The sequence below is a fragment of the Peromyscus californicus genome, unplaced genomic scaffold, assembly GCF_007827085.1.
Source record: "Peromyscus californicus insignis strain IS unplaced genomic scaffold, ASM782708v3 Scaffold_4__1_contigs__length_199733344, whole genome shotgun sequence".
In the NCBI taxonomy this organism is placed as follows: domain Eukaryota; kingdom Metazoa; phylum Chordata; class Mammalia; order Rodentia; family Cricetidae; genus Peromyscus; species Peromyscus californicus.
Window position 1 is genome coordinate 22,478,469 of NW_026294562.1, and position 116,422 is coordinate 22,594,890.

Consider the following 116,422-nt stretch of genomic DNA (forward strand, 5'->3'; position numbering starts at 1 on the left):
TGGAGAATGGTAAGAGGCTTAAGAGCAATTAACAAAGTAATTCAGCTAATGGGCTCTCTACAATCTGGAATTCCTTTGCCTACTCTGTTACCTAAAGGATGGCCTCTCATAGTTATTGATTTAAAAGACTATTTCTTTCAGTATCCTTACAAGAAAAAGACAGAGAAAGATTTGCCTTCATGTAGCTGCTTATAATAATTCCCAGCTGGTTAAGAGATATCAATGAAGGGTTCTCCCACAGGGAGTGTTGAATAGCCCAACCCTGTGCCAATATTTTGTACAACAGTCATTGGAAGTAATACATAAACAGTTTCCTAAATTTATAATTTATCATCACATGAATGATATTTTACTAGCTGATTCAAATGCAGATACATTAGAAAGAATGTTTGAAGAAGTAAAGAAAATTTTGCCTTGTTGGGGATTACAAATTGCTCCTGAAGAGATACAAAGAGGAGATTCTACTAATTATTTAGGATATAAAATAAGTCTACAAAAATGTAGACCCCAAAAGGTACAAATTAGGACAGATCAATTACAGACTCTTAATGATTTTCAAAGATTATTTGGAAATATTTCCCATTGATGAACTGCTATTGGGGTAAAAATATGATGAGTAATTTGCTCAAAACCTTAGAAGGTGACAAGGACTTAAATAGTCCAAGAGAATTATCAGCTGAAGCTGAGAGAGAATTGGCCTTGAGGGAAAAGAAAGTACAGGAAGGACATGTGGATCATGTGGATCCAAATTTATGCTCTAAGCATTCTCCTACAGGAATTTTAATGCAGAGGAAAGATATTATATTGGAATGGATATTTCTACCAAATAAACAGAGTAAAAAATTAAAAACTTATATGAAAAGATCTCTGAGTTGATTTTAAAAGGAAAATTGAGAAATTGTAGTACCTTTAACTAAGGAAGACATTGACAAATTATGGGCAGAAAGTCAACCTTGACAAAAAACTTGCAGTATTTTTTTGGGAGAGATTAACAGCAAATATCCCAAAAGTGATAGAATTGAACTTATAAAGGGAGCTGATTGAATTTTGCCTCACATTACAAGGGAAACACCCATATCTGGAGCTCGTACATTTCATACAGAGGCAAACAAACAAGGAAAGGTAGGTTACAAATCAGAAAATTTAAGTAAAGTGGTTCAAAGTCCTTATAATTCAGTTCAAAAATCAGAATCGCATGCTGTTCTGTTGGTATTAATGTATTTTTTGGAACCTCTCAACATAGTTACTGACTTTCAGTATGCTGAAAGAGTGATATTACATATTAAAACTGCAGAATTTATCCCTGATGAGTCTGAATTATCTTCACCATTTATTCAGTTACAAGATACAATCAGGAATAGGAAGCATTGTATATAACTCACATCCAATCCCATATGGGTTTACCATGCTCTCTAGCACAAGGTAATGAAGAGATTGATAAATTATTGATAGGAAATGTGCTGAAGGCCTCAGAATTTCATAAAAAACCTCATGTCAATAGTAAAGGTTTAAAAAAGGATTTTTCCATCACCTGGCAACAAGCCAAGGAAATTGCAAGGAAGTGTCCTACTTGTTCGTTTTACAATCAGACTCTGCTACCAGCAGGATGTAACCCAAAGGGTACCAGAGGAATGAAATCTGGCAAATGGATGGGTTTCACTTTCCAGAAGTTGGAAAATTGAAATATGTACACTGCACAATTGATATTTATTCAGGATTTCAATGGGCAACTGCTTTGAGTTCTGAAAAAACTGATTCTGTAATCACTCATTTGCTAGAAGTTGCATGCATTTGCATGGCCATCATGGGTATACCTGCACAAATTAAAACTGACAATGCTCCAGCCTATGTCTCGGTTAAAATGAAACATATTTTTGCTTGTTACAATAAGCATATTACAGGTATACCACATAATCCTACAGACCAAGAAGTCATAGAAAGATAGAATCAAACTCTAAAGGATATGCTAAATAAACAGAAAGGGGTAACAACCCCCCCCCCAGAAATAGATTACATAATGCTCTATCAACTTTGAATTTTCTCAGTGCTAATGAGAAAGGAACAACAGCTGTGGAGAGACATTGGATAATAGAAAAAACTACAGAATTAAATCACCCTATATACTTTAAAGATATGCTGACCTCAGAATGGAAACCAGGATATGTGTTACGTTGGGAATGAGGTTTTGCTTTTGTTTCTACAGGAGAAGATAAGCTTTGGATACCATCAAAATTCATAAAGTTTTGATTTGAACAAGAGAGACCTCTTAGTTAGAAGAAATGATAGTTCATCAACCAGCAAGGTCATTCAATTTAAACTATCTTATACTATTAACAAATGCTTTTCATTTAATCAGATATAACTTGCCAAAAGGGAATCTCCCCAAAGTTAGTCTTGGGGAAAGGTTTTTGTTTTTGTCTTTCAGGAGAATGAAGACTAAGGAATCTGAAGAACATTGGACAAATGAGACATCTGAAGGAAAAGGACAAATCATCTAGAAAAAAATGTCCCAAGAAAAAGAGTAAAATTGGCCTATTGGAATATCACATATAAAATTTCATGAGTCTTCCTAAATGTCTGTTTCTGCTCTTCTCTACAGGCACTTAACACAAATGGTCTTTTTGTAGTCCCAGTTCAATTAAAAATTAAAGCTGGCTTTGGAGTTGGAGAATGGCTCTTTCCTTCTATAATCTCAAGCATGTTGTTAAAAGGAAAATGCTAGATCTCTGTATCATGCCAGAAGAGCCATCTTCTGATATGGGACAGAAAAAAACAAAATTTAAAGGACTATTCTATTGCTACTAATGGCTCTGTGCCCTGACCCAAGGTTAATTTTATTGACACAGGCTCAAAGTTTCACTGTACTATCAAAAATATCACAATATTTATCAGAATTTAAAGACTTGACTACAAGGATTTCTATGAACCAAAGACCTGAATTTGGCAAATAAAACAATATTCATCCACAACCAAATCTATACTGGTGATACCTACCAGAGATTACCTGCCAGGGAACCTAGACATTGAACTAGCTCTGATGGCTTTGCCTACAGCCATGGCCCCTTCTTTTCTCAGTCATCCTCATCAATACAGCCAATGGAACAGAAGGTTAAATACTGGATTTGGTTGGTTGGTTGGTTTTTTCAAAACAGGATTTTTCTATGGAGCCTTGGCTGTCCTGGTACTAATTCTGCAGACCAGGATGGCCTCAGATTCATAGAGATCTACCTCCTGTGGTGATATTTTGTGTGTGCTCTAACAAATAAAACTTGCCTGAAGATTAGAAGACAAAACCATCCACTAGTTAGCCATAGAGGCCAGGCAGTGGTGGCATGCACCTTTAATCTCAGTACTTGATATCTCATGCCTTTGCTCCCAGTACTTGGGAGGCACACACATCCTTAATCCCAGCACTAGGGAGTTTGAGACAGGAAGTAATATGGCTGGGTAGAGAAAGGAATATATGACAGGAAGAAATAGGAGTCACTCTTTCAGGCTGAGATGTGGGCGAGGTAAGTGGTGGTGGCTGTGGTTGGCTCTGCTTCTCTGATCTTTTAGCATTTACCCTGATATCTGGCTCTGGATTTTTATTATTAAGACCAATTAGGATTCATGCTACATCTGGCTTCCAACTTTTAGTGCACGAATTCACAAAAATGCCTCTTGCCTGTAACTTGCAGCTACCAGTTCAGGCTGGAGTTACATGTGGCTTCAGTCACTACCCTGCTGGATAGATTTTCCTTTTCTTCCCCAAGCCCTCTGAGGCAGTCTGGGATTTTTTTCTGTTGCAGCCTCTCTGCAGCAGACTCCACAGACTTTTAGGCTCCAAAAGCCACAGGAATCAGCCACTTTCACAAATTCCCCCATGCAGATGTCTGACTCTTTGGTTTCTTTCCGCTCCTGTTGGGTTGTGGCTTTCCTTGGACCCCCTCCTTGGGCTGTTGCCAGACTAGGTAGCTACCTCACTTCACCATCATCTGAATCATCTTTGTCAGCAGATTTGGTGAGTCATTTGGGATTTCTCAAAGCAGGGAATTAATTAAAAAGAATAGAGAAAGAGAGAGAATTTTTTCCCACATTATAAAATGGAAAACACTATTACAATGGCAGGAGTTGGTATGGTTACATGATGCATGGTTTGAAAATGGAACAATTAAATGAGAGGATAATTAATGTAGATGGGATTTATGTAATGTCAATTATAAATATTATTTTTCTGATCATTTTTGTTTTATCATTTAAAAAGTTGGTTAATATGAGTGTCAAGATAAAAGTTTTAGAAAAACTTAGTAAAACAGATCACAGAGATATTCAGGTCCATGCAGAGGAATTTAAAAGAGAACCAGTCTCAGTGTTGCATTACAAGGTTAGAGAGGAACATCCTAAGGTTTTCAAATAGCCAACTTTAATTTATCCAGTAACCTTATAGGAACTGCCAAATGATAGTTATCTTCAAGGCTGTGTAAGAGTTGAATGGACTCTTGTGCAAATGTTAGATTTGAGGAGATTCAAGGAAGTGATAGTCTCATATGGCATGCATTCACCTTTTGTGAAATGGTTGTTAAACTAGGATGTAATAGAATTATCCCTCAAGACTGGAGAGATTTGGTTACAGCAGTTTTGGAGGCTGGTCCTCAATTACAATAGAGGACCTGGTGGAAAGATGAGGCTAAGACCATTGAACAAGGAAGTAGTGCTAGAAGTATGGAAATCTCCCAAGACCAACTTCTTGGAGAGGGAGATTATGCTAATGTACAAAGGCAATCTTTATAAGATGACCCTGGTTTTATGCTATGCAGCAGCCTTGAATGCTTGGGACAGAATTGAGAAGTAGGAAAGAAAATTGAGTCATTTACTAAAGTTATGCAGGGCCCAAAAGAAACCTTTGCTGATTTCTTTGTGTGTGTGTGTGTGTGTTTTACAAATATTGACTTCAGCAGTAAATAGAACGATACCAAATTCAGAAGCTAGACAAATAATAATTGAATCTCTGGGCTTTGAAAATGCTAATTCACAATGTAAAAGAGTAATTAGGTCATTAAAGGTAAGATCAGCATCCTTGGAGTAATATATCCATGATACAATCAATATTGAGTCATAACCATGATGATGCTTGGATAGGAGAGATGATTTCAAGAGGTATGAAGAAAAATTGAAATGTCAAATGTTTCAATTGTAGTAAACAATGTCACCTAAAAAAGGATTGTGAACAGGGTGTTCCTAAAAACAATGTTTTTTTTTTTTCTATTTTTCCTAAGAATAACCCAAACAGAACTCCCCTCCCTTCTGGATTATGCAGAAGGTATGGCAAAGGCAGACACTGGACTAATGAATGTAGATCAACAAGGGACAGTCAAGGTAATCCTTTGCCATCTGGAAATGCCTTGAGAGGCCTTGAGGGATGGGGGAAGGTTAGGGATAACAGGAGAAGGGGAGGGATGGGGAACAATGGTTGGTATGTAAAATGAAAAAAATATAAATAAATAAATAAAAAACTATTGATGAATAGGTATGCATCCTGAAAATTTAAAGTACAACTAACTGTTTTTCATATATAGTTTAGATTTGTTATTCCTTTAAGATTTTTTATAAGATTAGTTGTCAAGATAATTAACAAAGGGATTGATCCTTTCTTTGTAATCACAAAATGCAGCCTACCAGTAAAATAATTGGCTTAGAAAAATATCTTGCTTGCTTATACACTGTTAATCTATAACAAATTGTTTGGACATGAATATATATGTGTTCTTGGGGATAATTTGTTTTTCATCTATAACATGTAAAGTGTTTAATCATGTAAGGGATATGGGAAACATGCTGTTTTTTATGTGTATTTATTGCAATCATTCACTTAAAAATAGAATGTATATACATGGTAATTTTTACACTGTTTGAAAGAATTTGCTTGGGTATCTAAGTTGTAAGGGGAAAATACAGAATACACAAGAGTGATATATCTGGATTGATGTAAGAAAATAGAGAGATGAGAGAGAGATAATAGAAAGACCTTAAAGGTGTGTGTGTGTATTTCCCTTTATCACGAGCCAAAGAGAGTTACATTTTGCCCTACTTCTTGGCATCAGAGAATTAAGTTTTTCTTCCTCAGATAGAAAAGTGAAATTCAGTGATTAGTTCACTGACTCCGTGGCTTCCCCTCAATTCCTGAGCTGCTGAAGACTGGTCCTCAAGTAGCAAGATTGACCACATATTAGGACACAATGCAATTTACAATAAACCTAAGAAAACTGAAATAAACTACATTCTATCAGAGAACAGTGGAATAAACATGATTAGTAAAAGTAAGAGAAAGCATACAAATTCAGAGAAAATAAACAACATACTACCTTAGTGAATGATAATTGGGCCAAGGAAAAAAATGTAGAATTAATTAAAAAATTCCTAGAATTGGGTCTGGAGAGACACATCATAAGCATACAGTTTGCTCTTGTAAAGGACCTAGACTTGGTTCACAGCATCTTCATGGTCATTCATAACCATCCTTAACTGCAGTTACAAGTGATCTGATGACCTCTCTGATCTCTGTGGGCACTAGGCATGTATGTGGTACACATACAAACATGCCAGAAAAACACTCACATACTTAAAAAAATTAGTGCATCTAAAAATACTTTTTCCAAATAATAGAACATACCAAAGTCTATGGGACACAATGAAAGCAGTCATGAGAAGAAAGTTTTTAGTATTAAGTACATATATAAAGATATTTGATTGATCTCAACTAATTACTTGAATAAGAATCTGAATGTCTTAGAAAAACAAGAACAGAAGACACACAAAATGTAGATGGGAAGAATTAATAAATAAATTCTAGGGCTAAAATTAATGAAAGTGTAATGAACAAAAAAAAACATGCAAAGAATCAATGAAACAAAGACTTGGTTTGTCAACAAGAATTGACAAACTTTAGCCCACTTACCCAAATTCATAAAATCAGAGAAGAAGAGAAGACATTACAACAAGCACTGAGGAAATTCAGAGAGTTAAAAAGACAAGTGAGGTCATGGATCTTGCAGGAGAACTTAACAACCACCACTTTTTTTTGTTTTTTTTGAGACAGGTTTTCTCTGTGTAGCTTTGTGCCTTTTCCTGGAACTCACTTGGTAGCCCAGGCTGGCCTCGAACTCACAGAGATCCGCCTGGCTCTGCCTCCCAACAACCACCACTTTATAAAAGTAGCATAATTTCTAACTCTATCAAAAATTTATATTCTAATACCTAAAATTAAATGTATCTCTCATACCTTGATAGAGAAAATTCTTGAAATTGACAGAAGCCATTATGAAAAACCACATCTAATCAAAATGCAGAATAAAACTCATCATGTGGTCTGACCAGAATTGATACATCTAAAACACTACTCCTGCACCTAAGGCTCAAGTAACATTATAGAAGAAGAGCCAGAAAATTTGAAGAGACAGAGAAATAGTCTTCAAATTTTCTGGCTCTTCTTCTATAATGTTACTTGAGCCTTAGGTGCAGGAGTAGTGTTTTAGATGTATCGACAGAGAAATAGGAAATCTGCTATAACATTGCTTCTACTAGAAATCTCAGGGAAGCTACGCCCATGAAATCTCAACACCATGGCAGTCTAAACAACACTCAACAAAGAAGAGACATCAAAAAACATGCTAACATGAGAGAGAAAAATTTCCCAGGGTTCCAACTCTAGACAAGGAAGTAGAGGCAATGCTAAGAATAGGAGCAATAGATCTCTAGGGAAGAATCCCCCAATTGATTATTCAATACTATGTACTCAGCCCTGAAATAATAGAAATTTAGAAATACACACACACACACACACACACACACACACACACTTCTTTTTTAAATAAAACTATGAACTTGGGAGAAGGGGGCACATGGGAAGCATTGACAAGGGAAAAAAGAAGGAGTAAATGCTGTGGTTATATTTTAATTTCAAAATAAAAAATTGTTAAATAAATAAAAGTGTATGAAATGCTTATAATCTGAAATGAGATAATGCAAATCTAGAGAACCAGCAATACATGAAAAGGGTCAGGGTTAAACAATGATGCTATTGCTTTTCTGTTGGGCATGTGCCTGAGTTGTAAACTCAGTATCTCCATGTGTAAATTAAAGAAAATTGAACTTCAAATTTATTTGGAATCTAATAAAAATAAATGATCAGAAAAAGAAGTTTGAAAGCTCATCTCAATAACCTCAAAAATGTTTTGGAATAAATACAACTAAGGACCTGAAAGATGTTTGCAATTGAAACTTTAAGAAACAGCACACACATTTGCACATGCACACTTACCAAGGCCTTTAGCAAATTTATCAACAACTGCGTTCCTTTCCCTGCCTGAAAATTTCTCCCCATGATCAATCAAAGCTTCCTTCACTGCCTCAGAGGCATAAGACACCACAATGGCATCTGTGCCCAAGAACAGAGTGTACAGAGACCATAAGCTTCTGAGAAATAGAAATAGGAAGAAAAATACAAATTTTACTAAAAAAAGGTCACCTTAGATTCTATAGTCAGTATTATTTAGACTGATATTATTTTATTTTATGTTTTTATCTAGGCAAATTCAGTTTGAAGTCTGTTTACACCTTAGATTATGATTATTATCACGTATGACTCACCTTTAGTGTGCCAGGTAATCACCAAGTCAGTTTATACACAGATGACAATGAATCCTCACACTGAGACATTCAACAATTCTTTGTCATGTTTCACATGTTTCACTGAAGTAAGAAAATCCCATGTTCATTTTCAGGGCCATACTGCATATGAGTAAACATTCAAAATACAACGACCTAAATATTCTTTAACTTGAAATTAACAAATTTCCTCATTACAAATTTCCTGACAAGGACTAAATGCAAAAGGCAGAAAAGATACAAAACTTTACAGCTTTTGATTTATGATCATTTATTACAATATTGTCTCTGGTCAGTAACAGAATTTCATTGAAAACAATATTAGACTTACCCGTGTTCGCAAAGTACTGGAAGAGCATTAAGCATTTTTACATTAGTTAAGGATTGGCAGATGTCCTTCATACTTTTCTGGAGGAAAATACCAATAATTGGAAGAGGAGTGGATCAGAAGAGAGCTCCCCTCTTCCAGAGATCTATCTCCAGATTGAGAGGAAAGCAGACAGGACAGACTGAGCACCAGGACAGTGACTGGATCCGTGGAGACTCTTCTCACTGACACAGCTGTGATCAGGCAGCACAAAGCTTTTATAATACAACTGCAGAATTAACATGTTTCACTTTGGGGCATTGTTGAATAATCAATCAGACCCTGAATAAGCTCTTGCCCAAGTAGACTTTGTCCAAATGATAATACAAAACAAGGTCTTCTTTAACCATCCCTTCTTTATAGGATGCCCATTAGAGATTTTCACTTAATTTTAATGAGTGTTGACCAAATATTGATAACAAAATGAACAAAAAATTTCAGCTATGCTGGAAAAGCACAAGTTAATTTTTATAAGTTATTTCATTTTATGAGATTATAGTAGATTTACATTATTTACTCCTTTACTCTACACCCTTCAAACTCTGCCATTTAGGTCCCTTTGCTCTCTTTCAAATTAATGGTATCTTGATGAGAGAGAGGAGAGATACTGCAGGTGAGGGACATCAAGATCATGATGGGAGGATGTGCAGAGATGACAGACCACACTAGTGGAAACCCATGAACTGTGGACTGGTGGCTGTGGATCCCCCATGGGACTGGACTAGGCCCTCTGGACACGGAAGATGGTTGTTTGGCTGGAACTGTTTGGGTAGCACCCAGGCAGGGGGATTGGGATCTGTCCCTGGTGCATGGGCAGGCTTCTGGGAATCCGGTGCCTGTGGTGTGACACCTTGCACAGCCTTGGTGCAGTAGGAAGGGGCTTGGACCTGCCTAGGCTCAGTGTGCTGGGCTCTGCTGACTCCCCATTGGAGACCTCTATTTGGGGGATGCGGGGTGGCTTGGGAAAGAGGGCTGGGGGTGGGAGGAGGGGGCGGGGAGTCTGTGGATAACATGAGGAGTGAGTAGAAAATTTCTTAATAGAGACAAATAAAATAAAAAAAGAATACTCTAAAAATAAACTTCTAAAATTGAAATTAAAAAAACATTAATGGTGTCTTTTTTCATTAATTCTTATTACATACATACATGTATGTTTGTATATTTATAAATGTGTGAATATAATTATATATCCAAAATATATGTGCATGTGTATTTATAAATATATAAATACAACATGATGAGTCAGATCAATATTACTTGTATGTATAATTTCATATTTGGTATTGCATAGTCAATTGGAGCAGTCCTCCTCGGACAAGAAAATTTCTTCCCCTCACAGCTGTACTTAATGGCTTTCAAATTTTGGTATAGGGTAGATGCCTTGTACTTACTTATAAAATGATGTTATATGCAGTCAGGTATAAATTGATTTTCCTTTTAAATTTTTGCTTAATTATTTTGCCTTTATCCGATATCAAAACTGCCCAAACTATATTGAATATGAGGGGAAAGACACTGTTCATGCCTCACTTTTCATTATAGACCAGGTACACGAATCACTTAAGTGTGCATCTTCTGATGAATGGATGAAGAAACATGGTCCATGCACATGATCGATTTCTTTACCCTCATTCAAATGTGGCCTCACCTCTGACATGAATGGAAGTGGAAATTCTTGAATTAAGGAAAATACAACAGACACAGAAGACAAGTACAATATTTTGTCACTAATGTGGAATATTTATTGAAAAACTTGACCTCTAGAAATCTAGAGTGGATTGTTAGTTAGTAAAAGTTATGTATAATAGAGAGGTGGTGGAAGTGTGAATGGTCAATCCACATGGTAGCAAATTCCAGTATTTTATGAAACAGAAGTTTAATATAAATAATGATAAAAACATAAGGTATATTTCCAAAAACAAGAAAAGTTTGACTGCCAAAATATAAGTTGTTTAAGAATATAAATATGCTTAATCTGCTTTTATTTTGATTTTTAAATTATTTATTTCACTTTTTGAGATTACAACATACATATATCATTTCTCCCTTCCCTTGATTTCCTTCAAATTCTCCAACATACTCTTTCATTTCTCTATAAAATTCATGGCCTCTTTTTTCACTAATAATTGTTGTATACATATATTTATGTGTATATTCATACATATTCCTGATACATAAATGCAACTTGCACAGTCAATATGATGTTACTTGGATGCATGTTTACAAGTAATATTGTATAGGTTTTGAAGATTTACTTTATTTTATTTATTGTTTGTGTCTGTACTTGTTTGTGTACTTCTAAGCAGGTGTCTGAAGAGGTCAGAAGGGTGTGTTGCACTCATGTTGCTTGAATTATAAGACTTTTGTGAACTGCCAGATGTGGGCAATGGAAATCTTACTCCATTCCTTTCCAAGAGCAGTAAGCCTCTTGACAGCTTATCAGTTTCTCCTACCCCACTTTTCAACACTTCCTTAAAATTAAATGAAATAAAAGGTAATTCTCTCTTGTGGTTTTAATATTTTAAAGTCTTTGCTGTGATATACTTTAGTGGAAATATATCTAATTGTGAAAGATATATTTGAATAATTTTCAAAGAACAACTTTTTGTACCACAATCATTTGTGTAGATTTCATAGCTTGTGTGAATTTATGCTTGTGTGCTCATGCATATATAGGCATATGGCTGCATTAGGCACTGATGAGGAGGCATAGAAAACCAGACGAAGTGGTTCCTTTGGGACTGAGACAGGAAGGTCTAATGAGTGATGTCACTTCTCATTTAGTAACATTCAATGCAGTGGGAAGGGAATGTAGCATCTAGAAGTAATAGAAAGGTGATGCAGCGTGGTAATTTATTTTGTTTAGAGAGAAGAGAGGAGCTCAGAGTATATGAGTAGCAATTGGAAAAGAAAATACATCTTCAGCTCTAAGCCAGAAACAGCAATTCAAAAATATATTTAAATTGTTTCTGTTTTGTTCCTGATGCCAGCAGGACCTGACCTTCATTCTGCATGTGTATTCTTCTCTGTGACTTGTCTTCACCCTGTTTCTCTAAAGGATGCAGTTACTCCTGGTAACTAATTGTCTGTATCAAATACAAATACTTCCAGGAGCTTCAGGAGGCACTCAGCCAAAGACCGTTCTCATTCCTTCCTCCCCACTACCTTCTCTTTCATATGTGTGCATAGAGGAAGAGTGCACACTGGTGTGTGTGTGTGTGTGTGTGTGTGTGTGTGTGTGTGTGTGTGTGAGCATGTGAGAGCCAGCGTTTAATACTGGTGTTGCTCCTTGGGAGCTCCAAAGATTGGTTTTTGTACAAGGCATCCCACTGGGACCTGGAGTTTGTCAATTAGGCTGGATGAATAGCTAGACCCTGAGATGCTTCTGGCTCTGCCTCCCACTTTGGTGTAAGAAGTACTTGCCATCACCTCTGTCCATTAAGATATGTATTGGGTATAGACTTATGTTCTTAGACCTGTATGGTAAGAACACTGCTGACTGAGCAATCTCCATAGATTCCTCCTCTACATACTCTATGCTTCTTGAGATGTGGAGCAGAAAGACCTTCAGAGACTCTGTTTTCTTTCATTTTTAGATGAACTGAAGGCAACTCTGAGAAGAGTCATACAAACTGATAATGTTATTATCAGTAACATGTAGAAAGCACACACATAACTATGAATTATTATATGGTAAGAATTTATCTGTTTTTACATGAAAGTCATATTAATTATGTAGATTTCAGTGCAGGTGAGCACAAGGGATAGTAACAGTGTAACAGAGACTATGGAATGATAGGAAGAGTCTTCAGAGAATTTAAAAAGGAGAACTGATATTCCTGGGCCTTGCCAGAATGGAAGCTGTGAGAAGAGGGAAGGACTCAGTGTCCCCACGGGGAAAGTGGTAAAGGTAGGCTTTGGGATTTGAGGAAACAACACAGCAGGAGCCAGGCATCTGATCTTCTTCAGACCTGACTGAAGCAGAGCTGTAAAGAAGGAGGCACTGAAGCCAATCCCCTGACCACTGAGGTTGTATCAATGTCTTTTGAGTGAATGGGAGGTTTCAGCTTGAAGTTCTGCAAAATGTTGGTCAGAAAGAGAAACAACTCCATGCGGGCCAGGCTCTCTCCTGCACACATCCGTTTTCCTGAGGGGGAAAAGAGACAAATAAGATAACTGTGCCTTGTACATAATGAGTGTAAGATGCACTGTTTTATAACTAACACAAGAGAGTAAGAAAACTGTAGAGTTATTGGATGGATGTGTGGTTAGATGAATGAATGGGTGAGATAACTAGTTTGTGACAGGCATCCTGATTGGTGGAAAAGCAGGGAACCCTGTGATCAGCTCATTGTTTCTTGCCACAACTACAAGGATTCCATCCATGGTGATCTGGAAGTTTCTTACATTCTGAGCTGAAAGAAAATGTCCTGCTTCAATACTTTGTTCCCTTTTTAAAATAATTATGTGTAGAGTGTTTATAGGTGTGGAAAAATGAGCATGTCAAAGAGTTGTCCGGGAAGATTAAAAGATTATACCAGATCCCCTGGAGCTGGAGATACAGGTGGTTGGAAGCTGCATGAAGTTGGGTACTGGGCATTAAATTCAAGTCCCTTGCAAGAGCAGCAAGTTACCTTGAATGCTGAACCCTCTCTCCAGTCACTCCTTACTAATATAAAACTAAGCTGTCCCAGCAAAATTTCCACAAAAGACTGGGAATGTACTTGCATGGTCTCACCCCCTATCTGAGGATCTATTGGCCATTGATAGCTGTTAGGAGACAAAGAGTCAGTTTTCATCATGGACATGGCCTAGGGAATTACCCAAGTTTACAAGGATATGATTAATTCCATGCACTTATATGCATCATGCAGTGCACTTAATGGGTTAAAAATAAAGTATATGAAATTGGGAGAGAGAATGAAGATGGGAATAGGAGAGAAATAGTGACGTGGTTTTGATCAGAAATATTTTATACATGATAGAAACTCAATAAAACCGTATCTTAAAGTAACATGCAATTTTTCTGTTCTCTGTTACTCATGTTTTTTGAGGTAGGGACAGAGTTATTAATTAGAATGTTGATTCATTTTTTGTTTAATATATTAAGTTTTAGAATACAAAAATGAATGAACTCACCCCAACAGCCCTCTTGCCCAGTGATATGATATTGTCTCTAAACACAAGTCCAACTGTATCATCATGTTCACTCATCTGTTTTCCTGAGTGGGCTTGAGTCCCACTGGGGTTTTTCTGTATTTTTGGAAATGTGTTTCAATATAACTGAGATTGGATACAAGCTTCACAGCAAAAGAATAAAGTCAAATAATGATAGAGTCTTTATTTTTTTATTTTTTGGTTTTTCGAGACAGGGTTTCTCTGTGTTGTTTTGGTGCCTGTCCTGGATCTTGCTCTGTAGACCAGGCTGACCTGGAACTCACAGAGATCCTCCTGGCTCTGCCTCCCCAGTGCTGGGATTAAAGGCATGAGCCACCACCGCTTGGCTAGAGTCTTCGTATTAATAGTGAAAGATCAAAGGTTAAGTGATCTTTATAGGTTGATGTCTTTGGTCTCTGTGTTGTATGTAAAGGAAGAACACAAATGGTCTACAGGCTAGCTTTCTTTACTTGAAGGAAAATTGTAAACAAACAAAAACCTAAATATTTTATTCTTACAGGGAAGAAGTCTCATCATCAAGGACAATTCACTGAAACTGGGAGACATGCATGTTTACCAGTCTCTTGGGAGACACTGTATAAATTTCCATAGATCCTAATGTCACAGGAGCCATGGAAATGAATTTCTACTACCTATTGAGAAGGGTATGAAGTAGTCACTTTTCTTAAAGTTTCCATTCTTGTCAAGAAGGTGGCCAGGGTCAAACATTTCTGGGTTGGGGAATTCCTTGTTGTCACGCAGCACTGATGACAGTGATATTAAAATGTTTGTTCCCTGCAAAAAACATACATAGAGACACTAAGTTACAAAGAAATATGGAGCTAAACTCATAGGGGTAATAATACAATTCAACTTCTGCTCCATAAAAGGGGCTAAGTGCAAAGAACAGCAGGGACATTTCAACACACAAAGCAGGTAAGGAGCAGGGATGAGTCTGAGAGTAGTCACAGTGATGTTGCTAATGTGCCTCTAGGGATGTTTGAAGTCAGCACTTGAGCATTGAGTGTAAGTCTTCTAAGTCTGTTTTTTTCTTCAGGTTTGGATATGTGTGTCTCACCACCTGCTGCTCCAGTTGATTTATGTAGTTTTCATAAATCTCATGGATTATGGTTCCAAATGGAGAGCTGAGTTGTATGCAAATGGAACAGGAATTCACTCACGAAGCAATGTGTATAAAGAAAAATATTATTTTCTGTTATGGATATAATCCAGACATAGATGTAGGTGTCATATATCTTGGAAGGAAGAGTCTACTCTCATATATGGAATTTATATATAAACACACACACACACACACACACACACACACACACACACACACACACACACACAAGGCAAAACGGGGACATTTTTGGAGGGAAGGGGGACTAAGGAAATGGAGTAGTAAGAGGGAGACATTAAATTAAATATATCATGATGATTATGTTCTACGTATAATGCTAAATAAAAATGATTCTGGAGAAGTGTGTAAATGGCTAAGGATGTTACTTCTAGCTTTCTTCCAATAATACAAAAACCTACCCTGTATCATTTCAAAATTTCTGGAAGAACAACATGTAATCTACAAAGCTTTCACAAGACTATATCCTGTATTAGCTTATCAACTGAAGTAAATAATCTGAAAATTAAAAAAAAACTAAAGGATTATTTTTGCAATGTGGAAAGTATTTGAAAATTAAATGCTAATCTCAATAATTTTTGAAAACACCCATTCTCATTTGTAGACACACTATCTATGACTGCTTCTTGCTACAATGGCCAAGTTCATAGTGCTGACACAATCCTCATTGGTTAAAAATTCTGAAGCATTGTCCACCAATCCAATTATAGGTGAGGATTATTTAATGTTGCCTTTGCCTATATCTGTACTAATACCAGTGGTCCCATCTGGTAAACAAGTTACTTACCTGATTTTTAAGTGTGTAGAGTCAGCCATAGATTCATGATTATTTCTGTGTCAGACAGTTCCAGGAAGGGAAAGAATACTATTCTATTTCACAAGACCCAGAGAATAATCACATCATGAGCTACCAGCAGAGAGAGGCAGACTTATAAAGGCAGCACCTGACCCAAAGCAAGATTCATCCTTATGAAGGAATCTGGAATGTAGGTCATTCCTGTCTCTTTCTTCAGTCTATTTACCATTTTGTTATGTATAAGGATATATATTAAGTATTGTTATACTCTGCATAGACCTCAATAATAAGAACCACAAATCATATCTGTGGAGAGTATTATAGCCACATATTAATCTAATAAAAACACTTTTCAAATCTTTTAAAAGCATCGGACATGACAGGGAAATATTGAAATTACACTGTTCAGAAATAAAATGAGTACTCACACTAGGGTAATTGGACTCATTCATTCATTTATCTTTCCCACAATATTTGAGTCAATTTCATGTTGGGAGGGTTTCATGCATCCACAGCCTAATTCACTAATTCCCGTTTCTGTGTTCCTTTCTATTCTCTAGTTGGACCCAAATTTGTAGTGGTCTGATTCTCTTTTACAAATATTTGATGTTGGAGAGCATAGAAATTAAAATACAATTCTGTTTAGTGCTATCTGAAATTCATCAGTCAATTCAATAATAACATGAACTAAAATAAAGGACAAGAATATATAAAGTATACTTAAAAATACTAACCAAAGAAATACCTCAAAATTCCACATACACTTACAGATAAAGCACTAGTTGCATGTAGCAGAATACAAAAGGTTTGGTAAACTAATGTCAACACCATAATTGAATCCATTGTTTTATAAACCAAATCAAAGGAATTAGGGAAATTCTAGAAAAAGATAATCAGAGAATATTCATTGTTCAGTAAAATTCTAAGAAAATATTTACAGTATACATCATTGAAAGAAATGCTTATGAAAGAAATAAACAAAGCATAAATTAACAATAGATATAATCTTTTAATGAGTTGAAGGATTCAGGATATAAACTCCTTCCAATTGTTTTGAGAATTTTTTTCTCTATGGTAAAAATCCCAAGAGTTTTTAGAGAAATTTGACACCAAGTTGGCGAATATGCATCGAATTAGAAAATCCTAAGCCTTGTCAAAGAAAACTTTGAAAGGCAGAGCAAACACAGAAGCATCACAATCATGTCCCTGCCTGCTGTAGAGCTATCCTCCTGATCAGGAAGCATCATAAGTCACCTGCAGCACAGTGTGACTCAGCAGACTGGAACTACACTGTGATCTGGGAGATCAAGAACTCAGAGGTGCAGCAGAGAAGAGACAAGCTTACCTTGGGGATGAAGTAGTTCCTGAACTTAATGTCACAGGTTACTGCACGTGGCATATTGCTGGGGACAAGATTAATGCATCTCTGGACCTCATGAATCATGGCATCTGTGTAGGGCATGTGGCTCCTGTCCTTCATGCAGGGGCTGCGGTGTCGACCAACCACACGATCAATCTCTTCCTGGACTTTTTCTAATTATAACCAAGAAATGATGGAATAGCAGGAAAAGTAGCATGTTTGTCGCAATAAGTCAAGGTCACATAATGCAAGACCAAGGTGCCCCAGCATTATAAGTATAAATTTTGTAAAAATTCTTGGGGAATACATTTGGATATACATGATGTTAAGATATGGATTCACACCACTCTCATACTACATGTCATCTATTTTCTATGTATAAGTGTGCACTTGCATGTGTTCATGTGCGTGTACATTTATTCAGGTGCATGTGCACATGTGTACACTGTATGTGGAGGGAGGATGGAAATCTCAGATGTTGTTCTTCAGAACTCATTTCCTTTGTTTCCACATAAGGTCTCAGGGTCTGCAGCTTTCGGGTGGACACCCTGCCCAGCGTGGCCCTCAGTTTTTGCTGTCTCCATCTCTCCAGTGCTGACATTACCAGTTGTGTCACAACATCAGGCAATTTTACAGGCGTTCAAGTGAAATTGAGAAGTTTGTCACACTAATGAAGTACCACACAGGACAAGAAAAACATGCCTCATCCTTATAAACATACATTCCTTGCTCAGGAGGAAACATATATGTATACATATGTGTATATATATGTATATATAATTTTCTGACATAAATATATAACGCTATTATATAGAATAGAAATTATGATTCATTATAATATACTAATTACTTAGTGCCATAATAGAAAATAATATGTGAAGTAACTAAATATTTCAAACAATGAAACATAGTTAAATTAACCAGATACTATAGTCATTAGTGAAAGACAACAGAAATCAGTTATTAAATGTGTGTGCATTTGCACAATTTTAAATGATACTCCAGCTATGTTCCACTTATCCAAAAGTGGTCAGTTTCAACAAGTACTTGTGAAATATATTCATATTTTAAATGGCAACTGCTTCTTATATACTCAAGAATACACAATATTTTTTGAGTTATTGATATAAGAAGTGAAAATATTATAAATAAATACTACATGTAAATGAATAACTACAAATAGATAATGAATGGATGTATATATGCATAAGCACGTGTGCACATGCACACACACACGCAAAATATATACACTATAAACATGCAACCTGTCACTTCCTTAACAAGAGATATTGGGTTATAATACTTAGTTAAACCAATATTCATTGTAGGGAAAATTGTCCTTACATTAATATTATTCTCTATTACAAAAGTTACAGTAAGTTTCATTAGTTATACATTTTGTGACTGATGAATGCATTTAGTTTATGTTTTCCACTTTGTGAGTTAGCATTATTTATAAGTATTCAATGTTGTGGGATATTCAATCTCACTGTGACCCCCAAGTTTGTGTTTATGGTAATTAAATAAAATCAACCTTGGTCAGGAGGCCAAATTAGCAACTGGTAGACAGAAAGAAATCACAGAGAGTCATAGGGTGTCTGTAAGATGATAAAGAGATGCACAGGAAGTAGTAGGGAGGGACTTAGTGGATTGTGGGTTCTTTTGTTTGGCAGAGTCAAAGGAGGCTATCTTTCAGAGATGCTGTCAAAGAAAAAAGATCAGCCGGTTGCTACTCAAGCTCTGAGCTAGCAGATTTTCACCCTAGCCTTTGACTCCTGGGTCTTATTGATAAACAGAAAGAGAGATTTAATTAAAAGCTATATTTGGTGCCTTCGGGAACAGAATTCCAGCCAGATCGAGGCCCAAGCAGCCAGGCTGCTGCCAGGGAGGCAAGCCAGTAACTGCAGAGCTGCATTTGCTGGCAAAAATAGCAGTAGATAAAAGCACAGCCTTTGCGTCAATGGAAAAACAGTAATTGTAGAGGATGCTTCAGCTCCTGGCATAAAAGCTCAGTTGATGGGGCCATCACACTACACATTACTTCTCTTTATCCTTCATTCGCTGTTCGTATCAGGATAAATACAGAACCAGAAGCTTTCTAAGTCTGGTTTCCAAATATCATTCTGAAACCATCACCTTCTCTCCCAGGTTGTGCAGATTTCTGCAGTCCTTGACTTCCTGGGATGTTGTTTTACACAACAGGATATAAAAGATCCTTCAGAATTTCATAAAGAAAGCAAAAGTAGGGTTAAAATTTCAGGTATGTGTGGGAGTTTATTTCTGCAATTTTTAAAATCAACAATTAAGATATCACAATGTGAAAAGTATATATGTGAATCAGGCATTTCCTTAGAGGAAATATTAGTTGTGGGATATTAGTTTAAAATGCATTACATTTGTTTGTGCTGTGGAATATTTGTTTAATGATGCAAAGATGTGTTGCATTCTTTTATGTTGCATTTGTGTAACTCTATAAAGCCGTGTTACTTTGTCTGTCTAAAACACCTGATTGGCCTAATAAACAGATAAAAGGCCAATAGCCAGGAAGGAAAGAGAAAGAATAGGGCTGGCATGCAGAGAGAATAAATGGGAGGAGAAATCTAGGGAAAAAGAAAGCAAAGGGAGAGGAATGAGAAAAGGAGAGGGAAAGCTGCCAGGGGCCAGGCACTCAGCCACACAACCAGTCACAGAGTAAGAAGGAAAGAAGAGTACATAGAATAGAGAAAGGTAAAATCCCAGGGGCAAAAGGTAGATGGGACAATTTAAGTTAAGGAAAGCTGGCTAGAAATAAGCCAAGCTAAGGCTGGACATTCATAATTAAGAATAAGTTTCTGTGTATTTATTTGGGAGCTGCATGGTGGGCCCCCCAAAGAGTAAACAAACAAACAAACAATACAATACAACTACAGTTTAGTGCTTTTGTTTGGCTCTGGTGTTTTGATATTTCATCTTTGTCTTTTATTCGTAATTCCATTATTTCTAATTAATATTTAGGAAGAATTGTCCATGATGATGGTAAAATACAGAGAATATTACATTGTATTCCAGACTAGAGGCTAGATTCATCTAAGTCCTCATTCCAGTCTGAGGAAACAAGACGAGCTGAGGATCTGGCGAGGTGAGGTAGCTGTGGCTTGTTCTGGTTCTCTGATCTTCCAGTTCACCCCAATACCTGGCTCAGGTTTGATTTAATTAATAAGACCTTTTAAGATTCATGCTGCATCTGGGGCCCAACGTTCGTGGTACAAATTCATGAAAAAGCTGCTTGCCTGTGGCCTTGTGGGCCCCAGTTCAGGCCCGAGCTATACTCAGCCGGTTGTGGCGGTGCACGCCGGTTGGATTTGCTGAAGGAGGCAGAGGCAGGAGGATCCTGACTTTGAGGCCGGCCTAGGAGGCTTTCTAAGGAGAAGTTTCGGCCAGGGCTGATCCACAAACGGTGGCAGTGGGACATGGAGGCAGCGGCTGCTGCTCTGAATTGCTGGCTTCATCTCATCGTGTTGGTGACTGCGTTGGTGCTGCTACCTAGGACGAAGGGTTTACTGCTGCTTGTTCAGAGAAGAATTTCCAGGACCATCGTGTTACAAGAAAGCATCGACAAAGGTCAGTTTGGAAAAGTTTGGCGAGACAAATGGTGGGGAGAAATTGCTGTGAAGATTTTCTGTTCTAGGGAAGAATGGTCATGGTTCCGAGAGACAGACATTTATCAGACTGTGATTACTCCAAACCACAGAGGAGGCACAAAAAAAGTCTGCAGTGAACCATGACCACACCTAACAGTGACTTTGAAATCTTCAAAAAGATGACAGGATCCCACAATGATGATTCCACAAGGACTATAGTAAAGCCATTAAACTGATTAACACCACAGAAAGATTTGCTTTGGACTACAAACTACTTAGGACAATTTTGAGATGGCTAGCTGAGATGATCCAGCCTGACAGACTATTCGAGCAAGGACTTGAAACAAGCCCTGCACTTTCTCTTGTCCCTGCGACTGGACAAATGATATAGGACTTGACAATTAACCCCACAATTTTCTTTTCAGGATTCCCTAAAGATATCTTTGCCCCTAGAAAGCAGGAAGTAATTTTAAGAAAACGATGCCCACATTCCCAAGAGGTGGGATGAGAGGTTTTTGGTCGTTTGAGTTATGGATATTGTCATTGTTTATGATGATTGGTTACAAGTTGTTAATTGTTAATGGTCAGGAAAAAAGCTGAACAAGGAGATTAGATTCAGAGTTTTTGTTTAAAAAAAAAAAGATAAAGAAGTAATAGGATAAATGGGTAGATCACTGAATCTACACTAAAAAGAAAAAGGGGAAGATATAAAAATGACAAAAGATAGATTACTGAATCCATTATGAAAATAAAAAATACTTTTAAAAAGGAACTACTTGTTTTAAATAAGATAAGTAATGAAATTTTTTGTCTGAATTTGTCAAATGTTACTGGACTGGACATTGTTATATATTAATGGAGTTTTTTATCTGAATCTGTCAAATGTTAATGGACTAGACATCGTTAATGTAATCTTGACTGTGTATATTGTATATACTTACTGGATGTAATTTTTCTTGCATTAGTTATAAGCTTTTTTTAATTTAAGACAAAAAAAGGGAAATGTGGTGGTATTGTGTTCCCCCAAATATTGTGCACCCTAATAAATTTATCTGGGGTCAGAGAACAGACAGCCGCTAGATACAGAGGCTAGAAAATGGTGGCACTTACGCCTTTAATACTAGCATTCCAGAGGCAGACATCCATCTGGGATCTCTGTGAGTTCAAGGCCACATTGGAAACAGCCAGGCATGGTGACACATGCCTTTAATCCCAAGAAGGGAGCCTTTAATCCCAGGGAATGGTGGTAGAAAGCAGAAAGGTATATAAGGAGTGAGGACCAGAAACTAGAGGTATTTGGCTGGTTAAGCATTTGGCTGGTTAAGCTTTCAGGCTTTTGAGCAGCAGTTCAGCTGAGACCCATTCTGGATGAGGACTCAGAGGCCTCCAGTCTGAGAAAACAAGACCAGCTGAGGATCAGGTGAGGTGAGGTAGCGGTGGCTTGTTCTGGTTCTCTGATCTTCCAGTTCACCCCAATACCTGGCTCAGGTTTGATTCAATTAATAAGACCTTTTAAGATTCATGCTACAGATTCAGATGTAGATATTCATGAAACATGATGGAGAAAGTCCCTGAGACTATTCAGGGACTCAACATTGCTAATTCTCTCCTTTCTTCCTTCTACATTACTCTTTCCCTGTCAACCACTCAATGTTCCTGTTTACATGGCTTCTTGCACTTAGTTAATTTTGAGTGCAATTCTGTGTTGAAAACTAGCACCTGCAAATGGTGCGCCTCACAGACTTTTGGGTCTTCAGGGGTCCTAATCAACCAGGAGTTGCCGCCCTGCCAAGGCCTGAGTTGGTGTGGACATTGGTGACATGCTCTGCCCCCACCAGGCTCTTGGGTCTGTTGGGGTCACAATCAGCTAGCATCCTGCCTAGTGCCTCTGGTACAAAGCAACCAGGTACCATCATACTAAGTACTGCCCATGGTTTCTATGCTAGGACATGGAAGAGAGAAAGGCAACAGCTCTGCACTATCCCTTACGTCTGGGGCCGGCAGTACTCAGCAAAGCACCACCTGTGATACAACCAAGAGCCCTGGCCCTGGGAAGTTAGGTACCATTGTGGTGAAAAACTACAGGGTGGGGAGATGGAAGAGAGGGAGAGGTGAATAGTTTGTAAGCTGGGAAAAGAGGTGGATGTGGGGAGGTGAGGAGGGTAAAGAACTAGCTGATGTGAATGACCATCTGGCCACCCAAGTCTAAGGAGACATCTGGGCCTGGACTATGACCAAGGGCCTGGTCTTGATCCAGCCCTAAAGCAACTGAGGGGACATATCTTGATGTCTATCACTCCTACTATCACTTAGGACTGTGCAGCAGCCTTTGGTTTGGGTCACCATCTGGGGCCATGTTGATGTCTGGGGGCCATGCCAATCTGGGTGGCCTCCACAGTCACCAAGGGCCATGATGATGACCTGGCCTGGGCTGCTGTTGAGGACAATTTCTGGGTCCATGATCCTGCTGTGGTTGGGGTCTGTGTTGATGTCCCTGGCCCATTTTGCTGCCAGGGCATACTTGAATACCTGGGGTATGGCCACAACCTGTGGCCATGTTGGTGTCCAATGTCTGTGCTACTGCTGTTTCCAGGCCGATTTTGGTAGCCAGGGCTATCAACTGAAGCTATGGTATATCATTTGGAACAGGGCTGCAGCCAAAGGCTATGACTGGGTCCATGGCCCTGCCATATCCAGGATCTATATTAATGTCTGTGGCTCCTGAGTCCATCAAAAACCACGCTGATGCCAGGGGTCTAGTCTGCCACCTGGGACCATGTAGGTATCTGAGAACCATGCTGCTGTGGGGACCATGTCAGTCCAGATGGCCTGTGATGCCACCTGGGACCATGGTTACATCTGGGCCCAGGCTGCTGTCTACAATCATATCTGGGTCCATGGTCCTACCACAGCCAGGGTCTATATTGATGTCTGTGGCCCATGTTACCATCAAGGCCACATAGATGCCTGGGGTCTGGGCCACAGTCTGTGGCCATGAGGGAGTCCAAGGGCCATGCTGCCTTCAGGGGCATCCTGATCTGAGTGGCCTGTGCTGCCACTGGGGCCATGGTGGCATCCAGGTCCAAGCTGCTGCTGAAGGCCATGTCTGGGTCCCTGCTCCTGATAGCTAGGGCCTGTGATGATGTCCATGGCCTGTGTTAGCACGGGGTGTAGCTAGAGTTTTCCTGCCTGGCCCACGGTCAGGATAAATCTCTCTCACCCACCAGTCCCACAGCCTCTCAGACCCAACCAAGTAAACACACAGAGATGTACAAACTGTATGGCCATGGCAGGGTTCTTGCTAACTGTTCTTATATCTTAAATTAACCTATTTCTATTAATCTATAAGTTGCCCTGTGGTTCGTGGCTTACCAGTATCTTAACATCTTCCCATGGCAGCGGCTGGCAGTGTCTCTCTGACTCAGCCTTCCACTTCCCAGAATTCTCCTCTCTCCTTGTCCCACCTATACTTCCTGCCTGGCTACTGGCCAATCAGTGTTTTGTTTATTAACCAATCAGAGCAACACATTTAATATACAGAACATCCCACAGCACTTCCCCTTTTCTTTTTTTCAAAAAGGAAGGTTTTAACTTTCACATAGTAAAATTACAGATAACCAAACAATTATCAAGCAAGAATTACAGTTACAATATCTAGTCTATTTATAATAACTAGTCTCTTAGTATTTGGCAAAATTAAAGAAGATATCCTATCTATCTTATATTTGTGAGTTGAAGGTTTCGTATCTAACTTATCTTTTATCATAACTAAGGAAAATTATAACTCTAGTCTTCAACTACATCAAAGATCCCAGAGAATACTATTACCTGAGAAATGGCAGAAGGATGCAAGCAACTTTTGGGAGTCTTGCAAGAGTAGACAGAGACAGCTGGCAGCCTGGACAGTCACCTAATGTTCCTTTGTAAAGTTGGGGCATCTGTCTTCAGCCCATAGGCTTAGAGTCTCTTAGTCACAGGGGTCATTGGAACCATGCTGTGCTAAGCCAGACCCACCCTTCACTGGCCATGGGATGGCTGGTCCTGTCCCTTGCTGGATATTGCATCAGGTGAGCTGGCTCTACCCTTCAGGGGAAAGCTAGCTCTTGCACTCAGGAAAGCTAGCCCTACCCCTCACCATAGGCATGCACCTCTTCTGAGAAACATACTTGTGCTGACCCTGTGGTCAGATATCCATGTAAGCTGAATCTGAGGACATGAGAATAGGAGAGCTGACTCTATACCCCCTTGTCTGCAATGTGGTGGCATGCATGAGGGAAAGATACCCTCACTCATTGCCACCTGTAGATGAGAGAGCTGGCCCTGGAGTCACAAGAATGGGAGAGCTATACCTGACTCTCACTAGCTGCAGTACATGAGAAAGCTTCTATTCTGAGCAGTAAAACAAGAGCAAACTTTATTGTCAGGGAGGCAATGAGCCAACCCTGAAGACTTGAGAGCAACAGAGCTGACCTTGTAACCCCATTCATCTGCCATGTGGTGGCCAGTGAGGAAAAGATGCCCTCCCCCATCCACCCCTTGCTACCTGTGCTGTTGCCTACAGTGGTTGAGCTAGCTGAGACAGTGCTGGAGAACTCACCTAGGTAGTGGTGATGAGCAGAAACTGATGAGCTGACCAACCCAGCTACCACACAGGCCCAGAACCAGGGCTGAGTTGTCCCACCCCAACATCCACTGAACCTATGAACATGTGAAGGGGAGGGATGAAACTACAGATTCAAAACAGCAAGATCTCCATGACACAGGACAACAGGATATCCAAGAGGAGCCCCAGTGAGAGCCCATTTTCAGTGACTTAGCAGACACCAGAGACCTTGAACCAGAACAATTATTCCTGACAATGAACACTTGCAAGCAAAGATGAACAGATTAAGGGGTAAACTGTGTGTCTGTCTCAAAAGGCCAAACTACAGTTTCCATGACAATCTTCTCCTTCTTCTCCTTCTCCTTCACCTTCTCCTTCACCTTCTCTTTCTCCTTCTCCTCCTCCTCCTCCTCTCCTCCTTCTCCTTCTTGTTTCATTAATTTTTATTTTATTGAAGATGGAATTTTTCTCACATAATATATTCAAATAATATTTTCACTTTCCTCTACTCCTCCCAGACTCTGTTACCTTGCCTACCATAGGATTTCTTGCTATGCTTTAGTGACATGAGATTTTTTATCTCCACCCCAGAATTATATTTATAAGAAAGAAGAGAGTCACCTGCAAGAATGTGACTGCTTTAAAAGTTTGATGTTGGGGAATATATATTATTATATATTATACATATATTATACAACATATATTATACACATGCAACAGGCCAAAGTATGCCAGTGGAGCTTGCCACAGATGACATTCAAAGAAACAAATAAAAAGGACCAATTTTGATCACTTTTCCTATAACTATGATCTTTTTATTTCTCAGTCATCTTTTATAACGAGAGCTTCTATGACCTATCTATATCAATTTATTAAGGGGTTCTATGGGGAAAACAGACTCACTGATACAGGATAAGGTAAATCCAGTTTCAGAGTCCTTCCTTGGAAAGCTGGGGACTAATCACATCTGCTTCACATCATCTGATCTGGTCTTCAACACCCAAGAGAGTGAGACCCCCTTTCTCTTTCCTTTTAAGTCATCACATAGGCAGATAAGAAACACCAGATAGCCCAAGGTCATGGGCAGATCGAATTCCCACTACACTTCCCCTTTTTGTCAAAATAAGAAGGTTCTAAATCTAGTTCAAAACTATGTACAATAAGAACGATTATCAAGTATTGCCCAGGAGAAAGAAAAGGTAATAACATAACCAAAAATGGAACTATAACCCACAAGAACAACATCAAGCAAGAAACACACACTCAATGTCATAGTATTTGCCAGATCATAGGTAAATGGCAAATTACAGAGATTACCCCAATAGCTGTCCTATCCTAAATAATCTAAATCTAGTACCTGATATGCTCTTAACTAAGATATGGGAGGATTGTAACTGTAACTACCTAGTCTTCAACCCCATCAAAGACCTAAGAAGGAAAATAATATTACCTGAGTAAACAGGAAGTGCATTGCAAGCAACTTCCAAAATTTTAGAAATGAAAAAAGACATCTGGTTGCCTGAACAGTCACCCAAAGTTCTTTTTTAACATTGGAGCATCCATCTTCAGCCTATAGGTCTAGAGTATATGGCAGACTTTTCAGTGAAGCAGGAAATTTGAAGAACTGTCTTGCCTATTTTGGCAAAATTTGTCAGTCGCTTTCCTCTGTGTCCTGCAGAATGTCTGGCAATTTCTTCTGTGAAGCAGGAACCTGAAGGACCATCTTGTATTGTTTTGTCAAAGTTCAGTGGTCACTTTCCTATGGGTCCTGCTTGTCCAGTTTATACAACATATTGTCAAACATTCCAGGCAAGAGCAGTTTCTTGCCCAAATGGTTAGCCTTTTCCACATTGTAAGCAAACTCTATAACAAGTTTCTGCAATGCCCATCATCTTCTCCGAAATAAATTGTTGCTGCCAGGAGCAGACATGTCTCATTGTCATAAAAAAGAACCATTATAATTATAGTTTTCCTTATTTATAATAAAAAGTAAATTAGATATAAAACTTTAGACTCATAAAAATAGGATAGAGTATTTTCTTTAATTTTGCCAAATACAAATAGACTAGGTATTATAACTATAATTCTTGCTTGATAACTGTTTCATTATAAGTAATTTTACTATGTTAAAATGAAAACCTTCCTCTTTGATTAGACAGAAAAGGCAAGTGCTGTGGGATGGTTTTTCTGTATGTTGTGAATATGTGTTGCTACCATTGGTTAATAAAGTAGCTGTTTTGGCCTATGACATGACAAGTTATAGCCAGGTAAGAAATCCAAGGAAAGATAAGAAGATGTCATAGCTAGCTAGCAATAAGCCTGAGCTATAGACCAAAGAGTTTGTAATTAATATTAAGCCTCTGAGTGATTATTTTAAAAGTGGCTGCAGGACTGTGGATCCAGGACAGGACAGAAAAAATGTTTGGCTACAATCTTTCTCATGGCAAGTAGCAGAAAAGAAAATTAAGTACTGAGATTTTGTTTTGCTTTTTGTTTTTCTGCAACAGGGTATGGTGTTTTAAATGAAAATGACACCCATAGGCAAATCATATATTTGAGTGATTAATTACCAGGGAATCGAACTGATTGAAAACATTAGAAGGACTGAGATATATGGCCTTATTGCAGGAAGTGTGTCTCTGGAGATTGGCTCTGAGGGTGGGCTTTGAGGTTTAAAAGTGAATACCAAGCCTGGAGACTCTCTTTAAGTCTGCAGGCCAGGAAATGGCTGTCAGTTACTGTTTTAGCAACATGTGTGCCACCATGCCTCCAGCCATGATGCTAATAGACAAAGTCTCTAAAACTATAGATAAACCCCTAGTTTTCTTTCATAAGTGTTGTGTTTGTCATGGTGTCTCCATAGAAATAGAACAGTGACTAAGACACATGGTTTCTCTGTGTAGTCTCAGCTGTCCTGAAATTAGTTTTATAAACCAGAGTGTCCTTGAATTCAGAGATCTGCCTGACTTGGCCTCCCAAGTGCTAAGATTAAAGGCATGGTCAACCATTTCCACTTGCAAATACTGAGATTTTGAAAAACAACATACAAGACACTAGCCAAGTTTTTCCAGAATCATACAGGAACACTGCTTCACAAACACTGTCCTTACCTGTGACATGGGGGTGCTTCAGCAGGAGCAGGAGAGCATATCTCAATGTTGTGCTTGTTGTCTCTGTCCCAGCAGCAAACAGATTGGTCACAGTTACTGCCAGATTTTCAAGTGTATAGTTCAACTGGTAATTGCAGTTTTCCTAAGAATAATGTTACAAAATTATCTGATAATTTGTTACTGGCACATCCAATTACAATTAATTTATAATATAGCATAATTTTATATTGTTGAAAATGCAAAATTCGGAACTAATACTAGAAGTGGAAACCAATACGGCATTTCAGAGATTATGCTGTAGATAGCAAACATGATTTCTACATTTATATTTCTTAAAATTCTAAAATTATCTTCTCATATGTGTGTGTTTTTACAATGCTTGGATTTAAGGCCTTAGAAGATATGAAGAGACTTGTATTTCTTTCATTATCTAGTCTCTACTATCAAAACATATGTAGGGAAAGATGTGTATGGTGTTATTTTATTTGTATTAAAATGTTATTTGTATGTTAATAAATAAAGTTGCCCGGGGGTCAGAGCTATTAGCAAGCCATAGGAAACCAGGGCAGTGGTGGCATACGCTTGTAATTCCAGCACTTGGTAGGCAGAGCTGGGTAAGTCTCTGTGTGTTCAGGGATACAGCCATTATTGGATACACATGCCTTTAATCTTAATACCAATCATGGAAAACCTGGAGGCCTATACAGACAGGCCGTGAGGAGGCGGTCATGTGGTTGGGTTTACAACCAATGAGAAGGCAGGACAGGAACTCTATATAAAGACTTTAACACAGGGGTAGCTCTGGTTCGGAGAGGTAGGACCACTGCAGGAGGAAGGGTAAGGTTTTAGCTCTTAGCTCTGACCTCTTGGCTTTCTTCTTTGCATTGGTTCTGTGTTTCTTATTTAATAAGAAGGTTGGCTACATCTACATTTGGCGCCCAACGTGGGGAGAATTCATTAAAAACCACTTGGCTTGGCTTGGCGGCAGGTCCGGTTTCCGGCCTGGGCGGCCCGGCTGCCTAGCTCGGGCCCAGGCCTGACTGACCCGCAGCTGGAGCTACTTGCAACTGCTACAAACAACTCAGGCCTGCCCTGCCGAACAGGGCCCCTGCCTGTAAAGCCAAGGCTTGACTCGGCTCAAGCGGCTTCTCTCTCTCTCTCTCTCTCTCTCTCTCTCTCTCTCGCTGGATTCACACCTTGAACACCAGGTGGCTGTGAAATTCCCTGGGATTCTACTTTTCTACCCAGACTTGGTAAGTCAATTAACATATCTATTTAAAAGAGAATTTTTTTCTACATTAAAAAAAATGGGCTTTATGTGTACATTGGAAGAAAATTGGGCTTTGTTTGAAATTTTAGGCACTCTGACAATGGAACAACTATATGAAAAGATTAATATTGATCGAATTATTCAGTTTATTACTTTTCTTATCCTCATTTTACTATTTAAAAAGATCATCAACTTAAGTGCCAGGATAACAGTCTTAGAAAAACTTGTTAAACCGGTAAAAATGAATTATAGAGAAATTCAAATTCAGACAGAAGAAATAAATAGTGAAGTTGTTTCAAAATTGGATCATAAAGTTACAGAAAGAAAACCAGTTTTCACACAATCACCCTTAATTTATCCAGTAGCCGTACAGCAGCTACCTGATGAAGAGAATGAACAAAATACTTGGGTTCCAGTTGAAATGTTAGACTTACGAAGATTTAAGGAGGCAATAGCATCTTATGGCATGCACTCCCCATATGTAAAGCAAATGTTAAACACCTGGTCAACTTGTAATAGGATTCTACCAAAGGACTGGCGGGAATTGGCACAGGCTGTTCTTGAACCCGGACAAAATCTCCAGTGGAAAATGTGGTTCAATAATGAGGCTAAAAATATAGAAAGACAATGGAGGGATAGCGGAATACAAGTCTGCCAGGATCAGCTTATTGGAGAAGGCCAATATGCTTCAGTACAAACACAATGTTCATATGATGTCCAAACCCTAGTTCTATGTCGAACGGTAGCTTTGAATGCATGGGACAGAGTTGAAGAACCAGGAAAAAAAAACTGAGTCATTTACAAAGGTTATACAGGGCCCCAAAGAATCTTTCACAGATTTCTTACAAAGATTGACTTCAGCAGTACAAAAAATGGTCCTGAATTCACAGGCTAGTCAGATAATAATTGAATTTTTAGCCTTTGAGAATGCAAATGCAGCGTGCAAAAGAATAATTAGGCCATTAAAGGCAAGATCTGCACCTTTGGAAGATTGGATTAGAGATACAGTTAATGTAGAGGCTTATGACCATGATAATATGTGGATAGGAAAAGCAATTTCAAAAGGTTTGAGCAATGTTAGATGTTTTGGATGTGGAAAGCAAGGACATTTGAAAAGGGATTGTAAACAGGCCATTCCTAGAAATAATGTTTCTTCAAGGAACACTGGCAACAGAATGCCCCTTCCTTCTGGAGTATGCAGAAGGTGTGGTAAGGGAAAACACTGGACCAACGAATGTAGATCAACAAGGGACAGACAGGGTAACCCTCTGCCTCGAGCTTCGGGAAACTCCCAGAGGGGCCTCAGGCAGGCCCCCACAGTAAATCCAGTTCAAACCTTTCCTGCAGTTGTAGAGGAAACCCCTACTCAAAGCAACTAAATAACCAAATGTCTATTGGAATAAATCATGTTAGTCAAGATGATGAAACAGAGAAAATAGGAAATACAGGAAAAAACATAAAGAAAATTTTTTGGCAAACTTCTATTAATGAACAAAGACCAAAACTAACAATAAAAATAAATGGTGTTTTGTTGTCTGGTCTGGTAGACACAGGTGCTGACATTACCATAATTGCACCAGAATTTTGACATCCAACTTGGCCTCTTCAGGAGGTAAACATTCAACTCTTAGGAATTGGGACATTATCTCAAGTGAAACAAAGTGCAAGATGGCTTGAATGTATAGGTCCAGAAGGACAGAAAGGAAAATTAAAACCATATATGGCTAACATAGCTATGAACCTGTGGGGTCGAGACTTGTTACAACAATGGAATACTCAGATTAACATCCCTCCAATCTCAGAAACAAATCATAAATTAGTACATGTTTCTGAGAGAAATATTAAAAGATATTATTCTAATGAGTGCTCACCAGCCATCCATGTCATACAAGAACAGGGCACAACAACTGATAATCTTCCAAAAACACTAACAGCTCTACCTTTAAAATGGTCAACAGACAAGCCTGTATGGGTTCAGCAATGGCCTTTAACAACAGAGAAACTCCAGGCTTTACAAGAGCTGGTGGAAGAACAGTTAAATGCTCATCATATTGAAGAATCAACCAGCCCTTGGAATTCTCCTGTATTTGTTATAAAAAAAAATCTGGTAAATGGAGAATGGTAACAGACCTTAGAGCAATTAACAAAGTAATTCAGCCAATGGGCTCTTTACAATCTGGGATTCCTTTGCCTACTCTGTGACCAAAAGTATGGCCTCTCATACTTATTGATTTAAAAGACTGTTTCTTTTCAATACCCTTACAAGAAAAAGACAGAGAAAGATTTGCTTTCACAGTGCCTACTTATAATAATTCTCAACCGGTTAAAAGATTTCAATGGAGGGTTCTCCCACAGGGAATGTTGAACAGCCCAACTTTGTGCCAATATTTTGTAAAACAGCCATTAGAAGTGGTACGTAAAAAATTTCCTAAATCTATAATTTATCATTATATGGATGACATTTTATTAGCTGATTCAAATGCAGAAACTTTAGAAAGAATGTTTGAAAAAGTAAAGAAAATTTTGCCTTGCTGGGGATTACAAATTGCTTCAGAAAAGGTACAAAGAGGAGATTCTATTAATTATTTAGGATATAAAATAGAACTTCAAAAAATTAGACCTCAAAAGGTGCAAATTAGGAGAGATCGACTACAGACTCTTAATGACTTTCAAAGATTATTTGGAGACATTTCTCATCTAAGAACTATTGTTGGGGTAAAAAATGATGAACTGAATAATTTGTTTAAAACCTTAGAAGGTGATAAGGACTTAAATAGTCCAAGAGAATTATCACCTGAAGCTGAGAAAGAATTGGCCTTGGTAGAAAAGAAAGTACATGAAGGGCACGTAGATCGTATTGATCCAAAGCTGGATTGCATTTTGGTTATTTTACCTTCTAGGCATTCCCCAACAGGAATATTAATGCAAAGGGAAGATATTATATTGGAATGGATATTTTTACCAAATAAACCAAATAAAAAATTAAAAACTTATGTGGAAAAAATCTCTGACTTGATTTGGAAAGGAAAATTGAGACTTCATCAATTAGCAGGAATAGACCCAGCAGAAATTGTCATACCTTTAACTAAGGAGGACATTGAAAAATTATGGATAGAAAATGAAGCTTGGCAAAAAGCTTGTAGTAATTTTTTGGGAGAAATTAACAGCAAATATCCCAAAAGCGATAGAATTGATCTTATAAAGAGAGCTGATTGGATCTTGCCTCGAATTGTGAGGAAAAAAACCCATATCTGGAGTTTGTACATTTTATACAGATGCCAACAAACAAGGAAAGGCAGGTTACAAATCAGAAAATTTAAGTAAAGTGGTTCAAAGTCCTTATAATTCAGTTCAAAAATCAGAATTGTATGCTATTCTGTTGGTATTAATGGATTTTTCAGAACCTCTCAATATAGTAACTGACTCTCAGTATGCTGAAAGAGTAGTATTACATATTGAGACTGCAGAATTTATCCACGATGCTTCAGAATTAACTTCATTATTTATTCAATTACAAGATACAATCCGAAAAAGGAGTCATCCTTTATATATAACTCACATTCGATCCCGTACTGGTCTGCCAGGCCCTCTAGCACAAGGCAATGATGAGATTGATAAATTATTGATAGGAAATGTGCTGGAGACCTCAGAATTTCATAAAAAACATCATGTCAATAGTAAAGGTTTAAAAAAGGATTTTTCCATAACCTGGCAACAAGCCAAAGAAATAGTAAGGAAATGTCCTACTTGTTCCTTCTACAATCAAACACCATTACCAGCAGGATGTAACCCAAAGGATACTCAGAGGAATGAAATCTGGCGAATGGACGTGTTTCACTTTGCAGAATTTGGAAAACTGAAATATGTACACCACACTATCGATACTTATTCAGGATTTCAATGGGCAACTGCTTTGAGTTCTGAAAAAGCTGATTCTATAATCACTCATTTGCTAGAAGTTATGTCCATTATGGGTATACCTGCACAAATCAAAACTGATAATGCTCCATCATATGTCTCTGTTAAAATGAAACAGTTTTTTGCTTATTATTATATAAACCATGTTACAGGTATACCACATAATCCTACAGGTCAAGAAGTTATAGAAAGATCAAACAGAACTCTAAAGGATATGCTAAATAAACAGAAAGGAGTAACAAAACCCCCCAGAAATAGACTACATAATGCTCTATTAACTTTGAATTTTCTCATTGCCAATGAGAAATGAACAACAGCTGCAGAGAGACATTGGATAATAGAAAAAACTACAGAATATAACCAACCTATATACTTTAAGGAAGTGCTGACCTCAGAATGAAAACCAGGATATGTGTTACATTGGGGACGAGGTTTTGCTTTTATTTCTACAGGAGAAGATAAGCTGTGGGTACCATCAAAATTGATAAAGGTTCGATTTGAACAAGAGAGACCTCTTAATTAGAGGAGGTGATAGTTCATCAACTATCATAAACATCCAATTTAAACTGACTTACACCAGTAACACATGCCTTTTCATTTAATCAGATAACTTGTCAAAAAGGAACATCCCCAAAAAACCTTGGGGAAAGGTTTTTGTTTTTGTCTTTTAGGAGAATGAAGGTTAAGGAATCTGAAGAACACTGGACAAATGAGACAACTGAAGAAAAGTTACAAATCATCTATCCTAAGAAACAGAGTGAAATGGTGTATGGGTATGCTATCTAAAAAAATTTTATGTCTTCCTAAATGTTTGTTTCTGCTTTTCCTTAAAGATTTAACACTATTTAACTTCTAATAGTCCCAGTTCAATTAAAATTTAAAGCTGACTTTGGAGTTGGAGAATGGCTCTCTCCTTCTTTAAACTCAAGCATGTTGTTAAAACGAAAATGCAAACTCCCTGTATCATGCCAGAAGAAAAGAGCCATCCTCTGCTATGGGACAGGAGAAAAGCCAAATTAATTAAGGGACTATTCTATTACTAATCTCAACTCTTTGATTCTATTCTGATTCTTTAAACTTTTCTTAAAGTATGAATTTTATATCAAAATTTACAAGATTAATATATATAGATATAGACATGGAAGACATTGTGTCTTCCAGGTCCAGAGAAGAACAGATCTATTTAAATCATTCTGTTGAACAGTTTTTGTATGTACAGTATTATGGTACATTTTTTAGTATGATAACTTTTTTTTTGTATTTGTACATTGGACTGCTATAGTTATACTTTTTTATATTAAAGGAAAAATCCTTGTAAAAAAATATATATATAGATATATATACATTTTAAACTTTGTTAAGATATAAATGGTCATATAGAGTACTAACTAATTCTAAAAAGTCGCATATATAGTCTTTGTGTTCGAGTCTCTTATCAGTTTTTTGCAGGAAATCACGGTCAGGCCTAACATCAACTGAAGTCTCCAAGAAGAAGATGGGGCCCCACAACAACAACAATTCCACGTGGACAATAATAACATCACTAAGCTGACAAACATCATCTACAGATCAGCTTTGGACTACAAAGTGCTCAGAGCAATTTTGAGAGAGCTAGCTGAGATGATCCAGTCTCAAAGACTACTTGAATAAGGATTTGAGATAAACCCTGAATTTTGGCATTATACACAGACTGGATAATGAAGGATATATTTACCTTTCCTAGAATTTGACAATTAACCTAAAATTTTTCTTTCAGGATAAAGATACCTTCGCCCATACCCAGCAGGAAGCAATTTCAAGAATACAATGCCCACATTCCCAAAGAGGTGGTGTGGGGCGGTTGGTTTTTTTGGTCTTTTAATGGGTTTTGGGTCTGGGATAATTTTCATTGATTAGGGGGGTTGGTTACAAGTTGTTGTCAAGGGTTAGGAAAAAGGCTAAGCAAAGGAGATTAGATTTAAGGTTCTTATTAAAAAAAGAAAAGAAAAGAAAAGAAAAATGTAAATACTTTACATTGGATTGGATTGTTTTATATTGTATACAAATTATATATATTGAAATTGATATTGTTGGAAAATGTTATATATATTTTTTTAATTGTACCATTCATCTAACAATGTAATGCAATTTTCTGATCCTTGAATGTTATTACCAACTATTAGGATATAAAGAAATGAAAGTTAGTAGTTAGACATTATAATAGAACTTGTAGTTATATTAGGTATATTTTCAAGATTGAGTAGATATATTTTAGATAGACAGGTTATCTTCAAACCCTTCAGAGATCTACAGAATATGGCATTTAAAATGTTTTAATAACTTAGAAAATTTTTCTTTTTTGTTATGACTATGAGACATGTCGACTCCTGGCAGTACCAATCTACTTCAGAGAAAATATGGGCATTGAAGAAACTGTATATGGAGTTAGCTTTCATTGTGGCAAAAGTTAGCCACTGGACAACAAAGTATCCTCGAATCAACAGGACAAAATGAACAGACAGGACATGAAACAAAGGACTACTGATTCTTGCCAAAACAAGTGTGGTTATGGCTTTATCAAAAGGCATCTTCAGAGGCCAGGACAATATGGCACCATCCCTGAAGTGGCCTTCACAATTTGGAAAAGGTACAGTGCCCTTTTCTTCGAAGGCAGCTGAACAGGCAGTGGGCCGATGGCCTCTGATGTGCAATGGAACAGCAGCTGAAACAGTTATTCTTGAAGAGTAACTAAGCTCACGCCTCTCAATAGTAGACTGGCATTTGATAGAGGGATATGGAGAAGAATGGGATGCTGAGATGAAGCCATATATACACAGCCAAGAAGAATGGACAGCTGAATTAAAAAACCATCAACAATTTCCAGAATTTAAAATCCTGAATCATGACATGACACTAGTGGAATTCAGGTGTTTCTGGTACATGGACTACTCTCACTCAATGTGAGGTTGAACTGTTGACCTTGTGTACATCCTACTTCACAAATGAGTCTGTCAGATATGCTAAGCCTATAGGCTGAAGATGATGCCCCAGCACTGTGGAGAAACCTCAGGTGACTGTCCAGACAGCTGGCTGTTTCTGTCAACTCACAAATTTTTTGGAAGTTGCTTGCATGCACTTCCTGTTTTTATTTTTGTTAGGTAATATTATTTCCTTCTTGGGTCTCTGAGGGAGTTGAAGATTAGTTAGTTATAGTTGAAGTTTAGTTAGTTATAGTTGAAGATTAATTAGGATACATTTTGGACTTACCAAAATAGGATAGATAATGAAATTATTTTCTCTGAATTTGTCAAATACAAATGGACTAGACATTGTTTAGGTATTTATTACTTGTATATATTGTATATAGTTATTGTATTTTTGTATATAGTTTTTCTTATATTAGTTATAAGCTTTTTTTTCCTTTTTATTAAAATAGAAAAGGGGAAATATGGTGATATTTTATTTGTATTAAAATGTTATTTGTATGTTAATAAATAAAGTTGCCCAGGGGTCAGAGCTATTAGCAAGCCATAGGAAAGCAGGGCAGTGGTGGCGTATGCTTGTAATTCCAGCACTTGGTAGGCAGAGCTGGGTAAGTCTCTGTGTGTTCAGGGATACAGCCATTATTGGATACACATGCCTTTAATCTTAATACCAATCATGGAAAACCTGGAGGCCTATACAGACAGGCCGTGAGGAGGCGGTCATGTGGTTGGGTTTACAACCAATGAGAAGGCAGGACAGGAACTCTATATAAAGACTTTAACACAGGGGTAGCTCTGGTTCGGAGAGGTAGGACCACTGCAGGAGGAAGGGTAAGGTTTTAGTTCTTAGCTCTGACCTCTTGGCTTTCTTCTTTGCATTGGTTCTGTGTTTCTTATTTAATAAGAAGGTTGGATACATCTACAGATGTGTGTTACATTTATCTGGGGGATAAGTAGACTCATTTATAAGAAGAAAACATAAGTGCTAAACAAAGTGAGATTTGTCAGGCACTTGACTTTGGCCCATAATGTCTACTCTTCAATGTAAACATTGGTTTGAAATGAACTCTTTTTGTCTAAATTAAACATATCTATGATATTTATTATGACATTCATAACTAAATTTCCTCTTATTTGTTGGGAAGTATAATTTAAATTTATAGCAAGAAGCAAATAGAGGACATAATGGTAGCCATTGCAAGTCTTTATGAAGAATTTGATAAAGATTTTTGAAAAGGTTTTTCATGGAATCAATATGCTGCAGACTCACCATAAAGTTCAAATTGTGTAAAGGAGATAGGGATTCATAGTTATCAAGAATAGGTTCACAGATTCAAGATGATATGGCTCCATTTCACATAGGGGTCATCTAGAAATAAGGTTATTGTTATGGGGAAGAGAACATGTACTATATGAATCCAACAGACACTAAGTCATGAACACAGAGTGTGACATACTAATGTCCCTCTTGGGGATTAAGGAGAATATAAGAGTATCTAAGTTACCAAATCAGATATTTGATGTGTAATAGGTTCCTCAGCAAGGTTTACAGCTTGAAATGTTCAGTCAGGAAATCATAGATAAAATATCATTTTCTAACTATTAATAATGACTTGTAATTGCTTGTGACCTTCAGTGTATCCAATTTTGTAAAATCAACACTATTAAGATGACTAGCCTTCTCTGTATTAATGCTTGCCAAAGACACTTAGCTACCTTTGTAATGCAGATTCATCTCATTTTCTAACTGTAAATGTTACATTGGATATGTCTTAAATTATTCACAAGCAATTATACTCAAAAACTAATGCATTTGAATAGGTTGTGGTGCAGTTGTGGCAGTTGTATCTTGACAGTGACCAACAACTCCTGGCTCAGAGTCAAGGCACCCACAGCAACAGGGAAACCCTGCCTTACTAAAATTCTTGTCAGATACTCCTGTGAGATAACAGTTCCAAGAAGATAACCTAATATTTCCAATTTTCTAAACTAGTAAAATTCTAAGTGCATTATAAATATTTATCATAATACACATAGAGTAGTATTGCTCTCAACTCATCAATGATACTTCCTACTGGAGCAGATGGAGATCAATACTGAAAGCATCCACAAGTCAAATTGCAGAGAATTGAACTGTGGAATGTCCATCCCTAATTTATATCATCTTCAATACAACTCTTACAATTGAAGCTTAAGGCACATCTTGGAAGAGGAGGAAGAAATATTATAAGAGCCAGAAGACCAGGGTTTGCAGCAAGAATGTGCCTGCTAGATATGACATTGTAGCTACACTCATGAAATTTAAAACATGTCTATGAATCCATACCTGAAAATTGAAAACATTAATTAAAATGACAGCTGTGATTAGCAGAATTGCATGAGAGTTCAACACTAATAAAGAGATGTTGGCAATGAAAAATTACCAAGAGAGTCAGATTTAGCTTTTTTCAGAATTGAGTGCCCTAAATGGTTTTCCAATCCAAACTTATACCCTTTAACATACAAGGAAGACTAAATGGACATATCAGAATGCATTTAATTCATGTACTTATCCAAAAAACTTATACATTCAATAATTATGAAAGAATAAAAGGCCATAAATTTCTAAGAAAGCACTGAACATGAAAGGTGTTGGTAGAAGAAGGTAGGAGGCAGTGACATAATAATATATTAATTGAATAAAATATTTAAAAGTAATATTGATATTCCTTAGATCTATTGACCAAGAAAACCAACAACATAAAGAGGTCAGGGGTTTATCACTCTTTAATGGCTAATAATACATTCAAAAAGAAATATGAACAATTTAGAAGGGCACTTAGAAAACATAAAAAGACCCAGCCTACAGAATATGGGCTTAGAAGAAGAAAGGAACATCAGAGCAAAGACATGGAAATTATTCTCAAATATACCTTGGAAGAACATTTCTCAAAACTATAAAAGGAGATGGCTGCCAGGTATAAGAGGTCTACAGAACTCAAAATACATGGGACCAGAAAAGAAGCCTCCCATGACATATGATAGTTTTGATATTAAAAACAGAGAGTAGTGAGGTATGGGTATGCCTTGCTAGTCAGAAGAACAGATAAGAGACCTACCTGCCTTTGGTTATAGATCCTGAAGACCCACTCCACTGACACCCATTCCTGTCCCACCCTCTCCATGATGCCATGCTGCTGCCCCCACCTTGGCAGATAACCGCTGCTCAGGTGCAGGCTATGGTACTCAAAAGTAAATCTGCAGAACATGCCAGTCACAACAGATGCAAAACATGCTAATCTGCAGAACAGGTGCAGGTCACACTAGCCAGGAAAAAAAATAAGAAAACTTAAGCAGAAACTTGCTGCTGGACCAGAGACCACACCTGCTGTCCGAACCCAAGACAGGTGGCCCACCTGAGGTCATCCTCCACTCTCTCAGTGCCCCCACACAAACTGAAGGAATTCTGGAAATGGAAAATCTAGGTAACTGAACAGAAACTAAAGATGTAACCATCACCAACAAAATACACGAAATGGAAGAGAGAATCTCAAGCACTGAAGATATGATAGAAGAGATAGCTGCATTGGTCAAAGATAATTTGAAATTTAAAAATTCCTGGCACAAAATATCCAGGAAATGTGGGATATTATGAAGAGACCAAACCTAAGAATTAAAGGAATAAAAGAAGGAGAAGAATCCACACTCAAAGACCCCTAAAATATTTTTACCAAATCATAGGAGAAAATTTTCCTAACATGAAGAAGGACATGCCTATAAAAGTACAAAAAGTCTACAGAACATCAAATAGATTGGATGAGAAAAGGAAGTCACTTCATCACATAATAATTAAAACACTAAACATATAGAAGAAAGAAAGAATATAAAAATCTGCAAGGTAAAAATGCCAGGTAACATATAAAGTCAGACATACTATAATTACAATTGACTTCTCAAAGGAGACTCTGAAAGCTACAAGACCCTGGATGGAAGTTTTGTAAACTTTAAAAGATCGCAGATACCAGCCCAGACTACCAGATCCAGAAAAACTTACAATCAGTATAGATGAAGAACACAAGATATTCCATGACAAAGTCAAATTTAAACAATATCTATCCACAAATTCAGCCCTACAGTAGGTAGTAGAAGGAAAACAAAAACCCAAAGAGGTTCAGCACACCCATGGAACCAGAAGAAATAAGGAATTTCACACCAGCAAAAACAAAAGAAGGGAAGCACACACATCCTACCACCACCACCAATGACAACCAAATAATAGGAATTATCAATCATTGGTCATTGAGATATCTCAATATCAATGAACACAATTCCCCAATAAAAAGACACAGGCCCAATGAGAGCTGGCAGATTCTGTGTCTCAGGGAGCCACTGAGGTCATAAAGGGATGGATATTGGGGTAGAGCGGGGGTCTTGTAGATTGCAGGGTCCAATGAGGGGTTTTGGTGGGGGAGCTTGCCCACAGGAGTCTTCCCTGCTGGCTGGCACCTGGGGCAGTGATGGGTGGGGGTTCCCAGGGACTGTTTGTGTCCCAGGTGCTGGATGTCAACAAATAATGGAATGAAAATAGGTTTATACTATCACCCTGCACAATATGCAAGGTCAAGTTGATCAAAGAGGTCAACATTAAATCAGATACACTGAATCTGATAGAAGAGAAAGTGGGGAATATAGACTTGAATATATTGAAATAGGATGCAGCTTACTGAATATGTTGGCACAGGAAACAACTTCTTGAATAGAACACCAGTAGCACAGACACTGAGATCAACAATTAATAAGTGGAACCTCATGAAACTGAAAAGCTTCTGCAAAGGACACTGTCAATAAGACAAAATGGCAGCCTGTACACCTAAAAAGATCTTTACCAATGTCACATCTGACAGAGGACTGATCTCCAAAATATATAGAGAACTCAAGAAACTAGACATCGAAAAATAATCCAATTAAAAAATAAGGTACAGATCTAAATAGAAAATTCTCAACAGAAAACTCTCAAATAGTTGAGAGACACTTAAAGAATTGTTCAACATCCTTGGCCATCAGGGAAATGCAAATCAAAATGACTATGAGATTCCATCTTACACCAGTCAGAACGGCTAAGATCAAAAACACTTATGACAGCCTATGCTGGAGAGGATGTGGAACACAGCGAATACTCTTCCAGTGCTGGTGAGAGTGCATACTTGCAAAGCCACTTTGGAAATCAATATGGAGGTTAATCAGAAAATTGGGAATCAATCTACCTCAAGATCCAGCTATACTACTCCTGGGCATATACCCAAAGGACACTCAGTCATTGCACAAGGACACTTGCTCAACTATGTTCATAGCAGCATTATTCACAAAAGTATAACTTAGAAACAACCTAGATGCCCCCAAATCAAAGAGTAGATAAACAAAATGTCATATTTTTACACAATGGAGTATAAAAAGTTGTTAAAAATAATGACATTAGGAAATTTGAAGTCAATGGATGGAAGTAGAAAAATTATCCTGAGTGGTGTAACCCAGATCAAGAAAGACAAACCTGGTTTGTGCTCACTTATAAGTAGATATTGACTGGAAAGTAAAGAATAATCATGCTACAATCCATAGCCCCAGAAAGTCTAGGTAACAAGGAGGGCCCAAAGCAGGAGGGATGCATGAATTTCCCAAGGAAGAGAAAATAGAAGAGGTCTCCTGGGTAGACTGGAAGGCGATGGGGATGAGAACATAAGGGATTTGATTGAAGGGTGGATGGAAAGGGAGAGTATGGAAAGAGACATCTAGGGGGTCATTTGTAGAAACCTGGTACAAGGGAAACTCCCACTAATCTACAGGGATGACCCCAGCTAAGACTTCTAGCAATCGTGGATAGGTAGCCTGAACTGCCCATCTCCTGTAATCAGGCTTGATCTACTTGTGGGACTCCTAGTGGTGGAAGCAAGGGCTGTTTCTAACACTTTGGCTGGCTTCCAGAAACCTATTCCTCATACTGGGTTGCCTTGACCAGGTTTAATACATGAGGAAGAGCTTAGTTCTATCTCAATTTCATATGCCATGCTTTGCTGACACTCATGGCAGGACTGCCCCCTTCTGAAAGGAAACAGAGGAGGAGGAGTGAATTGGGGAAGTGGGGGAGTAGGGGGAAGGAAAGCGGGGAGAAGAGGGAAGGAAAGAGGGGAGAAGAGGGAAGGAAAACTGTAATCAGGATATAAAATAAATGAATAAATTTAATTAATAAAGAATTCCAATATAGATGAAAGGAAAAAATCAACTAATAAATTATTTCAGCACAATTTTTATCTAAAAATTAAACTTAATCATGATTCTCTTCAACAGAAATTACTGACCTGAGATGAAATCAAAGAAATAATTGTATTTATAATAGTGTCAACAGGGTAAGATTTAGATTACATAATTAAAGATTTGGAATTAAAACAATTTTGGGTTCTGAGAAACAAATATTAACGAATGAGAAATCACCTCATGTACAAACACTGGAAGATGCAATAGTGGTATGATATTGGTAATACTACACAAAGTAATCTAATAAATCTCTTCCATTGGTACTAAGTTCAAATGGGAAAGAAAATCTCCAGACTCAAATGGAACTGTGGGGAAGATCTGAATCCCACACTTGAAAACCTAATGCAGACTAGAACAATGCAAGCAACATGGTGTTGACACAGAGATCAAGTCCCAGCAGTGCGGAGGTGACGTACGCCTTTAATCCCAGCACTTGGGAGGCAGAGCCAGGAGGATCTCTGTGAGTTCAAGGCCAGCCTGGTCTACAGAGCAAGATCCAGGACAGGCACCAAAACTACACAGACAAACCCTGTCTCAAAAAACCAAAAGAAAAAAAAGAAAAAAAAAGATTAAGTTCCAGATGCACATAGACTCATATGCAGGCAAAACTCTCCTATACAAAACATTAAAATTTAAACATGATCACAGTCTTGTAGCTATGAAGTTGTATAATGTCTATAGAAAATTATAGCTATTTTTACAGAGGTAAATGTGAAATTACCATTTGAATCAGTAAACATAGTACTGGGACTATGCACATAGAAAATAGAAATGACACAAAGAAACATGCGCCCCGTTGTTCATGGATAAATAGCTCAGAACAGTCAGAGGTATAAATAACACAGATACATGGATGATTAATGAAAACATTGTCGTTCTCAAACTTGTACAAAGTTTTGTTTGCTATAACAGGAGACTGAACAGAAAGAAGCTGAACTTAGAGGAACATCAAAGATTTTATGCAAGTGGAAGAAGACAGAAAGTAAAGTCACACATAGTATGACCTGGTTTAGATGTTAGTATACTCTGTCAGAGAGACATGGGAAAATTTATAGAGACAGAAATCACACTAACAGTTACTAGTAAGACCACGGACTAAGGGGAATGATGGTTTAGTGACTAGTTTGTTTTTTTGTAAGAGTGATGGAATATTTTTAAACTGTTGAGCTGGTAGTTGCAGTATTTGTGGATACACTCAGTACCACCACAGTGTACATAAAGTATGGTTACTGATATCACATGTGAAATTTTCCTCTGTTTTAGCAATTGGCATGTCTACCAATAATGATTGATGGATTAAGTACAATCTTTGTATGAATTAAGCATATCCTAAAATTCATATAGGAATTTAAAGAATCTAGAATGGTCAAGCATCCTGGAAAAACAAAGCTGCAGTGTAGACTCACAATCTTTTTTCAAAAAAGTATTACTAAAATGTTTTATTAATGAATAACTTGTGACACTAGACCACTAGCAAAAGACCAAAAAAAGATATGAGAAATGGAACAAAACTCATGTCCATCATCAAATCTGCATGTTTTTCATCAATTTTTTAATGTGCTATGTAAATTGCATAGCAAAATATCTTTTTTGTAAATTACACAGTCAAAACAGTTAAACCTCACAGCATACCTAATGAATCCCAATGTGCAACCACACTGAGGCAAATTTATCTAAAATTATACTCTATGGAAATTTATTCTCTTATCTGCCATATTCTTTCCAATTGTACTTCCCTCCCAACTTCACTTTCCTGCCCAAATAATATCTGTCAATTCAAATGTGTCCAGATCAATTGTAATCTATAGGACATGCAAGTGATCCACACACTGGACAAGGATGCCAATTTTCATGTTAAGACAGAACAGTTTTGATTTATGACTCAATTGGAAGTAGTTTTATGTTATCTGCCTTTTCTGTTGTCTTTCTCCTCTGTTAGATTATCTTTTCTGTTTTGTTTTTAATTTAATGAACAGGGCCAATGTGCTCTAATTGACAAATTCATGATATTGCTTCCAGGCAACTAGCATAAATAATAAATATTAAATTATTTTTCACATGATGCTGGTAAACAATGAAGTATTCAATGAACTATAAAATACTTGTCCAACCCAGTAAGTGTATACATATATATTAACATGTAATTGTTATACATGTACATATATGCATATACAACTGTATACATATATATATATATATATATATATATATATATATACATGTAAGTGAGTAAATATATATTAACACTTTACCAGCCTTCTTTTAATTAGGTAGTAATCAATGAAGTCCCGAGGATTTGTAACATCCAGTGATTCTTCATGTTCTTTTATTTTCTCCACAAGGTAACTTTTAATACATGTATAATTTCTAAAAATTGTTCTATGACTTCCTGGACAATAATCAAGCAGAGCAGGGAATGCATTGTAAACCTAAAGAAAATGCAACTAATTTACTAAATGAGAAAAATAAATATACAGTAATGAGGAAAATAAGAAATATTTATAACATATAGTGAGTCTGATTTTCATTTATAGCTTGGCATATAAATGTTGTCTATCCTGAGGTGGTTGATTTTACATATATAGAAATTTTATGCTAATAGGGAGATTTGAAGGAGAAATTTCTGCCTAAATAATCAAAGATCATAGAAAAATTTCCAAATTTATGAATCTTTTAGTATAAATGACATTCATCTTAGTTCATTGATGTCTCAAACACTGTTCTACAAGTTTAAAATACCATGTGATGCAAATTACTCACACTCACATTTTCAAAGTGACAGTTGAAGTTAAGATGGTTGTTTGACCTGATTTACAAAAGAGATCTAGTACCTGAAGATTTTATTTCCATAAAGCAGTTTTTTTTTTACACAGAAACAGCATGTAGAAATGAGTGGGGCTCAAAAATGCCTTGAAATTTATTGCACAGCCCTTAAGAATCCTCTATGATCACACAATAATTCTTTCTGCAGCATGAAGGAGATGCCACTTCATCACTGGAAAACTTTGTGAGTGTCTTTAAGGTCCAAGCACCATTAAACCATTCATCTTGTCATTTCTTCATGCTACACTGTTAACCAAGATCCCAGCAAATGCATCAAACCACTAACTACTCAGTGTTTCCTGGTAGCTTTCATTCCCCAAAATATTCTTTCTCATTTTAGAGAATATTCTTTCTTAACTAAAAGATTCCTGCCCAATAATATGATGAGGGTCAGTGGAATTGCTGAAAAGAGGCCAATAAAACTGCAGAGTAGAAGAATGTCTTATAAGTGACTGACCACCCTTGTAGAAATGAATACAGTACTTTATAAAAAGAGTTCTGTAGAAGTCAATGGTGAAATCACTGAATAGGGAGGTATCAAGGTTGTGCCTTCATGACATTTTCCCTTCTGTCTTGCTGTTTATACAGCAAAGGGGATAGATGTTCCGTTCTCATGTTTTCTCCGTAGTACATTAGTCAGAACTGTGGTATTGGTCACCTCACTACTTGATCCACATTGAATTTGACCTGTGAGAAAGAACATCATACATGTGTTTTCTGGAGGAAAGGCTCTTGGCTTCACCTGTATCCAGGGGGAGCTCAAAATCTTGTTGTTTTCTTGTAATTTTTCCATCAAGTTAAGAAAATCCTGGTCTTTATAATCAAAACGACTCTGGAAAATAATTGAGCTGATCACATTGCAGGGAGCACAGGCCAAGATGAAGGTGGGATCACAGGGTGAGCCTGGAGAATTGAAAACAACTGTAAAACGTCATTGAGACATACCAAGAAGACACTTTGTTTCACTAATAGACAAGTTACTTTATATGTTTTAAGAATTTATTAGGCATGAACATTCTTAACAGGCAATATTCCCCTGGTGAAGGATCAGCAATCACCTTGACCTTAATTCCAACTTGGCCTTCATTCTCACTGGTTAAGTAATGGCACATCACATCTATTTTATTGAATTGTATGCACTAACCTCAGCTGCATGTTATTTTCATGGGAAGACTTGTATATACCTAACATTCTAGTGGTCAGCGCTGAATCACTTTTGTCTGCCAAGTCTATAGACCATATCGAACTGAAAAGAAAACAGAAGAGTTGCAACTTGGAATTTAGGTCAGGTATGAATGTTGTAAGCATTATGTATTGTACCAGTAAAGTGTAAATAAAGGGCAATATTTTTATTAGGTTCAATAATTATAATGAACAAATTTTAATCACAGGATAAATCAGTCTTATATGGGAAGAAAAACTATATCAACAACTGTAACTGTGACAAGATCTACAGACATAACTAAATAATATGAGAGCCTTTACTTTTTTTATTGTCAATCCAAGGTGAGGCAAACAGCATGAGGAAACAAATGGAGACTTTTTTCCATGATCATATTTAAAACAATGGATTTTGCTCCTTAAGAAATAAATTTTTCCTGCTGATCATAGTGCTGCACAACTTTAACCCCAGGACTCCAGAGAGAGTTGCTGAGTCTGATGTCAACTTGGTCTACAGAGTGAGCTCCATAAAAGACAGAGCTACATAATAAAGAGACTCTGCATCAAAACCAAAAGTTTTTTAAAAATTAAAAAAAATATTTCCTGTGAAAGTATAATAAAAGCATTTCTGGTTAGTAATTTTGGAACACTGGGTGGTTAATGGGCAAGAAAGAGCATGATGGTGAGCACTACAAAAAGCATAACAAACTGTTACCAAATTGTCTTTATGAACTCATGGAAGAATCCAATGATTATATAACAATGACATTTACTTTAAAATAAACTAATATTCATTGTAGCTAATTTTACATTAAATATATTTGAATAAAACTGACATTTGTGGATATTTTAATATAGACATTTTTAAGACTTTTTTTATAATTTAATTTAATTTTACATATCAGCCACAGATTCCCCTGTCCTCACTCCTCCCGCCCCCCCCCCAGCCCACCCCTCAGTCCCATCTCCTCCAGGGCAAGGACTTCCCTGGGGATTCAGCTCAGCCTGGTAGATTCAGTAGAGGCAGGTCCAGTCCCCTCCTCCCCTTACCCAGTCTGAGCAAAGTGTCCCTGCATAGGCCCTAGGCTCCAAACAGCCAGGTCATGCACTAAGGACAGGTCCCAGTCCCACTGCCTGGGGGCCTCCCAAACAGTTCAAGCTAGTCAACTGTCTCATTTATCCAGAGGGCCTGATCTAGTTTGGGGCTCCTCAGCTCTTGGTTCATAGTTCATGTGTTTCATATTCCAAACTCTTTAAATATTTTGTAAAATGTTGATTATGTGATTGATTTCACAAGTAAGGAAAATGAGTAATCAGCTTCTGTGCTGGTTACTTGTGGTCAAGTTGACATAACCTAGAATTTGTTCAAGAGAGAGAGACACAGGAGAGTAATTTCCTACTTCAAAATAATCTCTGGCATGTCTCTACATGCTTTCTTCATTATCTATCATGTGTGAGGGCTCAGCCCACTGTGAGCAATGATGCCTCTGGCCTAGTGGTCCTGCACTTCAGAGGTACACTAAAGAAGCTAAGAAAAGCAGGTGGAGCAGTCACTGAGCAGCACTCCTTCATGATTTCTGCTTCATTTCCTGCCTTCAAGTTCCTGCCTTGAGTTGCTGCCCTGGCTTTTCTCAGTGATGAGGTGGAACCTGTGTGTTAGATGAACCCTGGCCCTGCTCCATGATGCACGCTTGTGCATGTGCACACACGAGCATGCGCGCGCACACACACACACACACACACACACACACACACACAAACCTAGGATAAAATACTTCTTTCTTTCTTTTCATTCCTGTAGTGAAATTGCTGTGATGAGGAAATCAATAATCTTTATGTACAAGGTGATACCAAATTTATGGCTTTAGATTAAAATAAATGCCCCATTAATTAACAATGTTGGGCATGTGAACAAAACATAATTTAGTAAAATATATGAATCAAAACACTAAGTGATGTGTAAAAAGAAATAATGATAAAATTGTGAAATCATATTATATACAGAGATTCAACAATTGATGAAAATTTTATTATACTCAGGTAAAAAATGAAATCCATACCTCAAATCACTGTTATGAAGGAATTTGAACATGATCCTTGAAGGCCCCTTGGACACATGAGTGAAGCAATGGAGAGCAATGTCATTGAATAAAATGAACATCAATATTATATAGTTTAGGCTCCTTAGGTGTACACGATGGCATTGCCACCATTATCAGTGACAATTATTGTTGGATTAGATGATATGCAATAGAGAAACTATACTTGTGCTGAGGGAAATGCATGATACCATAATGCAACATAAAGTTAACGTGAGACATATGTTCCTGACTTCTGTTGCAAATAAAGGAAAGCCTTGAATATAATAGGAACCATGTGACTTACTCAGTCATACTCTACCAAGATGTAAAAGCCAGATTATAAACCTGCACTTACCATTGGTTTTCCTAAGTTCCCCCACAAGGTACTGTGCTTCCTCTTGAACAAGGCCCTCCATGCTCCTTTTTCCCATGCCCAAATTCCGCAGGGTCATGAGGGAAAAACGTCGCATGTCTTTCCATATATTCCCATTGCTAAAAGTGATTCCTGAACAAATGGGAAAAGAAACTAGAGAGTAGGTCCCAGAGACAGAAGAGGAAGCTGAATGGTGGCGTGTAGTTGAAGTTTTTCTGTGTCCACCTGGCTCCTGTGTCCTTGCATTTCTGTAGCCGCTCAGACCCAAATAAACACACACAAGCTAATATTATTTAAAACTGCTTGGCCATTACCTTTGGCCTGCCACTAACTAGCTCTTACACTTAAACTCAGCCCGTTTCTGTTAATCTAGATGTTGCCACGTATTCTGTGGCTTTACCTGTGTGCCTGTATCATGCTGCTCCCTGGATGGCGGATTGATGTCTACTGACTCAGCCTTCCTCTTCCCACAATTCTCTTCTCTGTTTGTCCTGCCTATACTTCCTGCTTGGCTACTGGCCAATCAGCATTTTATTTATACAGAGCGATACCCACAGCAGTGGCAGCCATAGTCCCGCCCTGTGCCTGAGGAACAAGCTTGTCCTCTTCTTTCCATTCTCTGGCTCACCATGGATACTGCCCAGAATGCACATAAGCACATGCACACTTACCTAGGCCATTAACAACTTTATCCACAGCTGGGAGCCTTCCTCTTCCAGAAAACTCCTCCCCATGATCAATTAGTGCTTCTTTCACTGCCTCATAGCCATGCAATACCACAGTGGGCTGTGTGCCAAAATACAGAGTAAAGACAGGGCCGTAGGCTTTTGAGAACTGGAAACAGGAAAAAAATGTAAATACTAATAAAAAATGTTGCCTCATTCTCCATATAATCAATCTCATTGAGGCTGATTTATTACTGTATTTTAACATTTTTATTCAGGCAAACTCAGGTTCAAATGGTTCTAATATATATCATGATGGTGATTATCGCTTATGAATATTCAACAATGTCCCAGGCAAATACCCAGACAGTTGACCCATAGATGACAATGAATAATCATATCAAGATATTTGCCAGGTCTCTTGTCCTTATTTCATAAAGAAACTAAAATTAAAGAATTCCACATTCTTTTTCTGGACCCTATTGTATTGCGGCTGTAGACCAACCAGCCTTCAGCCACTCGGGAATTGAGGGGGATCCATGGAGTTTGAACTAAATACTCAACTGACTTATTTATCTGAAGGAGTAAAACTTAATTCTATGGGGTCAATGAGGATGGCAAAACTTAATTCTATGGGGCAGGGGAAAATATGCACATGCTCTTACTCACACACATACACACACACATATCCAACATGTCAGGATATCATCTAGGGTACTGAAGAATGCCCAGCCTTCAGCAGGTCAGAGAAACTGAAAAGGAGATGCAGAGTAAGCAAACTACTGGACAGACAAATGATACACAAGGACTTTTATGAGAGCCAAAGCTTAGTTCTTCATTTTATTATTCTTTCTATTGCTTGTTCTATTCTATTCTTTTCCTGTTCTTTTCTTCCACCCCATTGTTTCCCTTCTACATCTCTTTATTTTTTTTCCCTTACAGCTTACATCCCAACAACTAAATCTTTCCAGGAGTATAAAACTTACAATGTGGTTACATTCCATTTTTAGATGAATAATTACAATGAATACAGGTGGAAAAATGGCATGTTTTCCATATCCCTTACATGATTAAACATTTTATGTATTACAGGTATTCAAGTTGTTCCATAAACCCACATAAACTCATACCCAAGCAACTTGTTATATATAAACACAGTGTAAGCAGCCAAGGTATTTTTCTCAGCCAGTTCTTTTGCTGGCAGGCTGCATTTTGCCGTCACAAAGAAAGGATCAATCACTTTATTCTTTATCTCAAAAGGTAATCTAATAAGAAATCTTAAAGAATCACAAGTCTAAACTTTTATATATGGAAAACAGTTAGCTTTGCTTTAATCTTCAGGGTGCATATGCACTCATCAAGTTTTTTATAATGCAAAGCTGAGGACAGAAATGGGTACAAGAAATTAATCATCATCCTTGATCACCAACCTATCCTAGCAAGAAATGAATCTCAGCCAGCAATAGCCAGGCTACCATTGTCTCTGTTCCCTGACCTCAACAAATCCCTTGTTTAACTATTAAAAATGTGTCTTTATGAACTTTAAATTGTCCCTCAAATTTTTCTACCTCAGAGTCATTGACAAAAACATCTCAACCTAACCTTAAGTCATTATTTAAACTTTGTTTTAGTTGTGATGCACACTAAAACCCATAAAAATATCTCCCAACATTCAGAACGTGAGCTGGCTTAGCTTCTTGGATTCAATTGTTTTTCTTTTTTTTTTTTTTTTTTTTTTTTGGTTTTTCGAGACAGGGTTTCTCTGTGTAGCTTTGCCCCTTTCCTGGAACTCACTTGGTAGTCCAGGCTGGCCTCGAACTCACAGAGATCCGCCTGGCTCTGCCTCCCAAGTGCTGGGATTAAAGGCGTGCGCCACCACCGCCCGGCCTCAATTGTTTTTCTTAATCACTAATCCAAACCACAGTCTATACAGCTCTTCAAGAGAAAAACATTAAATCCTAGCCATGTGACACTCCCTTGGTTCTATTTCCTATCCTCTGAAGCCCCTACTTTATTAGGGATGGTGGCAACACCATATCTAGCCTTTATTTATACTAATTTTTCCACTAAACTAACCTCTATCATAATTCCTTGTTATATTTGTAAAAAACCGTTAATTATAAAAATTCTATTTAAACTAACACTACTATTGTATAAAATCATTGCTTCAATTAAACAATATAGCATAAGAGGAAATCATCTTCATAACAATCCACAGGTAAAAATATCCAGTAAAATGGGATTTTTCCATGAGATAATTTTACTACATTAAAGGCAGTGGGGATCGACCATACACTCCCATTAACACCATGCCAGATACCAGAAAAAATGACAGCATCAAACACATAAAGATACAGGCACAGCAGGAAACATTCTGGAGCCTAAGCCCTTGGGGCCTTGCCTATTCAAGATTCACACATCAGTGCCTTGGGTTTTGGTGGGCCAATTTCCTGAAGTTAGCTGCCACCTGCTGCTATTTTGACATGCCACTGGCACTACTGCAAATGAGAAAGACTCAATGTAGCAGGAATCTTAGAAGGTCTTATTAATAAAATCAAACCTGAGCCAGGTATTGGAGTGAACACTGGAAGATCAGAGAGACAGAACAAGCCACAGCTAACCTCACCTGGCCAACTTCTCAGCTGATCTTGTTTCCTCAGACTGGAAGCCTCTGTGTCCTCATATCTGAATGCCTCTCAGCTGAACTGCGCTGCTCAAAACCTAAAAGCTTAACCAGCCAAATGCTTCCAGTTCCTGGTCCTCACGCCTTATATATCTTTCTGCCTTCTACCAACACTCCCTAGGATTAAAGGCTCGCTTTCTGGGATTAAAGGCGTGAGTCACCATGTTTGGCTGTATCCTTGAACACGTGGATTTCTGCCTCAGGAATGCTAGGATTAAAGGTGTGTGCTACCACTGCCTATCCTAAGTATCTAGTGGCTTTTCTGTTCTCTGACCCCAGATAAGTTTATTAGGGTACACAATATTTTTGGGAACATAATACCACCACAACTCAACATCAGCACTCTGCATATTCATCGTTGGATTCTTGAGCAACTGCTCAAGAATCACCACTACTCTCACGCTCACTCCACTATAAAGAGACATCCATAGTCAGACGACTGCTACAGCAGGCCTGGTTCTTTTGTCCCCCCCCCCCCCCCCCAAATAAAGCTCTGATACTGGGTTTTGTCGTGGCTCATGCCTCATGACATTTCCGAATGGTAACCAGTGCCGCTTATCATTTTTAAAACAACATTGGTGCTATGACGAGACAGGCTCTCCCAGGGCTCTGCCTCCAGGGCTCTGCATCTGGGACCCTGTTACTGAGGTTTATTGGACCTGCAACTGCCCGCTCTACTTTTCTTCTTTGCCCGGCTGCCAGACCACTCTGCACACCGGCTAACAAGATTGGTGAGTTTCCCCTTTCCAATCCCTCGCCATTTTCCTCGAATGTAGCCTGAGATATATTCCTCGCGCAGGACGCCTGGGGCATCCTCGGGCTGCATACTGCAACACATTCTCTCTTGATGAAGTATTGCACGCTGTCTGGACTCCCGGGGAGTCTTCCAGTATGTATGCCCCCAGCCCTTGCCCCTCTCCTGACGACAGTTGGGGTAACTTGTGCTGATAATTTATGCCGGTCCACAGATTACCTATCCTTGGGGACACTTAAGATGGGAGCCTGGGATCCCGTTTGTTATTTTAATTTTTTATTTTTTTCTCTCAGCTGTAGTCATGGGACATGGAGGCTTCCTCCTTGTGGTTCCACTCCTCCTTTGAGAAATGCCTTAAATATCCCCAGATACCAGTAAATTTAGTCATGTAATGGCTGCTTGAATCCCAATATTTCACAGGAATTATCTAACTTCTGCCAGTGAATGGACAAATGAAAAGAGTTACCTTATCCCCACACTTTTTACCTAAGCTCTGAACCCCCCTTTTCTGATTCTTTCTCTCCTGCCCACTTGCATTCCTGAACCTAAGGGTCTCTGAATCAAAAGAACCTTATCTTATCTGTTCTCCACTCTGTTCTCCGGTACCAGGCTGCTGGCTAAGCACAGACAGGTCTGGAAGCAGGCTAGGGCACATGCAAATAAGTTTACTATCAGGACCAAAATTGAGATCATAATAATCTGAATGGCTCTTTAGCCAGAGATCAGTTTACAGCCTGCCTCCTGGTAGGTCTTCCTAAAGCTGTCCTCAAGCTAGCAAACTATCAAAAAATATTCAAGACATGGAATAAATTCTGTCTCTTGTCTCCCAGAGCTCCCTGACATTAGGGCTAGAATGTAAGCATCTGGAGAGCAAGGCTCCTGACCCCACAGGAGGAAGAATTCAGCTGTGGCATTTAAGGTGTACCATGGGAGAGATGAGAAGGCCCATGAAAAGAATTGCCAAATGCTGTCACATGCTATCTGAGTGGCTGCATAATGGCTTCCAGGTCCCTGTTTTAGAAGGCCACATGGGCTAGTATGTGCCCTGCCAGGCTGTCAATTGAGCCTTGTTCAAAGTGCCACCTAGAGAGCTAACTGGTCAGCTGACAGCCCCTTTGCACCCAGTGGCTTGGGGACATCAAACCAAGACCTCCAGCAGACCTCCTTGGCTTGGTCACAGGCTGACAGGGAACCCAGGATGCAGCATGGGGCAGTCTGTTTCCTTCCTGTTGGACACCAAGCCACTTACTCAGTCCTGAGGGAGTTTTGAGGTCCCACCTCTCCTTCTCATTTCCCTATTGGCAGGGTGGAGGGACAGCCTTACCCACCTCACCAGACTTAATTGTACTTTCAGGGTTACTTAATGGGACAAGATTTTCCAGTTAAGGTAGGAGCTTTCATTTTATTTGCTCAATCAATACCAATTGGCAGCACTTCTTCTCACACACAGTGACACAGACAGGCCCTGCTTTCTCAAGTTCCAGAGGACATCAGGGTCCACTGCCTTGTCACCAATTCCAGAAAAATGAGGTCTCACCCCACAAGCTTTTCTCTTCCTGGTTTCCTCTTCTAATTAACTACTCAGTTAATTGTTACAGGATCACCATAGAGCTGGAGTCCAAGGACCATCAAATATATACCCAGGTGGTAAAGGAACAGCAACAATCAAAAGGTATTTACACCCCCAGACCTAAAAGTGTCTGGGCTCTGCAAAAACAGACTTTAATGTAACAATCCATTACTGTTAAACGCTCTCAACAATTGATCACCTGTTTCTCCTGGATGCTAAACTAATAAAGGAAACAGGTACCTTAAAATTATCTGTCTCTAATAAAGCTTATTTCAGGTTAAAATTAAAAACATGTTCCAATCTCTCTCTGTCTCTGTCTCTGTCTCTGTCTCTCTGTCTCTCTCTCTCATTAACACTAACCAATATAAACAGAATACTAAACACTACAATGGCCACCAGCCCAAGACTTTAATTTTCTCATGGTTGCTTCTTAATATGTTCAAAATTTTTCCAAGCTCCAGAAAATCCACCTGGACAGGTTAGCAAAGCTCTGGAACTGGCTTCAGTCCACCTGGACATCACCTTGTCAGATAATTTCCAAGGCAGCAGACAACCCCAGGACACCTGTCTACTTCAGAAGTTGCTTTCCCTCCCCCCACCCCAAGAGTCAACTGATGCCTATCAAGTCAGCTGGAAGCAGTTTTTCTGGGAGAAATGATACCCCTATTCCTGTTCACCCACTTTTTTATAATAATCAAAATGTTTGGAGTGTTAAGATTCTGCTGCCACTCCAGCTGCATGACGGCACATGTGCAGTTCAGTAGTTAAGCAAGGGGTCTGATGTCTTATGTCATTTGTGTGCTGCGTGGTTGCATAAATGCACACAGTGTGGTCACGCAATCAGTGCATGTGTGGCATAGTTCTGTAAGCCCACCTGTGCGTGTGCATGGGAATCCTTAAAAAGCAGGACACAGTGCCCTCTTCTCTGCTCTCTCTTACCCCACTATCTCTTTCTCTCTCTCTCTGCTCTTTGCACATGCTTCTTCACTAGGCCTGATTCTTTTGTCCCCTCCACCCCAATAAAGCTCTGATACTGGGTTTTGTCATGGCTTGTGCCTCATGACCATTATGCATGGTAACCAGTGCTGCCATTATATTTTTTTAAAACAACAACAGGATCAGCTGTGAAGCTCCTCCTGTAGAAAACTAGCAAGCTCTATGATAATGAGCATAAATTTCAGGTCACCACAAATAATGACAGTCTAGTTTGCATACACTGTTACCAAAAACCCAGAGAGTAGGTCTCGTAGAAGCTGCACTACAGTATCCAACATCTATGGGGGGAAAAGTTTCTTATCATGTAGTGTTCTTGGCCCCAGGCAGAGAGTTTATAAAAAGGAAAATAGATAAGGAAACTCTTAATTATATTTGGTCACACTGTAAATGTCTTTTATTTCCTGTGTGAATCCTTGCCCATAGAAATTTACTTCAAATCAGGCACCAGTCAGTTCTTCAGAGTCCAGCATGAATGGCTAATCCTAGTACCAGTGAGTACATAAATTCTGACTCATTGATGAACTATTCCAAACTCTTGACCTTCAGCCAAAAATAATGGAAAATAATTGCAAAGCAAAGATGTGAAGAAGCATATAGAACATTCAGAACATAATGATTTATGTTATAAAATGCAATGACCTCAATGTTCTTCTACCTGAAATACATTACTCAATACAAAACTCATGACCAGAACAAGAGGCAAAAAGCAGAGGAAACACAAAGTTTTACAAGATTTTGACGTTAATGATAATTTAAAATAAGATTGCATCCAGTATTTCATTAAAAACTACATGAGATCTCTCCCCCTTCTCAAAGTACTATAAGATCATAAAGCATACTTACATTGGTAAAGGATTGGCTGATGTTCTTCACATCTATCTGGAGGAAATTGCCAATAATTGGGAGAGGCCTGGGGCCAGGAGGGAGCTTCCCTCTCCCAGAGCTCTGTCTCCAGAGTGAGAGGAGAAGCAGACAGGAGACAGTGAGCACCAGGACCGTGACTGGCTCCATGGAGACCCTTCCTATTGACACAGCTGTGGTCAGGCAGCAGAGAGCTTATATAATGAAGCTGCAGAATCAATAATTTACTCTTTGGAACTTTGCTGACTACTTGACTAAACAATGTTTAATCTCTTGTCCAAATACACTTTGCCCTAATGATGAGACAAAACAAGTTCTTCCTCAAAATTATCCTTTATGAGGTTGCCCATTAGAGATTTTTGGCTTAATTTTATTGGATAGCAAACAAGTATTTCTGATAAAAAAACAAAAACAAAAACAAAAACAGATGTTTTACCTGGTCAGATACTCTTAAAATATTCTAATTAATATTTAAATAGTAGTTTTGCTTCTGAAGTTATATTATAATTACAAAATTTCTCCTTTCTTTTCTTTGTCCAAACCCTCCTATACTTATGTGTGTGTGTATGTGTGTGTGTGTGTGTGTGTGTGTGTGTGTGCGTGTGCATGTGTGTGTGTATGTGTGTGTGTATTCAATGATTTCTCAAATTCATCACCTTGATTCTCATTAATGTTTAGTATGCTCATACTTGAATATACATATATATTCCTAAATATATAAATACAGCCTGCTAAATTTGTATAATGTGGATGGCATGTATGTTTTCAGTGTTTACCAATAAGTATTGTGTAACCAGTTCATGTGCTCTATCCTGTACACATTATTTCTCTCTCTTTCTCAACATTGCTTAGTTCACAGTTGACTTGTACTTCTTTGTGTAGGTTTGAGACCTCCTGAGCTTTCCCTCTCCTGTGCAAGTGTGTTTATTGGTGTTGTCTAAATGGTAGGCCATTTTTAGGCAGTCAGGTGAAATTATATGGGTGTAGTTGCTGAAATTCCTAGGAGACACAATCACCTGAGGTTTTGTCTTGTTTTGTGTTTGGAGATGCATGAATTTTCCTCAAAATTCCCCATTCTCAGTTTATCGTCTGTTGTGGGATGGTCTGTATGTCAAGTGTGTTGCTGATTGGTCAATAAATAAATCACTGATTGGCCAGTGGCTAGGCAGGAAGTGTAGGCGGGACAAGGAGGAGAATAAAGCTGGGAAGTGGAAGGCTGAGTCAGAGAGACACTGCCAGCTGCCACGATGACAAACAGCATGTGAAGATGCCAGTAAGCCACGAGCCATGTGGCAAGGTATAGATTAATGGAAATGGATTAATTTAAGCTATAAGAACAGTTAGCAAGAAGCCTGCCATGGCCATACAGTTTGTAACCAATATAAGTCTCTGTGTTTACTTGGTCGGGTCTGAGCTGCTGTGGGACTGGCGGGTGACAGAGATTTGTCCTGACTGTGGGCCAGGCAGGAAAAATCTAGCTACAATCGTCCACGCTGAAATTTGTTTTATAACTATTTTATGTGCTATATTAAGTATATTTGTTTCTGAATAAAGTGTTACTGTGTAATTCAGGCTGATATTTAATTGACAAATTTTCTTCTACTACTTTGTCAGTTGGGCTAGAAATATAGGCACACAACACAATCCCCATGTTCAATTGTGTTTTGATTTGTTTTTGTTTTTATTATTTATTTATTTCACAGCCTCGTGGCATTTTCCCCTCCCTGTTGTCTTCCCAGTCCCTCCACTTCTTCCTCTGTCCCCACCACCCATTCCATTCCTCTTGTTTCTAATACTTTTTAAAATTAATTATTTTTTTAAATTTATTTTATATCCTGGTGGCAGCTTCCTTTCCCCTTTCCCCCACTCCCTCCTTCCACCTCCCTTCTGAACCCCTCTCTGATCAATCTACCCTTCTTCACCTCTATTCATGAAAGAACAGGCCTCCATGGGTGCCAATAAAGTTTGTCATCTCAACTTGAGTTAGAACTAAGCTCCTCTCATTGTATTAAGCCTGGACAAAATAAATCCAGCATTAGGAACAGGTTCCCAAAATCCATCCAAAGTATTAGACACAGGCCCTGCCCCCACTGCCAGGTTTCCCACAAGTACACAAAGCTGCACAACCATCACACTTATGTAGAAGGCATATGTCAGTCCCATGAAGGTTCCTTAGCCATTGGTCCATAGTCTGAGCTCCCAAGAGCAGGCCAGTTGCATCTGTGGGTTCACTTCTGGTGATCCTCACCTCATGGCTTATACAATCCTTTCTCCCTCTTCTCAACAGGATTACCTGGGTTTGACCCCAGGCGTGGCTGTGAATCTCTGCACCAGGTTCCAACAGTTACTGGATGAAGGCTCTCCAATGACAACTGGGGTAGTTACTAATCTGATTACAGGAGATGGTCAGGTCAGTTCAGGCTACCTACCAACTATTGCTAGTAGTCTTAGCTTGGGTCATCCTTGTAGATTTGTGGGAGTTCCCCTTGTATCAGGTTTCTACCTGTCCCTGAAATGTACCCCTACCATCAAGATATCTCATTATTCTTGCCATCCACCCATTCTTCAACCCGATCCCTCATGTTCCCAGCCTAGCCCTCCCCCTAATCTACCTAGGAGATCTCTTCCATTTACCCTTCCCAGGGATATCCATGTGTCCACCTTTGGGCCCTCATTCAAAAGTGAATATTAGCTGTAAGTAGAGGATAACCATACTAATTGTGTTTTAAATGTTTCTATACTATACAAAACATTTAGACATATGTTAATGGTGGAAACCTTACAACTCCACAATAATATTTTGAGCAATACCACTAAGATAAAAATAACCTAATGTCAGTCACATGTTTCACATCAAAAAACATTAAATTGTTAGCTAGAGAAAGATGTATGGATTTTACCACTGTGCAACCCAAACATGGAAGATCTGCCCTATTGTTCTTTGTTTTATTTTTGGTTTTGTGTTTTCTATTTGCAACAGTTTAACAGACCTGCCAGTGTCTCACAGCTCATTGCAGAAAGAAGTTAGAATTCAATGTGATTATGTCAAGGTTACAGTTATTCACTCTGCTTTTACCACAGCATCTCAAAGCATTAGGATTTCTTCTTTCCTTCATTCAGAAGTGAGCCTGGTTCAGTATAACTGAGCACATGAGAGAATGTCATGTAGAACTTGAGGAAATTTGGATTCTCAATATTGCAAGACCTTCAGGAGCATTGCCTTTGCTTTATCTCTAATTGTTATTTATAAACAGTCGGTTATAATAGAAATGGTTAGGTAATATCCGAACAATTGCATTTACTGTAAGAAAGCATGGGTGCTATGAATACTAAAATATTACTATAAAATTACCAGAGTATGAAGAATTGAATCAGTGGAGACACTTATCAAAGGGACTGGAATACTAGAAAAAAGGAAATTTATTATTTGGGTAGAAATGATGTTGTTTAAGCAAAGATTCCTTCTGTCAACATATCATATTTTTTCTCATTCAACTAAGCAGTTACTAATAAATTTCCTCAGTATTTGAAACTGTCTTCTTAATACTCTCTTAAATCATGTTTTATTTTTCTTGCTCAAAGGGTATGCTGTGTACTTTTGTGTAAACTTGACACAAGCTGTAGTCATCTGAGAGGAGGGAAACTCAATATAGTAAATGCCTTCAGCAGATTGGGCTGTAAGCAGACAAGCCTGTATGGCATTTTCTTAATGGTGTTCAAGGGGGAGCGCTCAGTCAATTTTTGCAGAGGCACCCCAGGACTGCCTGGGTTTTATAAGAAGGCAGGCAGAGAAAGTCATGAAGACTAAGTCAGTAAGCAGCACCCCTTCATGGCCTCTGCATTAGCTTCTGCCTGCAGGTTCCTGCCCTGTTCGAGTTCATGCCTGACTTCCTTCAATGATGAAAAGTGATATGTTCTGGGGTCCAGCCTCAGCTCAGGTTCAGGCCCGGATATAGGGAAGGGATGTTGGTGCAAAGAAAACTTCTGAGCACCAAGTACATTGCACTCAAGTGGCCCCAAATATCTCAGGCCATCTTTATTTATACTTAAAGTTTTTCTTACCAGGGTTACATTCAGAGCTTTATTATTGGTTTCTATTTTTTAACTTAAGAAAAAAAATCACAGTTTAAGGAATACATTGTGATCATTATAAAAAGCCCCCATTGTTTCCCTTTATGCTTCCCCAATACACCTTCCCACCCCCTTCATAATCTTATTCTAGACACGGAGGTGAGCATTTCTGCAGGCTTACATAAATATTGAGCCACACACATCCTGCTCTGCAGAACTTATGACAGCTGGCAGCTACTTGCTGTTACAAAGTTAAAGAGTAATAGACCTGAGCAAAGTGCTTTAAGACAACAATGTTCAAACCCAAACAACTCTTTCATATCTGCAAGATATACTTTTATACAGTTCCCCTTTCTATAACAGGGTCCCATGTCTCAATCTCTCTGTAAAAGGCAGACCTTCATACAGTACTCTTTTTCTATCTCACTATACCATGTTTCTTAGACCAATATAAGATTCTATGTATGGGAAAGATCGATCTATCCATCCTAAATGTTGCATTGTACTTTTTCCTCTTGGAGCATACCAGATCCTACCAATGATTCTATGCTTGATGTCCAGGGATGTCTCCTGGAAATCTGTGCCAGCTCCTTAATGACTTCCTCAATGGTCAATTTGGCATCAATAGCAAGGAAGGCATCTTCTAAAGCCATCTGTAGCTCCCTTCCTTGAGAATCTACAGTTATTTGATGTTATCAGGAAGATATATAGCACATACAAGACAACTTCTTCCCCTCCATGCCTATCATAGACACAAGACAGGGCTGTCTCAATTTACAACCCAGAAATACATTTGTGAGCACCCTCCACAGAGATGTCAGACTTGCATGGCAAAGAAGATGCAGGGCAGTGGGAATATTGGACATCAACCCTGTCCCTGGAGCACCTCACTTGGTTGAGCTGGGAGAGGTAGAACACATTGAACCCAGCAGTAGCTGGCTAATGGCCACAAAGCCAGCCAGGAGGCTTCCTGGGAAGAAAGCAGAAAGAAGAAATATAAACTTTTCTAGGCTGTTCATATCATGAACCTTTTTCTTCCTTCATCTGTGACAGATAGTTTTGTTACATACATTACTCTAGCTTGGTGGTCATGGTCTTTTAGGGCATGGAATGCAAGGCTACAGGCTATTCTGGATTTCATGGTTTCTATTGAGAAGTCAGCCATTATTTTGATTCGTTTTCCTTTATATATGATGGATTTGTGCTTTTCTCTGATATATTTAAAAACCCCCCACCCCCAACACACAATCAGTTTTTCCAACCATGATATGGTGTGTGAAATTTCGTTTCTGGTCTTGTCTTTTTGGTGTTCTGTACAGTTCTTGTATTATTAGGGAAGTTTTCTTCCACGATTGTGTTGAAGATCTGATCTATGCCACTGACCTCTGAATATTCTTCCTCATCTGTTCCTATAATTCAAAGGTCTCATCTTTTCACAGGGTCTCACATTCCCTTCATGTTCATTTCATGTATTTTTAATTTTTTCATATTCCTTGCTTATTTTGTCTTGATCCTCTACTGTATCTTTGTGTCCTGTCACTCTATTTTCTGCTTTATTCATCTATTTGTCAGACTTTCTCTTGAGTTTTCTACTTAGAATTTTGGGTTTTTCAATTCCATCTTCATTTCTTCTTGGACCTCTTCAGTGTTTCTGTCTCCTGATTGAATTACTTTTTCAAATCCTGTATTGTATTCATCATTTTCACTAGCCTACTGCTTGTGTTTTCTTGGGCATCATACAGGTGTTGAATTTTTTCTTCTCTTTAAGTTTATTAGGCTTTTTCTTTATTTCTTTTTTTTATTTTTTTTTATTTTTTTTTTGTTTGTTTTTTTGTTTTTTTTTTTCTCATGGATTTATTGATGAACCATTTGTTTTGTTTATTTGTTTTGTTTTAAATTTTGCTAATCCATATAAAAATTCTGTAACCATCAGTGTGAAAGTCTTTGTAAAGACAAAGGCATTCATTTATCTAAAATAATGAACTTTAATTTCAATGTGTGGATCATATCTGAAAAAACTACCAAACTTGTAAAATTTCTAAAGTAGTTGTGCTTTTTAGTATTTCCATCGACAGCATATAAAGTATCTCCTTTTCATCACTGATACTTGATATGGTCCTTATTTTTAATTTATTTTTTTTTAAATTTATTTTAATTTATTTTGCAATACAATTCAGTTCTACATATCAGTCACGGATTCCCTTGTTCTCCCCCCTCCCGTGCCCCTCACCTTCCCCCCAACCCCCCCCCCCCCCCATTCCCATCTCCTCCAGGGCAAAGCCTTCCGTCAAGGCAGAAACATATACAACAAAATGAATAGCAATACAGCATCACCAGGCCCTAGCCCTCCTCCAACACCTAGACCTGAACATCAGAAATTGGAAGAAGCAGAAGAAAACAGCCTTATGAATGACATCATGAAGAAGCTAGAGGCTTGTGTAGAGGAAAAGACAAAAAAATGTGAAGAACGCTGTAAACAACTAGAGGAAAGGGCAAACAAATTAGAAGAAATCAATAAAGTCCTGGAAGAAAACAATAAAATACTGAGAGAAAATCAAGAAAAATCAATGAAACAAATGAAGGAAACAGTCCAAGACCTGAAAAGGGAAATAGAAAAAATGAAGAAGACACAAACAGAGGGAATGCTGGAAATAGAAAATCTGAGAAAACGATTGGGAACGTCAGATGCAAGTATAATCAACAGAATGCAAGAGATGGAAGAGAGGATCTCTAGCGTTGAAGATACAGTAGAAGAAATACATTCATCAGTCAAAGAAAACACTAAAGCCAACAAAGTCATGAACCAAAATGTCCAAGAAATTTGGGACACCATGAAAAGACCAAACCTAAGAATAATAGGGGTCGAAGAAGGAGAAGAATACCAACTCAAGGGCACAGAAAATATATTCAACAAGATCATAGAAGAAAACTTTCCCAACTTAAAGAAGGAAATGCCTATGAAGATACAAGAAGCTTATAGAACACCAAACAGACTAGACCCCCAAAAAAAGTCCCCTCGCCACATAATAGTTAAACAACTAAACGTACAGAATAAAGAAAGAATATTTCTTTTTTTAAACTTGAATTTTTCGTTGATACATTTTATGTATACAAGTGTTTTGTCTGCATCAGATCCCATTATAGATGGTTGTAAGCCACCATGTAACTGCTGGGAACTGAACCCAGGATCTCTAGAAGAGCAGAGCAGCCAGTGTTCTTAAACACTGAGTCATCTCTCCAGTCACTCCTTGATTTTTTTAAATGAAATTTATGAGTGTTCTTTTAAATTCTGTGTCTGGGGTTCATCTTAGGCAATTTTATTTGGCCAACAGTTCTATAGGAATGGTGGATTTTGTAGAGGAAATACTGCCTTTATATTTCATATTGTTTGTGTTTAGCAATGAGATCTGAGCATGTTAACTTCTTTTGTTAGTTCTGTATCTGATATAGACAGAGCAGGTTGGGATTGAATACAAGATGTGTAGGCCACGTTTTCTACCATAATAATCTGTATATAGATCAAATAGCATGTGCAAATGTATGCTTGTGCACTAATGTATATGTAGACATATCCCTGCAGCAGGCCCCAAGATAAGAACTTAGCAATCCCAGAAAAAGTGGCTCCTTTGAGACTAAAACAGAAGGAGATAATCAGTACTTTTTTTTCTCTCATTTAGTTACTTGTAATGCAGTGGGAAGAGAACGTTGCATCTAGAAATTATAGAAATGTGACTCTTTCTGGGACCACTATTCTTCTGGGAAGAGGAGGGAGGCATATGGAGCATATCATTAGCAATAAGAAAGCAAAGTGCATGCATAGGTCCAATCTGAGAACATAAAGTCAAAAGCATGTTTAGAATTTTACTTTTTTTTGACAATAATAGCAAAGCAGGGCATGACCTGATTCTACATGTGTGTTCCTCCCTGTGACTTGTTCTCTACATGGTGGAGCTCTCCTGGACAGTGTTTATTTGTTTCAAATACAAATACTTGAGTGACTCTAAGTGATGCTCACCAAAGGGCTTTGGTACCAGCTTCCTCTTCCCATTCTGTTTTACATGTATATATGTGGGTGTGTGGATGTGTGTGCATATTCAGGTGATTATATGAGAGAACGTATATACATGTACATACACATATGTGGAAGTCACAGGTGAACCTTGAGTGTTGTTTTTTAGAAGATGATATGCTTGTTTTTTGAGATAGGATATTTCACTGGGACACAAGGCTCACTAATTAGGCTGGGTTGGGTGTCCAGCAAGCTGTCAGGATCTCTTGTCTGTCATTCCAGTGTTGGTATAATGAGCACATACACATGGTCATTATATATATGCCAAAGATTGGATTTAGGTCTTCAGGTTTGTGTGTCAATCACTTTAGCGAATGAAATCTCTCTCTAGCACTCTCTCCTGCATTCTGTATGCTTCACAATACATGGACTAGCATGATCTGTTAGGAACGCTATTTTCTTTCATTTTTTCTTACCTGAGTTGTAAGCAAGTGTAAGAACAGATACACAAATCAAATATATTTATTAGTGAAAACATACAGAAGAAAAATGACCATGAATTATTTTATTATGTTAGTTATTTTACAGTGAAGTTCTATTTTAACTCAAGACATGATACACATTAGCAAAAGGGATAATAACAATGTCACAGAGAAGAGAAAAGAGCAATATATTTGTGCAGTGATTCCAGAAACTGCAAAATGGTTGACAGGTGTTTTCTTGGTCTTGACAGAATGGGAATACATGAAAGGGAAGAAAGGACACCTTGTCTCTGATGAGGAAGGAGCTGAATGAAGGTGTAGACATGATCGCAGAAAACAACACAGGTTAGGGCAGAAAGTCTGATCTTTAGACAGGAATGAAGCAGAGCTGATAAGGGGGTGGCAGAGAGGCAAATCCATTGGCCACTGGGGTTGTATCAATATCTTTAGGGTGAACCAGTGATTTCAGCTTAAAGTTCTGTAAAATGGTGGTCAGGAATAGAAACAACTCCATGCGGGCCAGGCCCTCTCCTGCACAAATCCGCTTTCCTAGGGGGAAAAAAATCAAAGAAGATTACTATTCTCATTCATAAATGTGAGAATCACTGTACTTGTATTAATGAATGGTAAGTTATTTATTGTAGTCCATGAGACCAGCTCCCAGGACTGCTCCAGGCTTGCAAAAAGAATGCCTCAGAGTAGCAGGACTTAAGAATAATTCTTATCTATCTATCTGAGGGAATAAGACTCATACAGGTACTGTTGGTTATTTTCCTTATTTCTCTCAAGTTCTCTCCTTCCTCTCTTTTTTCTGCATCCCTTATATACATCACAGGCATGGGAATAAAATCTGAGAATATTTTATTCTCAGGGAATATTACATCTGAGGGTCATATTGCATTGCATAGGTAAACAATAAGTAGCAGAGCCATTCTGATAACACACATGAAATAAACTTGTCAGCTTTCTCATTAGTGGGGCAGCTGTGGCCCTGAAGGAATGTACAGCTGCTTCAGTATCTGTTAAGAAGATAGTCTATGAAGGGGGTTATAGAGTTAAACTCTTTGGGAGCCTAGAAAATGGAGAAATTATGCATTGTATCCTGTATTTGTAAGTGTGAATAACATTCTAGACTAACATTTAAAAGTGTCAGTTTTTCTCGGACTTGGAGGCAGCTCGGACATGAAGCAGCCAGTACAGCCGGGAGTGAGTAACCATGGCAACACTTGGCTGTGAAGGCTATAAAGTGGAGGCTGAGGGCACAGTGCCCATGAGATAAGCTGCTAGGAATTTGTGTAGGGAGATATGTCTTAAATTATCAGCCAGATTTTAGCAAGACGGTCACCAATGTTGCTTTATGCCTGTAACCTTGGTTCAGCAAGCAGACACTTGGAAATTTGTCCTTGTGTGATTCCTTTTCAGGGGCAACTAGTCAACCTTGAATTTGTTGTGAGGTTTTAAATCAGCTAATTGTATGTAGCTGTCTTGAACTGGGGACACATGGCCATTTTCCTATTTGAGCCTGAGAAAATTATATAAAATAGATTTCTAAGTTTCTATAGTCCTCATGAATCATGTTTGACAGTCCACAGATATAAGTGCTCGTAAGACTGAGATGTGATCATGAGATTTCATGTACACATTACATGAGAATACACTGTAGTGGGGAGATTCCTCAGCTGTTTATGCACATGTGAAATTACAAACAGGAACAAACAATATCAGAGTCTGTGGCATCGTAAGCCTTGCTTGAAATGACCTTCCTCCACCAGGGAATTTTTCATCTGGTAAGTTGAAATCTGAATTATTAATGGCCCTCTGCTGTATTATGGCATGGTCTGCAGCAGTTGTTGGATGGGTTGGTAGATGGATAGCTGCATGAAAGGACATCTCATTGGGCAAGTAGAATAAGTTGAATGATTTTTTTCTCAATTACCTATACCATTAAGAAATACATTGTTCAAAAATACTTTTTAGCTAAGTGGGTTTGTTCACATTTGTAAGCAGACTGCCTGTGAGACTGAGGAAGAGTCTCTGTGTTCATAATAAAAAATAACAAAACCAAGGACAGAAACTGCATATCCAAAGGCAGCATACACATTGCAGGTGTGGACTCAATATCCATTGTTCTCATCCTGAATGAGAAGGAACACGCTTTCTGATCATCTTTGCAGAATGTCCTGCCACATCTATACTGTCTCCATCATCTCATGATGATCTTGAAGTTCCTGTAATTCTGAACTGAGTAAAAATGCTCTGACCTAATGGTTCAAAACCTTCTTTTAATGATACAGGATTTCTTTTTATAATCCTCCATTACCTATGCCTTTTGAGGCAGCTAGGAAGTCAGTCATTTATTAGAATTATGCTCCATCTTAGGCATCAATTAATAAGGTTTGAGATACAAATGTGCTGATTTATTCCCAATAATCCAGAGATCTGGGAGTCTTTCTCATTGCCCTTATCCAACTGAAATTTAACAAGTATTGTTCATTCATGTGATTACCAAGTGCACTTGAGGCTCTTTGGTTATTTTCTGTATTTTTGAAGAATTGTAAGTGCATGGGGGTGAGTGACACAGCAAAAAAGACATGAATATAAATTATAGTCTCCATTTTCATAGTGAGTGAAGTGTAAATGAAGTTTGCTTTCTTTGATATTTCCACGATGTAGCTAAAGGAAAAATACAAACACCCTACACTCTAGCTTTCTCAATTTTAAACAGTAGATGAACAATCAAAGCCTCAGTTTCATAACCTGAAAGGGAAGAAATTTCTTTATCATGACAGTGCATGGACACTGAGAGACTTACTCCTGTATGATCATTGCAAGTCTAATGGCCATTAGGGAGCCACTGTGTAAATCTTTAGAGCCTCTCATGTCACTGGAGCCATGGAAATGGGTTTCTATTACCTGTTGAGAAAGGCATGAAGTAGTCACTTTTCTTAAAGTTTCCATTCTTATCCAGAAAGTGTCCAGGGTCAAACTTCTCTGGGTTGGGGAATTCCTTGCTGTCATGCAGGACTGATGATAGTGATGCTATTACTGTTGTTCCCTGTAACAACACACAGAGAGAAATCAAGATAGAAATAAAGCATAGAGCTCAAACCCATTAGGAAAATAACCTAGTTCACCTTCTGCTCCATAGTGGGGGTTAAGTACAAGGAACCGCAGGGACATTTCAACATACAGAGCAGGTAAGAAGCAGGGAGGAGGTTGAGGCCTGGCACAAATGTAGCTAAAGTGCCATCCAGTGACTTTTCACATGAGTACTTAGACTAAAACTTCTCAGTCTCTTTTTCCTTTCCTTCAGATTGGACCCATGCTTCTCTGATCACTGACTGCTCTAGCTCATCACATCTGTGTACATACTCCTCATGTGAGTCAGTTTCCAAGTAGAATAATTCACTGAGTGTTTTGAGCAGAATAGAAGACCATTCATTAAGTACAATAGAGAAGATTTGGAAAGACAAATACCACTCCTTTTTACTCATTTACAGAATCTGTCTATCTATATCTGTATTTATATGATAGGAAAGTAAATGCAGGGCTATGTGCCAGAGTACAGGTATGCAGTCATGCATGTAATCTATCATCTATATGAATGCACACAAACACAGAAATACATATATGTATATGTATCAGAAAAGCAGGATGAGGACTCCTTGGGAGAAGGAAAGGAAGGGTTGGAATGGAGAGGAAAGGGAAGAATAAAATTAAACAAAATAAGATTAAAGTAAGATGATCTGGTGACAGCTAAATCAATAAAACTTCCAGGGATACACAGAAATTGCTGGGAACTGGTGCTGACAAGTTTTGTTTAATTAGTACACAAACTAATCTCGCATCATTTTAAAGTTTCTACGAATGTACTCTACAAAGCTTTTTCAAGGCTGACACACATATTAATATACAGCTTCACTAAATATGTTTAAATTTATAGGGCTAAAAAGAACATTATTGACATATGTAAGTTGTGCGAAAATTAAGTTCTAGTGTCAATAGGTATTGAACTTATTATATTCATAACCACTTGTTTACACATTGCCCATGACTGCTTCTCTCTTACAATGACAGAGTTTCTGAAGAGTCAGCACAATTCCTTTCGCCTAGAAAATCTAAAATCTACCAGAACAATTACGGAAAAGATCATTGGTTCCTTCCTATCCTATTACTTCTGCTGAGATCAGTGGCTCCAGTCTGATCAAAGAAATCACTTATCCTACTTGTCAGAAGGGAAAATCAGCTGTGAAGTCATGCTTATTTCCAGACAAGGTTGTTCCATAAAGAGAAATAAATGGAATAATCTGCTTGAGTGGACCCAAAAGAGACCAGTCATATCATGATCCAGCAGTAGAGGAATGAAGGGTCTAAGGACATAAACATAAACATGTTATGTATATTAGCATAGACCTCAACAGTCTTACCTCAGGAATGTCCTGCACCCAGAGCAGACTGGCAACCTCACCCATATACTAAGTCTGTTATCACACAACAAAATCCAGTGCCACTAGCAAATCTAATTCCATCATCTCCAAATGATGTTAGTTACTGGAGACTTACCAATCTCTTTTCACTCCCAACCCTGAAACAATACAGAACTACCAAGTAGAAAGCAACTTCACCCTTTTTGAATGAAGATATTACTATAAAGATTCTGCATTTTTCATCTGTAGTATCTGAAACTCAATTAGAAGATTTGGGGTCTTCAAAGTAAAACTAAGTGGCCACAGAATGAACTAAGTACAAACAGAACCACATCAGGGAACATTTTAAACTTAGTTTTAAGCCAACAGCTCAGTGTTAATATAAAAATTCTAAGAAGTTTGGAGGAGAAAAATTATGGACAGAAATTTCTTTACACAGAAGTCATAAGCAATGTGTGTCAGAGAAAATCGAACATACGTACGTGTTGGTAACATACATAGTGCTGTGGGACACCTTTTTACATGCTGAGAATGTGTGTTACTTTTATTGGTTAATAAAGAACCTATTTCACTCTATGGCTAGAAAGCTTACAGCTGGGTGGAAAATTCAAGAGAGATACAGAGAGAAGAGGGCAGAGTCAGGAGAGATGCGATCCAGCCATCCAAGAAGGAAGATGTGAAAGTACTGGTAAGCCAAGAGGCCACATATCAAGACATAGATTAATAGGAATGGGTTGAATTAAGTTCAAAGAGCTAGAGAATATAAACATTAAACGTACAGTTTGTAAATAATATACCCCCTGAGTAATTATTTTATAAGTGACTGTGGGACCACAGGTAGGAGAGATTCATCTGGACCACTGGGCAAGGCAGGACTGGAGAAAATTCCATCGACATATACAGTCAGTGATCACATGGTAAACAATACACAGAACCATAAAATGGAAGCAGAGAACAATTTTGAAAATACTGTACAGACTTTTGTGAATAAAATTCATCTAAAAAAATCTGTGTTCCTGGGTCATGCTCATACATAATTGGCTCTACAATAAAGTATCTCTTATACCCTTAAATAAATCAGACTAAAAATTATCATCTGATCTACACAAATATCAATGTATTCCTAAAACATCAAACTTGATACAGAGATATTAAAGTTATAATACTTCATCCTAATCAGAAATGAGACAAGTGATGCCCACTGCAACCAGGTCTGTTCATCACCCAACTGGGGAGAAATTGAGGATAATGGAATACGAAAAGTACATAGAAAAGTATTAACCCACACAACAACTTCAAATTCCACATACATTTACAGATATCTGTTAGAAATAGTAAAATTCACATGTTTAGATAAAAATAAGGCCAACAGAATGATTACATCAATTGTTTCCATGAAGCAGATGGAAAGAATAGCAGAGGCACTAGAGAAATAATAACAGATATTCACCACTCAGAAAACCTACAAAAAGATATTTACAGGCTACATTAGTGAGAAGAAACATGGCAGATAAATAAACATAACAAATAAATGATTGAATGACAACCTTACTGATGAGTTGAAAGAATTCAGGATATCAATTCTTTCCAATTTGAAGATTTTTTTCCCTCATAATAATAAAAAACCAGAAAAGACTTTTGGAAATTTGACAAAGTGTTTGAACATTCCAACAGAAATACCTAAGCTTTGCCAAACAGTGTATGAAAGAGAGAGCAAATGTGGAAGTATCATTACCAGATGTAGCTGTACCTGCAGAGCAGCTGCCCTCCTGATTGGGAAGCAGTATAAGCCATCAGCAGCACCAGGTGACACAGAGGACTGGAACTGCACAGTGATCTGGGAACATCAGGAGCACAGAGGTGCAGCAGAGAAGAGACAAGCTTACCTTGGGGATGAGGTAGTTCCTGAACTTAATGTCACAGATCACCTCATGTGGCAGGCTGGTGGGGAGGAGGTCAATGAATCTCTGGACCTCATGAATCATGGCGTCTGTGTAGGGCATGTGGCTCCTGTCCTGCATGCAGGGGCTGCGGTGTCTGCCAACCACACGATCAATTTCTTCCTGGACTTTAGCTGGTTGGTCACAATGAGAAGTGGGGGGATAGGAGAAAAGTGACATGTCAGGCCATGCACAGCATAATGTATGTTTTGTAAAACAACTGTAAATGTGCATTTTTCATTCATAGGTAAAAGTATTTATACATATATTTATGCAGAAATGCTGTGTTGTGGATTTATATCACTATTTTATATAGATATCACGATATATCAGCAAACACTTATTATTATATATAATATAATATAATACAGCCATAGTTGTAAATAAAATATAAGTAATTAAAAGTATCAAATAAAACAGAATATAATTAGTCAACATGCTTTAGTCTGTGGTAAAGAAGATTAGACTCAGATACTAAATCTGTATCCAAATACAATATTCTTTTACAGTCACATTCTAATGTATGTGTATTTATGAATATGTGTGTGCTGCATGAGTAGAATTTGAAAGACACTTCTTTTTTTTCTCACACATAGTAATGAACAAATTCAACCTCTTCAGCTACTTCTGAAATATATTCATATTTGTAAAATGACTGTTTCTTATATGCCCAACTATGCATAACATTTATGACTTTCAGATATGGAAAATGAAATTTCAGTTACATCTACATCATCTACATAAACAAGTACATGTTAGACATACACACACATGCACACTTCTTCTTTCCTCTCACTTCTTTAGCAATACCATATTGGAACCTCATGAAACTAAAAAGCTTCTGCATGGAAAAAGGCATCATCATTAGGACAAAATGGCAAACTACACAATGAGAAAAGATTTGATCCAACACATCCAATAGAGGGTTAAGATCCAAAATATATAAAGAATTAAAAGAATGAGATATCAAGAAAAGAAATAATCCAATTAATAAATGGGGTACAGATCAAAGCAGAAAATCCTCAAAACATGAAACTCAAATGGCTGAGAAAAACTTTAACAAACTTAAAAAAAAATGTTCAAAAACTTAAGTCAGGGAAATGCAAATAAATACTTTGAGATTTCATCTGACACCCTTCACAATGGTGAAGATCAATTTTAAAAAAGTGACAGCACATGCTGGCAAAGATGTAGCACAAGGGGAACACTGGTGCATTGTTGATGGGAGTGCAAATCTGTACAGCCACTATGGCTATCAATGTGACAATACTTCAGGAAGACGGGAGTCAATCTACATCAAGATATAGTTGCACTACTCTTGGGCACACCTAACAATTGTTTCATCCTATCATGGAAACTCGTGTTTTTCGTTTTTGCTCTCTTTGAGGGGGCCTGCCACCCAGCTACCAAATAAATTCACACACTGAGGCTTATTATTACTTATGAATGCCCAGTCTTAGCTTTGCCTAGTTTCTTGCCAGCTTTTCTTAACTTTAAATTATCCCATCTATCTTTTGCCTATGGGATTTTCCTTTATTTATTCCTGTATACTTTTCTTTGTTTCTTGCTCCATGGTCTGCTGTGTAGCTGGGCGTCTGTACCCTGGAGTCCTCCTTCTCTGGCTCCTTGATTTCTCACTCCTCCATCTCTTTTCTCACTCCTTATTATTTATCCTCTCTGCCTGCAAGCCTCTCCTATTTTTCTCTCCTGCTTCACTATTGTCCATTCAGCTCTTTATTAGACCATCAGGTGTTTCAGACAGGCACAGTAACAAAGCTTCACAGAGTTAAACAAATGCAACATAAACAAAAGTAACACACCTTAAAATAATATTCTACTACAATGTTCATTGCTCTTTATTCATAATAGCCAGAAATTGGAAAAAAAGTATATGTCCCTACAGAGGAATAGATTGTTTTAACTGTGGTACATTTATACGATGGAGTGTCACTCAGCCATTGAAAAAAGAATAAAATCATGATTCTCAGGTAAATGAATGGAACAAACAAACAAACAAACAAACAAAAAACCTCACCGTGAGTGATGTAATCCAGGCCCAGAAAGAGAAATATGGTATGTATTCCCTTATATGTGGATATTAGCTGCTAAATCAATGATAACCAAACTACAATCTGTAGAACCACAGAGGTTAGACGCAAAGTAAGGGACTATGGAGGACAGATAGATCTTGTTAGGAAAGGGAGATAGAAAAGATAGTTGTGGATATATTGAGGGGAGACTTGATTGGGGAGGGGAGCAGGGGTGAGGGAGGGAATATAGGAAGAGACATAAAATACTGGGCCATTTGAGGGACTTTATGGAATCTTAATAAAGTAGAAACCTCTTAAATATATATATGAAACATTTATGAAGGTGATCTAAATGAAATATCCAAGAACCCCAACTGAACATCGCTTGTCACCAAATGAAACTTCCAACACCATGGTTAGGTTGCATCTAATTGAGTTGTCAAAGGAGTTCCATGGACATCTCCAAACACCCCAGACTGTAGCCAAGACAATAGATTGCTCTCCACAACCTGACAGCAAGGCCCGATTACTGAAGCAACACCTATACAGCTCTGTGAATATGGAGAAGTCAAACTGATGCCTACATAGAACCTTCACCCCTATGTTCCAACATCTTTGGTACTGGAATGTATTCTGCATACTATCAAAAGAGACACATAAACACCAACCCAGCCACAAACCCTTTGATTAACAATGGTGCCTTGCCAACAAGATATGCTAGGTATGTCAAATACTTGTGGGAGTAACCAACCAAGAACTGGTTTGACTTAAGGTTCACTCCATGAAATTAAACCTATTCCTGAAACTTGTTTGGTGGCCAGTAATGGGAGTCTAGATAATCCAGAGACCTATGGTAAAAGCAAATAAAAAATCTGTTCTAAAAACAAAAAACATCAACAAAACACAAAACAAAAATATAGCAGTAAAATGAATCCTAATGACATTCTGCTGTACTCATCCTTCAGTGCCTTGCTCTGCCATCGTTAGAGAAGCTTTATCTTGCAGCAGATGGCAACAAATACAGAACTCTCAAATAAACACTATGCAGACAGCAAGAGACCTTGGAGCACTTAGTCCTAAATGGAAAGTCTCCATCATATTTCTCCCATCAGGAATCAGGAAACTCTGTGGAATAGGAGGCAGAAAGAGTGTAAGAACAAGAGAGGATGGAAGATATTAAGGAAAAAAGGCCCTTTAAAATCAAAATAAAGGACATATGAACTCACAGAGGCTGAGGCAGCATGCACAGGGCCTGCACAGGTCTACACTAAGTCTTTGCATATATATTATGGCTTCCAGTTTAGTGTTTTTATGGGATTCTTTGATGTACAAATAAATGGTTCTTTGTTTCCTGTGCCTTTTCTTGTGTTGTTTTCTTTTGTTTGTTTTGTCCAGTTCCGATGTGTTATTTTTGTTGTGTCATATTATATTTAGACCATTTTGTTCTATTATATGTTATTCTTAGAATCCTACTTGCTTTCTAATGAGAGGCAGAAAAGAAGGACATCTGGATGTGAGACAAGGTGGGGAGGAAAAGGAAGGAGTAGAGGAGGAGAAACCTTAGTCAGGATATGTGAGAAAAATCGATTTTTAATACAAGGGAAAAACAGTAGATTAGATTATAACATTGTGCTACCAATATTCACTGTTAGATTAATTTACATACATAAATATTATCCATTATCAAGAAAATTATGATTATTTTCCATTATTAGCAGTCTTTCTCATAAATGGATATATATTATTTGTCTGTAATTTTGCATTTCTTGAGTTAGAATTATACTGGAAATTTAAGTAAATATTTTAAAATGTTGGGAATATATACTCAATTAAAAGGAGTATTAGACTTAAAATTTTTTCTCTTTCATCCCTCATTTTCTGTCAAATCCAACAGCAACCACATGGTAAATATGGAATTGGGAGCTTCCCAGACCTGGTACACAGCAAAATCTCTGATACACTCACCCTCCCACAAGAGGTATTCAGGCTCCTGGAGCCCATGGCTTCCTGTGACTTTACTTCAGATAATAGATAATACAATGAAAAACATTCTCACAAATTTCATGAAGAAATGGAAAATTGGACAAAAATTATGGCAAACCTAGAGGTCTCATCTGCCTTTTATTTTAGAAACTCATCAGAAGCCAGCTGATCTTGAAAATCCCAGTATAGTTTCTATGAGAATAGTTAACATGTGACCCAGGGATCTCCCTGAAGGGTTTGATGCTTCTATTCAGTCAAGAAACTCCATGAGCCTGTGTCTTGGATGGATGTTTGGAATCCACTCTGATTAATACATGAAAATATTTTATATTAATGTGGTGAAATACAGAGTGCTGATTTATTCCTTTTGTCTTGAGGATAGACCCCTGCTCACATTGATGGAACAAGGCACTGAAAGGGCTCTGAGAGCCGGAATTCTGGGACTCAAATATTGCCATCCTCCCCTTTCATCCCTATGCATTGCTCATTCCCTGTCAATCATCAATGTCTAGAGTAAAGGGCTTCTTAGAGTCAGTTTCTTTTAAGGATTTTATTTTCCTGGAGTAGGGTAACCTGCTGAATGGGAATAGGAAGAGAACCTCAGCAAGGCCAGCATCTTGTACACAACTTTGTCCTCTACTTAAACTCCTATAGGGGTTGGGGATTTAGCTCAGTGGTAGAGTGCTTGCCTAGCAAGCACAAGGCCCTGGTTTCCATCCTCAGCTCCAAAAAAAAAAAAAACAAAAAAAAACAAAAAACAGCTTCTGTTGCTTTGGAACAGGAGTCTTCACTGGTCTGTAGATATAGATCCACAGCTTGTTTGTCTTACAAATGCATTTTGATCTAACATTTATGTTTCAACATCATCTTTCCTGCTCTATATTTTTCTCATTCCTCATACTATTGGTTCCGTAAATTGGTGAAGCCACCTTGTCTGTATATTGTTATCTCTTCCTATACTAAATATATAAATTTTGATTCACATTTGTGCTTTTATCATGTAGTATATATCGGGCACAGGAGGAGTGGTGTGTTTTATATATGCTGGACCACTGCATTTATTTTATTTTAAAGTACAGTGTAAAAGCAAGTGCTTTTTTACAATTGAAAAAGATCATTGTTCAACAAATTTAAGGAAACGGACCATTGAAGTGATAAGATTCCTTCATCTATATTTTCTGTATTAATGGAAAAATGTTTCTATAGAAACTAAATATTTTGAACACTTAGAATGAACTCAGCCAGACTCAGTACATTCTAGGCTTTCTGCTTATGCTTCCATGAAGTGAGCTTTTTTTCTCTACCCTAAAGATTGATACATCAGAATGAGGAGAGGAAACTGAAAGGTTTTAGCTGATCTGAAGACGTGATTTTTGAGAATAAAAGAACATGTATCCACAGGACAATATATCCCAACCACTCCTGTCGTATTTTACCTTCTAGAGAACTCACACACTGACCAGAATTTGACAGCTTTTCCTACAATCAGAGTCTGTTTCTCTTTGTCATGCTGTTCTTTACAGCCAGTGAGTGGCACAGGAGGTGAAGGACTGAGACTTCTCTAAGAATAACACACAGACACTAGCAGAGTCTTTCCAGCATCCTACAGGAACTCTGTGCGTCACCACCTGAGTCCTCACCTGTGACATGTGGGTGCTTCAGCAGGAGCAGGAGAGCATATCTCAGCGTTGTGCTTGTTGTCTCTGTCCCAGCACCAAACAGATCATTCACTGTGGTTGTCAGATGTTCAACTGTAAATTCTGATTGTTGATTGTTGTTTGCCTAAGAATAATTTCATGGAATAATCTGATAAATTATTTACTAGCACATCTGATTACAATGGCTCTATAGTTTTGTGCAAGTTTATATATTTTTTACTGAAAGTATAAAATTTAAAATGAAAAAAACCATAGCTCCTATTCCTAATGGTTATTTTAACTTTATAGAAGTTTACTGACTTGTATATTCTTGGGGTCTAGTTTATTTGAAATGAACATTGAGTTATTTGGAAGTTTTTTTATAATAAGACTTCTACTGAATGTTTGTTTTATATTGTTGCCAACAAAAATCCTGGAATGTAGAATAGAGGAGAAATTAACATATAATTTCAAAAATTATGGCACAGATTTTTATAATTTTTGATTTCACCTTAATGCCTAGCCTAATTCTTGCAATGATGTGATTATCTGCACCTAAGTGTGTACAGTTTTGTATAATTATGTCTTAAAAAACATAAATGAAACGTTTTATTCATTATTTATTTCTTCTCATCAAAACCATATGAAAAGAATTGTGGTAGGCCTAATGTGCTGTGGGATGTTCTGTATGGCAAATGTGTTTTGCTCTGATTGGTTGGTAAATAAATCACTGATTGGCCGGTGGCCAGGCAGGAAGTGTAGGCAGGACAAGGAGGAGAATAAAGCTGGGAAGTGGAAGGCTGAGTCAGAGAGACACTGCCAGCCGCCACGATGAGAAACAGCATGTGAAGATGCCGGTAAGCCGCGAGCCACGTGGCAAGGTATAGATTTATGGAAATGGATTAATTTAAGCTATAAGAACGGTTAGCAAGAAGCCTGCCACGGCCATACAGTTTGTAAACAATATAAATCTCTGTGTTTGCTTGGTCGGGTCTGAGCGTCTGTGGGACTGATGGGTGAGAGAGATTTGTCCTGACTGTGTGCCAGACAGGAAAACTCTAGCTACACTAATGTTCAGATATGCAGATTCAGACATAAAAATTAAGGCCTGTGTCTCCATATGGTGAAGAACAGTGGAGGACATTTGACTCTATCTCTGAGAATTCTCTGTTAAACTAAGATGGATCTGTAATGAGATTCTTTGTCCTTGTGTTAAGTAAACCCATTATTTCTTTGTACATTAATAACTAGATTTCGTCTTCGAATTAAAAAGTAATATATCTTTGCATTTATAGCCCACATTTCTTATCCATCTTTTCATGCATTGATGAATTCCAGATTAATTATCTTCACGATTTGAGAAACAGAGTAAGAAACAAACATGAACATGCAGGTGCCTTTTCCATATGCTGATATTCTTTGGATATAAGCTCAGAAGTAAAATACTTGGGTCCCATGATAGACATAGGGAAAGAGATTCTAGAGGACCCTTGACATTGTTTTATAAAATGACTCTAATAATTGATATTCTGTAGTGGGTAGCCATTCCAGCTTTGATCTGGAAGTTCCAACCCCCATTGAGACTTCGGCAACTGTCACGCCTACAGCCGGGGCCAAGGGAGGCGCCTGGGGACCCGAGATCTGGATGGGCCAGCGCTCTCTCTGTTGCGGGACCCTGGACGTGGAGGTGGACCAAGCAGAGCTCCAGAGAACACCGCTGGACTGCGATACACCTTCCCCAGACCCTACGACCTACCTATCCCTTAATTTGTAAGTTACGCCATTAAATAAATCTCCTTTTAACTATGTGGAGTGGCCTTAATAATTTAACCAATATATTCCCATTAACATTATATTAGTGTCCATCTCATTGCATGATTACTAACAGCTTTCTTCTTTGAAAAAGCTCCACAATTACAATTGTAGCATTAAATCTAATTGTGATATTATTTTTCCTTTCTGATGAAAAATGGCATCCATAATTGTTTTGGTCATTTGAATTTATTCTTTGAAATATAATATTTAAAATAATGGGAGAACTTAAAAAATGAATAACCAAAAGATATTAAAATGGCCTAGTTAAAATACTTTAAGGAATACAATCTACAATCTATGACCAAGTGGCAATTACCCCCAAAATCTATAGTTACTTAAAAAATTCAGTCACCGCAATATAGCACATTATTAGAACAAAAGAAACAAGGGCACATAGTCACTACAATTGGACATAGAAAAGCAGTTGACAATTGTGGATATGATCTTTCATGGTATAAATACTTAGAAAGTATGGCTAGAAGACAAGGTATGTGCCATAAGGAACATCTAAGAAAATTACAAATATAAAGTATACTGTGTTACAAAATATCAAAAGATGTTCTAAATTTAGTATGGAAATAAAATCTAAAAGCATGTACTTTTGAATCATTTGAGATAATAATTGAAATATTAGTCTGAAAAATTAAACAAATAAATGAAATAAGGGAACCTAAATTATAAATGATAAAGTACAATTATATTTATGAAGAAGTGTGATGTAGAAAATCACATGTAAAGTTGCATAAAATCAATCAAAGCTAATAAATAATTGTAGTACAGTTTCAGGACAAAAAAATTAAGTCCAGTAGTGATTCTATACAGCAGAAAGTAATAATCTGAAATGAAATCAGGATACAAAGGTAATAATATTCCACAGAATAGTCTAATGACTCACTTTCATATGCTTAGAAATTCTAATGGGAAAACAAATCTTCAAATTCAAGTGGAACTGTGAGGAAGGTCTGAGCTCACAAACTTCAAAAAGAAGTTTTTTTTAACTTAACCAAAAGAGATGAGTAAGGACATTCCATACTAATTAATGGAAAAACTCCACCAAGAAGACATTACAATTCTAAACATTTATGCACCAAACACCCATTTATGCACCCAGTCTCATAAAACAAACATTATTAAATATAAAATCACAGACTGACTCAAACATTGTGACAGCAGGTGGCATAAATACCCCACTTCCATCAACAGATAAGCCATCTAGACAAAAACTAGAGAAATTATGATGCTAAATGACATTATCAATCAAATGGACCTAGAAGATAACACAGAACCTTCCATTCAAGCTCTAAAGAATATAATTTCTTCACAGAAATCCATAGAACTTTCTCCAGAATTGAACACATAATAGGGCACAAAGAAAATCTTGAAGAATTTAAGAAAATTGAAATTGTATCCTGCATATTATTTGACCATAAAAAGATAAAGATAGACATTGCAAACAATAGAAATAACAGAAAGGACACAAACTCATGGAAATTTAATAGCATACTAGTGAATGGAAACTGGGTTAAGAAAGAAAAAGAGAAGGAAATTAAAACATTCCTAACCTTAAATGAAAATGAAAACACAATATATGATAATCTATGGGACACAATGGAAAAACATCTATGAAGATTATTTACAGCACTAAAATCTACATAAAAATTGGAGACTTCACATAATAATAATTTAATAGTGCATGTGAAAACCTAGGAAAAAGAAGAACACAGAACACCGAAAATGTTAGACAGAAAGAGATAACAGAAGTCAGGGCTGAAATTAATGGAATAGAAACAAACAAACAAAAAGCAAACAATAGGAACTTTGTTAACAAGATTGGCAAATTTTATCCAAAATAACCAAAGGAAAGAGAAAAGAGCCAAATTAATAAAATCACAGATGAAAAGGGTGAGCATGAGTTACTAAGGTAAAAGACTTCAATATGAGAAGAGATAAATAAGTCACACCAAAGGCCCTTTGAAAAACTTATGAGAAAATACTAGTGCAATAACTTAAAAAATACAAATACATATACATCATATATATGCCCTAGGACCAGTAAAAGATTACATTGAGTGATTGGCCAGTAGAGTCACATAGATCCTTAACTATCACAGATTATTGCCAATGTTCCAGGTTACTCTCTAGAACTCTATGGGAAATCACTATTTTGATGAGACTATATTTTTGAGTCACAGAATGTGAAGACATCAAACTGCTACTTATCTAGAAGCTGCATTACTATTGGCTAGTATTTGTTGTGCTGAGATGTGATATGTATGCTACTGGGGGAGAAAGTTATTCTCAGTTTCTCCCAGCTGTGAACCTGTAAGTTACAACAATGCCTGGCCTGATAAGTCACACCCTGTAGTGCAATAGTTACACCAATGTCATGACAGCAAACAACCACTTTCTGATTGTATCGAAGGCCCCATTTGTTAGATAGGAACCATAGCTACAACTGTCAAAGGGCTAAAAATCTGTGGTCAAATCTATTAGTCTAATGGACTAATCGTATAGTGTTATAATGATTCCTAATGACTTACTACTGCATCCATAGACCAGAACTGTCTTACTTTTCATCAGAGAAATTACTCCTTACAGGAGATGGTAATTCATACAGAGACATTCAACTGTTTGATGTGCAGAGAATAAAGCATTGTGACGTGCTCACCCCTAAATCATAACACACTCCTCCCCAGAGGGTTTAAGTGTCTTTGTGGAAGATGGGGCAGAAATGTTGTAAGAGCTATCAGTGACCAATAATATCAAGAAAGCAGTGTTTTCTGGAGACAAAAAGAGAGATGAACATAAGAACTCACAGTGACTGTGACAGCCTTCACAAAAACTATGCAGGCACCACCAGATTAAAAACCCAGGACAAAGTGAGGAGAGGAAATATAAAGTTCCAAATCAAGCTGATTAGGGAAGGCGACAGTCAATGTCCTTCATCAATGTGACCCTGATGGGATCATCATATATTAGGCCTAAGGCTAGGTGAGCAACAGAAACTAGACTCAATGAGAAATAGAGGGGGAAAAGAAATTAAAGTATGGTAGGAAGAGCTGAGAGAATGGAGAGGAGGATAATAAAAGTTGAGGGTTATGTTCAAATTACATCACATGAAATTCTCAAATACTTAATAAAATATTGCAAAAATAAAATAAAACAAACATATCACGCATAGAACAATTGTTTAAAAATCTTATTGCAGAGCTACAGTAGTGAATGTAGTGAAGTGTTGACACAATCACCATCAAAACCAGTAGAGCTGTGACAGCCGGGAGTTAACCTAAACATCTATGGCCAAGACTTACAACTGAGTTCCAAGACTGCTCCATCTAAAGGAAGAGACTTCAGCAAGTGATGACAGAACAGCAGGATAACTACATGAAAAGAAGGATGCTGGAAGAGTAAACTAGGGATAAGCCTTGTTCCCTATGGTTTGGACTCATAGATTTCAGAAGAAAGTACCAAAAGCACAGATAAACCAGACTTCATCCATGACAAAATGCTAATGCATTCTGGACATAAATAAGAATGTGAAAATGACAACCTACCGGGTAGAAATATGTTTCCATACCATCCATTTATATGAAGATGCTTGAATCTAGATACATACACAATTCTACAAATCCACACAGCAAGGAATGTAATAGGTAAAATATTTGAATAAAATTCTCTGAAGACACAGAAAGGCAAAATAGCACCTAAAATGATGTCCATTTCTACTGTTATCAAGAAAATACTAATCAAATCTGCCCTAAAAAACCACTTCACACTCACTGAGTTGATGTGAACAATAAAGTTTCAAAATTATCCCTTTTGGCAGCTATTTGGAAAATAAGAGATCATATAGACATGAAATAGTGTATTAATGTGAAAGTTTTTGTTAACAGTTGCTCAAAAAAGAAAAAAACAGAAAGAAAAATATTATAATTTCACTACGAAACTCCAGTCATGGGGATATAGACAGAGGAAGTAAAAATAAGCTATGAAGAAACATGCTTATATATGTTCATATTTATAGCTTAGAGGTGCCACAGGTAGAAATAACAAAAATATCCATCTATGAGTAATAAGTGTATTTTGCTATTAATGCAAGAAAATGAAATTTGCTTCAAAGAAAGGAAGAAACACTTAGTCCAAGATCTAGACAAGTGCAAGGCAGAAATTGAAAGTCACATACACTAGTCAGTTTAGATGATCCATTCATCATAGGCACATCTATATATACAGAAATCACACTAACAACTACTACAGATAGTGTGGATGCAAAGGAATGATCAGTAGAGGGCGTGGTGTATTTTTTCATAGTAATGGAATGGAATACTTTCCAACTAGAAGGAGCTGGTAGTTGCAGTGTTTTGTAACCACATGAAGTACCACCATAATGTAAGTGAAACATGGTTACAGCTCAGAATCATTACTTAATATTCATTGGACTTTGTGAACTATGTCTTGTAAGTATACATATTTAAAAGGCACAAACTAGACAAAAATCTGTCAAAAGAAAGCAGCAACATCAGGGGACTCAGATGCCAGGATATTAAGTACTGTTACTTAGTTGCAGTAGTAAAAAACTGAGGGTAGTGGACTGCTAGCAAAGGACAAACTAAGATCAGTGGAGTAGAATCCATGCCCACAACAAAACCCAAACATCTATAGCCAACTGCCTTTTACTGATTCCCTGGGAAATACAATGGAAAATTGTCTTTTGAATAAACTAAATAATGCCAATGCAGATCATGCTGACTGGATCCCCAGTAGATACCAATCCTTAGCCTCTTTTGGTGAAAATTAGCTTGAACTTACACTCACAGCCTTACTCTTCCATACATCTACTCCTTCCCACCACATACCTCTCCATACACCCCTCAGTAATTCTGAAATTAACTCCTATATCTATCATTTTAAAATAAACACTCTGGCCAGATCAATTTTAATCCACTAGATACACAGGAAATCTAGCCATACTACATGCATTTATGGTGCCAATTTTCACACTGCCATGATAGTAGGTTGTTTTCTACCTGATTAGATTTTTTTCCCATGTTATCTGCACTTTGTATTGTTTTTCTCCTCAGCAACATTTTTTAAAGAACAGAGGGAATGTGCTGCAGTTAGCAAATTCTCTTTATTTAATCAGTATCCATATGGTGCATCCCAACACATAATAAATACTAAAACTGTTTTTCAAATGTTACTGACTCAAAAAAATCTCTGACAAACATTTCAGTGCTCAACAAACCGCAAAATGCTGAAGCAATAAAATAAATTAATATTAACATTTTACCTGCTTTTGTTTAATCAGGTAATAATCAATAAAGTCCCGAGGGTTTGCAACATTCAATGATTCCTGATGTTCTTTTATTTTCTCCACAAGGTAACTTTTGATATAATCAACATTTTTCGTTATCTTGCGATGACTTCCTGGACAATAGTCAATTAGTGAAGGGAAATTATTGCATACCTACAAAATTAAGCAAAGAAATTTTTTGTTAAGATGTATTGTTTTGCTTTTAATCATGTATGTGGTGTGTGTATGCATGCATACGCGTATGTGTGCCATCTATGTGTGGGTACCTTGGAGGCCAAAGATATCAGATTCCCTGACGCTAGTGGTTTTGAGCCACCTAACATGGATGCTGAAAATTAGACTCAGGTTCTTTGCAAGATCAATGCACACTCTTAATCACTGATCCATCTCTCCAGGCTTTACCAAAATAAACTTTTTAAATAGACAGATATGAGGTAATACACATGTCTATATCAAGACCAATTTGGGTTTATAGATTCAGATATGAATGAAAAATGGTGTCCAGCATAAGGAAAAGGTGTTTTATTTCATACATGTAAAAATTCTCTGTGGTAGTAGAGAGATTGTGGGGAGAAATTCCTGTTCAAATGATCAAAGATCATAATCAGGTTACCACATTAATGAACCCTTTTTAGTATAGAGCATATTTGTGAAAATTGGCTGAAGACTTATACCATTTATTCCCTAAAAGTCTGAAATACGATATGTTTAAATTATTGTCATTTACAGCTTTTAGATGGTGGCAGAAGTGAAGAGAGTTGGGCATCTTAATTTATAGCAAAAGAGTAGCACATGCATATTTCACTCCTGTAAACCGGCCTATGATATGAAATGAAATTTCCGAAGGGAGTGGGGCTCCAAGAGGCTTTGAAGCAGAGGTATACCACAGCTCTTAGGGCTTTCCCTATGATCACAGGCATTCTTTTTTTAACTTGTGTTGTATTTATTCTTTTTGCCCCTATACCATGTGTCTTGATTCCATTCACCTTCCCATACCCTTGCATCCACCCTCAGCCCTTACACCATCCCCACCCCAAATAAAATAAAATAAAATTCAAGAGAAAAAAATCTCATTATGGAAGCTGTAGTATGACATAGTGAGTCAAACAGTACACACCCTTTTATCCATATATCTTTACTTGCAAGTGTTCACCTCAAAGAGTCATTGGCCTGCCTCAAGGCCTCTAGTTCCTGTTACACTATCAATACTGGACCCTCACTTGGAGTCTTTTTGGCTATCCTGTTGCTGCCCTGTACTGTGAAGACCTTGCAGCCCTGAATCTGCAGGTCCTGCCTCTCCAGCATATCACAGCTGGGGTGGATGTTGAGGTGCACCAACTCATAACCCTAGTTCTAGGCCTGGGTAGTTGCAGTGTTTGCCAGCCCTCCAGCTGTCTCCAAGTCCTCAGGACCAAGGTGAGTTCTCTGGCATAGCCCTGGCAAGTTCACCCATTGTTATAGCAGTGAGCTTCTTTCATTCCCTCAGAGTTGGCTCTCCCATACCCACACCATGAGGGCCAAATCTTCTGTGTTAACTAGGCAAGGTGTTGGGGCCACTCTCCCAAGAGCTGAGGCTGATGAATGAATGGCAGCAAAAGCTTGCCCATTCTTATGACCTCAGGGCCAGCCTTCCCACCTGCTATAGGCTGCAAGGAAGGAGAGGGAATCTCTACTCCACAAAATATCACCATAAGACAGATGAGGGGAGGGGCTCAGATCTTTCACACTCAGATTATCTGGCATGATTTACCTGCAGAACCCCCATTGAATAGGGTCACTAGGATCAGTTCTGCTGTACTGCCCAGGGAAGGTGCAGGGCCCACTTTTTCAGGTGCTCAAGCTGGTAAGGAGGAGGGTCAGCTCCCTCACCAACCACAGGTGGGAGGGGCAAGGGGGGAGAATCCCTTTCCCTTGGCCTTACTATCATGTGACAGAAGATGGGATGTAGCCAGCTATCCCACTCTCACAACCTCAGGGTCGGCTCATGCCTCTGCCAACAAGATCAGCTTCTGCTCTGCTGCCCAGGTTAGGAACAGGACCTGCTTTCTTGAGTGATGCAGCTGGTAAGGGGGAGGGTCATCTCCCTCATCTGCCTCAGGCAGCAGGGGCTAAGGGTAAAGGGGACATCTCTTTCCCAAACCACCATCACAAGACAGACAAATAGTGGGGCCAGCTCTCCACATTCACAGGGCTGACTCATCTATACCCCTGTCAACAGTATCAGCTTTACTGTGCTGCACAGGCAAGGTGCAGGGTGTGCTCTCCTGAGTTCTGTAACTTGTGGGGGGATTAAGGGCCCCTCTCCTACTCTTATAACCTCAGGGCCAACTCTCCCATCTGCCAAAGGCAGTTGGGAGGCATCTCTATTCCACCGATGCCACTATATGGCAGATGAGGGGCAGGGTCAAATCACCCAAGCTCACATTCTTGGGGCTGGCTCATCCATACCCCTGTCAACAAAATCAGTTTCACTGTGCTGCCCAGAGGAGGTGCAGGGTCCACTTTCCCTAGTGTTGCAGCCAGTGAGAGATAATGTTCAACATCATACAAACATTTCCTCTTGGCCTTTGGCGGTATCAGGAGCCATGGACATCACATAGACTATGGCTACAACATGACCATGAACCCAAACATGTGGCCTGGCAGCAGCTGAGGCCCAAACATCACCTTGGCCCTAATGGCAATCAAGCCACCCACCTCAGTCCCCTACTCACCACTTCACCTCTTCATATATGCCTCTGTCCACAGGATATGAACTACTGTCTCTTTCTTTCTCATACCACACCATACATTTGCTCATCATAGTAGTGCCTGACTGCCTATGCCTTGTTGCGCTGGGCAGCTGAGATCACAGACAGCCATTCTTTATGGAAAGTTCAGGAGATGCCAGTTCAGCCTAGGACAACTCTGAGAACATGTGTGTGGCCCACACAGCATTAACCTACTCACATTCTCATTTCTTGTTGTCATCTTGTCAATTAGGATTCCAGCTGACATATCAAACCACTGAAACTACTCAATGTTTCCTGGTAGATTTCATTGCCATTAAGATTATTTCTCCTTTAAAAGAATATTCTTTCTAAACTAAAATATCTCTGCCTAATAATATGATGAGGATGTATTCAATAATTGAAAAGAGGGTAAGAATTATGCATAGAAGAAAGTCCTGTGACCATTTGGCCACATTTCTACATGTGAATGCAATAATATTTTATACAGACAGTTCTGTGAACATCAATTAGAAAATAGATAGATAACTAATAGATTTGAGCCAATCTGGCATTTGCCCTTGAGTTTTGCTATTTGTACAGCAAAGGACTTAGAACTGCCTTCCAGATATTCTTTCCTTAGTATGTTTTTCAGAGCCATGGTTTCCGGTCACCTCACTTCTTGGTCCATATTGAGTTTGACCTATGATAATGAAAGACTGTAAGTATGTTCTCAGAAGGAAAATATCTTGACTTCACCTGCAACCAGGGGGAGCTGAGAATCCTGACGTTCTCATTTACTTTTTCCATGAAGGTAAGAAAATCCTGATCCTTATAATCAAAACGATTCTGGAAAATAATGGAGCAGATGACATTGCATGGAGCACAGCTCAGGATGAATGTGGGATCACAGGGTGAGCCTGGATAATCAGAAACAATTAGAAAAATACCATTAAAATATACAAAGAAAACATTTTGTTTTTGTTAACAGGTAAAGAGTCTGTAGAAATTTTAAACCATATCTCATCTACAATTTTCCTAAGAGCTAAGCATTTGTTAAATACAGAAGTAACATATCACATTAACCTTAACCATGAGGTGGCCTAAACCTCACTACATAAATAAGAACAGATCAAATCTGAATACAGCAAGGCAGCTGCACAGGTCAATTTAAAACAATTGTGACAACATTCACAAAACTCATGTAAGTTTAAGTCAGAACAAATCACGGTATGGAGAGAGGCAATGTGTACAAAGTCCCACCAATAGTCAAGAAGCTACTGGCACTACTTAGCTCTTGAGAGAAGGTGAGTCAGTTTTCTTTAAGAGTGTAGCCCCTAGTAAGTTAAACATAATCCAGAAGAAAGAGACACATACAAGATATTTCTCAACCACCATCAAAGAAGCTTCTGTTTACAGTAGATGATGATGAACACAGGGGCTACAAAGGGCGAAGGTGCAAAGAATAAGAGATTGCAAAGTGTTCATCCCCAAATATAAATTATGTGCTGCACCCTTTCCTAGAAAGACTCAGGGATCATTGAAGAAGAGGGAGTAGAAAGAGGGTAAGAGCCAGAGGTGGTGGATGACTACAAGGAAATGATGTCTTCTGGGCACAGCAGGGCAGAGGCACATATGAACTCACAGAAAATGTGACAGTATGCACAAGACCTGTGCAAGCCAGAGCCAGAAAATATCCTAGCATGGAGATGGAAGCTGGGCTTGATGTAATACCCCTAATGGAGGTGTTATAGGCAATTACTAGCTTCTGGAAGAAGTAGGGTCAATTTTCTCTAAGATTGTATCCCCTGATAAATCGACCATGATTTTTTGGAAGGTCACACAAACAAGAATATTTGATGAGCACAAGTTGGCATTTGGGGAAATATTATAAAAAATGGCTAGGAAAAAAAGGTGGATAGATGTGGGAAGAATTGGAAGAGGGAGGATGAATATAATCTAAAATGAGATAACTTTGTAGGGTTAGTGAGATGATGGGCCATAAGAAAGAATCTACTACCAAGTTTGCTTGACCAGCATAATTCTTTACTACATTCTAAATCATATCCTTATCGATATAGGTAAGTGTAGCTACCACCCCTTACTAAAAAGATCTCTTTTTACAGCAAATGGAGACCATTCCAGAAAGCCACTATTGGGTATAATGCAGATACCAACAGACTGTGGGAATCCCAGCCTCAACATACACAAATACATCACAACTTCTGCTTCTATGACTCAGTAATCAACACAGAAGAGGAAGCAGCAAGATTCTAAGAATCAGAATATCAAGAAGTCACCTATAAAACAGTCTCTCCTAGAAATGACTGCAAAACAAGACTGGAAAAATGACAAAATCAGCATTTGTGCTAATGTGGAAAGGGAAAATTTTCACAGAGTCCTACCACTAGACAGGCAACTCCATACACCTAATGACTCCTGGCATAAGGATAAGTATCCTCTCAAGGCTTAAGCTGTATTATTTGCAGTCCAAGAGCAGAGTGGTCAGCACTGAAATTATATATATAATAACCAATAGCAAAGAGTATTCAAGAGGTTGTATATGTATGTGTTCATTTATAAACATATACCCAATAATAATTAAAGAAAAAGAGGCTATCAATTTGAGAGTGTGAAGGCTTGAGAAGGAGACAAGGGAGGGCATCTGGGTAGGGATAGAAGGAAAAAGGGGGAGGAATCATGCAATATTATTTCAATTAAAACATATTTTTAAACAAGAAAAAATTCTGAAACTACTAATAAAAATTTTCTTATAAAATCATATTTGTCAAGCACAAATCAGATTTGGTGGATATCAAATAAAGAGACAACAGAAAGTAGGGTAAATTGTAGAGTAGGGGTATATCTCAGAGGTGTTTGTGGATAATCACAATAAAGACAAATTTTATAAGATTCTGAATGCAGTAAATAATTTTTAAACAAATAGCAATACAATTTTGATAGCATGCTATTGCAGACACAATAATTGGTGAATATTTTATTACACTTGGCTAAGAAATGAAAGCCATAAATCACATCATTGTTACCCAGGACTGTAAACATTGACCTACAAGAATCCTGCATTACTGAGTTAATTTGCTTAAATCTCTGTAGTCCAAGAAAATGAAAACAAATATCCTGATTGGGCTTTGTCACCATTATCATTAACAATCATTCTGTGGTGGAATGATCCACAAAGAGAAATTACACTTGTGCTAATGGAAATGCATATTCCTGCAGCTCAACAGAAAATTGACATGAAATTCATTGTTTGTGATTTAAAACAAAGAAAAATTTTAGATAGGATGTAATCAACACGACATACACACATACCTAGACTAAGATATAAGTGCATAAACCTACACTTACCGTTGGTTTTCCTCAGTTCCTCCACAAGACACTGTGCTTCCTCTTGAACACGGTCCTCAATGGTCCTTTTACCCATGCCCAAATTCCGCAGAGTCATGAGTGAGAAGCGCCTTATCTCTTTCCATCTGCTTCCATTACTAAAAACAATGCCTAAAGAAATGGTTAAACACTAGAAATAGATTCTAGGAACAGATGAGAGATCTGATGGGTGGAAACCATAGAGAGGTTCAAAGTGTATCTAAGGAAGAGGTCCAGCCCCACCTTTCATCTTCACTTCCACTGTAAACACTGTGCAGCACTCACATCAACGTGTACACTTACTTACCAAGGCCTTTATTAATTTTTTCAGCCATTGGGAAGCTTCCTCTTCCAGCAAACTCCTCCCCATGATCAATCAGAGCTTCCTTCACTGCTTCATACCCATGCAACACCACAGTGGGCTGTCTACCCAAATATAGGGTAAACACAGGACCGTAGACTTTTGAGAACTGGAAATAGGAAGGAAAATGTAAATACTAGCAAAAAAAGTCACTGTAGTCTTCATGGAGTCAACCTCATTCACACTGATATTGTCATTCACTGTATTTTAGTAATTTTTATTCAGGCAAAACTGAGCTTCAAATGGTTCTGAAGCCTATTTATATCACATTATGGTGATCATCAGTTATTGATCACCTACAGCAAACCATGTAATGGATCAGGGCTTAGGTAGTTTTTACACAAAGATTACAACAAATTTTCACATCAGCACATTCAACAGAGAACTAGCGACCAGAACTCCATGTAAGCTACCCATATGCCTAGTGACTGCCCCCCCTCTCTCAGTGCCTGTCTACCCTACACACAATCATCCTTTGCATCCTGTCCCCCAATTTGGGCAGAAACATCCTGTATAAACAGAGGCCAGTCCTCTCTAACCTACAGAATTCCAGCCTACTTGTGTGGAGACCCTCTACTCAAACATTGGGCACTCCAGCAAGAAGCGCAGAGAAGAAACAGAAACCAAGAAACAAAACACCCATAGTACTAAACCCATACTACCATATTTACAGATTTTATGCTATACATCAAACTTCTGATGCCATATTTACTGGTTTAGAAAAACAACAGAGGACTTCATATGGAACCACAAAGAACCAAGAATATTCAAGGCACTCCTAAGGAGTAAAAACACTGTTGGAGGTATAACAATACCTGACCTCAAATTATATTACAAAGCTATAGTGATATAAATAGTCTGGTACTCATAAAAAATGTACAAGTAGACCAGTGGAATAGATGAAATGATGTAGAAATACAGCAGCAAAGCTTAGCTTACTTAATTTTGACATGTAAATTTGTAAGTCAGAATCAATGATTCTGTTGAGCAGTCCAGATTTGGCAACTGCTAGTACACACACAACAAGTGGGTACCACAGATGCTGCACAATAGGCATGCAACATTTCTTGGAAAAACAGGCCCTTCTTTGGCAACATTCTTAGCCAAAGACTTAGGTTTTGCAAAAATTAAAAGTATATATAAATATCACCAGATACGCTGAAAGTTTGGCTTCTTTCTTGCATTTCTTGTGTTATTCCATCTCCATTGATATTTATTTAAATTAGGCATCATGTAGTTCTTTAGAGTCCAACGTCAAATAGATCACCTCAGTAAAAATGTTTGTCTAAAGTTCTACCTTCCTTATTGAATAAAATATTACTTAATATTGACCTTCTACCAAAATTGACAGAAAAGGTTGACTTTTTTTTAGATAGGTAATATTCACAAATTTTGCAATTTTGTAGGAATTTTTCTTATTCTATAGAATACAATAAAATAAATATCTTTTCACCTGAATTCTTGCTCATTACTGGGTTCCTAACAAGAGACAACTGTAAAAGTCATAAGGTACACAATACTTTGGAAGAGTTTTGACTTTATGATTATTTATAGCAATTACTTCCTCTTATATTAGATTTTCATTTAAAGCAGCTTTCAATTTATCTTCTTTATCAAGGTATTGAGGAGCACAAAGAATACTTACATTGGTCAAAGTTTGGCTGATATCCTTCACATCGATCTGGAGGAAATTGCCAATAATTGGAAGAGGAGTAGGGCCAGGAGGGAGCTTCCCTCTCACAGAGCTCTGTCTCCAGAGTGAGAGGAGAAGCAGACAGGAGAGACTGAGCACCAAGACAACAAATGGATCCATGGAGACCTTTCTCACTGACACAGCTATTATCAGCCAGCATGGAGCTTTTATAACACTACCCGCTAAATCAACATGTTCCTCTTTGGTACATCATTGACTGATCAATCAGATAACTTTTCTTAATTGGATGACCTTCAATCTCTCTCTCTCTCTCTCTCTCTCTCTCTCTCTCTCTCTCTCTCTCTCTCTCTCTCTCTCTCGTAGACTTTGTCCTTTTGATAGAGAAAAATAAGATGTTCTTTACCCTTGTCCTTGTTTACATGATACCCGATTGAATTTCTGGTTTAATGGAACTGATTGGTGTCCAACTACTGCTAATAAAAACAAACACATGTATTTATAATGTGCAACTATTCTTGAGAAGTAATAGGTTACTTTTGAGATGGAAGTGTACTCCTCAACTTTTACATGCTCAGGTTAGTGATCAAGTAGGAGTTTATGACTTATGGATAGTTTGCATATTTTATAAAATATATTTATTTTTTGACAAAGTCTTACTATGTAGCTTTGATTTACCTCAAACTGACAATTCTTCTAAATTGACACAATAGCTAGAAATATATTTGTGCACCACCATGGTCAAGCATATTTAAAATATTTATTTGCTATATTAAACATTTGGACATATTTTGCTCAACAATGTAAGTTTTATAGCTCATGATTTCACTCTTTGGCTGTTTATAAAACTGAGATAACATAACAAACCTATCAGTCACACATCTTGAATCAGAAAATATATATTAAGGTTTTAGCTAAAGAAAGTTGTTTCTTTTTCAGTGTTATGTAGTTCAACCACAAAAGAACTTTTTTAAAGGTAATGGGACAGAAGGAATTGTCAGTGTCTCACAGCTCATAGCTGGAAGAATTTAGAAATCAGAGTGACTATCTAATGGGCATACTTACTCCCATGGCTCTACCATAGATTCTTAAAGAAAAGCATTACATTCGCCTTGTCTCACCAGTGCTGATTTATAGAGGATAAGCACTACAGTCTATAGTGACAGTAACAATAATTTCTATGACTTAAACCTCTACAAACAGCACCATCAAGTGGGTACTAAGTATTCAAATGCTTGAGCCTAAGGGGAAATTTCTAATTTAATCCACACCTCTTGCATTTTGCTCCCATTCCTGAAAAACATTCAGTTTAATGATGCCCATCACAATTTCTAGACTGTGCACTGAGGCACTATACTGATCCTAATCACTAACACTCACAGTAAACATGAATCTAGTTAATAATTACATCATCATTGTTTTAACACAGAAGTCAGAAAAGTTTGCTTGTTTTGTAATCTTGCTCAAAGATTACAAAAAAAGCTACAAAATGATCTAAGATAAATTTCCATAACCCAAAGTCATGGTTATCCTCATTATTTACAATGAAGTACGCAATAATTTGTTGCCCAAATCTTATTGCTCTAAAGTCCCAAAGAATAGATTTGAATAAAACAGTCTCAGTAGATTTCTTTTAATGCCTGAAATAATACTTGATCTGACACATTTCTAAGTCAGCATGATGCTTTGAACCAACTTTTTCTTTTACAGAATATAAGAATCCAAGAAAACTTAGGAAGAGATAGGCCTCTCAGCTCAACTGCTCTACATTTTATTTCTTTTTTTAATAAAAAACCTGTTGGTGACTCATGGGGCATAAACAATCACTGTAATTAGATCAAGATGAATTGACTCTTGGGAAAACTTTTTAGTGAACCTTCATTACATTTTGTTTGTTAACTTGTCTTCTCTTTCATCAATATCACATAATTAAACAATATTTTGGTATATTTATAAAAAATTACTAGTGCATATTCATTACACAAATGAATTGATTTCATAATGCCATTTTTATTCAAGCATAGCATGACTGTGTCATTATGAACCACTTTTCTTTATCATGTTGATGCCTCCTCATTCTGACCCCCAGTCATCTTTCTCTTCTGAAATAGCCCTTCTTCTTTGTCTAAGAAATTGCTCTCACCCAAATAAAAGGAAATAGTTTATTCTGTAGTCAAACATGCAGGACCATGGCTGAAACACTGGAATAATGTTTCCCCCAATACCTTGTTCCAACATGGGAACAATTGAAAAAAAAACCATAAATGAAGCTTTTGTCAAATTTACCAATAGAAGCATTAGGTAAGGTGATTGTAAAATGTGGAGAAATCTGAGGTACAGGTCTCAGATGCTTTCTGACATTCTTAGCATTTTGGTCGTTAAAAGCTAGGGATCTATTTATATATTCAAAAAGATTATCTAATAGTCAAAAAGTTGATAGCTTATATAAAAAGTTGGGAAAAATTGTTTCAAAGGAAGCTGAGATGGCCTGAGGTCATTGGGTTCTAGGCTTGCAAACATTCTAGGCTCTTCACAGCACTGAAGTTCTTTTTTTTTCTTAAAACATAGAAACATTTATTAAGCAAACCTGGACTCAATATTATTATTTTATCAATTAGACAGCAGAAATTTTTTCCTTTTATGTACATAAAAGTATGCATACTTATAAACAAAAATCACAGTGAATTTTAATTGTGCAACAGGATTAGAAAATAAGAAAATAAAAACAGGTTTTTCATTTCACACTATAATTTCAGGTGAGCCAGCAGGTGCTCAGCAATGGGGTGGGGAACATCTGTATGTATGGCACCTTTAACCACAGGAAATCATCTGGTGAGCCCCTCCTCCCAATCTGAGAAGAGCTGGGGTCACCAAGGGAGTTTGAGCCTGACCTGTGTGAACTAGGAAGGCCACAAAGACTCCTGCTCACTTCCCCCAAGTCACATAAGTAATGATATATATTACATAACCAACCAGAGCAAACCTGCTGCCTCCCTGAAATGGCAGTGTGAAGTAGGATGCAAGGCTGTGAGGTTTACAAGGCAGATTTGATGGAGGTATGTCAGTTCTAACTAGTCAGTCAGCCTTCATGATTACCTCTACTTTCAAGAAAGTAGCACTCATGAGGAGAATCCTCTAGAGAGTACATTTTTTGACATGGTGGGCTCTGACAACTAAAATAAGGAAAATAGTTGTATTACCAATATCATAAGTATCTACCTTGCTTTAACTCATAGAGAAATTTGAATCCAACATTTTAAAAATGAAAAGAAGAGGGAAGAGTAGAAGGAATGCAAAGACTTGATCAAATATTTCAGAGGTATGTTCTGAATTAGGTGTGTTTTGTGTTTGTGATTAATACTTTTAACATTTTATAAATCTGTGATACAGTGGTTGGTAGTTTTTGTGACTTACTCAGACAACTTTTTAAAGAGTGATGAAAAAGTACTCCAGGGGTTGTATAACCACAGACATGCTATTTGATTATGTATACTTAGACCAAGTTCATGAATGAAGGAAGCCAAGAAAGAATCTATAATGTCCAACCTAGGTATAATAAATAGAAAAATTATATTCAAGAATGTAAGAATCGCCGGGCGGTGGTGGCGCACGCCTTTAATCCCAGCACTCGGGAGGCAGAGCCAGGCGGATCTCTGTGAGTTCGAGGCCAGCCTGGTCTCCAAAGCGAGTTCCAGGAAAGGCGCAAAGCTACACAGAGAAACCCTGTCTCGAAAAACCAAAAAAAAAAAAAAAAAAAAAAAAAAAAAAAAAAAAAAAGAATGTAAGAATCTTTTTCAATGAAAGAGATATCTTGACAGAGTGTACCACATAGGGGATGAGGAGAAATCCGCAGCTTGGGAAAACCTCAGGAACTCACAAGATTGTCCTTAGCTAAGACTCATAGCAATGGTGGAGAAGACGTGTGAACTAGCCTTTCCCTGAACAAAAGCATTCAGTTTAATGATGCCCATCACAATTTTTGAGTGTGCACTGTGGCACTATCCTGATCCTAATCACTAACACTCACAGTCAACATGAATCTAGTTAATAATTACATCATCATTGTTTTAACACAGAAGTCAGAAAAGTTTGCTTGTTTTGTAATCTTGCTCAAAGATTACAAAAAGAAATAATTACAAAAGGATCTAAGATAAACTTCCATAACCCAAAGTCATGGTTATCTTCATATTTACAATGAAGTAAGCAATAATTTGTTGCCCAATCAATTTGCTCTAAATTCCCAAAGAATAGATTTGAATAAAACAGTCTCAGTAGATTTCTTTTCATGACTGAAGTAATACTTCATCTGGCACATTTCTAAGTCAGCATGATGCTTTGGACCAACTTTTTCTTTTCTAGAATATAAGAATCCAAGAAAACTTAAAGAGACATGGACCTCTGAGCTCAACTGGTCTACATTTTGCTTTGTTTTTTAAGGGAAGAGCTGTTAGTGATGAATGGAGTATACCTAATCACTGTAATTCAATCAAGATGAATTGACTCTTGGGAAACCTTTTTAGTGACTCTTCCTTACATTTTTTTGTTAACTTGTTTCTTCTTTCATCAATGTTGCATAATTTAAAAAATATTTTGGTATTTTTATAAAAAATTATGAGTGCATATTCATTACACAATTGAAAAGATTTCATAATGCCATTTTTATTCAAGCATAGCATGACTGTGACATTATGAACATCCTTTCTTTACCGTAGTGATGCCTCCTCATTCTGATGCCCAGTCATCTTTCTCTTCTGAAATAGTCCTTCTTCTTTGTCTAAGAAATTTCTCTCACTCAAATAAAAAGAAATAGTTTATTCTGGAGCCAAATATACAGGACCATGGCTGAAAGACTGGGATAATGTTTCCCGCAATACCTTGTTCCAACATGGGAACAATTTCAAAGAAAACCATAAATGAAGCCTTTGTCAAATTTATCAATGGAAGCATTAGGTGAGATGATTGTAAAATGTGGAGAAATCTGAGGTACAGGCCTCAGATGCTTTCTGACATTCTTAGCATTTTGGTCGTTAGAAGCTAGGGATCTATTTATATGTTCAAAAGATCACCTAGTAGTCACAAAGTGATAGCTTATATAAAGTATTGAGAAAATTGCCACAAAGGAAGCTGAGGTCATTGGGTTCTAGACTTGCAAACATTCTAGCCTTTTCATAGCACTGAAGTTCTTTTTATTCTTAAAACTTAGAAATATTTATTAAACAAACCTGGACTCAATATTATTATTTCATCAATTAGACAGCTGAAATTTTTTTCCTAGGACAAATATATAGTTGTAAACAAAAATCACAGTGATTTTTAATTGTGCAACAGGATTAGAAAACAAGAAAAGAAAAACAGGCTTTTTCAATTCACACTATATTTTCAGGTGAGCCAGCAGGTGCTCAGCAATTGGAGAGACAGGGTGGCGCATCTGTATATATGGCACCTTTTACCACAGGAAGTCATCTGGTGAGGCTCCCCCAAACTGAGAAGACCTGAGGTCACCAAGAGAGTTTGAGCCTGACCTGTGTGGACTAGGAGGGCCACAAAGACTCCTGCTCACTTCCCCTAAGTCACATAGGTAATGATATATATTACATAACCAACCAGAGCAAACCTGGTGCCACCCTGAAATGACAGTGTGAAGTAGGATGCAAGGCTGTGAGGCTTGCAAGGCAGATTTGATGGGAGCATGTCAGTTCTAACTAGTCAGTCAGCCTTCATGATTACCTCTACTTTCAAGAAAGTAGCACTCATGAGGAGAATCCTCTAGAGAGATATATTTTTTGACATGGTGGGCTCTGACAACTAAAATAAGGAAAATAGTTGTATTACCAATATCATAAGTATCTACCTTGCTTTAACTCATAGAGAAATTTGAATCCAACATTTTAAAAATGAAAAGGAAATGGAAGAGTAGAAGGAATGCAAAGATTTGATATAATATTTCAGAGGGATGCTCTGACGTGGGTGTTTTTTTGTGTTTGTAATTAATGTTTTTGTCATTTTATGAATCTGTGATACAATGGTTGGTAGTTTTTGTGACTTACTCAGACAATTTTTTAAAGAGTGATGAATAAAGTTCCCCAGTGTTCATATAAGCACAGACACACTATTTGATTAGGTGTCCTTAGACCAAGTTCAAGAACTAAGGAAGTCAAGAAAGAATCTATAATGTCCAACCTAGGTATAGTAAAAGAAAAGTTACATTCAAGAATGTAAGAATCTCTTTCAATGAAAGAAATGTCTTGACAGAGTATGCCATTAAGGGGATGGGGAGAAATCCGCCACTAGGAAAACCTCAGGAACTCACAAGATTGTCCCTAGCTAAGACTCATTGCAATGTTGGAGAAGGTGTTTGAACTAGCCTTCCCCTGCACTCTGATTGGTATCTACCCTAATTGTCATCATAGAACCTACATCCACTGACTGATGGAAACAGATGCAGAGACCCACAGCCATGCTCTTGGCCAAGATCCTGGAGCTTAGTTAAAGAGAGGGAGGAAGGGTTTTAGGAGGAAGTAGGGGGGGCGTGTCAGGATCATGATAGGAAAAACCATAGAGATAGTTGACCCAAGTCAGTGGGAGCTCATGGACTCTGGACTGACAGCAGGGGATCCTGCATGGGACTGCACTAGGCCCTCTGAATGTGGGTGAAAATTGTGTGGCTTGATGAGTTTGTGGGTCCCCTGGCAAAGGGACCAGGACTTATCCTGGATACATAAACTGGCTTTATAGAGCCCATTCCTTATGGTGAGATGCCTTACTCAGCCTTGAGACAAGGGGGAGGGGCTGGGTCAGCCCCAATGTGGTATGCTAGCCTGTGTTGACTACCTAAGGGAGGCCTTATCCCTTATGAGGAAGGGATGTGTGTGGGAACGGGGGACGTGAAGGGGAGCAAGAGAAGGTGAGGGAGGGGGGAGAGGGGTTGGTATTTAAAAGGAAAGAAAATTTCTCTAAATAAAAAAAAATTTAAAAAATTAATATAACAAGGCTTCTCTCTATCACATCTACTTCCCTATACTTAGTCAGCAGCAGTGGATAATTTGGAAGAAGGGGGAAGTCAATGCCTTGGACTCTAAACCAGTACAGAGCCAGTCACGATAACACTCCATTGCCCCATTCCCTTTGCGTGTCTGCACATTGACCTTCTGGAATAACATGGACCTACCAGCCATGAACTGTCGCCACCACCCTCCCCAAATCCCTATGACCTGAAGGGAGGGTAAGACTGCATCTGTTGTTTGGAGCTAGAAGAGAATCTCCCCTTGGTCTCAGTGTTTGCCACAATTCTGTGAGATAGAACAGACAGGGAGTGATGTCCCTGTGCTCAGGGCAGAGCTTACAGATTGAGCCTCTAGAACTGTCATAGAGTCATGTGGGAACTTTTGCAGCCATGGGACAAACACGCCTTACATCACTGGCAGCTTCTTTGTGGCTACAAAACTACAACAAGTCTGAACAATGTGTTGATGGGAACAAACTCTCCACAGGACTTCCCACACCATTCAGGCTCCAAAGCCAGTAAGCAAAATTTGAACCACACATACCTTGTGGGGAAAGAAATAGCAGGTAGCAACAGGCTGTATTATGAATGCCTGGCAGTTATCCCTTCGTGGTTATTCTGCCAAGAGCCAGGCACAATCCTACAGAGCCTGTCCACAAACTGGTGGCTGTAGAAAAGGTGTGTGGGACTACAACAACCCCAGAAGACAGACCACTCTCTGCATATACTCTCCCAGTTCATGCTGAACCACACACTGCTTATGTATTAGGACAAACCTGGGCTAGGGTCATCCTCTACTGGTAAAAAAAAAAAAAAAGCTAAAGCACACAATACAGGACTCTCAGCAAATCTGGACAAAAAGTATGCACCACATAGTTCTGAAGTATTTGGTGATAAAAGTCTTCAGGAAAAGTTAATCAAAACCAAAGGAGATATCACCTTCTCATAGTACTGCCGTCTACTATTAAAAAGATGACAGAGAACAAGTGCTGGTGAGATATGGAGAATAAGCATACACTGTTACAGTAATGTTAACTATCACTGTCACAATGGAGAGCAGCCTAGAAATTCCTCAGAAATTACAACCAGAACTGCTCTATTGCCAGCAGTTCTCATGCTGTTATGTACCCACAGACAATAAAATCGGTGTATGGAAGAGACTCTACACTCCTGTGTGTATTGTGACACTTTTCACTATAAAGCAGTAATGCAAGAGGCATATGTGTGCATCTACTAATGACAGACAAAGAAACTATGGTGCATTCATGTGATAGAGTGCTGTGCTGTCATTCAAATTTAATCTCACTCATGCTGTGGGTGGAAATGAAAAGTGTCATGGTGAAGGAAGGAAGTCAGGCACAGAAAGACAAGTTTCACAACTACTCTCCTGTGGAATGAAAAGTTGAAAGTTGAAAGAGAGCAAATGTGTTGGCATGGACATACATGGAAGGGTTGCAGAGGGGAAAAGAAAGGAGGAAATGTTGTAATTACATTCTAATCTCAAAAAATAAAAAAGTATTTTTTAAAGTTGATGCTAATAGAAATTTAGAGTAAAAGGATAGCTAACTGAATTTTGAGAGAATAGAGGGGAGAAAGCTGTGGGAAAAGTTGATAATTACAGCTGAAAAGAGGTTTTCAAATGTTTGTGACAAAGCTACTGTATGACTACAAAACAAGAAGAAACATTTTCACTGTTTCACTGTAAATAAACTCTAAACATTTGAGATGAAAAATTTAACTTATCTATTTTATTTATGTGATATGTTTGTTTGCCTGCTTGTCCATGTGCTCACTACATTCATGCAATACTATCAGGGGCCAGAAGAGGGTGTGGGGTCCCTTGGTATTGGAAAAACAGGCAATTGTGATCAGTCATGTGGATGCTGAGAACCAAACCCAGGTCCTTTGCAAGAGCTCTTAACTGCCAAGTCCTCTCTACAGATTGTTTTATACATCAGTTTAAAGTACAGTTAAAAATAAGATAATCACATCCCATATTTGGTTATCTTGGAGGCTTTTCTTGATTATGTTTTAGTAAAGAAGTAGCTAATTATACAAAATATAAGTATTTGAGTCCAATTTTATAAAGAACCATGTTTTCTATTACATATAACCTTTGTATATGTTGTATAATATGTGTGAATATATGTCTATGTGATCATGTATGTACAGATATGGGTCTGGATGTAGGTCCTAATATAGTGACTAGAGGATGGGAAAATGACTAAAAGTTAAGAGCACTGGCTACTCTTCCAAAGGTCTTGAGTTCAATTCCCAGCACCCACATTGTGGCTTACATCTGTCTATAACTGTAGACCTATGAAATCCAATGCCCTCTTCTGGAATGCAGACATACATGCAAACAAAACATTGATATACATGAAATAAGTCAATAAAATAAAAAGAAGATATGAGACCAAAAATCAACAAAAGGCGGTAAACTATACCCATGAAAACATGGGAAATAATAATCTCATACCAGCATAACCTAACAAAGAGAATCACACAAAACACACATACACACACACACACACACACACACACACACACACACACACACGCATGCACATGCACAAGCACGCACACATGCACACACATCCACCAACAAGAACAACAGCAACAACAAAACAACAGGAATTAACAATGGTTGGTCATTGATAAATCTGAATATCAATGGACTCAATTCCCCACTAAAAAGACACAGACTAACAAAATGGATGTGGAAACAGGATCCTGTGTAGTCACCTAAGGCCATGTTGATGTTTGTGGTCTGTATTGCCATCAGGGCCATGTCTGGGTCCATAGTCCTGCTGCAGAGAGGGTCATGCTGATGTCCATAGCCTGTGTTACCACAAAGGCCATGCAAGTGTTCATGGTCTGTGCCTCCGACTGAAGCCATGCTGACACCCATGGTCTGGACTGCCACTGGGGACCATGTAGGTGTCCATGGCTTGTCCTGCCACTGGTGGTCATCCTGAGGTCTGTGGCTTGTACTGATGCTGGAGGCCAAGTATATGTCCAAGGTCTATACTGATATGTAAAGTAAAGCCTTTATGACTGGCTTTAAGTGAAATGTATAATAAATCCTTTGTGTCTGGCTTTGAGTAAAATGTTTCAGCACAGCCTTTGCTATGTTTGGGTTAATCAGTAGAGGCTCAGAAATTGTTCTGAGGCTGTTTGAACCTTAAAGAAGAGAATCTGCACTTAGTGCCATTTGAGGGTTTGCAGCTGCACCAAACTTGGTCCTACGGCACTCCTGACAAACCTGGAGTTCTTATTTTTTACTATGGCTTGCCATGCTCAAAATGGACTGAGATTTGTGTAAGATGTCTCCCTCACAGGCAGTAAGAGCAAAATGACTTTGGTGGTCAGAATCATTCCCAGCCACAACTAACCTCGTACATGTTTGAATAAAATAACTAGAGTGAGCTAGCTAGGTGTCAATCTTTTCAAGAATGCTGAACCTGTCTGGTCCTTCAGAAAATGAAGGCTTAGCATCTTGGTGAGATTCTCTTTCTACTGCAGTACCAACAACTGACATCAAACAATAGAGGCCCATGCTGTCACCAGATACCGTGTGGAAGTCCATGCTCAATACTCCTGCTGACTATGAAGAGCAAGGAAGCTTCTTCTGCAGTGGTATCAATGACTACAGAGTCACAGTTAAAAAAGAGAGACATAGAAAGCTTCTCCTCAATACCAAAAATAGTAGCAACCTAGACAGGAAGCCACATATGAGAACTCTTAAAAATTGTGACAATATGCTGAAGTTTTAACTCTTCAAAGTAGATGGCTACTGAATGTAGTGGGGCAGAGAAGGAATTACTTTGCTTTAAGGGTCTGGCCACCAAGAGTTTTGACCATGCTCTAATATATGGACTATATGAACAACACAAATTGGACATTTTTTAATCTTTTTTGAGGGGAAACCACAAGAGTGGAGGGTGGGCCTGGGAAGATGGGGAAGTAAGGGTGATGGGGTGCATTAGGTGAAATTCCCAAATAAATTGTGGAAACCATAGACTTTACAATAGTCACAGACAATGTGAAATATCTTCCAGTAAACCTAACCCAGCAAATGAAAGTCTTGTATGACAAAAACTTCAAGTCTTTGAAGAAAAAAAATTTAAGAAGATAGCAGAAGATGGAAATATCTCCTATGCTCCTGGATTGGTAAGATTAACAATAGTAAGAATGGCTATTCTACCAAAAGTAATCTACAGATTCAATGCAATCAAGATTCCATCACAATTATTTACAGACCTAGAAAGGACAATACTCAATTTCATATGGAAAAAAAAAGACAGGATAGATAAAGCAATGATGGACAATAAAAGAACTTCCAGAGTTATCACCATCTCTGATTTTAAGCTGTACTAGAGAGCTATAATAATAAAAACCACATTGTTTTAGCATGTAAATAGACATGTTGATCAATGGAATAGCAGCATAGACCCAGACATGAATCAACACACTTATGGACACCTGATTCTTGATAATGAAGCCAGAAATACACAATGGAAAAAAAATGACAGTATCTTCAACAAATGGTGCTGGTCTAACTGGCTGTTTACATGTAGAAGAATGCATATTTATGACCCTGCACAAAAGTCAAGTCCAAGTAGATCAAAGACCTCAACATAACACCTGAAACACTGAAACTAATAGAAGAGCTAGTAGGGCATGGCCACAGGAGACAACTTCCTGGTCAGAACACCAATAGTGCGGGCACTAACAATTAACAAATGGGGTTTCATGAAACTGAATAGCTTCTGTAAGGCAAAGGATACCATCAATAGGAAAAAATGGCAGCCTACAAAATTAGAAAAAATTTTCATCACTTCCACATCTGATAGAGAACCTATCTCCAAAACATATAAAGAACTAAAAAAACTAGGCATCAAAAAAACCAAACAATGCATGTTATAGCCATGAAATGATATGTATTATTCTAATTGTAGTGCCAAACTACAAGCAAAAAGCTTGATTTGCAGAGATGGCTTCATATTTGTTCCAAATTGACTAAGCAGATTTTCTTAAGCTCACTTAGCATGGAAAATTGTCTTTTTAAGGCGAATTTATATACTTCATGAACCATAGTTTATATAATATTTCAGATATCATATTACACAGATTCTGTAAATTTTCATGAAATGTTCACACCCATATATCTTCTGAATCTTTCTCCTTTTGTTCATCCTAGCCAAAATTATTTCCTCTAGGGATATAAAGCTGAGTCTCAGAAATTCAGTGCTTTGGCAAGATGGAGACTACTGGTAGTAGAGCCAGGGTTTGAGGCTCATCCCAAACTTGACTCCACAAAGACATTCAGTTCTATTGCATTCACAAGCCTTCAATGCGCACTGTGATTCAATATTGACCTTACTCAGTGACATTAAAAGCAAACATGAGTTTAGTTAATAAATTACTAAAATAATTAAATTAATAACTGCAGACCCTGGCTGACCCTTCTGGCCTCCTCTAAGTTCACAGCACTGACAGGTAAAAGGTCCCCAAACTCTCACCTCCAGGCCCACATTTGCATCCATGCAGCTGACACCAGATACACAAGTCTTAGCACAAAAACAAAACCACATATAAAATTCAAGTCAACATGTTGAGCCATAGGTTGTGAAACACTGTCCTTTAGACATGACCTAACACCTACCTTCCTAGCAACAGGTGAAGGACCTGGCTTACACAGCCAAATGGAATTACTTCCTATGTAGTAGTCCTCATACCCTATTAGAAAGCAGTTAATTGCACCCATAATAGTTACTCCATTATTATATCACTTGGTATCTCTTGCCTGGTATGGTGGGGCTGGTGTTTATGGGGTCTATAACTGAATAGGACTGTTGATGACAGTTTTCCATTAAAAGCCTATCTGGTACCTTCAAATTGTATAAAAGTTGCCCAGAAAAGAGGAAACTTCCAGGTCACTTCAAGTCAGATTTCTCCACATCTTGTACCAAAAATGTGAGGTGTTGTCAGAAATAGGGTCATGCAGCCAACATAGTGGCAATAGCCTTATGTTTGGGGGATTTCATAGACTTCCTTAGTCAATCATTCTTGGGGAGGTAACATAAAGTAACATACTTTTGACACTGGGAAATTACCTTACAGCCTTATGGCTCCTAAGAGTTCTGCTTCAACTCATGCATAATTTCTTAATGTAAACTCTACAAGTGCTGCTTTTGCTGTTCTTCTAAGTTATTTACAAATGTACAAGGCATTCAAAGCTTAGGCCAATGTTAAAATTTCTTTAACCTATTTCTAAAGACCCACTACTGTCCACTCTAAGAAAATACCAACTGGTCTTGGTCAGCTATGGAGGGGGATTTAAAAGAACCATTAACAAGGGATTTAAAAGAAACATCAACAAAAACATATGAAAATGTTCCATAATTTGTATTCATTTTTCAGTAAAAATACAACAATGTTTAATACAGCAACATGGATGTGGCCTTTACCTTATTGAGTTCTCCATGGTTTACAATATTTCTCCAGGATCCATATAGTTATTTCACATGACATAGATTTCTGATTCTTGGGCTTTTGACTTGGTGAACAGTCTTCACTACATAGTTCCAGGGGAGAAATAAACACTACATACTCTAGGTGGATAACAACCCACACCTAGGTAGAGCTTAGTCTACTCTGCTGCCTATATCTGTACAGTTTTATGATATCTGTCTTTCATGAACAGGTGGTAAGTCTTGAAGTGCTTCCAGAGACTCAATAACACAGCATTCAGCATCCTGTCATTTATCCCCTTAGAAACACCAGCTCAATACATATCATGACACATTGCCTTCAAGTAACCCCAGCACACTCCTTTTGTCTTGTCTATTCTTTTCTCATAACCCATTTTTTTTGCTTTTGCACTTTAGAAATGCCATTTACATGCCAGTTCAAGCCATTCAAATCTATGAAGGCCTCTCCTACCACATAAAGATCTCATCTACCATGGACATTGCAAGCAACTAAATCCCTGTACTATTCCAAATGTTCCTACTGGGTAAAAAATCTTTCTTAATTCTCTTGTGAACACAGTACTATCTGGCTCAGTAAACTGGGTACCAAACATGACTTTCTCATACCGAACTCTTCTGCAATGCTTGTCCTTCCTTTATTGTCTGCTAGGAATTTTATTTCTGTTGCTATAATAAACACCATGACCATCGCAACTTTGAGGAGGAAAGGGTGGTTTATTTTAGCTTACATTTTCAGGTAGCAGTCCATCAAAGTCAGGGAAGGAACCTGGAGGCATGAATTGAAGCAGAGATCATGGAGTAGCGCTGCTTAGTAACTTCTCCACTGGCTCATGCTTAGCTAGAATTTTTATACAGCCAAGGTCCATCTCCCTAGAGATGGTGCTGGCTACAATGATCTGGGAACTCTGTGTCACTCAGTAATGAAGACAATTCCTCACAGGCATGGCCACAAGCCAATTCCATCAGCTAAGATTCCCTCTTTCCAAGTGACTCAAATTTGTGTCATTGTGACAATAAAAAGTAACCAGTACACAAATATTCTCTTGGGGACTACCGCTGGTTATAAATAAGTGTTATTAAGGTTCTTTTGACTCAGTCAATCAAGGACTGATTTACCTCTTACCATCTCAGCTTATGCAGCCTTTGTCTGAAGAAGAGGTAAATGACTGTATTCCTTGTTTTTTTTTCCTGCTTCTTGGCACACAGACTGATTCTGTTCACTATCCCCATGTCACATAGTCTTGGGAGCTAAACTGTGACAGGTTATTTCATTTCTTTGAAAGTCTTTCCTAGTTCAAGCAGTTCATATGTTTTTTCTAAACATCAGTTTCTGGTGTTGGGCTGTTATTATTTCCCCTAGATGTTAAATTGTAGATTCTCCTTTCCCCTCATTAGAAATTTGGCTGACGACTATATTCTATTGCATTTACCCCATTCACTTCTTCTTTACCATTGATTCTGCCAGTATATTCCAAGTTTTGGGGGTCCCAGTATGGTCTCTTTGACAAAGGTGAAATTTGTACCCAATTTCCCTTAAATCCTGCAGCTATAAGAAATACAAAACCAACACATCTGCCTCATCCTGCTATTTTCAGCTTTTCTTGACATAGTAGACAAGATCTGCATGCCTTTCCCCATCATAGTCCTTCCTGATGTAGGCAAGTTCTTTCAGGAATGACAGCTCCTCAAGTGGATGATTTATAACCCACAACAAAAGCTTCAAAACTGATAATACAACCTGCACACAACCCAATGCTATATATGTGAACTTCAAGAATTATAATATTTTTCTCTTGTCAATCAGCCTTTTTGAGGCATCTCTATATGTGCAAGGAATATCCTATATGTCAAGCCATGCCACTGCATATAGAGAAGACATTTACCCTGGGAGTCTCCCAAAAGACACTACTACTCTGGTTTGGATTTGGTGTCATGTCTCCTAACCCACCACAGAAAATGTGTAGTCATAGCTGTAGTAAATAGGCATAGTATCCTGTACCATGTGAGGAAAGGTAGCCATATTGGGATGCCCCCTATAGGACATTCCACCTTCACATGGTTTAACCTCAGCTGTATGATTCAACCTTCTTTGGGGGTAATGGAACTACTCCCCACATATACCATGTTTTACCACCAATTGTTTTGTATGACTTTTCTTGAGGAGATATAAACAAAAGTCTAACCAACCAAACAATGCATGTTCAGCAGATTAAGAAAATAATTCTATCCAGGTCTAGTTTAGTGAACCATGGCGTTCATTCGGGTTATTACATGAGCTTTGTTAGAGGAGCATGCATGACTCAAAGTAGCTGTATCACCAAAAAGCCAAGCACAGCATAGGTGACTATTGCAGTACTAGAGTTTCCTGAACAACTCCTAGAGGCAGATTGATCCATTGCAAAAATCTCATCTCAACAATTGCTGCAATTTATTAAATAAAGTAGAGGACCGTGTGAACCCCATAGTTTTCAGTAGCTTTCTAAATTGTGTATTTTTAATTTAATTTCTGAATTGGATATGTTTCATTTCTTTCTTCAATCTTATCACACAGGAGGATGTGTTTAGACAAAACAGCTAACTATTCTACACAGGAAATTACAATCTTATTTGTGATGTGAATGGAGGTGGAAATCATTATGTTAAAGGAAACTGTGGGGTCACAGGACAGCAGTTGTTGACATCTCACTCATGTGGAGTATATATTTTAAAAGGTTTTCTCACAGAAATTGAGAATAGAATGATATTTATTAGAGTTTGAGCAAAATAGAAGTAAGAAGGAGATGAACAAAAGTTCATCAATGGATAGTAATTAATATTTACATAGAAGTAAAAATTCTGTTGTGCAATTTCAGAATAGAGTAAATACTAATAATTATAATGTACTCTATATTTCCAAGAGCAAGGCAAAGAATTTTGATTGTTTTCACTATAAATAAGTGTTAATGGTTTGATGAAATGAATTTCAACTATATAAATTGACTTCTATTTTTTATTTTAAAATCTTTCAAAATTTTCAAGTTTTATTTTTTGTATTTTATTCTTTGTCTCATTTGCATCAGGCATCTGGATCCCATTCATTCCCCCAACGTTTCGTGTCCACCCTCTGCCTTTGCAAATGCCCCCCAAAATAAAATAAAATTTAAGGGGAAAGAAAAGTAAAAATCTCATCATGAAAGCTGTAGTGTGACACAGTGAGTCATGCAGTAGACCTTTTTGTCCATATATGTTTACTTTCAAGTGTTCATTGCAAAGAGTCATTGATCTGGTTCTAGGCCCCTTGTTTCTGCTACACTAAGGATGCTGGACACTCACTGGGACTTCTCTTGGAAAGCCTGTTGTTGCCCTGTGTCCTGGAGATGATATAACTTTGGGTCTGTAAGACCAGTCCCTTCATATGTGTTAGCTGATCACAGATGGGGTAGCTGTTGGTGTAGGCATGATTTGGCAGCTGGAAGTCTAAAGAAAGTATGCCAACAGGTATGTCTTTCTGTTTTCTAGTATCTCTCTCCATATCTTTCTGCAGAGATTTAAAGTTTTCACTTGATAAGGTTTATTCCTAGATAATTCATTTTCTTTGAGGTTCCTGTTAATGGGAGTGAACTCCTGAGCTCCTTCTATGTTTATTAATGGTGTATGGAAAAAATCATTGATTAGTGTAAGGTGATTTTTTGACCCTGCCATATTTCTGAATTTGTTTAGCATTTCTAGATGTTTTCTGGTAAAAAAAAAAAATTTGGGATTGCTAATGTGTGGTATAATGCCACCCCAGATTGAAAATTTTGGTGCCCTTCCCATATGTATGTCTTTAATTTCCTTATTTTGCTACATTTCTCAAGCTAGTACTTTGAGCACAATGATTGAAAGGAATGGGGATAGTGAACAATGCTACCTCATTTCTAACTTCAGTGGGATTGCTTCAAGCTTTTCTCTATTTAGAGTGATGTTGGCTGTGGGTTTCTTGTCTATAGCTTTTATTCTGTTGAGGTATGTTCTCTTTAGCCCTACACACTCTATGACTTTTCTCATGAAGACATACTGGATTTTGTCAAAGGCTATTTCTGCATTTGTTGAGAAGATTATGTGAGTTTTGTCTGTAAGTCCACTTATGTGATTTATTATATTTTTTATGCATATCCCTGCATTTCAGGCATAAAGCCATGATAATGGTGGATAATAATTGTGATGTGTATTCTGTCTGCAAGTATTTTACTGAACATCTTTAAATCAATGCTTATCAAGGATATTGCCAGATTGTTTACATTTTTGTTGTTTACCTGATTTAGTTATCAAGTGACCCTGAATTCTTAGAAGGAGTTTGAGCATGTTCTTCCTGTTTCTTTTCTTTTTAAACAGAGGAGGAGTAGATTGCAGTGGCAGAGGAAAGATGGAAGAAGGGGATGAGAGGAGAGGAGGGAAAAGAAACTGGTTGGGATGTAAAATAAATGAATAAATTTATTTTAAAAAGAAAACGGTAATAAAAAACGAAAAATTATATCATAAAAAACATTTTAAGAAAACCACAGATAAGCATATATTAGTTCATAACTATATTAACTGATAAGCTTAACAGTCTGCGAACTAATGAGTTTCCTGAGACATACACTTATCTCTAGTTGGGAAGGCAACCCAGTGGTAAGTTCTCTGTGGTATAGATTAACTGAAAGATCATTATTTTCACTCACAGGGAATATTTCCAAGATTTTTTGGAAGGAAATAAATTTTAGCATTCACAGTGGTCTCTATTTCATTTCTTCCATACCTATTATCATGTTGGAGGTTGTATGTTGTTGTATGGTGTCTCATAGGACAATCTCTTATACACTTGTTCATTTCATAAATTTTTAAAAATTTTAAATTCTTTGTCTCCTTGAAGATTAACTTCAAAATCTGGGTTTTTGTGATTATTTGTAATAAAATGGCCCCCAAAGAGAGTGGCACTATTAGGAGGTGTGGCGTTGTTGGAGGAAGTGTGTAACTGTGGGGGCAGGCTTTGAGGTCTCTTTTGCTCAAGCTTCCTTCAGTGAGACTGGCCACTGACTTCCTGTTGCCTGAAAGATGCAGGAGTCTCAGCTTCTTCTCCAGCATTATGTTAGCCTGCAAGATGCCATGCACCCCTCCATGATGATAATGGACTGAATCTCTGAATTGTAAACCACCACCTCAATTAAAAGTTTTACTTTATAAGAGTTGCAGTGGCCATGGTGTCTTTTCACAGCAATAGAAAATTCTAAGACATTTTATAACAAAATAGTCAAAATTAAAATTAATTAAATAATAAAAATTTAAAAATAAAGTAATTTAAGATGGATTTGCTGCAGAACTTCTTTGAAAGTGTGGTAGAATCCCCTTGAAATTCTTTTTCATTTTTTTATCATACAAGTCTTTCATTTACTTGATTAGAGTTACTACAAGATATTTTACATTTCATTTGAAGCTATTGTGAAAGATGCTATTTCCCTGATTTCTTTCTCAGTCCATTTGTCGACTTGTATATAGGAAAGCTACTGTTTTTTTTTTGTGTGTGTGTGTATTAAATTTTTACCCTGCTATTTTGCTAAAAGTGTTTATCAGCTGTAGGAGATTCCTGTTGGAATTTTTATACTTATGGTTTATAATAATGTCATCTGCAAATATTCTTTCATTGCTTCCCTTCCTATTTATAACCTGTAGGTCTTCTTCAATTGCCTTATTGCTCTAGCTAAGACTTGAAGTACTGTATTGAATAGATATGGAGAGAGTGGACAACCATGTCCACCTGAATTCTATAGTGGAAATGCTTTGAGTTTCAATCTATTTAGGCTGATGTTGGCTGTGAGCTTGCTGTAAATCACCTCTATTATTTTGATGCATGTCTGTTGTATATCCAAGTCTCTTTAAGACATTTTTCATGAAGGTGTGTTGGATTTTATCAAAAGCCTTTTCTTCATCTAATGCACTGGTTATCAACCTGTGGATTACAAACCCTTTGGGGATTTTCACATGGGTCATATATCAGATATCCTACATATCAAATATTTATGATTTATAACAGTAGAAATCTACAGGTATGAAGTAGCAATGAAAACAATTTTAGGGTTGAGGGTGACCAGAACATAAGAAACTATATTAAAGGGTTACAGCACTAGGAAGATTGAGAACCACTGATTTAATGAGATGATCATGTGGATCTTTTTCTTTCAGTCTGTTTATAGTGTAGATTACATTTATCAATTCATGTGTGTGAAACAATTCATGTATCTCTAGGATGAAGCCTACTTGACCATGGTAGACGATATTTCTGATGTGTTTATGGATTCTGCTTCCAAGGATATAACAGAAGATGAAGAGATCTCATATCTGCATGGAAGAGTAAAACTAATATAGTAAAACTGATCATCCTATCACAAGCAATCTAAAGGCTTAATACAAGCCCCATCAAAATTCCAAAACAATTCTTCACAGATCTTGAAAGTATTATTCTCACCTTCACATGAAAACACACAGGAAAAAAACCCAGGATAGCTAAAAGAATTCTGAGTTTAAAAAGGAACATTCTGGTAGTTTCACCATCCCTGTTCTGTTCTCAGATTTACTAAGAGCTATAGTAATAAAAACAGGATGGTATTGGCATAAAAGCCGACATGTTGATCAATTGAAATGAATTAAAAACCTAGATATGAATCCATACATCTATGAACACCTGCCTTTTTTTTTTTTATAAAGCAGCCAGGAATACACACAGGAAACTATAGGGGGCGGTGAGAAAGTAATGCAGTGACAACTAGTGTTTGACAAGTTGACCCACCAGAAGTTTAACTCCCTGATGGGGAGTCCTGTAGCATGAATTGTTAGAAGATCTTATCAATAAAACAAACCCAGGGCCAGGTATTAGGGTGAATGCTGGAAGATCAAAGAAACAGAACAAGCCACAGCTGCCTCACCTCGCCAGTTCCTCAGCTGATCCTGCTTCCTCAGACTGGAAGCCTCTGAGTCCTCATCCAGAATGAATCTCAGCTGAACTGTGCTGTCCATAGCCTAAAAGCTTAACCAGCTAAAAGCTTCTAGTTCTTGGTCTTCACGCCTTATATACCTTTCTTCTTTCTGCCATCACTCCCTGGGATTAAAGGCTCACTTTCTGGGATTAAAGGCATGAGTCACCATACTTGGCTGTATCCTTGAACACACAGAGATCCAGGGAGATCTCTGCCTCTGGAATGCTAGGATTAAAGGTGTGAGTGCCACCATTTTCTAGCCTCTGTATCAAGTGGCTTTTCTGTTCTCTGACCCCATATAAGTATATTAGGGTGCACAATATTTTGGGGAACACAATACTACCATAGAGTCCCACCTGGCAATGCCGTGGGGTCACTGGCTGTGGAAACCATTTGCTTTCTGTCTGTAACTTTCTCTGGTGCCACTGCTATGCCTCTCTAATAAGACCATCTGTGGGGTTCTTTCCACAGCCCTTCAGTGGTATGTTTTACACTTATTGGGCACACATATAGCTGTGGATGTTCTGGAAGGTGACTTCTGTTGAGGCTGTATAATTTTGATGGTTAGAGGTGATACTAGGATATTTTACATTACTCAGACTGACATAGGCTTTTTAGTCAAAAAGACAGCCTTCTATACAGACAGCTAATTTTGGACTTCAAAACAGACAAAAGTTCCCCTGGAGAATATACACAAGAGACTAATATCCAGATGTTGTTTTTTGCTAAATCAAGGACAAGTGTTTACAATGAGACATAGCTCCTTACAGAGCTATCTTTCTGCATGTACCCTGATGGCTCAAGGTTCAGGCAATAGTTTACTGTTTGGGATCCCTCACTAACTTAGAGCTACATGCATGGGTCACAATGTGACATTACTAGCCTAAGAGAAACTATGTAACTTATCTTGTGTTTTGAGAATGGATAGGGCCCTGAAAATGTAACTTATAATTGTGCAGAGTTTTGCTGTGGATATCGCTCTATATAAATAAAACACTGATTGGCCAGTGACAAGGCAGGAAGCACAGGTGGGACAAGGAGAGAGGAAAATTGAGGGAACAGGAAGAAGGAGGGGGAGACACTGTCAGCCACTGCCAAGACAAGCAGCATGTAGAGATGCCGGTAAGCCATGAGCCACATAGCAAGGTATAGATTTATAGAAATGGGTTAATTTAAGATATAAGAACAGTTAGCAAGAAGCCTGCCATAGCCATATAGTTTATAAGTAATATAAGTGTCTGAGTGATTATTTTATACGTGGGTTGTGGGACTGCGGGGCTTGGTGGGACCTGGAGAGAAGCTCTCCAGCAACAGAGTTTGGCTGTGTGGCAGCAGCAGCAGTGTGAAGAGAGACATCTGTGTAGAGCTGAGTGAAAGAGCTGCTGCCATGAAGGAAGAGCTATGTAAGGAACTGTGGAAAGAGCTGAGTAGTGAGTGTATGTGTGTTTTAGAGTGAGAGTGTGTGTGTGCAGAAGGAGCTGAGGAGAGAGAATATGAATAACTAGGCAGGAGAGAGAGCAAGAGAGATTTTCAGAGAGAAGAGGGGGCTGTGTAAGTATGTGTAGAAAATGTAGCTGTATGTAAAGAGATGTAACTGTGTAGAGATAGAGATATATTTAGGAGAGATTTTGAGAGAGGATTTCTTAAGTTGAAGTAGAAGAGAAAGTTATCATCAGAAAGCATGTGTGTTTCCTCATTATTTACCCCTCAGATAGAAAAAGTCTAGCCCTGAGATATGTAAGAATTTTTCCAAAGCCCTGGCCACATTCATGGATTTTCTTGCCTTACCCTAGTGATGACCGAAGGCTTGGTCCCCCAGTTACAGATAGGAAAAAAGACAACATCTTCAACAGATAATGCTTGTCAAGCTGGATGGCTGCATGTAGAAGAATCCAAATAGACCAAGAACATCAAAATAAAGCCATATGCACTGAACCTGGTAGAAAAGAAAATGGGAAATGGTATTGAATTCATTGGAATAAGAAAAGATTTTCTGATCAGACCAACAATAGCACAGACATTAAGAACAACTATTAATAAAAGGAACCTTATGACATTGAAAAGCTTCTGTATGGCAAAGGCCTATATCATTGGGATAAAGTGGCAGACTACAGAATGGGAAATGATTTTTATCAACTATACATCTGATATAAGATTAATATCTAAAATATACAAAGAACTAAAAAAACTGGATGTCAAGACAAGAAATACACATGTAAAATGGGGTATAAATCTAGTCAGAGTTCTCAAAGGAAATAACACAAATGGCGAGAAATATTGAAAGAAATGTTCCACATTCTTAGTCATCAGGGAAATGCAAATGAAATATACTTTGAGATTTCATCTTACACTTGTCAGTATGGATGATATTGATTTATAAAATGACAGGTCGTGTAGAAGGATTTTTCTTTTGGCCACCAGCTCACAAAAAATGACATGGAGACTTATTATTAATTTTGAAAGTTTGGCCTGTAGCTTAGGCTTGTCTTACTAGCTCTTATAACCTAAATTAACCCATTAATATTAATCTACATTTTGCCTTATTGCTTTTTACCTCTTTTCCATCTTGCACCTCCTGTTTCCTCTCTGTCCTCTTGCATCTCTTGTGCATAGATTCAATTCCTGTTTGTCTCTCTCAGCACAGATGTACCATCTAACCTCTACCTGCCTAGTTATTGGCCATTCAGCTCTTTATTAATCCAATCAGAAGGCATCTTGGCAAGGAAATATTCTCACAATAAGAATATTCCACAACAAGGTCATGCTCGAAAGGATGAAGAATCAAAGGAACATTTATATATTGCTGGTGGGAGTACAAACATGCAGAGACACTCTGGAGGTCAGTGACAGTTCCTTAGGAAAATGAGAAATGAACTATCTGAACATCCACCTATGCCACTCTTAAACATATACCTAAAAGATACTCCATA

At 37.9% G+C, this 116,422-nt stretch overlaps 2 protein-coding genes across 4 annotated transcripts; both read right to left on the bottom strand.

Annotated features, from left to right (window-relative positions):
• Window positions 1-10,836: 10,836 nt before the first annotated feature.
• Window positions 10,837-57,356, bottom strand: LOC128094871 (cytochrome P450 2C29-like). The gene is made up of 8 exons (XM_052713457.1): window positions 57,189-57,356; window positions 50,349-50,511; window positions 49,660-49,809; window positions 46,805-46,965; window positions 28,801-28,942; window positions 17,453-17,640; window positions 14,824-14,965; window positions 10,837-13,160 (listed from the first exon to the last, which is right to left on the bottom strand). Exons 1-8 carry the CDS (start codon window positions 57,354-57,356, stop codon window positions 12,979-12,981), a joined length of 1,296 nt encoding a protein of 431 aa, XP_052569417.1. The 3' UTR covers window positions 10,837-12,978.
• Window positions 57,357-66,135: 8,779 nt separating this feature from the next.
• Window positions 66,136-93,183, bottom strand: LOC128125381 (cytochrome P450 2C27). Of its 3 annotated transcripts, XM_052762756.1 has the most exons (9): window positions 93,016-93,183; window positions 91,317-91,479; window positions 90,992-91,141; window positions 88,382-88,542; window positions 84,891-85,067; window positions 77,789-77,930; window positions 72,082-72,269; window positions 68,682-68,823; window positions 66,136-66,317 (listed from the first exon to the last, which is right to left on the bottom strand). In XM_052762756.1, the coding sequence occupies exons 1-9, from the start codon at window positions 93,181-93,183 to the stop codon at window positions 66,136-66,138; spliced, it is 1,473 nt and encodes a 490-aa protein (XP_052618716.1). The 3 variants fall into 3 exon arrangements, with proteins under 3 accessions (XP_052618716.1, XP_052618717.1, XP_052618718.1); XM_052762757.1 differs by lacking the exon at window positions 90,992-91,141; XM_052762758.1 differs by lacking the exon at window positions 84,891-85,067.
• Between the last annotated feature and the right edge of the window lie 23,239 nt (window positions 93,184-116,422).

Coding starts and splice junctions, on each gene's coding strand:
- LOC128094871 (XM_052713457.1), bottom strand. CDS start 57,356: ATGGAGCCAGTCACGGTCCTGGTGCTCACTGTCTCCTGTCTGCTTCTC. Junction 49,810..50,348: donor TAAAGTTGTTAATGGCCTAG/GTAAGTGTGCAT, acceptor CCATTTGTTCAG/GAATCACTTTTAGCAATGGG. Junction 14,966..17,452: donor GGAACTACTTCATCCCCAAG/GTAAGCTTGTCT, acceptor TGTTTTTTGCAG/GGAACAAACATTTTAATATC.
- LOC128125381 (XM_052762756.1), bottom strand. CDS start 93,183: ATGGATCCATTTGTTGTCTTGGTGCTCAGTCTCTCCTGTCTGCTTCTC. Junction 85,068..88,381: donor TCAGCTCCCCCTGGTTGCAG/GTGAAGTCAAGA, acceptor TTAATTTTGTAG/GTATGCAATAATTTCCCTTC. Junction 68,824..72,081: donor GGAACTACCTCATCCCCAAG/GTAAGCTTGTCT, acceptor GTGTTGTTACAG/GGAACAACAGTAATAGCATC.